Genomic DNA, 130,113 nt, shown 5'->3' with positions numbered 1-130,113 from the left:
CTCCTTTAACCACTTAAGCCCCGGACCAATATGCTGCCTAAAGACCCAAGGGGTTTTTACAGTTCGGGACTGCGTCGCTTTAACAGACAATTGCGCGGTCGTGCGACGTGGCTCCCAAACAAAATTGGCGTCCTTTTTTTCCCCACAAATAGAGCTTTCTTTTGGTAGTATTTAAACACCTCTGCGGTTTTTATTTTTTGCGCTATAAACAAAAATAGAGCGACAATTTTGAAAAAAATTCAATATTTTTTACTTTTTGCTATAATAAATATCCCCCAAAAATATATATAAAATGTTTTTTTTCCCTCAGTTTAGGCCGATACATATTCTTCTACCTATTTTTGGTAAAAAAAAAACGCAATAATCGTTTATTGGTTGGTTTGCGCAAAATTTATAGTGTTTACAAAATAGGGGATAGTTTTATTGCATTTTTATTTTTTTTACTACTAATGGCGGCGATCAGCGATTTTTTTTTCGTGACTGCGACATTATGGCGGACACTTCGGACAATTTTGACACATTTTTGGGACCATTGTCATTTTCACAGCAAAAAATGCATTTAAATTGCATTGTTTATTGTGAAAATGACAGTTGCAGTTTGGGAGTTAACCACAGGGGGCGCTGTAGGAGTTAGGGTTCACCTAGTGTGTGTTTACAACTGTAGGGGGGTGTGGCTGTAGGTCTGACGTCATCGATCGAGTCTCCCTATAAAAGGGATCACTCGATCGATGCGCCGCCACAGTGAAGCACGGGGAAGCTGTGTTTACATACGGCTCTCCCCGTTCTTCAGCTCCGGGGAGCGATCGCGACGGAGTGGCTATAAACGAATAGCCGCGCCGTCGTCCCGGATCGCTCCCCGAGGCTTAAGGACCGCCGCATGTACCAGGGGGGGTCCAGATCGGACCCCCGACCCATGTCAAGCAGAGGACGTATAGGTACGTGCATGTGCCTGTCCGTGCCATTCTGCCGACGTATATTTACATGAGGCGGTCCTTAAGTGGTTAAAGCAGTCACACAGTGTTCTTTATCCCCCTTCACGTTACAGCCCCCTTTACATTACAGTGTAGTCCCCTTTATATTAATGTAACGGGGCACTCTAGTCTAAAGGGGGCTGTGATGTAAACGGATTACTGTAATGTAAAGGGGGCTGTAATATAAAGGGGACTGCACTGTAAACTGGGCAATGTAAAAGGGGGGCAGTGATATAGAGGGGACTTTAATGTAAAGGGGGGCTGTGTGATATATAGGGGGAATTGTTATATAAAGGGGACTGCACTGTAATGTAAAGGGGGGGGGGGCTGTAATTGAAAGAAGGGATGTGCTATGAACGGGGATTGCACTGTAATATAAAGGGGGGCTGTGATGTAAATGGGGCACTGTGATATGAAGGGGACTGTAAGGTAAAGGGGGGCTGTGATTTTATATATATATATATATATATATATATATATATATATATATATATATATCAGTGGGGATCAAAAATTTGGGCACCCCAGGTAAAAATTTGTATTAATGTGCATAACTGAAGCCAAGGAAAGATGGAAAAATCTCCAAAAAGGCATCAAATTACAGATTAGACATTCTTATAATATGTAAAAAAAAGTTAGATTTTATTTCCATCATTTACACTTTCAAAATTACAGAAAACAAAAAAATGGTGTCTGCAAAAGTTTGGGCACCCTGCAGAGTTAATATCTTGTACCGCCCCCTTTGGCAAGTATCACAGCTTGTAAACGCTTTTTGTAGCCAGCCAAGAGTCTTTCAATTCTTGTTTGAGGGATCTTTGCCCATTCTTCCTTACAAAAGTCTTCCAGTTCTTTGAGATTTCTGGGCTGTCTGTCACGCACTGCTCTTTTAAGGTCTATCCATAGATTTTCAATTATGTTGAGGTCAGGAGATTGTGAAGGCCATGGCAAAACCTTCAGTTTACGCCTCTTGATGTAATCCACCCGTGGATTTTGAGGTGTGTTTAGGATCATTATCCATTTGTAGAAGCCATCCTCTCTTTAACTTCAGCTTTTTCACAGATGGCATCAAGTTACCATCCAAAATTTTCTGAAATTTTATTGAATCCATTTTCCTTCTACTCGTGAAATGTTCCCTGTGCCACTGGCTGCAATACAACCCCAAAGCATGATTGATCCACCCCCATGCTTCACAGTTGGACAGAGGTTCTTTTTTATTAAATTCTGTGCCCTTTCTTCTCCAAACGTACCTTTGCTCATTCCGGACAAAAAGTTATATTTTAACCTCATCGGTCCACAGAACTTGTCTCCAAAATGCATCAGGCTTGTCTATATGTTCATTTGTAAAGTTCAAACGCTGATTTTTGTGGTGAGGACGTAGAAGAGGTTTTCTTCTGATGACTCTTCCATGAAGACCATATTTGTACAAGTATCTCTTTATAGTGGAATAGTGTACCACAACTCCAGTGTCTGCCAGATCTTTCTGGAGGGATCGTGCAGTCAAACGTGGGTTTTGAATTGCTTTTCTCACAATCCTGCGAGCCGTTCTGTCTGATATTTTTCTTGGTCTTCCAGATCTTGCTTTAACTTCCACTGTTTCTGATGACTGCCATTTCTTAATTACATTCCGAACAGAGGATATTGACATCTGAAAACGCTTTGCTATCTTCTTATAGCCTTCTCCAGCTTTGTGAGCGACAACTATTTTCACTTTCAGTTTTCTAGACAACTGCTTAGAACAGGGGTGCCCAACCAGTGGCCCGCGCGGCCCTTTGATGTGGCCCACGACCTCCTGCTCTGGGATGGCTGATATAGGCATGTCTGTTCTGCAGGGGATGCTGGGCTGCATTCAAACTGATCCGCAGGTGCACCGCCTACCTATCAAATCTGCCTGGGTGGACTGAATCGAAGGGCCCATAGAGTGGAGTGGGCTATGTCTGTGTCTGCTCTCGATATGCAGAGTGGACACAGACCTGTCATCCGCCTGCTCCACTCATTGTGGCCCGCGCCCAGTTACCAAGTCACTTAAGTGGCCCTCGCTCTTCAAAAGGTTGGGCATCCCTGGCTTAGAAGAGCCCATGGCGCTGATTGTTGGGGCAAGGTCAGATGAGTCTGGGCATTTAAAACCTTTGAGATTGACATCACCTGGTCTTCCCAAACGATGATTGAGAACAATCCATGACACTGGCAGGTCTCAGCTTTGCAAAGGGGGCAGTGCATGCTATAAATTCTGCAGGGTGCCCAAACTTTTGCAGACGCCATTTTTTTTGTTTTCTGTAATTTTGAAAGTGTAAATGATGGAAATAAAATCTAACTTTTTTTTACATATTCTAAGAATGTCTAATCTGTAATTTGATGCCTTTTGGAGATTTTTCCATCTTTCCTTTGCTTCGTTATGCATATTAATACAAATTTTTACCTGGGTGCCCAAACTTTTGATCCCCACTGTATATAGAGGACTGCACTGTAAATGGGGTAATGTAAAGGGGACTGCACTGTAAAAGGGGTGTTGTGATGTAAAGGGGGCACTGTATAAGTGCACCTTTACAGTGCAGTCACCTTTTAAAATTACAGTACCCCCTTTACATCACACCCCCCCCCCCTTTATATTACAGTGCCCCTGCAGTCTGCCCCCTCCCCTCCTCTCCTCTCTATCATCAATCTCCCCTGCTCAGGACTCCTACCTGCAGGGCAGAGGCTGTTAACAGTCCGTGTGTCCCCTCCTGACATCTCTGCCCGCTAACCCAGCCGACAATGCCATCCAATCAGCAGGGCAGGGGGTGGGAGGAGCTCTCTATTTCGGTCTGCAGCTTCTCTTGCCTCCCCTGCCCTGCTGATTGGATGACATCGTTGGCCGGGTGGGCGGAGGATCCGTGAGAGGACACAGAGGCATGGCCGCGTAGGAAGAGGTAAGCGGCGACTGCGGTCTGCATTAGCCCTGTGTGGACCGTGATTGCCGCTCATCTCCTCCTGTGCTGTCTGGTCAGCCACAGACCGGGGATTGGGGACCCCCCAATAAGCGTATATTGATTGGTTTGCGCAAAAGTTATAGCGCCTACAAAATAGGGGATAGATTTATAGGGTTTTTTTGGCGGCACGATAGCTCTCTTGTTCTGAGAAGACGTCATATGACGTCCTCGCCTTTCAGAGCCACTAGGGACCCGCTTTTGCCCAGTAACCCGATGCGTGATGGCCGCCAGGCACCCGCTATTGCCCAGTAACTGAGCAAGTTACATAGGGACACAGACCGCGCAATTGTCAGTTAAAGCGACGCAGTGCCGTAAGCTGAAATTTCGCCTTGGCAGGAAGGGGGTATATGTGCCCAGTAAGCAAGTGGTTAAAATGTCAAAATATCATTCCAAATAACCTTTGACATAAGTCTAGAAGAAAGCTATAAAATACAATGAAATGTCTATTACATGTCAGACTTTGCTAGACTTTTCGTCTGTTTCTAAGATCTATTGTTTTGAGAAGTTCTAACCAATGTAATTAACTCTTGCTCTAAATACTTTGAGACTTGGATCATTGTTATGAAAAGCACACTGGTTATTTCACAGGTATTATCACTGATATGCTTTCCTATATATATATATATATATATATATATATATATATATATATAATTTCTCACACATATTACTTCAAACATGCTATACTCATATTAAAGCGGAGGTCCCACGAGAAAAAAAAAAATATTAAAAGCCAGCAGCTGCAGTATTTGTAGCCGCCGCCATCCTCTGTGAGGGAATCAGGCAGTGAAGCATTGCGGCTTCACTGCCTGGTTCCCTACTGCGCATGCGCGACCGGGTCCCCACTGTCTCCTGGGACCAGTGTGTTTCCCAGAAGACAGCGGGGGGGACGGGAAGGGGCGTGACTCTCGCGGGAGTCGTGGGTGCAAATACCTGTATTATACAAGTATCTGCCCCCCCCCCCCCCCCTCCCCCCTGAAAGGTGCCAAATGTGACACCGGAGGGTTCCCGAAAAGCAGAGATTCACTTTTTGTGTGGACCTCCACTTTAATAATTAGGGATGAGCCAGATGTTTGAGTCGAACGGAAGGGCGAGACCATCAATGCACTACGAGTTCGCAGTGCATTGACGGCTGCCGATTGGCCAAAGCATGCAACTGACCTGCATGCTTTGGCCAATCGCAGCTTGCTCTGCTGTGAGAGCCATCATTGACCAAAGGCGGGGTGCCTTTGGCCAATCATGGCTCAGGGAGCTGAGTACACGGCAGCGGTACATAGTTTTTATGAATAAAAGCAGCAAAATTACCTTTGTAAAGGAAAAAATGTCCTTTAAAACTGCTCGCGGCTGTAATGTATTGTCGGATCCGGGCAATATAAGGGGAACACTGCGTCCAATTTTTTTTTTTAGTTGCTTGGGGGTCCTCCCCCCAAAATCCATACCAGGCCCTTCAGGTCTGGTATGGATTTTAAGGGGAACCCCACGCCATGATTAAAAAACAAATGGCGTGGGGGTCCCCCCAAAATCCATACCAGACCCTTATCCGAGCATGCAACATGGCAGGCCACAGGAAGAGGGGGGTAGGGGACAAGAGGGTGCCCCCCCTCCTAAACCGTACAAGGCCACATGCCCTCAACATGGGGAGGGTGTTTTGGGGGGGGGGGGCAAAATGAAATTTCTAAAGAAATAAACTGCTCACTGCTGTAATTAATTGCCTTGTAAAGGACTTGTCCCAAACTGTCTCCTGTCATTTTTACCATTTTGACACTTTTTTGGGGTGAATGTGTAGGGGTACAATATACCCGTACCCATTTACATAGAAGGGGCTGGGATCTGGGGGTCCCCTTGTTAAAGGGGTCTTCCTGACTCCGATAAGCTCCCCGCCTGCAAACCCCCACACTGGGCAAGGGTTGTGGGGAAGAGGCCCTTGTCCCCATCAACATGGGGACAAGTTTTGGGGGGACCACAAAACACCCTCCCCATGTTGAGGGCAGGGTTACCCTTAATCTCCAGACCTGGAGGGCCTGGTATAGATTTTGAAGGGACCCCCACACTAATTTTTTTTAACATTTTGGTGCAGCGTTCCTCTTAATATTCATACCAGACCCAAAGGGCCTGGTGATGGACTGGAAGGGGGGAACCCATGCCGGTTTTTCAATGATTTTTATGTATATTGCCGGGATCCGACAATTCATTACAGCCACGAGCAGTTTTTTCCTTTTATTATTATTATTATTATTATTATTATACAGGATTTATATAGCGCCAACAGTTTGCGCAGCGCTTTACATCAGGGAAGACAGTACAGTCACAATACAATCAATACAGGAGGGATCAGAGGGCCCTGCTCGTTAGAGCTTACAATCTAGAAGGGAGGGTCAAGTGGAACAAAGGGTAGTTAGCTGTGGGGGATGATCAGATGGACTCAAATGAAAAAACAGTTATGTGTGGGAAGGGTAGGCTTCTCTGAAGAGAAGGGTTTTCAGGGATCCTCTAAAAGCTGATAGAGAAGGAGATAGATGGATAGATTGGGGTAAGGAGTTCCATAGGCATGGAGAGGCTCTAGAAAAGTCCTGGAGACGAGCATGGGAGCAGGTGATGAGAGAGCTAGAGAGTAGGAGGTCTTGAGAAGAACGAAGAGAACGTACAGGTTGGTATTTAGAAACTAGGTCAGTGATGTAGCTGGGGGCAGAGTTGTGGATGGCTTTGTAGGTAATTGTTAGTATTTTGAATTTAATTCGTTGGATGAGCGGAAGCCAGTGGAGGGATTGACAGAGAGGAGTAGCAGAGACAGAGCGGTTGGTAAGGTGGATTAGTCTGGCAGCAGCATTCATGATAGACTGAAGGGGGGATAGAGTATGCAGCGGTAAGCCAATGAGGAGGGAGTTGCAGTAATCGAGGCGAGAGATGACCAGGGAGTGAATTAAGAGTTTTGTGGTGTCATTGGTTAAAAATGGGCGTAGTTTGGAGATGTTGCGAAGGTTGAGGCGGCAAGATTTGGACAGTGATTGAACGTGAGGCTTAAAGGAGAGTTCAGAGTCCAGGACTACTCCTAGGACCTTGACATGTGGGGATGGGCAGATAGTTGTACCATTAATTTTGACAGAGAGATCAGGGGAAGAGGCACGTGGGGGAGGAAAAATTATAAGTTCCGTTTTGGATAGGTTGAGTTTGAGGAAGTGGTGCGACATCCAAACTGATATATCCGATAGTAAATTAGTGATACGTGAGGAGAATGAAGAAGTGAGTTGAGAGGTAGAGAAATAGATTTGAGTGTCATCAGCGTAAAGATGGTATTGGAAGCCGTGGGAGGCTATCAGCTGACCCAGGGAGGAGGTGTAGATAGAAAATAGGAGAGGTCCAAGAACAGAACCTTGGGGGACCCCAACAGAGAATGGAAGAGGAGAGGAGGAAGTAGAGTTGTAAGCAACGCTGAAGGTGCGGTTGGATAAGTAGGTGGAGAACCAGCGAAGAGTACAGTCACGGAGACCAAAATTGTGGAGTTTTTTGAGGAGGAGTGGGTGGTCAACCGTATCGAAGGCGGCAGAGAGGTCCAGGAGTAGGAGCACAGAATAGTGTCCCTTAGTTTTGGCTGTTAGTATATCGTTTGTTAGTTTTAGGAGAGCAGTTTCTGTGGAATGTTGAGGACGAAATCCAGACTGAAGGGGATCATGGAGGTTATTTTTAGCAAGGTGGACGCTCAGTTGGTTGTAGACTAGACGTTCAAGGAGTTTGGATAAAAAGGGGAGCAAGGAGATGGGGCGTAGGTTGTCAAGATTGGACGGGTCCAGTGAGGGCTTTTTAAGTATGGGGCTGACTAGTGCATGTTTCAAAGAGTTAGGGAAGATGCCAGAAGAGAGGGAGAGATTGAAGATGTGGGTTAGAGAGTGTAGAATCGAGCCAGAGGGCGAACGTAGCATTTGCGAGGGAACAGGATCCAGAGCACAGGTGGTAAGATGGACGTTAGCAAGTAATTTAGCGACCTCGTCTATAGTGGTGGGGTTGAAAGAGGGAAGTAATGACTGTACCTGTAGGCATGAGGTGTGAGGCGTGGAGGGTATCTGAACAGTAGAGATCTCGTTGCGAATTGTGTCAATCTTCCACTTGAAGTGATTGGCGATCTCCTGGGCGGTGAGTGAGTTAGTGGGTGGAGGCAATGGAGGACGAAGGAGAGAGTTGAAGGTAGAGAAGAGTTGACGGGGACGGGATGATAAGTTTTTAATAAGGGTGATAAAATAGGTCTGCTTGGCAGTGAAGAGGCTAGAATTGTATATTTGGAGGGCAGATTTATACTGGGCGAAGTCTTCCTGGGACTTAGTCTTGCGCCACAGGCGCTCGAGAGCACGGCTATGTTTTTTCAGACTTCTAGTATCATTTGTTTGCCAGGGTTGAAGGGGACGGGGCCTTATTCTGCGTGTGGTGAGGGGGGCCAGTCTGTCCAGAGATGCTAGAAGTGAAGTGTTGTAGACTGAAGTGGCTAGGTCGGTGCAGGACAGGGGTGCAATTTTGTCATAGAGGTGGTCAGTCTCAGAGTATAGAAGAGAAGGGTTGATATGGTCCAGGTTTCTACGAGTGACTGTTAGGCATTTGGGGGGAGAGGATGTGGAGGAGAGTGAGAGAGTAAAATTAATAAGGTAGTGATCAGAGAGGGGGTAAGGATAATTGGAGAGGTTGCATAGAGTGCATAGGTGGGAAAAGACAAGGTCAAGAGTATTGCCTTCAGAGTGAGTAGGAGCATGTATCCATTGCTTCAGGTCAAAAGAGGAGGTTAGACTGAGAAGTTTGGAAGTTGCAGGAGTGTTAGCATTAGTAGGGATGTTGAAGTCGCCAAGAATGATTGTGGGGATTTCAGAAGAGAGAAAGTAGGGTAGCCAGGCAGAGAAATCATCAAGAAAGGAGGATACTGGACCGGGGGGGGCGGTAGATGACAGCTATCCTTAGAGAAACTGGGGAGAAGAGACGAATGCAATGCGCCTCAAATGAGGAGAGTGACATAGAGGGAGGTGGCTGAAGCACCTGAAAGGTGCTATGTGGGGCCAATAGGATTCCAACACCCCCTCCTTTGCGTCCACTGGGTCTGGGGGAGTGAGTCCAAAGAAGACCACCGTGAGATAGAGCAGCAGAAGACGCGGTGTCGGATTCATGAAGCCAGGTTTCAGTAATGGCGAGAAGATTAAATGAGTTAGCGATAAAGAGATCATGGAGGGGGGTGAGTTTGTTACAGACGGAGCGAGCATTCCAAAGGGCGCAAGAGAAAGGGAGTCTGGTCTTGGGAAGAAGGGAAATGGGAATTAGATTGTGTGGATTGCGACTGCATCCAGAGGGTGTAGGGCAATGGGTGCGTTGAGCACAGTTAGATGGAGGGCCAGGGTTTGGGGAGACATCACCAGAGGATAGGAGAAGTAGAAGGGTGAGGGAGGTAATGTGAGAATGCGATTTATATGAGGGGACATGCCCCAGCGATTTGGAGCATTGGGCATTTGGTTTTAGAATTAGCATGAGTTGGTGAGTGCAGTAATAAGAAGAGGACAGAAGTGAGGGTGATATATACAAGGTGTGGGGTGGCGAAGAGGGGTGAAGGGAAGACAGTTTAAGGATAGAAGACACAGCTATCAGAAGCAGTGGTAGACAGTACATTTTAGGAAGGGGAGGAAAAGTAAAACCTCCCAAAAAAAAAAAAAAAAAAAAAAAAAAGAAGTGATACCTGTATTCTAAAAGACAAGTCATTTAATACTTCTCCGCATTGTACAATCGCTCAAGTGCAGAGCCGAAGTGCTTCCACTTATAGAAACGCCCCACTTGAAGAATGAGCCCCAGACGCTATGAGCCCCCTGCTAATGCTTTTAGAAATGTAATTTTGCTGTGGTACTGTTCTAAACACAGGAAAGATGCGCTACTTTACGGGCATACTATAGACACCCCCAGGAATGATATTTAAAGGAACATTTCATTTTTATTGTTTCACTTTAAGCATTATTAAAATTAAAATTACTGCTCCTGAAAAAAATTCAGTTTAAAAAAAAAAAAAATTGCATTGATACCCTTGCGGCAGTACCCGAGTCCCCAAACCCTTTTTATGGCAATAACTTGCATATAAGCCTTTAAAATGAGCATTTTTGATTTTTCATGTTCGTGTCCCATAGGCACAAATTTTTTGCCTTTTCGCAAATTCAGGTGTGAACCGAACTGGGGGGATGTTCGGCCCAATTACTATTAATAATAAATCCTAATATATTTCAATGAGTACCATATTTGCCGGCGTATAAGACGACCCCCTAATTTTCCAGCTGGTTTTGGGATATACTCACTGTATAAAACGACCCCTCACTGTGCCATTATACATGCCTCACTGTGCAATTATACATGCCTCACTGTGCCATCAGACATGCCTCACTGTGCCATTATACATGCCTCACTGTGCCAATATGCCTGCCTCACTGTGCCAGTATGCCTGCCTCACTGTGCCATTATGCCTGCCTCACTGTGCCATCATACATGCCTCACTGTGCCATCATACATGCCTCACTGTGCCATTATACATGCCTCACTGTGCCAATATGCCTGCCTCACTGTGCCAGTATGCCTGCCTCACTGTGCCATTATGCCTGCCTCACTGTGCCATTATGCCTGCCTCACTGTGCCATTATGCCTGCCTCACTGTGCCAATATGCCTGCCTCACTGTGCATTATGCCTGCCTCACTGTGCATTATGCCTGCCTCGACGATCTTCTTACCTTCTCCTGTTTGCAGAGTTTCTCAGGCTGCGGGCGTCCATTATTCAAAAGACGCGCCTCCTCCTCAGGCTGTTCCGTGATAGGCGTAACACCAATTTTACCAGCAGAGCCTCTGTTCAGTGTTCCGCCTATCATGGATGTCATCTCGTCATCTCGCAAGGACGTCATTGTTTTGACGTGGACGTAAATTACGTCCAGCCCGATTTACGGACGACTAACGCAAACGAAATAAAAAAAATTAAATTATACGCGGGAACGACGGCCATACTTAACATTGCGTACGCCACCAAATAGCAGCTTTAACTATACGCCGAAAAAAGCCGACTAGAGACGACGAAAAAGAATGCGACGGCCGCTCGTACGTTCGTGGATCGTCGGAAATAGCTAATTTGCATACTCGACGCGGAAAACGACGGGAACGCCACCCAGCGGACGCCGAAGAATTGCATCTAAGATCCGAAGGCGTACGAAGACTTACGCCTGTCGGATCTAACCCAGATGCCGTCGTATCTTGTTTTGAGGATTCAAAACAAAGATACGACGCGGGAAATTTGAAAGTACGCCGGCGTATCAGTAGATACGCCGGCGTACTCTCTCTGTGGATCTGCCCCTGTGTGAATTATTGTAGATTGGGATAAACATGGTATAATAGTTTATTGATTAATTGGTATATGAACAGTGTTATTGTTTATTGATCAGTCGTACACAGTATTGATCAGCGATTGGGGTGTACACAGTATTGATCAGTGATTGGGGTGTACAGTGTTGATAAGTGATTGGAGTGTACACAATATTGGGCTGAACACTGTGTGAATTATTGTAGATTGGGATGAACATGGTATAATAGTTTATTGATTAGTATTCACACAGTGTTATGGTTTAATGATAAGTGATTGGGATACATGCAGTTCATAAAAGGCTCAGTGATTGGAATGTACACAGTATTATTGATCAGTGCATAACACGGCCTTCTTCCAGTCACACAGAAAAGGGCGCGCTCTGTGCTGTGACTGACTGGAGTGATGTGGCCCCTAAGGCGCGGAGGGAGTTTTTGGATCAGAAAGTAGTTCCGGGCCCTCAGTCCGCTCGCCGCGCACTTGGCGCCCTTGACGGCCTGTCCCCGCCCCTTTCCCCGTCCATGTGACGCCATCACGCCGAGAGGGCACGCACTCTTTATTGATTGTTCCTCCGGTCGGTGTGTTGGGGGGATTCTTCTTTTCGCGCGGTTCTGTGTGAGGAAGAGGTGCGTCGCCCCCCCGTATCCATCCGCCAGCCGGAGAACCAGCCGCCGCCGACCTATACCGCCCGCTTGAGGACAGACAATGTCGGCCTCCGCCACTCGTGAGAAGAGGAGCGCGGCCGCCTCGGTCTCCGCCGCCGCTGCTACCGCCACTACTAATAACGGGGAGAGCGGCGGGGCCGAGGCGGACGGACAGGAGTCCATGGAGAACTGCGGGGTGTGCCAAGCCCGACTGAACACCGAGCGGGAGCCGCAGCTGCTGCCCTGCCTGCACTCCGTGTGCCGCGACTGCCTGAGTCCCGAGCCCGCCGAGAGCAGCGCCGAGCCCGAAGCAGGTGAGAGACCCAGAGAGAGCGCGGGATATCCCGGCATGCCGCGCGGCCTGTCCCCGGCTTCCCCCTCCGCCCGGCACCACGAGGCCGCAGAACAAAGAGCGGAGCGGCTTCCGGGGGACGGGCCTTCCCTACAGGCCGAGCCAGGCGCCCCGCACGCCCCCTCCGCCCCCCTACACGGGGCAACCAGTGTTATTGTGTATAGGCCCCGGATGTCTCCCATAGCAACCTGCCTGCAACCACGTGATACACACGGGCCAGCACCACGTGCTGAGTGGCCGCGTTGTAATTGAGCGGCCAATCAGATCTCTACAGGCGACCCCACACCTTCCAATCTGGTTGTACAACCTTTGGAATCTTCCAGCGGTGATGGGAGAGTGAGCAAGAAGTACAACCCATGTATCTAATGCCCTCATCGTATCCAATATCATCTGAATACTGTTAGAGATGTGCAATTAGTGGACCTCCAGCTGTTGTAAAACTACAAGTCCCATCATGCCTCTGGGTGTCTTGCTATGGCTCGTGGGACTTGTAGTTCTGCAACAGCTGGATGTCTGCTAATTGCATATCTCTGCACTATAACTAGTTAAAGGGGGTTTGCCCTCTACCTGTGCGGGGGTGGGGGGCGTCTAGAGGATTGTAGCTCTGAGGGTCTGGTCCCACTATGACATGCATACAAATGTGCCTGCAGTGCATTGTTTCTGTGCATTTTTTTATGCCCTTTAAAGCGGGGGTTCACCCTTAGAGGGCACTTTTCCCCCTTCGCTTCCTGCGCGTTATTACTAGGGGAATCGGCAATTTATTTTAAAATATGTGCAGTACTTACCCGTTTACGAGACGCATCCTCTCCGTCGCTTCCGGGTATGGGCTTCGGGAATGGGCGTTCCTTCTTGATTGACAGGTTTCCGAGAGGCTTCCGACGGTCGCATCCATCGCGTCACGATTTTCCGAAAGAAGCCGAACGTCGGTGCGCAGGCGCAGTATAGAGCCGCACCGACGTTCGGCTTCTTTCGGCTACGAGTGACGCGATGGATGCGACCGTCGGAAGCCTCTCGGAAGGCTGTCACTCAAGAAGGAACGCCCGCTCCCGAAGACCCATACCCGGAAGCGACGGAAGAAGATGCAGCTCGAAAACGGGTAAGTACTGCACCTATTTTAATATAAATAGCCGATTCCCCTAGACCGAACGAGCAGGAAGCTAAGGGGAGATTTTTTTTTTTTTTTTAAATGGGTGAACTCCCGCTTTAAATATAATTAATTGTAGATCTTTTGGCCGTTTAACGCTATTAGATTTATAAGAATGTGTATCTTGTTTCTGTGCATTTTTATTTTGTTTTATGCGGAAGAGTGAGCCGTCCATTCATCTGCACTCTGAACCATCCATTTGACAGTTATCAATGGGATGGGCCCTTTAACTACCTTTTTAGTTGATTGTAGATCTAAGGACCCATCACACTACAGTGCATATGGAAAGGTGTGTATGTGTGTGTGTGTGTGTGTGTGTGTGTGTATGTATATGTATATATATATATATATATATATATATATATATATATATATATATATATATATATATATATATAATTTCTCCTATCTATCCATCTTTTCATCTGTAATAAGAGGTCCCTTTAGGCTTCATGTACACGGGACATTTAACCTCTCCTGAACGATTTAACTTGACGGCTAGGAAGCTTTGCTGCTTTTGCATGTCTCGTTAATCTGCTTTCGTGTCTAGAATTTTTTATTTTATGTCACAATGTAGAGTATAACATTTACGTTTACCAGCAACAGTGTGATTGTAAAGCTTTGTTTTATTTAAAAATGTCATACTTTCCCCCATTGTGTAGTTTTTTTTTTGCACGGTGGCCCTGAACCTCGACTTCTGTGGGCTCTCACGGCTCCTACCCCCTCATCGTATTTTAAAGAGGAAGTAAACCCAGTTACACATTTAAAAATAAAAAAACCTGCAAGATGGCGAGCTAGTATGACGAACATACTAGCTCATTATGCATGTACTTGCCTCGGAACGAAGCGCCAGAAGCCATCCTTGTGTCCCCCTCCGCATTCAATCGCCCTAGGAGGTTACTTCTGGGTATCGTCGGTGCTGTGATTGGCCGGAGCAGCGATGATGTCACTCCACGCATACGCGTGGAAGCTGTCAAATTTGGCATTGCTGAATTTAAGACGGCTATTCTCAGTGCGCCGTAGACAGCGGTGCCTGTCATTGGCAAATATCTCCTAAACCGTGCAGGTTTAGAAGATATTGCCAACAGGTAAGCTTTAGAGCCAGTTCACACTGGGGCGACTTGCGATCCGACTTCATGTCGTCCCAAGTCGCGCCGTAGAGAAAAACAATGGAAGTGAATGGGAGCGGTGTTAATACACACGACTCAAGGCGATCCGACTTCAGAAAAGGTTCCTGTACTATTTCAATCCGACTTGTAGGCGATTTGTACCCATTGAAGTCCCATTGGAAGTCGCCTCAGAAGTCGGATCACTGTCTTAACTGAAGTGACTTTCCAGGAAGATAACATACATTTCTCAGGCAAACCTCTCCTGCCCCCCTCCCAGAGCTGATTGTTGTTTTATTGGCCACTGGAAAGTCTCCTGTCCTGGAGACGACTCAAGTTGTGTTGTAAATCGCCCCAGATCGCCCTGTGGTTCATGTTTAAGTCGTGTCTGAAAGTCGTGTCGCCCTAGTGCAGGGGTCTGCAACCTTTAGGACATAAAGAGCCACTTGGACCCTTTTCCGAAGGAAAAAAAAAACTGGGAGCCGCAAAATATTGTACAGTATTGCATTTGCTGGGCATGTGGAGGTGGAATCTTATCTAATATTGTCAATATCAGATAAGATTCCACCTCCACATGCCCAGCAAATGCAATACTGTACAATATATCAGATAAGATTCCACCTCCACATGCCCAGGCTGGCCCCAGCCCCCAGCCCTAGACTAGGCCGCTCCCCCCCCCCCCCCCCCCCCCCAGTCCCAGACACTTCCAATCCACACATGATGCCGGTCCTCACCTGCGCTGCCTGCTCTAGTGCTCTTACTGTCTGTGTCACTCGTCGTCTGTCTCGCTCTCTTCGCAGGGCCACGGTATTTGATCCGGAGCGGAGGATATGTCGGGGGCTGAGCTGAGAGATCTCGAGTCGTGACAGGCTAAGGCGGGCGGGAGACTCCAGGCGCGTGCATGCGCCAGCGCCACCTGTGCCACGAGCACAGACAGGCCAGCTCTGTGGCCAGTCACATGACGTGCCGTGACCGAATCACAGGCCAGCTCAGGCCTGTGGCCACATGCCCCCCCCCCTGCAAGCCGCGCAGTAGATGTAATTGCGGTAACACCGCCCAAGTAATGGGAACGGCATTACCGCAAGGGTAAGAGTAATCAGGTAGATTACTCGTTACCCTCAAAAAGGTCCCCCGGAGCCGCGGCAAAGGTTCAAAAGAGCCGCATGCGGCTCCGGAGCCGCAGGTTGCAGACACCTGCCCTAGTGTGAACCGACTTATTGTAGGCTTACCTGTAGGTGTAAATGAGAAAAGTGTCTTTACAACCACTATAATGCATAGGATTACAACCCCTTTAACTACCTTTTTAGTTGATTGTAGACCTGAGGGCCCACTTACAATGCACATAAAAATGTACATATCGTGTTTCTGTACATTCCGTTTTTCCATACAGAAGGCTGAGCCATCCATCTGTTCATCTGTACGCTCATCCATTCATCGGTAATCAATGAGGAGGGCCCTTTAACTACCTTTAGTAGATTGCAGATCTAAGGGCCCGTTCACACTACAACTTGCATAGAAAGGTGTGCATATTTCCATGCAGAAGGGAGAGCCATACATTCATCAGTAATCGGTGGGCTTTTAACAATTTAGTTGATTGCAGATATAAGGGCCGTTTACACTTGAATGCATAAAATGTGTACAGGTGAGCCATTCATTGATCAGTAAGGTGGGTTGTATTCCCGAGCAGGGCTGTGGAGTCGGAGTCGAGGAGTCGGGGGAAATTTTGGGTACCTGGAGTCGGCAAACAATGCACCGACTCCTACTAAATTTAGATTGGAATTAAAAAAAAAAAAAAGCAAGTTTAAATGTCCCAATTCACAAAAAGTTATAATTAATGACTTCTCTACTGTAAGAATAAAGACCAATGCATGCAGTGCCTCACGTAACCGCAAAACGAACACGTTAAGTGACCGTGAAGAAGCATGCTTTTCATGTGCTTCACTATATGGCACGCAATACTTATACTTTCCATAGTGTTGTGTTCTGCTTTTACAGGGAACGCAGCGTCCATGTGTAACCTAGCCTCTCACTGATAAGGGATTAAATAAATATGTTTTTTGCAGGACTAGAGAGTGAGACACTTGTATAAGTGAAGGGAATGGAGGGCCAATAGTTCAAGACTGAAGCTGTAAACCATTGGAAAAACTGCTGTCATTTAGCTAAGGCTATAAAAACTTGTAAACTCCGATTGTTAGCTTAAACTTTAAACATGACTATGGGATTCTCCTAGGAAAATCATGTTTTAGAATAAAAAAACGTTGTTTTCATTGTGTTTGTCTTTTGCTTAAACTGTGCAATACAGTAGACCAGGGGTCTCAAAGTACCGGCCCGCGGACCGGTTTTAAATGGCCCGCAGGCAGGGCGTGTCCCGCGGAAGTGTAGATCGAGGTGCATGAAGAGTAGCGCAGGAAGCGTCTGTCATAAGTTCACTTGTCTCTCATGTCACACTGCTACTCCCCGGCGGCCCCTTCTCTCTTCTCGTCCATCCCCATTTGCTTGTGACATCATCTGAGATGGACGAGAAGAGAGGGGGGCTGCCGGGGAGTAGCACATCAGGGCACATGGCACATCAGGGTACAGGGCACATGAAACAGCACATCAGGGTACAAAGCCCAGCACATCAGGGCACATGGCACATCAGGGTACAGGGCACATGAAACAGCACATCAGGGCACATGGCACATCAGGGTACAGGGCACATGAAACAGCACATCAGGGTACAAAGCCCAGCACATCAGGGTACATGGCACATCAGGGTACAGGGCACATGAAACAGCACATCAGGGTACAAAGCCCAGCACATCAGGGCACATGGCACATCAGGGTACAGGGCACATGAAACAGCACATCAGGGTACAAAGCCCAGCACATCAGGGTACATGGGGTACCCTGATGTGCTGGGCTTTGTACCCTGATGTGCTGTTTCATGTGCCCTGTACCCTGATGTGCCCTGTCCTGATGTGCTGTGCCCTGATGTGCCATGTCCTGTACCCTGATGTGCCATGTGCCCTGTCCTGATGTGCCCCATGTTCCCTGATTGTGCCCTGATATGCTCTCATGTGCCCCATGTGCCCTGGTGTGCTCGTATGTGCCCTGATTGTGCCCCATTGTACCCTGATGTGCCATGTGCCCCATGTACCCGGATGTGCCATGTGCCCCATGTACCCGGATGTGCCCCATGTACCCTGATGTGCTGGGCTTTGTACCCTGATGTGCTGTTTCATGTGCCCTGTACCCTGATGTGCTGTGCCCTGTCCTGATGTGCTGTGCCCTGATGTGCCATGTCCTGCACTGTGCCACGTGCCCTGTCCTGATATGCCCTGCCGTGGCCTGTTGTGCTGTACCCCTATGTGATGTGCTGGGCTTTGTACCCTGATGTGCTGGGCTTTGTACCCTGATGTGCGCTGTGCACTCATGTGTGCTGTGCCCTGATGTGCTGTACCCTGATGGTGAGTGGTCAGTGTGCAGTGTAGTGGTCAGGGTTAATAATGCGTTCGCTGACACCAGTACTGTTTTTGAAGTTTGAAAGTTTGCATGCGGCCCCCCATGGGATATGGAAACTTGTCTTGTGGCCCTCAGGTAATTTGAGTTTGAGACCCCTGCAGTAGACTGTTGGCTTCCCAGCCAGTAGTCCTGTGGTAGGTTGCGTTTCTTTCCCTCAAGGAATGTATAAAATACATTCGCATATTAATACAGAGGAGTCGGAAGTACATAAAACTGAGGAGTCGGAACATTTATCTACCGACTCCACAGCCCTGTTCCCGAGGACCTGTTCACACACGTAAACATGTGTGCACAGTGCATCTTGTTTCTGTGTGTTCCATTTTCCATTGGAGAACCATCCATGCATCTGTTATTGGTGGGGAGGGCCGTTTAACTACATTTAGTAGATTGTAGATCTAAGGGCCCATTCACACTATAGTGTATATGGAAAGGTGTGCATCCCTTTCTTCCAATACAGAAGGGTGAGCCATCCATCTGTACTCTGAACCATCCATTTATCAGTAATCGTTGGGGTGGGCCCTAGGGCCCATTTACACAACACCCAAGGTGTATAGCTTGTTTCTGTGCGCCCCCCATGTAGGAGTGCAAATGATCCATTTATCTGTACTATGAACCATTCAGTAATTGGTGGGGTGGGCCCTTTCTCTACCTTCAGTTGATTGTAAATCTAGGGGCCCGTTCACACTACAGTGCTTATAAGTACGTGGATCATGTTTCTGTGCATTCCTTGTTTCCGTACAGCCATCAATTCATCTGTACGCTGAACCATCTATTCATTAGTAATCAGTGAGGTGGGCCCTTTAAAGTGGAGTGCCGCCAAAAAAATTAAGCCAGCAGCTACAAATGCAGCAGCTGCTGACTTTTTATAAATTGACACTTACCTGTCCAGCGTGCCCACAATGTCGTCCAGGGTGCCCCCGCTGCCATCCTTGGTGAGGGAATCGGGAAGTGAAGCCATGCAGCTTCGGTTCCCTACTGCGTGTCCTCACTGGTCCCTAATGTCTTCTGGGATCTGTGTGTTTCCCAGAAAACAGCGGGGGAGGACAGTAGGCGCTGGACATGGCATAGGTTCCCGCGGTGCTCTGTGCCAAGAAGTGGGAGCAAATGCCACAGGTATCTGCTCCCCCCAGAAAGGTGCCAAATGTGACGGGGGGGGGGGGGGGGAAGATTCCCAAAACTTGTAGTTTTTTTTTTTTTTTTTCGGTGGAACTCCACTTTTAACTTTTTTTTTTTTTTTTAGTAGATCTAAGGACCCATTCTCAGTACAATGCACGTTGGGTGTCTGTGTCTCCGTCAAAGTGCCCATCCAGAACGGAAGGGCACTCTAGCTGAGTTGCCGATCTGCTGGCGTGATGTCACCATAGTGCATGCGCACATTGTAGGAGGGGTTTTTTCAACAGGCGATACCATTTCACGGGTACAATTAAAAGCTATGCAATGAGCGGAGGGACACAGTAGATGTCAGATTGTGCCTCGCTGTAAACCCGCGGCGCAACAGCAGCGCATCAAGGCCCTCGGGTAAAGACTGCGCTCTCAATAAGCATTTTAATAAATTAAATAAATACCATGTCCCTCTGCTGCTTGCATAGCATTAAATTGTGCCCGAGAAATGGGCATATGTTGACAGAACATCTGCAGAGCATTGTTTCCATGTCTGCTCCCATGCATGCTTTGTTTTCCCCCGGAGCCCATTACTTGCCTATAGTTCACTGTAGATCTGAGAGCCCGTTCATAATGTTCCATCACTGCATTGTTTCCATATGTTTCTGTGCATTCCTATTTTTTTTCTTTGGCCCCTTGCCTATAGTTTACTTTAAAGTAGAACTAAAAATGTTTTGGATAGTGGAGATATTAGAATCCCCTATCTGTTTTCATTGCTGTCTGTGCCCCCATTAGGGAGATTATTTGTCCTGTTTACCATTCTTATTGAAAGTAATGCCACCCCAAATTTTGTGTTCGGTTGACTTGGGGGGTCCCCAAAGGATTACATTAATTTGCAGGGATTTCCTCACTACTCGTGTGACTGTTCAATCGGGTTGTATGGTGAGTGGACCTTCACCCTAAAGGTGATGCTGGGACTCTTCTCTCTCCCCCAACCCCCCCCCCCCCCCCCCCATTACTTTTTTTTTTTTTTTTCCCCTTATCAGTGGAATGTTTTCTAAAGTCCCTTTGTTCTCACTGCAAAGCAGCACTTCCTGTCTGTCCTAGGTGAGAAGTCGCACACACTCTCACTCTGTGCTTGTGTACAGATGGGCTCAGGTAGACGTCGTGCCCTGCAGCACATCACACATGCGCAGATAACGGAACTGGTGCATGAGGAGGTTCACAGACTACTAGTAGGGAAGTCAAAATGCTCCCCTGCATGTGTGTAAATGGGCCAAGGGGCTCTGGAATAAACACTGTGTAATGGATTGAGTGATTGGGATGGACAGTGTGATAGATTATTGATAGGTTTGGAATACAGTGTCATACATTGATATGGAGGGGGGGGGGGAGATGAGCCCGGAGTGGTAGTTTTAGTGGTTGGAATGAACATGGTGTGATAGTTTATTGATCAGTGCTGGGGTAAACACAACTAGTTTCATCCCAAACGCTGATCGATAAATGATTTTACTGTGTTCATCTCAATCACTAATCAAACTATTGTACTGTTAATACTATTGATCAATGATAATTGACAGTTTGAAATTTTATTAATTGGGATGAACACAAAATGATGGGATTGATGGGTGATCAATTGGCCATGGTGCTCCGCCAAGAGACAGAGGCTGAGCAGAGCCTGTTGGCATGCATCATAATGGTGGTACCCAAAGGGTTAGGGGAGGGGACCACCAGCTGAGGTGCCTCGTTCATGCATGCTGGGTGTCTTTGTGCCATTTATATAGACGGCTTTAGGCAGGTGCATGATATTCTGATGTTTTCATGGGGGTAGAAGGAACTGGCACACTGTTTAGCTCATCTGTAATAGTCTGAAAGTGGCTGGATGGTGCACAGAGTGCTACCAACATTTGGGGTAGTATGTGACCGGGGACAAATATCCAAAATGTAATTGCTTGTGTTTTGGATATTTGTCCTGGGCACCTTCCACCCTAAACATTAGTAGCACTTTTGTTCTCCATACAGGTTGCTCATAGTGTTTTATAGGCTGGATGATGTGCTCTCTTCCCACACAAGTAACGGCAGAGTCTTATGAATTCTGGGTGTTGAGCCGCAATTCACGAGGTTTAAAGGGGGTTGTATAGGGGTTTTTTTTTAAAATAGTTATACTTGCCTCCACTGTGCAGTTTGTTTTGCAGAGTGGCCCCAATCCTGCTGTTCTGGGGTCCCACAGCAGATGTCTCGGCTCCTCCCCGCTAAAGCCAATCCCCTCTGGGAAGCTATCCCAAGGGGGTTGGCTTGTGTGTGCGCTCCCGTGTCATACACTTGGCATCCATAGACACCAAGTGTATGACTTGGTCCCAAACCCCCACCCCCCCCGGCGGCAGCATCATTGGATGTGATTGACAGCAGTGGGAGCCAATGGCTGCGCTGCTATCAATCTATCCAATAAACAGCCAGACTCTGTGGAGAGGAGGATGCCGGGGACGCGTACAGTAGGTGAACGGGCTTAGGTAAGTAAAACTGGGGGGCCCGTGACAGCGAGGTGTTTTTTCACCCGAATGCGTAGGATGCATTAAGGTGAAAAACGAACCTTTACAACCCCTTTAAAGCTAGCCATACACTATACAATCGGAGTCTTGTTCCACAATTTATATATTTTTTTTTTTTCTTTTTTTTTTTTGTGCCGCTGTCTCATGCCTAAGGTGTTGTGCACGTGGGTCGTCTGAGTTCAAGCGCTGTAAAATCCAATTTCCTCATCAGAATGCCCAGTGGCTGATGAGTACCGCCTCCTTAATACCTGAATGACCTTACTCGGGTATACACCGGTGCTTGTGTAAGCTGATGAGTATGATGTGTGCAAAAATAATTTTTTAGATGCACCTGTACACTATACCTGGGTTTACATTAAAGTGGAAGTAAACGCCCATCCATGAACTTTACCTATAGATAAGCCTATCATAATGCTTACGATGGGTACTGTAAATATCTCCTAAACATGCACCATTTAGGAGATATTTACTGTACATGCAGCCGCTGACATCACTGGCACATGTGTTCTGAAGAATCGGCCATTCAGGCAGTTCCTTCAGAATCCTGTCCCCCTAAACGCTGGCTCCTGTGCGCATGCGTGGGAGTGACATCGGAGTGGCTATGGCCCCTCGCAAAGCCTGAGTCCGTGAAGATGACAGCCCTTTCAGCTTGCCACTAGAAGGGCTTTGTTCTAAGGTAAGTTTCACATAATGTGCTAGTATGCAATGCATACTAGCACATAACTTTTGCCTTGCATGTAAAAAATATTACCGGAAGTTTATTTGCGCTTTAATACTGGAGTACAGCTGTTCGTGTCGGTATGCAGCACCCAGGCTTTCACGGCGGGGGAAATAAACTTTCATGGGCTCATGTGAAAGTGGTCAAAAATTTAAAAACGGCATGCCCCGGGATGTGGGACTGTTTATAAGGCTGAGCGGGTCATAATATAGGGCATTTTATTTTCAGTTGCTTGTTTATTTTGTTGCACTTGGAAATGCACCCTGATAAGTTGTTGGGCCACATGATTTACCTGTGACAGTATCCAGGACACCTTTTTAGTTTTTTTTGGATCTGTTCTGTATGGTTAGTCTGTGTGTATGGGGTTGGAGTTAAACGGTGACTCTGATTGCTGCGATTGTATCATGTGCAGATAATTGCCATTCTCAACAGAAAATAAAGTGTTTGTGACCCTAAAGAGAGCTCCTGTTCCCTTATAGCAGGTTAAACAGTACAGTGCTTGTGCAATCTAACCTGCCCCCTCTCTAAGCTGTTACAGAAAACCTGGCTGATCCTGTCCCACCCAAGTACTGACCCCGATAATCATGGCTGCAGAGTCCTGATCACCGTGGTGGAAAGTTTATGCACCTCCGTCCCCAACCTTTCAGCTCCGTGTGCCTGGCTCTCCCCTGCCATAAGGCCCCTTTCACACTTTTTCAGGCGGTACATCTCTAAAAATGGCGCTTAAATACCACCTGCAACTTCTGCCCAGCATTCTCAATGTGAAAGCCCGAGTGCTTTCACACTGAGGCGATGCACGTGTATACCGTAGGGCTGCAACTAACGATTATTTTCATAATCGATTAATTGGCCGATTGTTTCGATAAATCAATTAATAACCTTAAAAAAATGCCTGCGATTTTTGAATTTTTATATTTTTTTTTGGGCCAGTTTCTTGGTGGGCAGATTAAAAAAAAAACACATTGCCACAAAATCGCATTGCATGCTTTTCTGCAGCTTCTCCATTGAAGTGTATTGAACCAAAAACTTACCATTTTGCGTTAAAACTCCTTGCTCTTTCCAAATACGCAGCAGCTGGGAAAAAAAAATCATGGATGTGAGAGTGTCCCATAGGAAACCATGGTAAATTCACTGTAGTGTTTCTGCAAAAAGCAGAGGTGTGACCCTGGCCTGAGATGTTTAATAACATAATGGGGGTTAAAAGAACAAAAATTTGTACAAAAAGAGCAAATCGCTACTGTAAGGGGTTCATTTTTTACTGTAGGACAGTGAAAGTAATATGCGATTTCAAAACCGCACCAGTCTCCCATGAAGCTCTCGATGACCTAGAACAGGGATGTGCAATTGGCGGACCTCCAGCTGTTGCAAAACTACAAGTCCCATCGTGCCCCTGCCTTTGGGTGTCATGCTTGTGGCTGTTAGTCTTGCTAGTCCTTATGGGACTTGTAGTTCTGCAACAGCTGGAGGTCTGCTAACTGCTTATCCCTGACCTAGGTATGTGTAAACCCCCCCATCCCCCCCCCCCCGTGTCTTTTTGTAGTGGCAGATACTTGTTGGTATTCGCAGCGTAAATTTTCAAATCTCCTCTTCTATTCATTTGACTTTTCTTTTTAAGGTGGCAATGATGAGTCGCGCAGGGGTACGGACCTCGGCTGTATCATGGGAGCCGAATGCGGATTGCGACGTTTCTAAGATTTGTCAACGTGTAGTTGGCTGCTTGGAAACTGGTCTGCATGAGACTGTCGCCCGACTGAGCCACATCTTTCCAATCTCTACAGCCATTTCCTTCTTCTGGGCTTTCTGATTTACTTTCCTACTTATTGCTGTAAAATAAGGAAGTTTCAGTTCTAATTCACAAACTTTTTTTTCAGATTTCAGTAGTACACTTTTTGCTTCTTTGATTTGAAGTTTGGAGTACATAGGAATGATTATACTTGACAGAACCTGCTAATTTACTTTTCTTATTCAACTATGCACTGTTAGTATTTCAGGGTTCTTTGGGGATATATTGGGTTAGTTGCTAGTTGGGTTGTCCCGATACCACTTTTTTAGGACGGAGTACGAGTACCGATCCTTTTTTTCAAGTACTCGCCAATACCGATACTTTTTTTAAATGTGTCGTTCCCCCCCCCCACAAATGCAGCCGTGTCCCCCCCCCCCCCCACACACACATATGCAGCCGGGCTACCAAACTTGTTATCCCCACCCCTCCCTGTCCTACTTCACATGCATCCAATGGATTTATTTCTCAGCAAAACGTATTGCTTCTGCCTTGGCTCCCAAGAGTTTGCATTCTGTGTAGATAAAGAGCTCTTGGAATAGGTTATTCTGGGGTGGGTTATGTTTCAGTAGAAGCTGATCTCACAGGTGGACCCGATCAGACAGTTTTAAAGGGGCCTAAGGCCGCTTTCACACTGATGTGCTGTAGTGCAGGGTACCTGTGTCTTTCCTATGGATTAGCTGCATTTTATCACCTTCTATTGTATCCTGCAGGTGTGGTGTACTTTCTGAAGTGCACCAAACCCACAGGTAACAGAAGTACCATATCCTAGGCAGACTTTTGGAAAAATTGAGCAAATCTCATAAGGAAATTGTTTCTGGGGAATGGTCAGTACGCACTCTGTACAGAAAGCTCCAGGTAGCCATGTTGCAATGTAGGGTTGTCCCGATACCACTTTTTTAGGACCGAGTACAAGTACCGATACTTTTTTTCAAGTAGTCGCCGATACCGAATACCGATACTTTTTTTTAATGTCATGTGACCGTTTTCAAACCACAATACAGACCAAAGATATTTAGAATTATGAAGAACTGGTACATCATGGTGTGGGGCTGTTTTTTAGCATACGGTACTGGAAAACTACATATCATTGAAGGAGTGATCACTGTCCGTGCAGCTCATCGGTGCCAGTGCCCAAAAGTGCAGCTAGCCAGTGCCACCTATCAGTGCAGATCAGTGCCCATTAGTGCATCAGTGCAGGGAGGCAGCTTATTAGTGCATCTCATCAGTGCCACCCAATCAATGCCAGTGCCACCTATCAGTGCCATCCATTTATGAGTGCCATTCAATCAATGCCAGTGCCACCTATCGGTGCCATCCAATGGTGCCATCCAATTTGTGTTCGATGTCACAAAAAAAAAAAAAAAGTATTCTATTTTGGTATCGGGAGTATTTGCGCGAGTACGAGTACTAGCGCAAATACTCGGTATCGGTCCCGATACCGATACTGGTATCGGTATCTGGACAACCCTATTGCAATGTATTCTCAGGCTGCAGATTGAAAATTAGGTTATTTTTAATCAATTACAAAATGATTAGTGTCGCAATCATTTCACACGGAAGTGGAGTTGCCCTTTTTATTAATCTATTAAAAAATCTCACTTGCTACAGGTATTGTCGGATGTTGCTGTCCCAGGCGGAGTGCGATTGGAATCGCTCTGCCTGTGACAGGAGATGGCTCCATACAGGAAGCATTGGCTTATGTGTCTCTGCTTCCTCTAATGCAGGCACCAGTCAGGAACCCGCCATCTGGGCTTGCCGACCCGCCATCAGACCAGTAGGTCGTGCCCCACAAGTCAAAGGTTGGGCACCCCCTAATCAGCACTAACAAGTTGGGGGTTGATGGCGGCAGATTGGCATTAGTTCAAGTTGTTCCTTGGACCATTCAGAATGACCTGATGGGTGCATGTTTTTTGATTCACTTAGAGTGGGTAGTAAAGCAACGTCTGACACAGGCCCTTAACTGAGTTAAAGGGGTTGTAAAGGTAAAAAAAATCCTAAATGGCTTCCATTACCATACCACATCCTTCCATTTTGCTTTTATTAAATGTCCTTATTTCTTATGAGAAATCCGCACTTCCTGTTCTTCTGTCTGTAACTCCACACAGTAATGCAAGGCTTTCTCCCTGGTGTGGAGTGTCGTGCTCACCCCCTCCCTTGGACTACAGGAGAGTCAGGACTCTCTCTACATTGCAGATAAAGGAGCTGTTAGTGGGTCTCCTGACTCTCCCGTAGTCCAAGGGAGGGGGCGAGCACGACACTCCACACCAGGGAGAAAGCCTTGCATTACTGTGTGGAGTTAGACAGAAGAACAGGAAGTGAGGATTTCTCATAAGAAATGAGAACATTTAAAAGCAAAATAAAAGGATGAGGTAAGTGAAGGACTGCACTAAGGTAAAGGAAGCTATTTTTCGGTGTTTTTTTTGTTTTTTTACTACCCCTTTAAACTTTTATTTTTATCTAGTGTTTCATAAAAATATCTGGTCTTGTCATGAAGGCCCTTGTTCATGAACTTTAAAATATAAGCAGACTTTCTCCCAGTTGCTCTCCTTTATCCTGGGACCACTGCAAGGAGATTGGAAAGTGGTCCTACACTTATTTTTATTATACACAGGCATTTTCATTTTTAAAGCACATTTTATTTTGTGAGTCAGGATTTATGACCGATTTGTGTGAATAGACCAGTGAGATGCTGTTCTATCCAGAAAGTGTGGTGGTGGTGGTGTGTAGGCCGTTTTTATCACGCGCTCAGTTGCGCTGGCACTTCAACAGACTTGTACGGTTGCCATTCTAGCCACACATAGCAATGTGTTGTTGTTTTTTGTCGTGTGGGCATGCCTTTATAGTTGTCTAGACAAAGTATTCATAGACCCTGGGGCATGGGCTTATGCCTTTGGGTGTCGTACAGGTCTTTGCACACTATAGCTGTTGGCAAAACTGAATGATAATGTACAGCTGAATTAATGTTGACACCTTTCTAGTATTTTGCGTCGATGGAACTTGGAACCTGCCTCAATCGTAATGTACATAAGATGTTCTGTGCTAAAGTCTGTTTGCTTAATGTTTTATTATTTTATTTCCAGCCGTGGTTAATTGTCCAGTGTGTAAGAATCAGTGCTTACAGAGGGACTTGGTTGAAAACTACTTCCTTAGAGAGGATTCGGCATCCGGTCAACCAGAGACTATTCACGTAAGACCATTTAAAAAATTTGATAAGAAATAAGACTTGTGTGGTGGCAACATTTTTGTGGAGGGGGCTGTGTTTTTTTTTTTTTGTAGCAGATTCTTGTTGGTATTGGCTGCGTAGATTTACAAACCTTCTCTTATTCATTTTACTTTTCTTTTAAAGTGGTTGTAAACCCACTTTGCAAAAAAAAATCATAATACCTGCAAGACAAAGGCATAATGAGCTAGTATGCATAACATGATTACCTGGGATCGAAGCTGCCATGCTTGTTACAGCACTGGCCGGTGACATGTCCCAGAGTTACTTCCGGGTATTGCGGCTTCGGCACTGTGATTGCCCGAAGCTACCATGACGTCACTCCCGTGCAAAAGCGCGGGACCCGCCGGTAAAAGTAGTCGCTGAAAGCAATGGTATGTACGTGTCATTGCTTCAGTGCACCAATTACTTTTACAAACGCAGAGGATATCGCCTAAACCGTTTTGGAGATATCCAGGGTATCTACAGGTTAGCCTTATAGGCTAACATGTAGCATAAAGTGTGTTTGTAAGGGTTTACAACCACTTTAAGGTGGCAATGATGAGTCGCGCAGGGGTACGGACCTCGGCTGTATCATGGGAGCCGAATGCAGATTGTGACGTTTCTAAGATTTGTCAACGTGTAGTTGGCTGCTTGGAACTGGTCTGCATGAGACTGTCGCCCGACTGAGCCACATCTTTACAATTCATGGCCTCTGCAGCCATTTCATTCTTCTGGACTTTCTGCTTTACTTTCCTACTTATTGCTGTAAAATAATTTTTTAGTTGACAAACTTTTTTCAGATCTCGGTAATACATTTTGCTCCTTTGATTTGCTGTTGGGAGTACATATGATTGTTAATACTTGACACATCACTTTTTGTTTCCTTTTGTAATGCAGAGGTGCACCAGCTGCGAGGACAATGCCATAGCTAATAGTTACTGTGTGGAGTGCACCGAATGGCTGTGCGAGACTTGCGTGGAAGCCCATCAGCGAGTCAAGTATACCAAGGATCATACTGTCAAAGTCAAAGGTAACAAGTGCACCCCTGAACTTTTCATAAGCATTGTGACAAGATCTAGTTTTTCTTCCAAAACCTTAGTAGAATAAAGTGCCCCTGCCCATTGAAATCAATGAGGCAGTGCGGCCATGGCGATTTGCGGGCTGTTTTAACCCTTTATCGGCTGCTAGCAGGGATTAAAAGCGCCCCGCTAGCGGCTGAAAATCGTGGCAAAAATGATGGTAGACTTTACTGCCAACGCCTGCGACGCCCCAGTGTGAAAGTACCCTAATACTAAAAAAAAAAACTGGCTCCTAACTTTTTAGCTGGCTCCTACATTCAAACTAATTTTTGTCAAACCCTGCACTAATATACCCCCCCCCCCCCCCCCGTTTGCACCCTAAGTCCTGGTTCACACTGGTGCAATTTGAGTTCCAAAATGCATGGCAAATCGTACACCATTGTTGGCCATGGAATCGTTCATGTCGCAGCAATTCTGAAAAGGGTTCCTGTTCTCTCCCTCTCTCATTGTGACTTGCATGGACTTCTGTAAAATGAAGATGCAAATCGCTCCGATCTGTGGCATGGAAATGGTACTACAGTGCGATTTCAAAGCCACACCAGTGTCCCATGAAGCTCTCTAGATGACCTAGGTTTGTGGGTCCCCCCATTTTTTTGTTTTTTGTAGCAGATTCTTGTTGGTATTGGCAGCATAGATTTACAAATCTTTCTCTTCATTTGACTTTTCTTTTTACGTGGCAATGATGAGTCGCGCAGGGGTACGGACCTCGGCTGTATCATGGGAGCCGAATGCGGATTGTGACGTTTCTAAGATTTGTTAACGTGTAGTTGGCTGCTTGGAAACTGGTCTGCATGAGACTGTCGCCCGACTGAGCCACATCTTTACAATCTCTACAGCGATTTCCTTCTTCTGGGCTTTCTGCTTTACTTTCCTACTTATTGCTGTAAAATAAGGAAGTTTCAGTTTAGTTCAGTTCTAATATGGGGATATATTGGGTTAGTTACTAGACAAGCTTTTGAAATGAGTATTCAGTGTTCTATGTGTTGGCATGTAAGCTCAGAACTGTTGTACAGTGTCTTGCAAAAGTATTCACCCCCTTGGCATTTTTCGTGTTTTTGTTGCCTCACAACCTGGAATTAACATGGATTGTTTGAGGATTTGCATCACTTAATTTACAGAACACGCCCACAACTTTGAAGAGGTATTTTTTATATTGTGAAGCAAACAAATGGGACAAAACAGACGGTCAATGTGCATAACTATTCACCCCCCCTAAAGTCAATACTTTGTAGCGCCACCTTTTGCGGCAATCACGGCTCGAAGTTGCTTTGGAAAAGTCTCTGAGCTTGTCAGATCTTACCAGTGGGATGTTTGCCCATTCGGCCCTGCAAAACTGCTCCAGCTCCTTCAAGTTGGATGGTTTGCGCTTGTGAATTTTACCCCCAGCAACTTCTTTGTGTTGTAAGGAATGTCTCTTCATTCTTTTGCACGTTGTCTTTTTCATGTAAAAACTGCAGTGTCATATTATGACTCATACCAGTGTTTGATATTTGTATGATCTGGACAGTAATTTAATCGGCTGCAGAGTATTGTTCTTTAAAACTTGTGCTTTTTAGTGACCATTCTTTCCGCGTTCGCGCTGCACTGTGGGCATGCACATGGATTTCTGTACACACAAGCAGCCATTGGGTAGTTGAGGCCCAAAGAGGCAGGTGTTGGGGTATATAGTTGGGTGGCAATATAACAAATGCTGCTGTGGGAGGGGGGGATATGGTACATAAAAGCAAACGCTGCAGAACTTTTTATTTATTGTCTTAACAGGGTTTATGTGTTTTTACCCCAAAAAGTTGCAGTTTTTATTAAAGTAGCATGTCTTACCATCTTGGGATATAAAGGCTGTCCCTTGACTTTTTCTGCTGCAATGCCAATATACTCCTAGGGCAGTGATGGTGAACCTTGGCACCCTGGATGTTTTGGCTCTAAATTTCCCATGATGCTCATGCACTGTGCAATGTAGTTGAGTATCATGGAAAATGTAGTTCCAAAACATCTGGGGTGCCAAGGTTTGCGATCAATGGCCTTGGTATGATTCCAGGTAGATTAGTGGCTCTGGACAGGCTTGAATTTGCCCTGGGACAAGCCTGTGACTTCCAGTTTAAGCCATGGTCATCACTGTAGAATATTGGCTTTATTTAAATTTGTGTTGAGTGAGTTTCCAAGTTTGTATAACTTTTCTGCTTTTATTAGGTGGATCCCAGAAGGAGTCAGAACATACTGTATTCTGCCCAGTCCATAAGCAGGAGCCTCTCATGCTGTTCTGTGATACTTGTGACACATTGACCTGCCGTGACTGCCAACTACAGGGACACAAGGATCACCAGTAAGCTTTAGTTTTTTACTTCCTCTGCTATTTAAACCCCTTCCCGACCAGCCACTGCAGTTGTACTGTGGCAGGTTGGCTCCCATGGGAGAAACTAAGTCTCTTCGCCTTTGACCACTAGAGGCTGGAGCCGATGCGTGGGCGTGATGACCGTCAGGCACCGCGATCGTTCATAATAGAACGAGAACCTGTGTGTAAACACACAGATAACGGTTCTCTCAGGGGGGACAGATCGTGTGTGCATACTAAGTCCCATCCCCCAGTTAACCCCTTCCCTGCCAGTGACATTTATACAGTAATCGGTTAGTTTTTATAGCACTGATCGCTGTAATTGTCACTGGTCCCAAAAGTGTGATCTGTCCACCGCAATATTGCAGTCCCGATTAAAAATCGCTGATCACCACCATCATTTTTTTTTATGCCATAAATCACCTATTTTGTAGATGCTATAACTTTTGTGTAAATCAATACACGCTTATTGCGATATTTAAAAACATTTTTTGAATACTTTGGCCTAAACTGAATTGTGTTTTTAATTTAAAAGGTTTAGTAGTAGTCTAAAAGTGAATTGAATTGTCTAAACTTCCCAGGTATCAATTTTTTGAGGATGCTGTCAAGAATCAGCGCAAAATCTTGTCTGCTCTTGTGAAGAGACTTGGAGAAAAACACACTACCCTTCAGAAATCTACCAAGGATGTTCGTAACTCGTAAGTATTTCTAGAATCTGCTGCTGCCGCTTTTTTTTTTTTTTTTTTTTTTTTTTTTAAAGCTGGCGACATTAATCATTTAATCTGGGGTCTAATCTTAAGAAATTTTGTTTGCAGGATTCGTCAAGTGATTGATATGCAGAAGAGGCTACAGGTAGATGTGAAAATGGCCATCTTGCAAATCATGAAAGAGCTCAACAAGCGTGGAAAGCTACTTGTTAGCGATATGCAGGTTTGTCTGCTTGTGTGGCGGTCATGGGTTTTTTGCGCATCTCAAACGGTTCTAGTTGTGGAATTCTCTTGACGTGTTTTGTTAACCTGAATTAATTTTGTAATCTCGTTTTCTATTTAGAAAGTGACAGAAGGACATCAAGATAAACTAGAAAAGCAGCACTGGAATATGACCAAGCTACAGAAACAGCAAGAACACATTCTGAAGTTTGCTTCCTGGGCCCTTGAGAGCAGCAATAACACCGCTTTGCTGCTTTCCAAAAAAATGGTAGGGGGATTTGAATGTTCAAGGACTATGTACCTACTTGACACATCATACACTAACAAATTAATTCTTCGCTCCTAGATCTACTTTCAGCTGCACCATTCTCTGAAGGTTGCTGTAGATCCAGTTGAACCATTAGGTGATCTGAGATTTCAGTGGGATTCTGAAACCTGGACAAAACATGCTGAGTTCTTTGGTAAGGCTTTCCTACCACAAGTATAGTCTGTGAATGTACACCTGATTAAGACATCGGTTGTAAATGTCCGTATCTGGATTTCATCAAGTGGAGTTGAAAGTGCAATTTGATCAATTGAATCCATATATCAGCTGCCAAAGATTTTAGTCAATCGCACAAATCTTTAAACCAGGGCTTGACAAATTTGCTTTGAATCTAGGAGCCAGCTAAAAAAAAAGGTTAAGAGCAATTTGTTAGTTTTTATATTTAAAAAAAAAAAAAGTTTAATATCAAAGCTTTCTTTTCAACAAAACAATTTGCCTACTAGAAACTTTCACCTTATTCCTGCCCAGGTCAGCTTTCAGCACTGACAATTTGAATGACAACTGCTGCAACACTGTACCCATATTGGATTTTATTTGACAGCGCTTTCTTTTTGGTATTCACTTTTTTTATTTACTGGTGCACTGAGTGAGAAACTTATACAGCGCAACACATGCAAACTGAATCGCCTCTGGGCGCTGAGTATTGGTTTGTGTCAGATTTGCAGTTTACCGGCTCTTATGCTGTGAGTGCATGAGGAAAATTACTGCCGACAAGTCTGTTTACTATGTGATTGGACACGGTAAAGCCCGCTGTGATTGGCCATATACCTTAAGCTGTGTCCAAAGTCACTTTTGAAGGGTTCTGGGAGGGAGGTCAATAGATTCCTTCCCAGAATATGCCGACCTTGTGGTTGGCAACCAGCTGCCCAGAATTGCATGTCTGGGGTGTTGGGCAATAGGAATTGCACGCCTGGGAATGGACTGACAAAAACCCAGGTACCAGGATGCAATTTCTAGTTGCCATGGTGACCCAGCATTTGTTTAGCTCTGCTTTCAACATTTAGGCTTTTCATAGGGAAAAATAAAGTTTACTGGGTAGTATGTGCATATTATGGCCCACAATATAGGGTTTGGCCTTTTTGGCTTGCGTCCTCGTCTTGCCTTGTCTGCAGTGGATACCTTGCCCTATGAAACCTTGGGTAATACTCTCGGGAGCGCTTCTCCCAGGGGGGTTATCTAATGTGGGGAAGAGGTTTGGGGCCACTCTGCAAAACGAGGTGCACAGTGGAGGCAAGTATGACATGTTAATATAAAAAAAAAAATCCTTTACAACCACGTTAAACGGGTTGTAAAGGAATTTCCCTCCCCCCCCCCCCCCTTTCCTTTACAACCCCCTTTTTACGGCTAGTATATGAAAGTTGGGTCTGTAAGTCTACTATGGAGGATGTCTTTTAATTGTGAATCAAGATGTGGTTGTTATGTAGGCAGAGGATGTAACTGAGCGATAAAATGATTGCTAGATCCCTATTTAACAGTAAGCTTGTGCAACAAGCTCTTCCATAATGAGCTGTCTTGTTACTTAATACAGCCTGAAGGTGTGTGTGTTTTTTTTTTTTTTTTTTTTTCTCTCAACCTTCATGCGTTTTATACATGAAGGTAAAAATCCTTCAGTATGCAGGCACCACTGCAGTCCCACTAATACTTATTGGTAAAAAGATGAGGGATGGACAGCCGCACTCCAAACCAAACAGGTTGTCTTTATTCAAATCAACAGCAAGAACACAGCAGATCACAGCAATAGGAACAGGAGAATACCGACGTTTCGCACTGGCTTCAGTGCTTATTCATGGCTGACCCTACAATAGACCTACCTTGAGCGGTGATCTTCTCTCCCACTAATACTTACCTGAGCCAGATCTGGTGATGTGCACTAAAGCGACTGCGGTCCAGTCAACATCTTAAGAGTAAGGCCTTGGCACATGCTTCCTTAAGCATACATTCAAGCAAAGGGCTGTATTTGGCCGCATTTCAAAGCACAGGTGTCCCTACATCTGCTTGCAGGCACTCCTATTTGTGTTTATTGGAATGCATTGGACACAGCCACTGCTCCTAATATGAAGCTCATGGCTTCGGTTGTGTCCACAAACTCACTGTCTGCATTCGGGGATGCACACCTACACAGATGAATTGGGGAGAAGTGTGTGCAGTAGACATGAATGGGACTGGCTGCACAGAAACACCTGTGCATGCCATGTGGATAAATGTGGCCCCTTCGCACTGACATGCGCCAAATTATGTCAATGTGAATTGGGCCTACAGGCCAGAAAATACAGTTCGATACCAATTTTTGGCATGTTTTATAAAAAAAAAAATGTTTTTATTTCAGGAAAGATTGTATCAGACAAAACTGGTGTCCTGCCATCGTCGCATAATTCTAATTCACAAGTGCTGACACCCCTTACTAACTTCAGTCCAATGGTACAGAACCGGTCCAGATCTGGTCAAGGGAGAGGTAACTTTATTCAAGATGACTTTGCAGGTGTGTTCGTTTTCCAGTGACTTGCGCCATTGGTACAGGTACGCTGTATTTTGTGAGATCTTTAACATTTTTTTTTTTTTTTTCTCCTAGAGGGTGAATCTTCTGGGGTGGATTCTGTTGGTCAAAAAAGGTAAAGTTCTTTATCGGGTACATTATATGCTTAAATGACCAATGCTCACTGTACTGTATAAAGCCTAATTATGTATGCATTTTCTTTTAAAGGGGGCGCAATTCAGAGGGAGGTGATAATGAACAGCTGAAGAAAGTTCCTAGGGTCAGCTTGGAGCGCTTGGATGTTGATCTTAGTCCAGCTACGCAACCCCCAGTTTTTAAAGTGTTTCCTGGAAACACCACAGAGGACTATAATCTAATTGTAATTGAGAGGGGGAATGCAGCTGCTGCTGCAGCGGCAGCAGCGGGTGGAGGAGATCCTATTGTAAAGGTAAGTAAAATATATAAACTGTAAGTTGAGTGTCAGATTCTGTGTGCCCAACAATCGTTGCATTTAATTAACCATCCAGCCCAAACCAATTCTGGTACTCCTACATGTAAACATTCTTTTACAGCAAAAAATAGAACCCCCCCAACATTGTTTTAAGCAGAGACCCTAGGGAATAAAATGGGGGGGGGAAGTTTCGTGAGTTACCACAATTTTTTTGTAAATGGATACCGAATGTGTTGCACTTTAAAATTGCACACACTCTTGGAATGTCGCTAAACCAGAGCATGACAGAGCCCGGATTTCTGTAAGAGAACCTAAGTCTCCAGATCCTTTATTTAAAAAAAAAAAAAAAAATCTTGGGCTTTCCCACAAAAAAGCAAGGTTTGTCTGCTGGCACCGGAAAAGACATGGTTCTCGGTCAGTCCTATGGTAAACGGCTGCCATTGGTGGATCACAGGAGGGCCTCTGATGTCCCCTCCCACTGCCTGTAAACTCTTAAGTGGCTGAGCAGCCAATTGTTTTTTATTTGCAGGGAATTGCCTACTAAAAAATATCTGGCTGCGAATTATGTGGGGGGGGGGGGGGGGGATTTCTTTAGAAAGATCCAGGACTTTAAATGTTGTTCATTGGAATGTGGCAGAATTGGTGAGCTTATGCTTGAATAATGATTTGAGCGCAGGTGTGGCAATTCTAACATCCCAAAAATGGTATTGATTCTGCTGCAGTATCCTAACCTTTTTTTACTGGCAGAGCAGTTTTAAAGATTTAGTAAAAACAATGGTAGTGACAGATATTTAATGAGACATCAAGGGTATTGCACCCCTAATGTCTGTCACAGGCTGAAGGAGATGGAACCAGAAGTGACGTACTGCTAGTATAGGAGCTGGGAATGTTGGAAAAAGCTGTACTGCCTCCAATTGCCAAAATGAGGTTTTATATTGGCAGTGGAAGGAAAATATTTTTCTTAGTTTCTTCACCTTTTAAACTCTGAAATTATACGCTTCAGATTTGTATATCATCAAATTATTTTTTTTCCTTGGCAGGAAGAGGCAATGGAAACGGGCATCAGCATCCCAACCGGTGAATCCAATGAGGAAAAACCTCAAATGCGACCCGATGGCCTGCCTGAAAGTGCTTCTGCAGCTCGCCCTACAAGTGCAGCCGGCGATGGGGTTGCTTCAGATGCTAGCACTAAGTCATCAGACGCTGGCTCTGCTCGCTGTAAGGTCTGCCAGAAAGATGGGACACTGCTTACGTGTGGTCAATGTAAACACGGCTTCCACAGAGACTGCCACCTGCCTGCCGTTGAAGTAGCAAGGTATTACGATTGATTATAACTTGTTTAGAAGTAATTTATTTAGTTGTGCTAAAACACTGTAGCTGAGCTCTGAAAATCTGGAGGGAGGGGGGAACTAAAGCTTTTTCCCAGTTTAAAGCATTTTTTTTATGCAAGTATGGGTAAAGAGCAATTTTAACCATTTTAAAGACCACCCCATAGCAGTTTTACTGTTACAGGCTGTCTCTCCTGTGTGTTTCTGCTATACTGCACAGCAGAAGCTAATCTGCAGATGCCGGGCACTGGATACCTGCTGATCATCTGAAAAACAGAACCTATCTGCCTATTGACCCTTATCTAATGACAGGAAAGGTTGCTCCAGGACTTTTGATGGGGGGGGGGGAGTGTAAACAGTAATATGCAATTCAGTAGCTTACTAATGTTTTGTCATCTAGTGGAGACTGGAAGTGTATGCTGTGCCAGGATTTTCCAAAGACTGTTCAAGGAGACGTTCCAGCAGATATCCATCCCTCTGGCATGTCAGCAGCTGATCAGAAGGTTTGTGTGAAGTAGTTGTTTTTTTTTTTTTTTTTTTCAAAATCTTACGTGGTCCCCTTATTTCACATGCATGCAAAATTGAAAAGCTCCACAGTAAATTATAGCTTCCCCCCCTTCTCTCTCTCTCCAATGACTTTCCAGTAGTCTGCTTGGGCAAAGGAGTTCAATACCGCTGCGCTATTTGGGAGGCAATTAAGTGCAATCTATATAGAAGATTTTCTGCTGGGAACGTTATTTTTGGGAGGTGTGGGGACAAATGGCTGATGTAAAACGGCTCGGCTAGAACTAGGCACTTTACTTTTTTCTTATAGGAACCACTACAAAAGTTTTAAATTATTTCATCTCTCAGTGGACCCCAAGATACAGATGCTGTCATAGTTTCCTACCTTAGGCTGGTTACACAAACATGAACATATAGTGGGCAAATACAGACTGCTTTATACTTTAAACGTAACTTCTGGGTTCAGCAGTTGTGATGTGCAGCCTGTGTGTATTCCACCATTCTAAACAAATTTTCATAATTGTCATTTCAGAAGTGTGAACGTGTACTGTTGGAACTATTTTGCCATGACCCGTGCAGGCCTTTTCACAGACTCTCAAGTGGAGCGGTAAGTATATAATTTACTGTTGCAGGCCAATATCTCCTGAATTTACTCCTAACTGCTGCATAAAGTTTGATTTTTGTCTTAAAGCAGAGTTTCACCCAAAAAATGAACTTCCGCTTTAAGTACTCATGACCCCCCTGACATGCCACATTTGGCATGTCATTTTGGGGGGGTGGCACCAAGCAGAAGTTCACCCCCCTCCAATCTTCTGGGACTCATCACAAATCCCACAAGGTTGTCTGGCCAATCCAGACAGCGCAGTGCGACATGCGTGGCCAGCTGTGTAAAGCTTCATACTGTCACAGCCAGGTGCCCACATTTGCAATGTTGGTGACATGGAGAGGAAGGGGCGAGGCTTCGGGTGGCTGCACCGTGGCACAGGTGAGTGTCTAAGTCAGCAGCTACAATTTTTGTAGCTGCTGACTTTTAAATGGGTGGAACTCCACTTTACCTGGCCCCGTGGATAACTTTATTGTAGTTTTAGCATAGCCACCCTTTCTATTGTGACCTGGCTCACTGTGCTCTAAATGGACGGCATATTTTGTATTCTCTCCATTCAGAGCTCTGTGCCACAATGTGTTTCCTGTGTGCATGCACGGGAATGACATCACGGCTTGAAGTCTTCCTTTTCTTTTTTTTTTCCAGGCTTTACTACTGCTTTAAATGTCTTAAAGGAATAATGCTTATTGTCTTGCTTTGTATTTTTTTAGGACGATGACCCATTGATCGACTTGACACTTATTCGAGCCAAGCTGCAGCAGAAGCTCTCTCCTTCCTACCCCAACCCTGATGAGTTTGTTAAGGATGTCTGGTTGATGTTCAGAAATATCAGCAAGCTTGCAGAGGTTAGAAAGCCTTAAATCTTTTTTTTGAGATTTAAATATGTATATTGAAGGCTTTTAAGTTTCCCTAACTGCTTTGTTACACACGTTACTTAACCACTTGCCGACCATCTGCCGCAGTTTTACTGTGGCAGAATGGCAGAGCTGGGTGAAACGATGTGTTGCGTCACTTCGCCTTATGGCCACTGGATGAGTGCCCCAGAAGCAAGTGCCCAGCGTAATGACCCCTGGGCATCCACGATCGCTTGTGACAGTGAGAACCGGGGGGTGTGTGTAAACGCACACAGACCCCGGTTCTCTCGGGGGAGAAGAGAATGATCGTGTGTTCATATAAAGTATGAACACCATCTCTCTTCCCCCTAGTAAGTTGTCGTTCCCCTCCTAAAGTTAGAACACAGTTAACCCCTTGATCGCCCCTTAGTGTTAATCCCTTCCCTGCCAGTGACCTTTATACAGTAATCTGACATTTATACAATGATCAGTGCTATAAAAATGCAATGGTCCCAAAAATGTGTAAAGTGTCCAATTTGTCCACCGCAATGTCGCAGTTCCAATGAAAATCACAGATCTCCGCCATTGCTTTTAAAAAGATGCCATAAAATTACCCCCTATTTTGTAGATGCTATAACCTCTGCGCAAACAATCAATATATACGCTTACTGCGTGTTTTTGGTAAAGAAAAAAAATGTAGAATACACATGGGCCTAAACTGGGGCAATATTAGCGCAAACCCCCCCCCCCCCCCCCCCAAAATTGTCGCTCTTGTTTATAGTGCAAAAAATTAAAACCGCAGAGGTGATCAAATGCCACAAGTCTATTTTGTAGGAATAAAAAAATGCAAATTTTAGTTTGGGTACATTTTTACACAACCGTGCAATTGTCAAAGCATCACAGTGCCAAATTGTAAAGTGCTCTGGTCCAGAAGGGGGTAAAATCTTCTGGGGCTGAAGCGGTTAAAGTGGAGCTTTAACCTAGAACATGCATTCCACATTAAAGTAACTTGATAAAAAAAAATATTCTTTAGCAGGGAACATGCTTGTCACACAAGTTATGGTACTGAAATTAGTGCGTGCTGTAAATTGCCTCTAGCACTGCCCTTGTTTGTTCTTGCCGGGGGCTGCCATTTTGCTGAAGCCCCGGAACAGCAGCAGTAAATCTTTTAGGCTGTCAGCAGATTGGCCTCTACAAAAAATGAGAGCAACTGAAGCAGGGCTTTTAAACAGTATAGACTTTTTTTTTTTTTTTTTTAACGTTGCATACCTATGAAATTGGCCAGCCTTACGTGATCTAGCAGGACTTAAAGTGGTGGTAATCTGCTGAAAAACTTGCAAGACACTGGCATAATATGCTAGTGTGCATTGCATACTAGCACATTATGAAATGCTCGCCTTAGAACGAAGCCCCCACTCATCGCTGAGAGGGCTGGCATCCTCTCCTGTCCTTCCGGGATTGCAGGCTCCGGCGCTGTGATCCCTCGTTTCCAGCAAGACGCTCTGGCGCGGTATGCCAGACCTTCAGAACGCATGTGCTGCTGACGTCAGCTGCTGCATGCAGGGGAATATCGCCTAAATGGTACACGCTTAGATATTCGTTTTACCTACAGGTTAGCTTGATTACCTGTAAAATAAAAATGGCAGACAACACTTTAAAAGCATGCAACCGTTTTCTCTTTGCTGTGGCTGAAATGCAACACCCCACTGCCCTGCGGTAATGAAAATGTTGTGTATTCCTACAGGATAAAGCAGTGGTTCAGTCCATCATCGAGCTGCAGTCATTTTTCGAAGCCAGACTCAGCCTGCTCTTCGGAGATCGCAAGTTTTCTTGCCTCGCAAGCGAAGTGGGCATGGATGAAGATCAGCAGAACGAAAGCTCGACTCAGCGGAGTTCACCCTTGAGCTCAACCAGCGAGAGCGTATCGTCTGTAAGGAACAGCGGTGATGCAGAATAGTTCTTCCTGCCCAGATCCAAACCCGATTTTTGGTCTAATCCAAGTGGACATGCGCATGTTTTGTCTTCATACGAAGTCACAACTGCGCAAATGACTGGAGATTTTATTATAGTCCCTCCCTATTTCCTTTTTCAATAGCTGAGTGATAGGTTGTCACTGGAACACGAGTGAGTGGAAGTCTTTGGCAGTGGAGGTTTTCCAGAGAGGTAAATGTAGTTGTCAGAGGGTTTTTTTTTTTTTTTTTCCTTTCCATTCGCCTGTATCGTTTGTTCAATGCCTCTGCAGTTCCACTTGTATGCAAAAATCCCCTGAAGTCACGACAACCATTTGGACGCCGCACACATTTCTCTAGTCAGTTTAAGATGTTCCACCAGGACAGGTGCTGTTACTCTGTGTAAACTTTCTTGTTGGATGGAGAGTTCGGGGAAAACATCTACTATAAAGTTCTAATGTAAAGATCTCTCCAGTTATTTTTGTAGTTTCTTTGCAGTTGGTCAAATTTAGTTTTGTATATTACTGTCGAGTTCCACTTCTGTCATTGTATTGATGGGAGCTCCAATCATAGTACTGTTTACTCCATCTGTCGCTTACGATGGAAGGTTTGCCCTTAAATGTTTAATTTCTGAAAGCATAGAATTCCATATTTTTGTTTATGTATAATTTGGTACACAGACAGGATAGCGGCGCTTGTACTAGTGTTACCTGTTATAAGTCAATGAGACATTTCAGTTGGGGGTTCTCCAGACTGTTTCTATAATCCAGTTGACATGTGGTGCCTTTTTAACCTCCTTGGCGCTGAGCGACCGCATATTTGCGTGCGTTGGCACCGACGGTGCTGTGCCGAGTGTGCGCTTGGCAGTGACTGATGGCTCACAGAAAGTTCTCCATTGTGGGGTGTGATTGGCTGTCAGGTGATTGCAAAAACTACAATCACAGTGGTCACATGGTCATAAGACCTGCCTCCCAGCATAGCAAACCCCTTAAAGGCATGGCATGGCGCCCAGGGGTTAAAGGAAACCTTTTCAGGAAGAACATGGTGGTTGCCACTACTCGACTCTCCTGAAGTTTACCTGGCTGTTGCGTAGAGCCACTAAACCAGGAATCCTCAAACTACGGCCCTCCAGCTGTTGAACTACACATCCCATGAGGCATTGTAAAACTCTGACATTCGCAGACATGACTGAGCATGATGGGAATTGTAGTTCCTGAACTGGAGGGCCGTAGTTTGAAGACTCCTGCACTAGACATTGACCCAAAAGACTTTTCTGGTCTGAATGTTTGTGGTGCCTGCAAGGGTCGGCATAACACGGCCTTCACACTACTTTCATGACAGGTTTGTTTTCATCTTAATTTGGTTCTTTCAATTAAAATAATTGGTGGGGTAGCGGAACTGGAGAACCCCCACTTTTTTTTTTGTTCAACAAAACGTCATTTACACTATTAAATGTGCCATTCCATTGAAACGTCACTCCTGCTTTATTTGTATGTATTATGGTTATCCCAGCCGCTCACAGGTATTAGGATATAACGGCACTGTGAAAGCCAGTGGCATGGTTGGCAAATTTCAGAAAAAACTACTAGACTTTGGACATCCTAAAGCAGTCGCCCCCCATTTTCTTCAATCAAGTTGTAAATAGCCAGTTTATTCATCCTTTCGCTTTCCTATCTCAATATTGTCTCATATTTTTTTTTTAAGACATTTGCCAGGTTGCAATTAAAGACCTGATGTGATCAGCTTTTCACGTTAACATGGAGGTTTTTTTTTTTTTGGCACGCTCAAATGAAGTGTAACATGAACTTGAATGAATTAATTTTGGGCCAACAATCTGCTAAAGGTGCAGTTCCAGGAATGCAGTTCCCAAAAGATTGCAATGGTGTTAGAATGAACAACTTTGGGGATATGTAACCTTGAAGGAATGTGAGTGTCCTTTGTATTGTTACTATACTGTTTAAGATCCAAACTTGACACACCCCTTTCATTACTGTGTAGCCTTTGAATAAAAAAAAAGCCAATGTATTCTCATTAGCCAGTGTGCTGTTCTGTTTGCCTAGATATTGACTGCGATTAACTGGTTTTGTTCATTTTTGTAAGCAGTAAACACAACAAAGTTCATCTTTTCCTTTTTTTTTTTTTTTCCGTATTGAATAAACACTTCAAAAGTTGTATCCGCTAACATGCTTGTTTTTGTTCCACAGAAGTGGCCTTTTTTTTTTTATATATATTTTACAGCATTTACCATTCCTAGCAGAATTTCAGCCTGTATATTTTAGAATGCTTTCATGTGAAATAAACATTTCAAACTTGGTGCAAATGGTTTTCTTAAATTGCAGTTGCTTGCTGCTGTTTACAGGTCTCTTTCAGAGCAGGTCTTTTTTTTTAATATGGGTAATCCACATGTCATGGCGCCAGTTCGCGTTTTGTTCTATTGTGCCTAATTGATATTTTTTCATCCAGTCACTTAAATTCTTCACCCCAAAAAATTATTGGTCATGAAATGTAAACCTGAAAAAAATGGCTAGTAATGTACTAAGATTTATTACCATATAAAGTGCTGCATAAATTGCTTGCATTATCTTAATCGTGCAAAACGGTATTCAATCAACATGACTTGGACTAGACATCTACCTACAGGTGATTGGATAATTTCAGAGCTTTAGATCAGTGGTCATCAAACCCCCTCATAACCCACTAAGACCCCTTTCACACTGAGGAGTTTTTCAGGCGATACAGCGCTAAAAATAGGACTGCTATACCGCCTGAAAAACTCCTGCCCAGCAACCTCAATGTGAAAGCCAGAGGGCTTTCACACAGAGGCGATGCGCTGGCAGGAGAGGAAAAACCTCCTGTCCGCGGCATCTTTGGAGCGGTATGTAAAACAATGGGAAACCGCGGCAATGCGCCTCTGCAGAGGCCATTGCGGCCGAACCCCGCGGCATAGCAGCGCTATACCGCCACCGCGCCTTCCGCCCCAGAGTGAAAGGGGCCTAACAGGCAAGTTTTGCAAAATAACTGAATTACATCACAGGTGATTTACTGCTCAGTGATTGCAGTATTCTAGTCTGCATCTCCCCAAGGTAATGCATAAAACCTGGCCTGTTAGTTGGCCCTGAGGACAGGGTGTATGACCACTGCTTTAGAGGACATGCTCCCCTCGGCACCTCTCCTATAACCCTACGCCACTCCTTGATTCTTCAGTTTTATGCAAAGTGTCTGTTTCTTTTACAACCTCAACCTCCATTTGCTGTGTAAGATTTGACTTAAAAACAAAATGCAATGCTTTGCAAATGTCATAAACCCATATTTTATTCCCAGTAGAAACAGATCTGGTGTTTTCAAGGGTAACTCTACTTTTGTGAGGGGGAGATGGCAAAGATGTAATTATATACAATTATAACACAAGTAGTATTAAAGGTAAGGTAACTTTTTTAATTTAATTACATTTTCTGAAAATGCAGAATGTGTGCACACACTTCAAAAAAGTTACATTTTAATGAGTAAGTATCTGACCCCTTCTCAAAACATGACTTGGTACTTTATGGCAAAACCCTTGTTGGCCAACTACAAGATACATCTGATCTCTGATTGCCATCAGGTTTGCACACATCTAAGGAGTGATTTTTGCCCCTCTCCTCTTTGCAGATCCTCTCCAAGCCATTAAGGTTTTGAGACTGATGTTTGGTAACTTTCAGCTCCCACATTTCTTCTATGTGATTAAGGTCTGGAGACTGGCTAGGCCACTCCAGGACCTTAAAGCGGTGGTTCACCCTGCAGAACAACATTTTAGCATACAATTCGGCATTGTAGCGCGAGCTACAGTATGCCGGTCTTAATTTTTTTGTCGCCGTACTCACAGTGTAATCGTACATAGTAGATTCTGACTGCCCGCGGGGAATGGGCGTTCCTTTCAAGAGGGAGGGTGATTGACGGCCGGCTCTGGCGCGTCACGCTCCCCGAAGACAGCCGGAGTAGGTCTCGGCTCTTCACGGCGCCTGCGCACAGACTATGCGCAGGCGCCGTGAAGAGCCAAGCCTATTTCGGCTATTTCCGGAGAAGCGTGACGCGCCAGAGCCGGCCGTCAATCACCTTCCGTCTGGATTGGAACGCCCATTCCCCGTGGGCAGTCGGAATCTACTATGTACGATTACACTGTGAGTACGGCGATAAAAAAATTAAGACCGGCATACTGTAGCTCGCGCTACAATGCCGGATTGTATGCTAGAATAATTTTTTATTTTATTTTATAGGGTGAACCTCGCTTTAATGTGCTTCTTGAGCCTTATTTGTTGTCTTGGCCGTGTTTTTTTTTTTTGGGTCATTGTCATGCCAATCCACGACCCATTTTCAATGCCCTGAGGGAAGGAGGTTCTCGCCCAAGATTTGATGTTACATGGCCCCATCCCTTTTGATGCAGTGAAGTTGTCCTGTCCCCTTAGCAAAAAAAAGCCCCCAAAGTATGTTTCCACCTCTGTGTTTGAGGGTGGTGATGGTGTTCTTCGGGGGCGGGGGGGGGGGTCGGTCATGCATTTGAGTTGATGCCAAAGATCTCTAATTTGGTCTCCTGACCACAACACTCACCCAGTTGTTAATTGGCAAACTTCAGACAGGCCCTGTACATGTGTTTTCTTGAGCAGGGGGACCTTGTGGGCCCTGCAGGATTTCAGTCCTTCACAGTGTAGTGTGTTACCTTTTATTTTTCTTGGTGACTATGGTCCCAGCTGCCCTGACATCATTGACAAGATCCCCTGGTGTAGTTCTGGGCTGATTCCTCGCCGTTCTCATGATCATTGAAACTCCACGAGGGGAGATCCTCTATGGAGCCCCAGACTGAGGGAGAGACAGTTATTTTGTGTTTCTTCCCTTTGTGAATAATCGCACCAACTGTTGTCACCCTCTCACCAAGCTGCTTAGCGATGGTCTTGTACCCCATTCCAGCCTTGTGTAGGTCTACAATCTTCTCCCCGACATCCTTGGACAGATCTTGGCCATGGTGGGGAGATTGGAATCTGATTTGCTTCAGTGGACGTGTGTATGTTGCCTTTTAAGAGTGCTCCTAATATCAGCCTGTTGTATATGTCACCTGGGAGCCATTAATCTTGCTGATAAAAGGATCAAATACTTTTTTTTTTTTTTTCTATATTCATTTTAAAATGAAAATCTAACTTTTTTTGAAATGTGTGTTTTTTTTTTTCTCTTTTTGTTATTCCTTTATTTTTGTTGTTCCAAGTCGGCCGGGGATTAAAAGCTCCCCCCCCCCCCAGTCTGATGCTCGCTTTTGACCTTAAAGTCTTCACCATATCCTATATGCCTTGAGTTGCTGCCAGGTGATTGGCTGATTAGCAATTTGTGTTGCCAAGCAATTGAATAGGTGTATCTAAAAGTGGCCATTGACTGTGTCTTTCCAGATGTTCAAGCTGCCCATTCCAGATGTACTAAGGCACCCCCTCCCTTTTTTTTTTCTGTCCTTTTAACTCCTGAGGTTGCTGTGTCTATGGTTGGTAAAAATGTCAGTGTTTCCCACTTTGTAACAGATTCATTAAAATAAAAATGATGGTGGAATTCTGGATCAGTGTTTCTCAACCCCAGTCCCCAAGGCGCCCCAACAGGTCATGTTTTCAGGCTTTCCTTTTATTTTGCACAGGTGATTTGATTAGTTTCACTGCCTTAGTAATTACCACAACTGTTTCATTTGAGGGAAATCCTGAAAACATGACCTGTTGGGGTGCCTTGAGAAACACTGTTTTGGATCAGGTTGAGCTATGACTTCTTTGCATGGTGGAGAACCTCAAACACTGTTCAGACTGTGATTTTAGGAAGTATTCAGAGCCTATTCAGTGATTTCCATTACAGAATCATGTTTTTAATGCAGTGCTGTCTAAAGGGCATCCGATATTGTGTTTCGGCCTTGTCCCTTGCGCACAGAAATGTCTCCTGAATGTTTTTGATATTGTGTACTGTAGATCTAAAGTCTGCAATTTTATGTTGAGGAACTGTAACGTCCCACACGCTTGCTTCTGTCATACCGCTTCCTATCAGTCTGGATATAGATATCAGATATTTCAGCTGCTCACAACGAGACGAAACTTGTTTGTCTGCTGAACATGAAGTGTTTAATAGAACCCAGAATACAACCTTAATATACAGTTTAAAGAGGAGGTAACCAGAACTTAAATTAACATTAGCTGATCATTTTCCCAGACTAGGCGACTCATAGATATGACCTTTCAGGGTAGACATGTCTCCTCGCTCACCTGCTATACAATACACATCAAGTGTAAACACAGGACATCTTCACACAATAGCAGGGTCAATTGGCACAGAGAACAAGACAGATGGCTGGAGAGGATGACATTAGCATCTCCTTACACTGTATGAATCAGTCACTCTAATATGGCATATACAGGGTCCCCAGGCATACAGCTCACAGAGCACCGTTCACTCAAATGCCAGGGCCCATGATCGCAAGGCAAGTGGCTAGCATTCAGTCCCCTCCAAAAGCCTCTGCAAATGGAACATTATTTAAAAAAAACAGTTTGAACATTTTTTGCTGCAGCTATTTTGCATTTTGGTGCCCATCCTTACTTCTGAGACACTCCAACTCTCTAAGATGCCCCTTTTCATACCCAATCATGTTACTGACCTGTTGCCAATGAACCCAATTGGTTGCATATTCTTCCAGCTCGCTCTTGTTAGTACTACTTACTTTGCCAGCTTTTTGTTGTTGTTTACCAACTTTTCTGTATGCCTGACCATTATTGTAAAATGTTTTGAATCTATTTACCTTGCAGTGTAAAGATTTAGAACTAGAAGCAATTATTTTTTCCCCCCCCATTTTTGGATAGCTTAATGGAGGATTCTAACCCGCTCAGATTTGAATTCTTTTGCCTTCTGTTTCATTGGGGAGATTTCTCTTCACCTACTCTTAGGCACTTTTCACACGGTCGCACTATGCAGGTCTGTCTGACGGTGTACCTGAACGTCTGCTCCATGCATCTTTATGGAGCGTCGGATGTCAGCGGAGACATGTCCGCTGACATCTGACCCGATCTGCCAAAATCAGACGGATGGCGATACGTCCCCATCCATCCATATCGGATGAGATCTGATGAAAAGGGACAACGTGTCCCTTTTCATCAGATCTCTCCATAGAAATCAGTGGCTCCTCCCCGCTTAATGAGCAGAGAGGGACTTGTCATCTGCCGGCTCACCGGAGAGATCTGCTGAGCTGGCGGACTCCGCCACGTGTGAAAGGGGCCTTATAACCAAACAGGAAGTCTGAGGGAATTCTTGAATTCCTTGGACCCCCCAGGTCACCAGAACTAGTGTTCCCATTTGAAGATTTCTTCTCTATTACTTTTTCTGGGCAACAACCCAAGAGATTTTCTTTTAATGGTAAACCGGACAAATGGGGAGGGTGAATCTCCTTAATGGCCCCCCCAGACAGCAATAAAAAAAAAACTGCAGTTTTCTAAAACAGCTCTACTCTATCCAAAAATTTTAAAGTTTTGCCTTTGGATTTCGGGCCGCTGGTTATACGTCATAACCAGCGGACATGTCTGATGAGTCGTACTAACCATCGGACATGTCCGACGGACAAGTTTCTTAGCATGCTAAGAAACTTTTGTCCGCTCTAAACCTGTCCATTAGGCCGTACACACGGTCGGACGTGTCTGCGGAAACTGGTCCACGGACCAGTTTCAGCGGACATGTTCGGTCGTGTGTACGAGGCCTGAGAGCCCTAACTAAAATCTAGTGGAACCAATTACCTTCAGAAGTCACCTAATTAATAAATAGAGTCCACCTGTGTGTCATTTAATCTCAGTATAATATACAGCTGTTTTGTGAAGCCCTCAGGTTTGTTAGAAAACATTAGTGAACAAATGGCATTATGAACACTAAGGAACACACCAGACAGGTCAGGGATAAAGTTGTGGAGAAGTTTAAAGCAGGGTTAGCTTATTAAAAAACATTTAAATATCCCAAGGTTTGAACATTTCGCGGAGCTCTGTTCAATCCGTCATCCAAAAATGCAAAAAGTATGGCACAACTTGCAAACCTACCAGGACATGGCCGTCCACCTAAACTGACCAGGCCGGGCAAGGAGAGCATTCGTCAGAGAAGCAGCCAAGAGGTCCATGGTAACTCTGGAGGAGCTGCAGAGATCCACAGCTCAGGGGGGAGAATCTGTCCACAGGACAACTATTAGTGGTCTCTCCACAAATCTGCCCTTTATGGAAGAGTGACAAGAAGAAAGTCCTTGTTGGGGAAAAAAAAAAGCCGTAAGAAGTTCCATTTTCTGTTTGTGAGAAGCCACGTGGGGGACACAACAATTGTGAAAGAAGGTGCTCTGGTCAGATGAGACCAAAATGTTACTTTTTGGTCTAAAAGAAAATAGGTATGGCGGTGGAAAACTAACACTGCACATCACCATCAACACACCATCCCCACCGGGAAAACCCTCAACACACCATCCCCACCGTGAAACATAGTGGTGGCAGCATCATGTGGTGGGGATGATTTTCTTCAGCAGGCACAGGGAAGCTGGTCAGAGCAGGACAACGACCCTAAACATACAGCCAGAGCTACAATGGAATGGTTTAAACTAGGGCTGTGGAAATGAACTATTAATTAATCTTTTATTTTTTTGATCGATCAAAATTATTTTGATTGGTACTCACCTCTCCGCCGACTTCAGGGAGTACCGTCGGAGAGCCGGTGACGTCACGGACACCGGCAGGGCTTGCCGTGTTCATCTGAAGGGCTCCTTTGCTGTGCCTTTATATCTGCATGCCGGCAGGATCTTACTATCTGCCACACGCAAGGGCTGTTACACTTCCCTCTATCAATCTGGGATTCACTGGGAGTTGTGAAAGTTCCCTTCATGGGACATCTACGTCCCGACGGACTGATGTTAACCTCTCCGCATATGGATTTAGCAGTGGTATCGTTGTACACATTTTTATACCAGTATCGTACTTAGCTACATGTTTTTATGACTGCTTTTGCTAAAAGTAGTTGGACCTGTATGTGCGTTATAATTAATCGAAATTAGTCGATTAATCGATAAAAATAAAAAAAAACGATTAATCGAACACAAAAATTACAAAAATTTTGATCAGTAACAGCCCTAGTTTAAATCAAATCATATTCATGTGTTAGAATGGCCCAGTCAAAGTCCAGACCTAAATCCCATTGAGAATCTGTAGAAAGACATGAAAATTGCTGATCACAGACGCTCTCCATCCAATCTGACAGAGCCTGAGATATTTTACAAAGAAGAAGACTGGAGCTGTAGAAGCGCAAAGCCGATAGAGACATCTCCAAAAAGACTTGCAGCCGTAATTGCAGAGAAAGGCGGTTATACAAAGTATTGACTTCGGGGGGGCGCCATACAAATGTACACCAAACTTTTCACTTATTTGTAAAAAAAAAATGAAAACCATTTATAATTTTTCTTCCACTTCACAATTATGTGCCACTTTGTGTTGGTCTATCACATAAAATCCCAATAAAATATATTTACATTTTTGGTTGTAACATAGTTACATAGTTTCTTTCTTCTATATCCTTCCATATATTCTCTATAGGATGAGTGGCAGTGCTGGGGGGAGTTCTGATCAACCAACTTAGGTGCTCTTGATCATGGTCATCTGCTGATCTGAGAACTGTAGTGGGGACTTTTAATGGCAACTATAAACACAGATAATGCTACTCACTGTGGGCCAAATCCTCAAAAATCCTGCCTAACTTATCTTTTCCCATTTAAGTTACACTGACTTAAAATTTCTACCTAAGTGCCCGATCCACAAAGCACTTACCTAGAAATTTCAGGCTGTGTAACTTAAATGTCTCCGGCGCAAGGCGGTCCTCTTCTGCAGGGGGCGATGACAATTTAAATGAGGCGCGCTCCCGCGCCGGCCGTACTGCGCATGCTCGTGACGTCATTTTCCCGACGGGCAGCGCGCGAAATTATGTTACGCCGGGCTTTGTGGATTGCGACGGGACAATAAAGTTGCGTCGGGTAAAAAAAAAAAGTTACGCACCGGGAAAAAAAATTCAAAATTTAAAAAAAATCGCGGCGATCGAAAAAAAGGTCTGTTTTTACAAGGTGTTACTAGTTTACACTTTGTAAAAGCAGAACTAATTTTACGTATGCTAAACGTAAACTTATGCAGAAAACACAAAGCTGAAAAGCTTTGTGGATCTCCGTAAGTCCTCATTTGCATACGCAAAGCGGCATTTCGACACGAAATGCCCCCAGCGGCGGATGCGGTACTGCATCCTAAGATCCGACAGTGTAAGTCTCTTACAGATGTCGGATCTTCTGCCTATCTTTGGAAAACTGCGTCTGAGGATCAGTTCCAAAGATAGGCACAGGGATACGCAGGCTAAACAGCAGTTCCGCCTGCGTATCTCCTTTTGAGGATTTGGCCCTGTGTCTCCAACTTTGTGGTGTCTCGTAGTAGTGACACCTATGGAAAAATCAGAAGATGGGGTCTCCTCCAGCCCCTCCTACTTCACGTTCCTCACCAGTCAGCTGACCTCTAGTCTCTGCCTCCCAGCCATGTCATGAACTGAATGGGCGGCAGCGAAAAAGGCTGGGAAAGCGGTGGGAGCTTCATGAACAGCCCAGGATTCGGTGACCCCTGGCAAATCTTCATTTGACCCCCAGGTTGAGAACCACTGCCCTAGGGGGACTCGAGACACGTGGACTTGACTTTCGTGAATAGATGTTGCGTTACACCTAGGGGCTTTCTGCATACAGTATATTTTTCATGGCACAAGTTGTGTAATTATGTGCAGAGAGTTGTGTAATTATGTGCAGAGAAGACGCACATTTTCTGTTATTGGATGGTGTTCTATTCCCGGGTTGTGGCTCATTAGAAGTGACTGACCCTTCGAGTCTCCTGGGAGGTTGAGGTGACGAAGATTACATCTCGTTACAGCTTGTCTAATTGTTCTAATATACATTGCTGGATGGACTAACGAGATTTGTAAATGGGTTTTCATGAGAAGAAGCAGTCGTTCCGAGTACAACAGTGTGAGCCCGCCCTCTGGAGAGCATGTATTTATAGATCCCGTCCCAACACACTTCCTGTTTAATAAACCAAAAGATTAAAAAATTGTAGTGTTTCTCGTGACAAGTTAGAACATTTTCACAGAAATCTTTGCTTTTGTCCTGTCATAACATTACAGATGGAAACTAGTTCAGAAAAAAAACACCCTTAGCTGATTCCAATGTATTGCTGGTCCGACCTTGGGTGACCTTAATAGCTCTGCTGAAAAATGAAAATGGATGGTTGTAAGGCAGAAGACAATGATACCAAATGGGTTCCTTTGGCCAACTAATTAAAAGCAATGCACAAAATCAGCAGGGGATCAAATACTAACTGTATGGGTGGCATGCCTACCCCAGGTTGAGAATCACTGGTCTCTATGTTAAAGTCTAAATGAGTGAAACACGGAGCAGCTCAAAGACAGGGGGCTAGATTCAGGTACATTTGCACATTTTTTACGGAGGCGCAGGGCAACGTTTTTGCCCTGCGCCCCCGCAAATTTACTGCGCTGCCCTTGATTCACGGAGCAGTAGCTCCGTAAATTGCGTGGGCGCGCCGGCAAAATGCCCGGCGTAACCGCGCGCAATTTAAATGATCCGTAGGGGGCGGGAATCATTTAAATTAGCTCCGTCGTCGCAAGGACGTCATTTGCTTCAAAGTGAACGTGAATGGCGTCCAGCGCCATTCACGAATCACTTACGCAAACTACGTAAATTTGAAATTTTGCGACGTGGGAACGACGGGTATACGTAACATTGGCTGCCCCTGCTAATAGCAGGGGCAGCCTTACGCGAAAAAACGCAGGATGTTTTGACAGCTTGTTGGATCTGCAATAAAGTTGCTTTTATTTCAGTGACATCATCGGTGTGGGGCAGTCATTCCTTTGATACTCAGTGGAATGCGTAAGGGCACACGGGTGGGAAAGCAACTAGGATTTTTTTGAGACTGCATGGAGGACATGGGCACTTGGAACGGTGTTATCCTCTAGACCAGGGGTCTTCAAACTTTCTAAACAAAGGGCGAGTTTACTGTCCTTTTCAATTTTAGAGGGACCGGACTTTGGCCAGCGGGAGTAGAGGGACCGGACTTTGGCCAGCCTCGTTGTTGGCGTCATTGGGAGGTATTGTGCCTAGTTGTTGGGGTCATTGGCAGGTATTGAGCCCCATTGTTGGGGTCATTGAAAGGTATCGTGCCTCGTTGTTGGTGTCAATAAGAGGTATTGTGTCTCGTTGTTGGTGTCATTTGGAAGATTTGGGCACCATTGTTGGTGTCTGTGGATGAAACATTGTTTTAAGGGCTGGATAAAGGCAGGCAAATCATCCGAATCATGCCCTATCATTGTTGTCATTGGGCCCCATTGTTAATGTCACTGGGAGGAATTGTGCTCCATCATTAGTGTCATTGGGAGGAATTGTGCTCCATTGTTGGTGTCATTAGAAGGAATTGTGCCCCATCACTGGTGTCATTGGGAGGAGCTGTGCCCCATTGTTGGTGTCATTCGGAAGATTTGTGCACCATTGTTTGTGTCAGTGAATGAAACATTGTCCCAAGGGCCGGATGTGGCTCTTGGCTTGCCTTTATCCGGCGTTTGGGACAATGTTTCATTCACTGACACCAACAATGGTGCACAAATCTTCCGAATCTTCCAGGGCCACAGTTTGGAGACCAGGGGTCTGCAAACTTTCTAAACAAAAGGCCAGTTTACTGTCCCTCAGACATTATGGAGGCTTGACTGTAGCCAGTGGCAGTAGAAAATGCCCAAGCATCAGTGGAAGTAAACTATGCCTGATCATTGGTTTTAGTGGATGAATAGTGCCCTTTTGTTGATATCAGTGGGAGGAATAGCTTTCTATCCTTGGTGTCAGTAAGAGGAATAGTGCCCCATCATTAGTGTCAGTTGTGGATGGAATAGTGCCCCAAGGGCTGGACAGAGGCAAGTAAATGGCCACTTCTGGCCTCAGGTCCGCAGTTTGGAGTCCACTGCTTCAGACCAGGGTTTCTCAGCCAGGGCTCCTCCAAAGGTTGCTAGGGGCTCCTTGAGCAATGAGCAATTTCTGCCTCCCAGATAGGTTCCCACCGACACCATTGATTTTTGTAGCTATCTGTAAGGGGGGCAATTCTTCCCAATGATCACAAATGTAAGGAACATTCTTCCCACTGACCATCACACAAATGTGTATGTATAATAATTTTTAGCAGAGGTTCCCTGAGACCAGAAAGTTATTTCTAGGGTTCCTCTGTGTTGAAAAGGTTGAGAAAGGCTGTTCTATACTATCTACTAACCACTGAGCTAACCCATTGTGGGAATCCTTTGTCATCTACCAAGTGTTTACAGTGGGGCAAAAAAGTATTTAGTCAGCCACCAATTGTGCAAGTTCTCCCACTTAAAAAGATGAGAGAGGCCTGTAATTGTCATCATAGGTATACCTCAACTATGAGAGACAAAATGTGGAAACAACCTCAAACAATCACACTCCAAACTCCACTATGGTGAAGACCAAAGAGCCGTCGAAGGACCAGCAACTAAATTGTAGACCTGCACCAGGCCGGGAAGACTGAATCTACAATAGACAAGCAGCTTGAGAAAATCAACCGTGGGAGCAAAAATTAGAAACTGGAAGACATACAAGACCACTGATAATCTCCCTCGATCTGAGGCTCCACACAAGATCTCACCCCGTGGGGTCAAAATGATCACAAGAACGGTGAGCAAAAAATCCCAGAACCACACAGGGGGACCTATTGAATGACCTGCAGAGAGCTAGGACCAACGTAACAAAGGCTACCATCAGTAACACACTACGCCGCCAGGGACTCAGTTTCTGCAGTGCCAGACGTGTACCCCATAAGTTAGATTAATCAATCCTTCCATTTCTGCAATTTTTTGGACTTTCTTTAACCATTCGGAAATACCTGGAGGAGAACTATCTCTCCAATGTATAGGTATACACAGTTTAGCAGCATTAGTTGTATAATGAGTGATTTCTTATAAATTGAAATAGGTAGGGAGGTGTGGTGTAATAAGTATTGGGCAGGAGTAAAATCTGGTTTAAAAGTCGTTGTGTGTGAGATAAGGCGATGTACTATCATCTACACGCTACCACCAAAGCTTGGATAGACCTAGAGGCAGCAATATCTGATATACCAATACGTCATCTACCATGGATTGGCCCTCGCAAAATTCCTAGTCGATATAAAACTCATCCCCTTACCGGCCCTACACTTTTAATTTTTTGATTACTTTGTAAGAAATGTAATATTGCCTCATCCCCTGGACCCATTACTCCAATAGACTGTAACCCAGACTTCCCCTTGAGGATCTCAGAACCTGACATACGTGATTCGCCCTCCACTCCCTCTATCAGAGCTAAATCTCTCTTTGAGAAGGTCAATTTAATTTCCTTCGACGACTTGATTGCTCAAAACCCTGATAGAAATATTCCCTTCCTCCAAATATACTCGGATTAAAAACATCCTACTTGGTTCTGATTCACCTTCTCAACGGTACAGAGATCTAACACCCTTTGAAAACATTTGCACTAGTTCGGAACCACACAGACACACAATTTCGACCATGTATGCCCTACTTTTTGATGACTGTGATCCTGTGAAAGATAAGACTTGCCAAAGATGGGAAAGTGAACTTAACTTAAACCTTTCTAGAATTGATTGGGAACGTATCTTCACTTACATTCACAAAGGTTCCTTAAATGTTTTAACTCAAGAAAATGGTTTTAAGATGTACTCTAGATCAGTGGTTCTCAACCTTTCTAATGCCGCGACCCCTTGATAAAATTTCCCAAGTTGTGGGGACCCCTAACAGTAAAATTATTGTTGTAGCGTGGGTTGTCAGCACCCAAGGCAAGACAAGTAATTTGCGCCCCTAACCCATGGACATTTAGCCCTTCCTGAGTCCCCTCCACTCGTACAGAATTTAAACCCCTTATGGTACATTTTGGGATGCACCACTCTCTTTGTTCTCCTTTCTTTCCCTTTTTTCTCTCTCTATGCAAATTTCTTTTCCCCCCCCCCCCCCCCATCCCTCTCTCTAGCCATCTTTCTCTTATTCTTTCTCTCCCCTTTTCTTTGTTCCTCCCCCTCTTTTCCTCTACCTTCCATGTATTCTCTATTTCCATTCCTTCCCTTACTCCTTGGTGGGGGATGGGATGAGTTAGCAGTCCTGGTGGGGAGTTGGGATGAGTGGCAGTCCTGGCGGGGAGTTGGGATGGGTGGCAGTGCTGGCAGGGAGTTCGGATGAGTGGCAGTGCTGGCAGGGAGTTCGGATGAGTGGCAGTGCTGGCAGGGAGTTCGGATGAGTGGCAATGCTGGTAGTTCTGATCAGCCAACTTAGGTGCTCCTGATCAAGTTCATCTGCTGATCTGAGAACTGTAGTGGGGACTTTTAATGGCAACTCTAATCACAGGTAGTGTTACTCACTGTGTCTCTGACTGTTTGGCATCTCGTAGCAGTGGCACCTATGCCAAAACCGAGAGATAGGATCTCCTCCAGCCCCTCCGACTTCACATTCCTCACCAGTCAACTGACCTCTAGTCTCTGTCCCCCAGTCATGCCGTGAACTGAATGGGCGGCTGCGAAAAGGCTGAGTGGGCGGCCGCGGGCTCCAGGAACAGCCCAGCTGGGTGGCCACAAAAAAAAAGGCTGGGAGAGCAGCGTGGGCTTCAGGAACATCCCAGGATTTGGGGACCCCTGGCAAATCATCATTTGACCCCAGAGGGGGTCCCGACCCCCAGGTTGAGAACCACTGCTCTAGATGGTATAAAACTCCTGACATAATTCATAAGTTTAATCCTGATTCTAGTCCTCTTTGTTGGAGATGTAAACTTGTCAAAGGAACACTCCTCCACATATGGTGGGATTTCCCTCGAATACAACCCTTTTGGAAAGACAGGTGTCTTTTATACTGATAACAAGTTCAAACAGGTACCATTAATACAGGTAATGAGTGGAGGACAGAGGAGCCTCTTAAAGAAGAAGATACAGGTCAGTGAGAGCCAGAAATCTTGCTTGTTTGTAGAGGAGACCAAATACTTATTTTCCACCATAATTTGCAAATAAATTCTTTCCAAATCATACAATGTGATTGTCTGGATTTATTTCCACATTTTGTCTCTCATAGTTGAGGTCTACCTATGATGACAATTACAGGCCTCTCTCATCTTTTTATCTACTAGCTGACCAGCCGCCGTCATTCTACGGCGGCAGGTCGGCTCTCCTGGGCGAGAGCCTGTAGTATAACATCGGCTCTTAGAGCGGCCACTAGGGGCGCGTGCGCGCCCCCCGCTCGCCCCCGACTCCCGTGCGTGTGCCCGGCGGGCGCGATCGCCGCCGGGCACCCGCGATTGCTCGTTACAGAGCGGGGAATGGGAGCTGTGTGTGTAAACACACAGCTCTCGGTCCTGTCAGGGGGGAAATGCTGATCTTCTGTTCATACAATGTATGAACAGAGGATCAGTGTTTCCCCTAGTGAGGCCACCCCCCCCCCACAGTTAGAACACACTCAGGGACATACTTAACCCCTTCCCCGCCCCCTAGTGTTAACCCCTTCACTGCCAGTGGCATTTTTATAGTAATCCAATGCATTTTTATAGCACTGATCGCTATAAAAATGCCAATGGTCCCAAAAGTGTCCGAAGTGTCTGCCATAATGTCGTACCGAAAAAAAATCGCTAATCGCCGCCATTACTAGTAAAAAATATATATTAATAAAAATTACATAAAAATACCCCCTATTTTGTAAACGCTATAACTTTTGCGCAAACCAATCAATAAACGCTTATTGCGATTTTTTTTTTACGAAAAATATGCAAAAGAATACGTATCGGCCTAAACTAAGGAAAAAAAATGTTTTTTTTTTATATATTTTTGGGGGATATTTATTATAGCAAAAAGTAAAAAAATATTCATTTTTTTCAAAATTGTCGCTATTTTTGTTTATAGTGCAAAAACTTAAAACCGCAGAGGTGATCAAATACCACCAAAAGAAAGCTATATTTGTGGGGGAAAAGGGACGCTAATTTTGTGTGGGAGTCACGTCGCACGACCGCGCAATTGTCAGTTAAAGCGACGCAGTGCCGAATCGCAAAAAGTGCTCTGGTCTTTGACCAGCAATATGGTCCTGGGGTTAAGTGGTTAACCATTCGGAAATACCTGGAGGAGAACTATCTCTCCAATGTATAGGTATACACAGTTTAGCAGCATTTATAAGTTGTATAATGAGTGATTTCTTATAAATTGAAATAGGTAGGGAGGTGTGGTGTAATAAGTATTGGGCAGGAGAAAAAACTGGTGTAAAAGTCGTTATGTGGGAGATAAGGCGAGAACGGGGACGGGAACGCCACCTAGCGGCCGCCGAAAAATTGCAGCTTAGATCCGACGGCGTACTAAGACGTATGCCTGTCGGATCGATCCCAGATGCCGTCGTATTTTGTTTTGTGGATACAAAACAAAGATACGACGCAGGAAATTTTAAATTACGCCGGCGTACCAGTAGATACGCCGGCGTAATCCTTTTGTGGCTCTTCCCCTTTGTCTCTCATAGTTGGGGTCTACCTATGATGACAATTACGGGCCTCTCTCATCTTTTTAAGTGAGAGAACTTTCACAATTGGTTGACTAAATACTTTTCTGCCCCACTGTATCTGTAAAACTAAGATTGTATATACAATATAGTAAAAAAAAGATATAAAACTATAGCTAAAATAAAAAACTTGACAAAAACTGTTTTAGTATCACTGAAACCGAATCCAGAGGACAACGATTAACTGTTATCCTAAATATGTATTTTGTGACAGGTTTTAATTAATTGTAATGGGGGGGGGGGGGATTATTTTATTACGGTTCAGGACATGTTGGATGCATTGTGCTGTGGATGTACACAAGAGGGAACTGACCTGTATCTAGGCTTCCTGAAGCAGATGCTGATCCTGTGGAAAGCGGTGGATGCCAAGGTCCCAGGTGTCTGTTATGAACGGGCTTATAACACCCTCTCTGTCATGGCAACCAAATACATTGGAGCAGTTAGGCTGCAAATAATGACACCTTTTCTCTCTACCCCCTTTTAAGTGCATCTGCCAATGCTAATGATGAATGATCAAAGCCTTGATAAACACGCCAAACTGCAAGCGTGAGTTCACCACCTCCTCTGTTTTTCCTCTTCATTATCTGGAGTTAATCAGATTCTGAGGCTTCCTGGAGTTTTACGGATCCGTGGAAGTGAAAATTCGAGAAAGACTATCCCAGGATTTGGATCAAGCGATGGGATCGGCAGCCTCGACAGACAGACAGAAGACAATCTATGTGGACGTGGACGGCAAGGTGAAGAAGGTGAGTCCAATATAATCTTTGAAAACTTTTGTGTTGATGGCAAAATGTCATGTTGATGACCAATGAAAATAAATGGCCCCCTTCAACCTTTTTACTCCAGAGGAGCCCTTGAAATAGTTTTCAGGTCTCAGGGAGCCCTTGCTAAAATAAATGAATTCGGTGTTCGTGGGAAAATGACCCCTTACATTGATGATTGGTGCCCAACCTTACGATGGTGGTAAGAATGCCACTTTCTTAGCAGCTAAAAACATCATTAGTGTGTTGCCAATGGCTCTGTCAAGTGGCGTTAAACCCTGTACACACGATCGGTTTGTCCGATGAAAACAGACTGGGCCAGATCCACAAAGATCTGCCTATCTTTAGGCAGGCGTAGCGTAGCTCAGATACACTACGCCGCCGTAACTTAGTGAGTGAGAAACTTGTATAGCGCAACAAATGCAAACTTAATCGCCTCAAGGCGCTGGCATCCAGAGTTGTACAGGTCTTTCGGAAAAGGTGGGTCTTTAGTTTTTTCCTAAAAACCCAATGGTTTTCTTCCAAGTGGATGATCGTGGGTAGAGCATTCCAGAGCCGTGGTCCTTGGATCGAGAATCTGCGTTCTCCCTTAGATTTGTAGCGAGATTTGGGGATTTGGAGAAGGTTTTGGTTGGTTGACCGGAGCACACGCTTGGTGACGTAGGGTTTTATTTTCTCGCTCAAGTATTGGGGAGCTTTACCCTGTGTACATTTGTGGGTGAGGCAGAGAGTCTTAAATGTCACCCGGTCCTGTACGGGCAGCCAGTGGAGGGACCTCAAGGCCGAGGAGATTGGTTCCCACGGCTTTTTACCAGTTACCAGTCTGGCTGCCGTGTTCTGGGACGACTTAAAGCGTACTTACTTGCGCCGTAAGTTACGGCGGCGTAGTGTAAATGTGTCGGCGTAAGGGGGCGCAATTCAAATGACTAAGATGTGGGCGTGTTTTATGTTAATGCAACTTGACCCCACGTAAATGAAGTTTTTTTTAAGGGCGCATGCGCCGTCCGTGGGGGTATCCCAGTGCGCATGCTCGAAATCATGCCGCAAATAGTCAATGCTTTCGACGTGAACGTAATTTACGCAAAGCCCTATTCGCAAACGTTTTACGCAAACGACGGTGTCCCGACGTCCATACTTAACATTGCGTACGCCTCATAGACCCAGGGGTAACGTTACGCCGAAAAAAGCCTGACCTAAAAAAATGTGCCGGGCGAACGTACGTTTTGAGGATGGGCGTATCTAGCTAATTTGCATACTCTACGCGGAAATCAATGGAAGCGCCACCTAGCAGCCAGCGTAAATATGCACCTAAGATCCGACGACGTACTAAGACGTACGTCAGTCGGATCGAGCCCACATTCAGGCCCCGTACACACGACCGGTTTTCTCGGCAGAATCCAGCAAGAAACTCGATGGGAGACGTATTCTGCCGAGAAAACTGGTCGTGTGTACACTTTTCGCCGAGAAACCCGTCGGGAAACTCGTCGAGCCAAATAGAGAGCATGTTCTCTATTTCCTCGTTGGGCAATGGGAAAATTTGGCTCGACGAGTTTTCTGACAGCCGAACAAGGAACTCGACGAGCAAAACGATGTGTTTTGCCCGTCGAGTTTCTCGGTCGTGTGTACGGGGCGTCAGGCGTATCTTGTTTTGTGGATACAAAACAAAGATACGACGGGGCATCGTAGAACTTACGCGGCGTATCAATAGATACGCCGGCGTAAGTTCTTTGTGGATCTGGGCCACTGTTTTCATCGGACAAACCGATGGTGTGTGGGGCCCCATCGGTTTGTTTTCCACCGGTGAAAAAAAGTAGAACATGTTTTAAATTTTTCCTATGGATTAAAAAAACAATAGAAAAATCTGATCGTCTGTGTGGAAGTCCATCGGTCACAAATCCACGCATGCTCAGAATCAAGTCGACTCATGCACGTTTTCTGCAGCACGTCGTAGTGTTTTACGTCACCGCGTTTTGGCACGGTCTGGATTTTTGACTGATGGTGTGTAGGCAAGACTGATGAAAGTCAGCTTCATCCGATATCCGATGAAAAAATCCCATCGAATTAGATTCCATCAGATATCCGATCGTGTGTACAGGGCATAAGATCTGGAACTATGCAAGCACCATCACATGGGAAGTCAATCAAGCCCAAGGGTTAAGATGTGCGTGATGGAAAAATTAATTTGGTTTTGCTTTCGTTCGTTTAAAGTAAATCATTTTGTTTTTCGTTTTGTTAGAATGATTTGTTTTCGGGAATTTGTTTTGTGTGTTCAGATTAGTTTCCTTTATTCGTTGATCCGAATCATTTTGTAGTTTCGGAAGTTCTGTTATTCTTTTGTTATTTCGGGACACTGGCTAAATCCCTGCTAGTCCAACCCACAATGAGAAATGGAAGGAGCTGATTGGATGATGTTGACTGAAATCTTGTGCAACCGAAAGTAACAGATGGAACGAAATGTTATTTTGGATCAATTTGTTATATTGTGAGTCGAAGATTCTCATGAATCCACCTCCATTCAACCCAAAGTAGGAATCATCTTATTTCACTTTTATACCTTACTATATTTATTGCAATATGTTTCTATTTCATATGCAGTGCATGTTTTATGACAATGAAAAATGTTAAAGCAAAAAGAATTGGCTGATTATCCAAGAGTCAAAGACTATCGTTCCGGCCTCATTCGAATAAAATGAATGAATCAGAATTAATACGTATTAATTCATTAAAGGGGTTGTAAAGGTACAATTTTCTTTTCCCTAAATAGCTTCCTTTACCTTAGTGCAGTCCTCCTTCACTTACCTCATCCTTCCATTTTGCTTTAAAATGTCCTTGGGCCGGATTCAGATACAATGGCGTATCTGTTCTTTATTCAGAAAAAACTTGCGCCCTTAGTTACGGCGGCGTAACGTATGTGTTGCGGCGTAAGGCCGCGTAATTCAAATGGGGATGTAGGGGGCGTGTTTTATTTAACCACTTAAGCCCCGGACCAAAATGCTGCCTAAAGACCCAAGGGGTTTTTACAGTTCGGGACTGCGTCGCTTTAACAGACAATTGCGCGGTCGTGCGACGTGGCTCCCAAACAAAATTGGCGTCTTTTTTCCCCCACAAATAGAGCTTTATTTTGGTGGTATTTGATCACCTCTGCGGTTTTTATTTTTTGTGCTATAAACAAAAATAGAGCGACAATTTTGAAAAAAATGCTATATTTTTTACTTTTTGCTATAATAAATATCCCCCAAAAACATATATAAACATTTTTTTTTCCTCAGTTTAGGCCGATATGTATTCTTCTACCTATTTTTGGTAAAAAAAATCGCAATAATCGTTTATCGGTTGGTTTGCGCAAAATTTATAGTGTTTACAAAATAGGGGATAGTTTTTTTTCATTTTTATTTTTTTTATTTTTTTTACTACTAATGGCGGCGATCAGCGATTTTTTTTTTGTGACTGCGACATTATGGCGGACACTTCGGACAATTTTGACACATTTTTGGGACAATTGTCATTTTCACAGCAAAAAATGCATTTAAATTGCATTCTTTATTGTGAAAATGACAGTTGCAGTTTGGGAGTTAAACAAGGGGGCGCTGTAACATTTAGGGATCACTGTGTATGTGTTTACTAGTGTAGGGGGGTGTGGCTGTAGGAATGACGTCATCGATCGTGTCTTCCCTATAAATGGGATGACGCGATCGATGCGCCGACACAGTGAAGCACGGGGAAGCCATGTTTACACACGGCTCTCCCCGTTCTTCAGCTCCGGGGAGCGATCGCGACGGAGCGGCTATAAACGAATAGCCGCGCCGTCGTCCCGGATCGCTCCTGAAGCCACGGGGACCGCCGCATATACGGGGGGGGTCCCGATCGGACCCCCGACCCACGTCAAGCAGGGCACGTATATATACGTTGATGTGCCTGCCTGTGCCATTCTGCTGACGTATATGTACATGAGGCGGTCCTTAAGTGGTTAAATGTGTCTTCACCCTTTTTTTTACGTTTTGTTTGAACGGCGTATGCGCCGTCCGTAAAATATCCCAGTGTGCATTGCTCTAAATGACGTCGCAAGGACGTCATTGCTTTCGACGTGAACGTAAATTACGTCCAGCCGTATTCGCAAACGACTTACGCAAACAACGTAAAATTTAAAAACTCGGCGCGGGAACGACGGCCATACTTAACATTAGCTACCCCTCATATAGCAGGGGTAACTATACGCCGGAAAAAGTCGAACGCAAACGACGTAAAAAAAAAGCGCCGGGCGGTCGTTCGTTTCTGAATCGGCGTAAATCCTCATTTGCATATTCCTCGCGTAAAAATACAGAAGCGCCACCTAGCGGCCAGCCTGGAATTGTAGCCTAAGATCCGACGGTGTAAGACACTTACACCTGTCGGATCTTAGGGATAGCTATGCGTAACTGATTCTCTGAATCAGTCGCATAGATACGACCGGCGTAACTCAGAGATACGACGGCGTATCAGGAGATACGCCGTCGTATCTCTTTCTGAATCCGGCCCCTTATTTCTTCTGAGAAATCCTTACTTCCTGTTCTTCTGTCTGTAACTCCACACAGTAATGCAAGGCTTTCTCCCTGGTGTGGAGTGTCGTGCTTGCCCCCTCCCTTGGACTACGGGAGAGTCCGGGTGCTCTCTACGTTTCAGATAGAGAAAGGAGCTGTGTGTTAGTGGGTGTCCTGACTCTCCTGTGGTCCAAGGGAGGGGGCGAGCACGACACTCCACACCAGGGAGAAAGCCTCGCATTACTGTGTGGAGTTACAGTTCCACCTGTGGCACATTCAGTTGATTGGACCTGATTTGGAAAGACACACACCTGTCTATAGAAGGTCCCACAAGTAAAAGTGCATGTCAGAGCGCAAACCAAGCCATGAAGTCCAAGAAACTGACTGTAGACCTCTGAGAGAGGATTGTATGGAGGCACATATCTGGGGAAGGGTACAGAAAAATGTCTGCGGCATTGAAGGTGCCAATGAGCACAGTGGCCTCCATCATTCGTAAATGGAAGATGTTTGGAACCACCAGGACTCCTTCTAGAGCGGGCCGCCTGGCTAAACTGAGCGATCGGGGGAGAAGGACCTTAGTCATGGAGGTGACCAAGAACCCGATGGTCACTCTGACAGAGCTCCGGTGTTTCTTTGTGGAGAAAGAAGACCAACCAAACCCTGCAGAACTCCACCAATCAGGCCTGTATGGTAGAGTGGCCAGATAAAGGACACTCCTCAGTAAAAGGCACACGACAGCCTGTCTGAAGTTTGCCAAAAGGCACCTGAAGGACTCTCAGACCACGAGAAACAAAATTCTCTGGTTTGATGAAACAAATATTGAACCCTATGGCCTAAATGGCAAGTGTCATCACCTGACCAATACCATCCCTACAGTGAAGCATGGCGGTGGCAGCATCATGCTTTTGGGGATGTTTTTCAGGAGCAGGAACTGGGAGACTAGTCAGGATCGAGCAAAAGATGAACGCAGCAATGTATAGAGACATCCTTGATGAAAATCTGCTCCAGAGCGCTCTGGACCTCAGACTGGGGCGAAGGTTTATCTTCCAACAGGGCAATAACCCTAAGTACCCAGCCAAGATAACAAAGGAGTGGCTACGGGGCAACTCTGTGAATGTCCTTAAGTTGGCCCAGCCAGAGCCCAGACTTGAACCCGATTGAACATCTTTGGAGAGATCTACAAATGGCTGTGCACCAACGCTCCCCATCCAACCCAATGGAGCTTGAGAGGTCCTGCAAAGAAGAATGGGAGAAACAGGCCAACACATAGGTGTGCCAAGCTTGTAGCATCATACTCAGAAATACTTGAGGCTGTAATTGGTGCCAAAGGTGCTTCAACAAAGGCTGTAAATACTTATGTACCGTATATACTCGAGTATAAGCCGACCCGCATATAAGCCGAGGCACCTAATTTTACCACAAACAAATGGGAAATGTATTGACTCGAGTATAAGCCTAGGGTGTCCATGTGCATGCCTCACTGTGTCCATGTGCATGCCTCACTGTGTCCATGCCTCACTGTGTCCATGCTTCTCTGTGCCCATGCCTCACTGTGCCCATGCCTCACTGTGCCCATGCCTCACTGTGCCCATGTCTAGACTGACGTTTAACATGGGAGTCTATCGAAGGGGTGCCCAGCTATGAAAAATCGGTGCTCCCCAGCCGTAGGTCCCCCAGGCAACAAACTTTGCACACTTGTAGAGGAGAAATGGGGCTACAAGTGCCAAGTTTCGGATCCAGGGGACCTACTAACAGCCAGTACCGGGTCCCCAAAGTCACCAGAGAAATGACCGTTTAACATGGGAGTTTATGGAAGGGGTGTCCGGCTTTGAAAAATTGGTGCTCCCCGGCCGTAGGTCCCCCGGACAACAATCTTTGCACACTTGTAGAGGAAGATGTATACCAAGTTTGCGGTCCAGGGAACCTACGGCCGGCCGGTACCGGGTCCCCAAAGTCTGGGAGATCAGGTGCAAAAAGGTGACTCGAGGGGGGCATTTTCAGCACAAAAAAAATGTGCTGAAAAACTTGGCTTATACTCGAGTATATACGGTACATGGGATTTTTTATTTTTAATAAATTTACAAAGGTTTCTAACAAACTCATTTCATGATGTCATTATCAGGTATTGTTTGTAGAATTCTGAGGAAAATATGAATTTAATACATTATGGAATAAGGCCGTAACATAACAAAATGTGGAAAAAGTGAAGTGCTGTGAATACTTTCTGGGTGCTAGGGATGAGCTTCGAGTCGAACATTGCCTGTTCACCGAACAGCAAACTATTTGGCAAATTCGAAAAGCTGCAGAACACCCTGCAAATGTCTATGGGAGAAATCTAAAGTGCTAATTTCAATGGCTCATATGCAAGTTATTGTCATAAAAAGTGTTTGGGGACCTGGGTCCTGCCCCAGGGGACATGTATCAATGCAAAAAAAGTTTAATTGGGAGCAGTGATTTTAATAATGCTTAAAGTGAAACAATAAAAGTGAAATATTCCTTTAAATGTTGTACCTGGGGGGGGGGTGTATAGTATGCCTGTGAAGTAGCGCTTGTTTCCCGTGCTTAGAACTGTCCCTGCAAAAAGTGTCATTTCTGAAGGATAAAAAAAACTGCAGTTTTTAAAACTTTTTTTTGCATTGATACATGTCCCCTGGGGCAGGACCCGGGTCCCCAAACCCTTTTTAGGACAATAACTTGCATATTAGCCTTTAAAATTTGCATTTACATTTCAAACGTTCACGTCCCATAGACTTTAATGGGGTTCTAAAGTTCACACAAACTATTGGTCTGTTCGCAGGTTCTGGTGCGAACCGAACGGGGGGGGGGGGGGGGTGTTCGACTCATCCCTACTGGGTGCATTGTATATTATTGTTTTTGCGTTTAAATACACTTTAAGATTTTGCAAGGCTATTTTTGATTACCACTTAGTCCCTGATCTCCCATTTATTTTTTGTGCCTTGCCCTTCCTGATCTCATATCTGTGTATAATTATATCATTTGACATTTCGCAGGTCATTTTCAATCAGCAGAGCGGTTCGAGCGTGATGAAACGTCTTCTTTGTGCTACTGCTGGACTTCCATGGTAATAAAATGTACATGTGCCATATAATGTTATGCCTAAAAAAGTTGCTAGCAGTGTTGTACCACGTGAGCCATAGATAGTAATAAGAAAATAAATATGTAGCCAAACATCGAAGCAAACCCACTAGTGATGGTGTATGGCAACCTCAGCATGGGCTCCGAACAGGCCACGTCCCGCGCGTCTTGCTCCACCCCCTCGGAGCTTAATCATTGGCACTGATCCCCATACTTTAGCTCTTAGGGGCGGAGCAAAACACATTGGGGGCATAGCCTGGTTTGAGCGCCACCAGTAGCGCTGGGCTGTGGAGGGGGCGGGAGAGGCTTGCTGAGAGGCTGAGCCAGCTGGCGATCCAGGCATTTGGGTGTATTCTGACATTAAAGGGGTTGTAAAGGTAGAATTTTTTTCCCCTTAGTGCCGTCCTCCTTCACTTACCTCATCCTTCCATTTTGCTTTTGAATGTCCTTATTTCTTCTGAGAAATCCTCACTTCCTGTTCTTCTGTCTGTAACTCCACACAGTAATGCGAGGCTTTCTCCCTGGTGTTTGGTAAAAATAAGCGTATATTGATTGGTTTACACAAAAGTTATAGCGGGTAGTTTTATGGCATTTTTATTATAATTTTTTTTTTACTAGTAATGACGGCGATCTGTGATTTTTATTGTGACTGCGACATTATGGCGGATACAACGGAAACTTTTGACGATATTTTGCGACCATTGTCATTTATACAGCGATCAGTGCTATAAAAATGCACTGATTATTGCATAAATGACACTAGCAGGGAAGGGGTTAACACTAGTGGTGGTCAATGGGTTAAATATGTTCCCTGGGAGGTGTTTTTAACTGTGGGGGGAGGGGACTGACTGGAGGAGGAGAGAAATCGCTGTTCCTGATCACTAGGAAGAGACTATCTCTCTCTACTTCCCTGACAGACTGGGGATCTGTTTGATTACATTGACAGATCCCCGTTCTGGCTCTCTGTGGAGCAATCGTGGGCAGCACAGTCACGAGCATCGGCTCTGGCGCCATGCCAGCTCCCACTGTATCTATTACCTGGTCCGACGTACAGATACAACGATTCGCATAATAGAGCCAACCTGCTGCAGTATAATGACGCTGCTCCCGATGACGGGGAGCAGTAGATGTCCTGTCACTAGGCAGAACAGGGAGATGCCTTGTTTACATAGGCATCCCTCTGTTCTGCAGCTCCGTGACAGGATCGCGGGCCGCCGGCGAACATCGAATTTGCGGGAACGGTCACGAAGAGTGTGGCGGGTGCACGTGCGCGCCCACCGCACGGCTTCCTAAAGGGGACATACAGATACGTCCATTTTCCTACCACTGCCATTCTGTCGACGTATATCGGCGTGAAGCGGTCAGCAAGTGGTTAAAGCGGTACCAGCTACATATTACCACCAAGGAAGGTGTTACAACCTTGAGGACGCCAGCGGAAAGAGACACCATTATATTCAAATCCCAGGGGGGATTAAGTGCATTTGACCTAATAATGTAAGTTCTTAGGTCCACCTGAGGTGAGGACATTGGAGTGAAGGTGGTGAGATCATATTTGCATGATGGTGATAATATATTACAACCAGGGCAGCTATCGAAATTTTTGGGGCCCCTTACACAGCTTTAGGCAGTGTAAGGGGCCCCCCTGGAGCAGAGATAATAAGCGGGGGGGGGGGACCATCGGGCCCCTTACAGGTGTAATGCAAAAAAAAAATGTGAGGGGGGCCGGCCGAGCCTGTGAGGGGCTCTGCGGACCATTGGGCTCCTTACAGGTGTAATGCAAAAAGTAAATAAATGAATAAAAAAACGGGAGCGGGCCAGCCGGGCCTGTAAGAGGCCCTGGGGACCATCGGGCCCCTTACAGGTGTAATGCAAAAAAAATAAAAATAAACGGGAGGGGGCCAGCCGGGGCCCTGGGGACCATCGGGCCTCTTACAGGTTTAATGCCTGCACCCCCCTGATGGCGGCCCTGATTACAACGTTTGTGCAAGAAGGAGCTTATGTGGACTCTACAATTCAAGATTTTCCTAGTTTGTGACGGAAAATATTAATTATATGAAGACAGGAGGCGAGTATCTTATGCATTATCTTTCTTTATTAATGCCCATAGCAGAAATACAACTTTTTCAGTAATTTCAAGTAGAAAAACGTTTAACTGAAAGAAAAGAAAAAACTACAACACCCAGCAGCCCTCAGGCTGGGTCTGCCAATCATGAGGCAGGACAGCCGGCATATAAGGGGCTGCCTCCTTAGACCCTTCCTCTTTCTTGAGGCGAATCGGCAGGAAACCTGGAATAGAAAAAACAGTTCGAAACACCGGGAGCCTGGCAAACTGGAACTTCCGGACAGGATTCAGTCGACGGCATCCATTCTCCGGATCCGGAACGCAGTAGGAACCTCCACTTCCGGTCTGTGGTGCACAAAAACCCATGGATCGAAATGGGAACCGCAATCCCGACGGTGATATTGAAAAACGAAGTCCAGGGGCGTATCAGCCTCCGACCTGTAGGATGCGTGATGCAATGACCTAGAACGAGAGAGACAACATCGTGATAGGGTTGGGTTGGGAGGGAAGATACTCGCCTCCTGTCTTCATATAATTAATATTTTCCGTCACAAACTAGGAAAATCTCGAATTATATATCAGACAGGAGGCTCATATCTTATGCAAGTTCAAAGCTACAACAATGTATATATTAAAGATAACAGTCAAAATAAACTACAAAACTGACATAGATATGTGTTCCTCCGGTCTAAAGCAGAATTGGTGGAAGGTGGTCAGGACGACCAGTCCGCCGCTAGCAGTAGGTCCTAGAGGGAGCCTACCGAGGTGACGACCTTAATAGCCACCGCCCCTCAGAAGGAGTGGGCACCAACCAGGGTTATGTCAAACCCTGTCATTCCCATGACCGACCGTACCCCTCTGGCTAGCGTAGTCGAGGAAACCGGAAAATGAGGTTAGCGTAGGAAACGAGGAGTAGGGAGAATTGCGAAGATCGCAACGGGCCGACAAGGACTCGCAAGTCTGTAGGCAGCGGGACACACACAGGCGTGGATGCGCGGAGAAGAGCGGGTAGAAAACCGCTTGAAGTCCCGTCTTTGTCCTAAGAACTCCGGAAAACCTGATTCTGAGGCGAGAACTGACGCCTGGAAACGTCCAACGTCCGGACGCCTGACACACGTTAGGCGGAATCAGATACGAGAGGACAGTAAGTTTGAAAGGCAGTAACCTCAAGATAGAGTGCCATTGTCCCCCCCAGTCCGAGGACCTGGTCAGGGCCTTGGTCACATCCAAGAGTGTTGATACTTGGGCGAGATGGGCGTTTCAAACCTAACGCCTACCAAGTCGGCACACCGACGGATGTTTACCCACGGGGCAAGTCTACAAGGGAGCGGTAGGCTGAGATCGCAGAGCGATAGACGTTAAGGGAGCTAAAGGGCCTCCCGGAATCAAAAGTCCGCCCAACAGTTGGCCACTACAAACCCAGGCGTCTGAACGGGATCAACCTGTCGTTGATTACACCGAGAAACCCAGAGACCCCCGGCTGATCGAGATGCCGATCTATTCCCAGGTCCAGGCTAAGGAAAAAAGGGATCCCTAGTCGCTCTTGAAAAGTCGATGTCCGCGACCGGCATCCCGAAACCAACCCTGCGAAGAGAGGTAGGATTTGTTTCGTGAGTAGAGGGTGCAGATCCCCCTTCGGACTGGCAAGGAGATGAGGGGAGTGAGGAAGCAACCTGGGGAGATCCACAGTCCTCTCCAGAAGGAGGGGAAAACCATGGTTGTGTCGGCCACCGTGGAGTGAGCCGCACGACTGATGCTCTCAGGTTTGCTACGAGAAGGAGGACCCAGAGGGTCATCGGGAACGGGGAGAAACGCGTAATGTGTCCCCAGTGACCAGGCTGGCCGAGGGCGTCCACAGTGTGCGCCTCCGGATCCGGCTCCCGGTTGTAAAAGTGCGGGAGCTGATAGATGAGGCGAGAGGTGAACGGGTCCATAGAGAAGGATCCCTTAGGTGAGCGAGGGCCAGGAACACTGGTCGGTGCAGTCGGCAATCGCTGGAATCGGCCAGGTAACGAGAATTCCAATCTGCCACCATATTGGAATAGCCTGGGCTATATTCCGCAACCGGAACGATGTTGCGTTCCAGGCAGAAAGGCCCGAAGTCTTTTGCCAGAACCGCTAGGACTGGATCTGGGGCCCCCAAAGCGATCAACGTATTGGACTGTGGTTAAGTTGTCTATCTGCAAGAACACACAGCAGGTTGATGTGTGTGGCAGTAGACTTCTGGTGCAGTCGGCAATCGCTGGAATCGGCCAGGTAACGAGAATTCCAATCTGCCACCATATTGGAATAGCCTGGGCTATATTCCGCAACCGGAACGATGTTGCGTTCCAGGCAGAAAGGCCCGAAGTCTTTTGCCAGAACAGCTAGGACTGGATCTGGGGCCCCCAAAGCGATCAACGTATTGGACTGTGGTTACGTTGTCTATCTGCAAGAACACACAGCAGGTTGATGTGTGTGGCAGTAGACTTCTGGTGGCAAGAAAGCCGCCGGGATTCTAGTGATGATGTGCAGCAGAGATTCCTCTGCGGACCGCGTCCCTCCTGTGGACGAGGGGCTGCACCGAGTACCCCAGCCGAGGCGGCTGGCATCCGACCCTATGACAAAATCCAGTGTAGAATTGACGACGGACTCGCCGCTCCGTTCGACGACATGACGTAAAAACCACCGTAGTTCCACTATGGCTTCTGCGTCCAAAGTGACTTCGTCTGCATAGCGAAAACCCCTAGCGAAGGTGTAGAGCCTTGAGTCTCTGGGGGGCTCGATAGTGAAAAGGGGCTGGGAAATGGCCTGGATTGACGCCGATAACAGGCCGACTAAGCGAGCCAGTCCGCGTAAGGACACCCGTTGCTTGCCCAGCACGATACTGATCTAACAGTGGAGATGCGGCCACGCTGAGCCTTGGTCCGTGACATTGCAGACTATCCTGGGCTTGAACCCAGAATCAACTGCATGCAGGGCAGGCACCCTAGCCCTGAGCTAAACCTGCTCCTTTGCAGATGGCGCCTAATTGGTCATGGGCAGCCGACGGATCGCTCGGTTGGTGTGATTTATGAGGAGTCCCAGATACTGAAGCGATCCGCCCGTCCAGGAGGCGTGTTTGTTCGGCAGGTGAGGAGAACGAGCCATTAAGAGTAGGTTGTACAAGTAGATGATCCACCTCGCCCCTGTTCCGCAGGGTGCCGTAATTTGGTGAGATTCCACAAGTTAACACTGGGCGATAACCGTCCCACTTTCCCTGACCAGGAAAATGAATGCTTGTTTGGTCCAAGATATTGCAACTCGTTGTCTATTAGGACGGTGTACAGGTTTGAAAACCCGAATGGGATGGGGGACCAGGTCCATGTCTGGTGATCCCGACTAACATGTCCACGGCGGCCGATCTGTGTTCTGATTCGGCTAGGTGGGACCGTTGGGGTCAAAGGTCCAAAGGTCTAAGACCCTGTCCTGTGTGGTCTTAAAAGGTCCTCTCTACTCCCCTAGGAATACTTCCCGTGCTTGGTGAGATACCTCAAGAGTATGGGTCCACCTCGGGAGTGTGCACAACCTTACTTAGTAATGGAAAGGCGGGCATTCCGCCCACAACATGTTTCGGTTAGCTCTACCGACCGATCTCTGGATCCAGTATATGATATATTGGGGTGCCCAGTCACCGGAGTGTGGATGGAAAATCGCCCCCTGATCGAAAAATGGCTCTCCACGAGAGTCCAATAATGTTTCACCCTGGGACACAGGGTTGGCGTCGTCATGAAGCGCCATGTGCCCACTGCTCTCATAATCATCGTCATCATCCTCAGACTCAAGGTGTTAGCCGCCTCGGACTCCGTGGACTGTTCTAGAAGAATCCACTAATGAGTCTGGCTTAGTCCGGCTAGTGGACTGCTGCCTCTGCATGTGCATCTCCCCGAGGCTCGGGGGTCAGTTGGAGTCTGGGAGGGCAGTGGGTCGGCAGTCCTGGGAGGGTACTGCCTGGGACATGTTATTTACTTCCCCTGCCGGGGAGTCGGAGGCGGTGTCATTGGGACACCTTGCCCTATTTAGGGGCGGTATACCATTGCCGGCTGGTCCGGACATAGGGGCGCAGGCGGGTTTGGAACCGACGCCATGGTAGCCTGGATGGACCTACCGATCAGTTCTTGAACCTGTGCCGCACTGAGGTAGGCTCGGCCTGCCAGGACTGTGTCCACCCCGGCAGGGGTGCTAGCAGGGGTAAGGTCTAATCGTCAACCACAGGAGAAGAATCTGCTGTCTGCGGACAGCACCGTAAACAGCACAGTAACATATGGAAGGCATGTACTGGAACATGCTATAGATTTATTTATTTGTTCGTACATTCATATAAATATTTATTTATTTATTTAGATTTTGTTTATCTATATTTTTATTAATTATTTTCCTGATAAATGAGGTATCTATTCTAGGGAATAAATTCCCCAGAAACAAGAATTAATGAGTAAATATTTATTTATTTATTTTATTTATTATTTAATTTATTTATTTATTTAATTTATTTATTTAATTTATTTATTTAAATTTATTTATTTAAATTTATTTATTTAATTTATTTATTTAAATTTATTTATTTAAATTTATTTATTTAATTTATTTATTTAATGTATTTATTTAATTTATTTATTTATTTAATTTATTTAATTTATTTATTTAATTTATTTATTTAATTCATTTATTTATTTATTAAAGTCATATATAGATTATAGAGATGGTATCGCAGGTTCCTGCCTCCAACACCGCTGACAGCTTGCGGTGGGAGGAGAGTCAGGTGAGGAGAGCCTGACGAGATTATAACTCCAGAGGCGAAGTCTCGCGAGACTACGGCCTCTGGAGTCCCTACTGAGCCGTGGATGTGAGGGACAGAGCGGTCGATGAGATCCGCTCTGTCCCGTCCTGCTCGGAGATAGGGAGGGGGAGAACGCCGAGGTGTCACCCGGGTCGAGAGAGGCACCGTAGACGGTGAGAGGGGAGAGGAGCGGCCGCGGCGGAGACTCCGCCCACCGACCGAGCGCGCGAAGGCGAGCGTGGGGAGGAAGGAGGGGGGGGGGGGGGGCAGCTGCCCAGAGATGGCGCCCGCTGAGGGAGCGAGGGAACAGCACGGACCCCGCACGGAGGACGCCGCAGCGCTCCGGCGCCAGGGAAGGGGAAAACCCAAGTCAGGATGACTAAAGTAACAGAAATTAAAGTGAAAGATTTCAAAATAAGGCTCAAACATAACTACCTGACACCGTGCGGTGTCAGGGAAAACAGACATAAAAGTGCAAAAATCGGGGGAATAACAGGGGGAACCCCCCATATTCCACAACTTTCCAGATAAAACAACCAAAATTTCCAACAAAACTACCTGACATCGGGACATCCGGTATCAGGGAGACAGATGTAAAAACTTAAAATCGGGGGAATACAAGGGAAAAACACCCAATATTCCACAATATATTAAACATCATTCAACAAGGTTACCTGACACCACATTCGGTATCAGGGACAATATATATATACAATCAAGGAATAAAGTTATATGAAGTACTTATCTTGTATGCTCTGCCATGAGCAGAAAGAAAGAGGAAGGGTCTAAGGAGGCAGCCCCTTATATGCCGGCTGTCCTGCCTCATGATTGGCAGACCCAGCCTGAGGGCTGCTGGGTGTTGTAGTTTTTTCTTTTCTTTCAGTTAAACGTTTTTCTACTTGAAATTACTGAAAAAGTTGTATTTCTGCTATGGGCATTAATAAAGAAAGATAATGCATAAGATATGAGCCTCCTGTCTGATATATAATTTGGAATTTATCTTTTATTTTTTTCCAGAATTTTTATTGGTTTTCTGGATAATTTGTACAAACAAAAAGTTATAATACAGAATGTGTCAAACAACACTTATATTGGAAGAATGGTAAATACATAGATTCATAGAGATCTGCGGCGGCGTAACGTATCGTCTTTACGTTACACTGCCGCAAGTTTTCAGCGCAAGTGCCTGATTCACCAAGCACTTGCGTGTAAACTTACAGCGGTGTAACGTAAAGCCGTCCGGCGCAAGCCTGCCTAATTCAAATAGGGCGTGTACCATTTAAATTAGGCGCGCTCCCGCACCGAACGTTCTGCCCATGCTCCGTGCGAAAATTTTCCGCTGTGCTTTGCCCGAAATGACGTCGCCCCGACGTAATGTTTTGAACGTCGACGTGCGTTACGTATTCCCGGACGACTTTTTAAATTCGACGCGGGAACGACGGCCATACTTTAACATGGGCTGTCTATTGTTACACCACCTCAATAGCAGCCGTAACTTTGCGACGCGAAAAGCCGACTAGTGACGACCTAACGAACACGCGTACCTTCGTGGATCGCCGTAAACAGCTAATTAGCATACCCGACGCGGAAAACGACGCGATCTCCACCCAGCGGGCGCCGAAGTATTGCATCCTAAGATCCGAAGCCGTAAGCCTGTCGGATCTTAGCCTAATGCCGTCGTATCTTGTTTGTGAATCACAAATAAAGATACGACGCGGGAAATTTGAAAGTACGCCGGAGTATCAGCAGATACTCCGGCGTACTTATTCTGTGAATCTGGCCCCATATGCCTAAAATCTCACATATGGTCAGTCCAAAGCAAGTTTTGAATAATGTTCCCTCTTTTTCTTACATATATCATTTATATCAACATATCAAGCGTTTAACCACTTCATTACTGGGCACTTAAACCCCCTTCGTGCCCAGACCAATTTTCAGCTTTCAGCGCTGACGCATTTTGAATGACAATTGCGCGGTCATACAACACTGTACCCAAATTATATTTTTATTGTTTTTTTTCCCACAAATAGAGCTTTCTTTTGGTGGTATTTGGTAGATTTTAGTTAGGGGTATCGGAGTAAAGGGGGCTGAATAAAAATGCATGTCGCCCTTTATTTCGATATTTATTTGTAAAAAAAAATGTGGAAAACCATTTATAATTTTTCTTCCACTTCACAATGATGTGCCACTTTGTGTTGGTCTATCACATAAAATACATTTACGTTTTTGGTTGTAACATGACAAAATGCGGAAAATTTGAAGGGGTATGAATACTTTTTCAAGGCGCTGTATATATTTATGTGGAGTGTAATTTACACTTTATAGTTGTTATGGTGTATACACGCTCACAATACGCAGACATAGGTAGATTCACGTACATTGGAATAAATTTAGGGCGGCCTAGCCTAGCCTGTTTAGGCTACACCGCCGTAAATTAGCTAGACTAGTAGTGATTTTCAATCTACTTACCTGCTAATCTACGGCGGCGTAGCCTCAAACGAGCGGGCGTAAGGGCGCCTAATTCAAATTGGTTGGAGGGGGGCGTGTTGTATGGAAATGAGGCTTGACCTCACGTTTTTTGACGTTTTCTGCTACTGCGCATGCGCCGGGCGCCTACATTTCCCAGTGCGCATTGCGGCTAAGTAGGCCATACGGGCCTATTGATTTCGACGTGGACGTAAACGACGTAACTCCCGATTCGCGGACGACTTAGGCAAACGACGTAAGAAATTCGAACCTCGCGGCGGGAACGGCGGCCATACTTTAACATTGTTATTCCACCTCATAGGTGGAATAACTTTAGGCCGCCTAAGGCCTTACGGAAACAACGTAATTCGACTGCGGCGGGCTGGCGTACGTTCGGGAATCGGCGTACAACCTCATTTACATAATCTACACCGGCCGCAATGGAAGCGCCACCTAGCGGCCATCTGAAAAATTAAAAGCTAAGATAGAACGGCGCAAACCGTCCTATCTTAGATATGTTTAAGCGTATCTCTGTTTGAGCATACACTTAAATAAGTCGGTGTAGATTTGGAGTTAGGTCGGCTTATCTACTGATAAGCCAGCCTAACTCTTTGTGAATCTACCTATTTGAGTATAATTTGCACTATTTATTTAAAACCACGTAGTCACATTTGGGGGGAGCTTCGCATAATCACAACCTAAAAAGCTGATTTCTTGCCTGGAGCTTCCAGCTGAATAAAAACATATAGAAAATATACACTATATTACCAAAAGTATTGGGACGCCTGTCTTTACTCACACATGAACTTTAATGGCATCCCAGTCTTAGTCCGTAGGGTTCAATATTGCGTTGGCCCCGCCCTTTGCAGCTATAACAACTTCAACTCTTCTGGGAAGGCCGTCCACAAGGTTTAGGAGTGTGTCTATGGGAATGTTTGACCATTCTTCCAGAAGAGCATTTGTGAGGTCAGGTACTGATGTTGGATGAGAAGGCCAGTCTCCACTCTAATTCATCCCAAAGGTGTTCTATTGGGTTGAGGTCAGGACTCTGTGCAGGCCAGGCACAAAGCAAGGTCCATAAAGACCTGGATGAGCGAGTTTGGGGTGGAGGAACTTGACTGGCCTACGCAGAATCCTGACCTCAACCCGATAGAACACCTTTGGGATGAATTAGAGTGCAGACTGCAAGCCAGACCTTCTCACCCAACATCAGTGCCTGACCTCACAAATGCTCTTCTGGAAGAATGGTCAAACATTCCCATAGACACACTCCTAAACCTTGTGGACGGCCTTCCCAGAAGGGTTGAAGCTGCTATAGCGGCAAGGGCGGAGCCAACTCAATATTGAACCCTACGGACTGAGACTGGGGTGCCATTAAAGTTCATGTGTGTGTAAAGGCAGGCGTCCCAATACTTTTGGTAATATAATGTATGTCTATCCCCTATTTTTCTGTACCAAAAGGCAGACACCCATCATCCTTGTGGACAAAGAAGGATCGCTCATTGCCACAGACGCCACCGTTCCCGCCAATAGTAAGAGGTAAGTTCATACCATAAAGGGAAACTATAATGGTTTTGGGGTGATTTTATTTATACCCCTTTAAAACGTTGTTTTGTTTAATCTATTTTTTCTATATGTATACAATCTTTGTTTTACAAATAAACATTTAGCATGCGATATAGGATTCCCAGAGCACTATGGGACAATAGAGCAGATGCTGCTTGCCTTTAGACTTTCTATGACTAAAACTTTGTGCAGAACATAAAATCTCTGTTTTTGAATCACTTTGGCTATGGGAGATTTTACCCCCTTTCATGACCAGGTCATTTTTCGCTATTCGGCTATTTTAACCACTTAAGACCCGGACCAAAATGCAGCTAAAGGACCAGGCCAGGTTTTGCGATTCGGCACTGCGCCGCTTTAACAGACAATTGCGCGGTCGTGCGACGTGGCTCCCAAACAAAATTGGCGTCCTTTTCCTCCCACAAATAGAGCTTTCTTTTGGTGGTATTTGATCGCCTGTGCGGGTTTTATTTTTTGGGCTATAAACAAAAAACGAGCGTAAATTTTGAAAAAAAAAACACAATGTTTTTTAATTTTTGCTATAATAAATATCCCATTTTTTTAAAAAAATATATTTTTTTTCCTCAGTTTAGGCCAATACGTATTCTTCTACATATTTTTTGAAAAAAAAAATCGCAATAACCTGGTTTGCGCAAAAGTTATATTGCCTACAAAATAGGGGACATAATGATTTATTTTTTATTTATTTTTTACTATGAATGGCGGCGATCTGCGTTTTTATAGACATTATAGCGGACACATCGGACACTTTTGACACATTTTTGTGACCATTCACATTTATACAGCGAACAGTGCTATAAATATGCATTGATTACTGTATAAATGTGACTGGCAGGGAAGGGGTTAACCACTAGGGGGCGGGGAAGGGGTTAAATGTGTATCCTGGTTGTGTTCTAACTGTGTGGGGGGAGGGGACTGACTGGGGGAGGTGACCGATGCTGTGTCTCTATGTACAAGGGACACAGATCGGTCTCCTCTCCTCTGACAGCACGTGGAGCTCTGTGTTTACACCCCATCATTACACACAGAGCTCTACGTCCCTGCTCAGTTACTGGGCAATTGCGGGTGCCCGGCGGTCATCGCGGCCGCCGGGCACGCGCACTGTGTTCCCAGTGACGCGACGGGTGCGCGCGTGAGGCTTTAAATGACAGGACGTCATATGATGTTCTGTCGGAACAATAGAGCATTTGACGGCGGGCGGGTGTCAAGTGGTTAAGATATATACAGTATATATATATATATATATATATTAATCTAATTCTAAATGATACATACACGTGCACTGATTGGAGGCTTGTTGTGTTTAAAATAAATGTTTAAATTTAAGAAATTTTCTGTATTACTTATTACTTAGCAGAGTAATAATGGAACTTCCGCTTTTTGGAATTCTCCCCCCCCTCTCCGGTGTCACATTTGGTACCTTTCAGGGGGAGGAGGGAGCAGATACCTGCATAATCCCAGGTATTTGCTCCCTCTTCCGGGCATAGATCACCGCGGTGACTGTGGTGACCTACGCCACATCTGGCACCTACTCTGCCCCCCACACAGGTCCCAGAAGACAGCAGGGACCAGTGGGATCGTGCAGCGCGACTCGCGCATGCACAGTAGGGAACCAGGAAGGCTTCACTTCCTGATTCCCTTATCGAAGATGGCGGCGGCAGCACCCGAGGGAGAAACCGGCTTCGGGCACCCAGGACAGGTAAGTGTCCATATATTAAAGGCCATATTAAAGGCCAGCAGCTGCAGTATTTGGCTGCTAGCGGGGCGCTTATATCCCAGCTAGCGGCCAATGAAGGGGTTAAATGCTCCTTTGGAGCGCTTCTGTAGAAGCGATTTGTAGGCGATTCTACAGCGGTGCCCGTTCATTTCAATGGGCAGGAGTGGTGGAGGAGCGGTATACACCGCTCCAAAGATGCTGCTTGCAGGCTTTCACACTGAGACTGCAGGGGAGCAGTTTTGCAGGCACTTTACAGGCGCTATTTTTAGCCCAAAAGTGCCCGAAAAACGCCCCAGTGTGAAAGGGGTCCAACTGTTAGATTTTACGAGATGAAGGGGGAAATAAATAAATAAATCGGCCTAACATATTGGCCCTAAAAAAAATCGGCATCATATATTGGCCATCGGCCGCCACGATTTCTAAATATCGGCATCAGCCAGAGTAGGGTTGCCACCTGTCCAGGATTCACCCGGACAGTTCGGGTTTGGGATCTTGTGTCCGGGTTTCAGTCTGCCTGAAACCCGGACACATCATTTAGACTGGGCTGTGGCTCCCCAAGTAACTGAGGTAGTCACACAAAAATCTGTTGCCATTCGGGAGATGCGGGCCGCTGTCTGGGGGCAGGTTTGGCATCACTGAGGCGGAGCCACGATGTCAGCAAGAGCAGTTTGGCCACACCCACTGTTTGCCGCAAACGTGCCTTGTGCCGTTAAAGTGTTCGGGTTTGGCTTGAAGAAAAGGTGGCAACCCTAGGCCAGAGGAAAAAACCCATATCGGTCAACCTCTAGTGTACAGTGAGCCCAGACTGCCAGGGGGGTGGGTACATGACAACCTGGGCTCACAGGAAGTGGGTTGGGTTTCTTTGGCTGTCATATAACTTGAAAGACCGGTGTCATCCAGTTTCTGCATGGGACCTTTTTTTTTTTGCTGTTCCTGGAATTTTTTTTAAACTAAAGTTCCACTATAGTTGATAGTTAAATCACTATTAAAAATGTGTGTTTGTTGATGCTCAGGGGGGGGGGGGGGGGGGTGGGGTGTGGGGAGGAGTCACAGACCAAGAATACTTTTTAAGACCTCATCTTTCATAAACCAATTTCATAAAATGTTGTAAAGTTACTGATTTGTTGCTAACTGAACCCCTAGTCTAATTTCTACTCATTTTCCCTCTTCAGCTCTCCTTATGGAATCATCCCTCAAGCTGTGTTTCCGAGATTAGGTAATGTTTATATCAGGGTTCAAAATGTCAAGTCCTGAGCCACTAGCCAGGCCTTAAGAGTTACTCGCCACCAGTTGCCCCGCCCAACACCTCCCCTGCCCCACCCCTAAGTCCGCCCCTAAACACGCCCTTGTAAATTATCTCATGAAATTACCCTGTTAAATATTTTAAGCAGAATTAAGTTCCAAAAATAAATATTAACAACTTTAACAATAGTAACATAAAGCATATCAGTACCCATCTGTGCAGCCTCAGTGTGCCCGTGAACGCAGCCTTACAGTGCCCCATCACTTGCAGCCTTACTGTGCCCCATCAATTGCAGCATTACTGTGCCCCATCACTTGCCCCATTACTGTGCCCCATCACTTGCCCCATTACTGTGCCCCATCACTTGCCCCATTACTGTGCCCCATCATGTGCCCCATTACTGTGCCCCATCACTTGCCCCATTACTGTGCCCCATCACTTGCCCCATTACTGTGCCCCATCACTTGCCGCATTACTGTGCCCCATCACTTGCCCCATTACTGTGCCCCATCACTTGCCGCATTACTGTGCCCCATCACTTGCCCCATTACTGTGCCCCATCACTTGCAGCATTACTGTGCCCCATCACTTGCCCCATTACTGTGCCCCATCACTTGCCCCATTACTGTGCCCCATCACTTGCCCCATTACTGTGCCCCATCACTTGCCCCATTACTGTGCCCCATCACTTGCCCCATTACTGTGCCCCATCACTTGCCCCATTACTGTGCCCCATCACTTGCAGCATTACTGTGCCCCATCACTTGCCCCATTACTGTGCCCCATTAATTGCCGCATTACTGTGCCCCATTAATTGTCGCATTACTTTGCACTGCAGTTGTGGCAAAAGTCACAGCCATTTGGGTGCCATTTGCTTTTAATGGCACCTCGAATGTGGTGCAGTTTTGGCGCAATTGTCACGTGATAATCACGTGGCGGTCGCGGCAAGCTACATCACGTGCCTAATGGTTTTTGGTAAATTTTAGTTTATACTGTACATTTTTTTTAGAATAACAGCCTGCCTTGTGGTTGGCTCTCTCTGATTGAAACGTTATATTGTCCTGTTTGATAAGGGATGAGTAACGGTCAATGGGGTAGATTCAGAGAGCAATTACGCCGGCGTATCCATAGATACGCCGCGTAATTGCTTAGTTGCGCCGGCGTATCTACTTTCTGTATTCAGAAAGCTTGATACGCCAACTTTAGCCTAAGATATGACTGGCATAATTCTCTTACGCCGTCGTATCTTAGGGTGCATTCTGCCGCTGGCCGCTAGGTGGCGCTTCCGTAGTTGTCAGCGTACAGTATGCAAATTACATACTTACGCCGATTCACAAACTTACGTGCGCCCGGCGGTAGTTTTTTACGCCGTTTGCGTACGTCGTTTTCGGCGTAAGGCTGCTCCTGCTATTAGGAGGGGCAGCCAATGTTAAGTATGGACGTCGTTCCCGCATCGCGATTTGAAAATTATACGTCGTTTGCGGAAGTCGTCCGTGAATGGCGCTGGACGCCATTTACGTTTATGTCGAAACCAATGACGTCCTTGCGACGTCATTTACTGCAATGCACGTCGGGAAATGTTAGGGACGGCGCATGCGCAGTACGTTCGGCGCGGGAACGCGCCTAATTTAAATGATCCACGCCCCCTACGGGATCATTTGAATTACGCGCGCTTACGCCGGCCCCTTTTACGCTACGCCGCCGCAACTTTACAGGCAAGTGCTTTGTGAATCAAGCACTTGCCCGTAAAACTTGCGGAGGCGTAACGTAAATGTCATACGTTACGCCGCCGCAGTTTTGCGCGCCCCTACCTGAATCCACCCCAATGAGTCTTACTATTATGTTTGTAAAATGTCACTTTTATCTGCTGATGGAATAAGCAGTCTCCGGAGGACATGTGAAAATCAGTCTAAACTTCATTAGCAGACGATATACAAAAATAATAGGCAATATATATTTTTTACATAATTTAAGATTTATAACACCTTTATTTTTTATTTATTTTTCTTGCAGACAAAGAAGACGTTTTCCAGAACATTCTGACTCAGGTTTCTGAGGAATTCTCAAGGTAGAGACCAACAAAGACAGGACAATTAATGTTGGCTCTTTGACATCCAATTAAATGGCTGCTTATATTCTCTTACCCCCTCTACAATGGTGGTTATTCTTGGGCAATACTGTACATGCTCTTTCCTATACACAATATATGACTCCTTTTTAAAAAAGAAAACGTTATACCCTTAACCACTTAAGCCCCGGACCAAAATGCAGTTAAAGGACCAGGCCCCTTTTTGCGATTCGGCGCTGCGTCGCTTTAACTGACAATTGCGCGGTCGTGCGACGTGGCTCCCAAACAAAATTGGCGTCCTTTTTTCCCCACAAATAGAGCTTTCTTTTGGTGGTATTTGATCACCTCTGCGGTTTTTATTTTTTGCGCTATAAACAAAAATAGAGCGACAATTTTGAAAACATTTTTTTTTTACTTTTTGCTATAATAAATATCCCCCAAAAAAATATATAAAAAAACTTTTTTTTCCTCAGTTTAGGCCGATACGTATTCCTCTACCTATTTTTGGAAAAAAAAATCGCAATAAGCGTTTATCGGTTGGTTTGCGCAAAATTAATAGCGTTTACAATAGTTTTATTGCATTTTTATTATTTTTATTTTTTTTACTACTAATGGCGGCGATCAGTGATTTTTTTCGTGACTGCGACATTATGGCGGACACTTCGGACAATTTTGACACATTTTTGGGACCATTGTCATTTTCACAACAAAAAATGCATTTAAAATGCATTGTTTACTGTGGAAATGACAGTTGCAGTTTGGGAGTTAACCACTAGGGGGCGCTGAGTGAGTGAGTGAAAAACTTGTAAAGCGCAACACATGCGAACTGAATCGCCTCTGGGCCGTGTATCCATTTCATGGGTAAGGAACCCCTTGACCTCAGAAGGGGTTAAGTGTGACCTGAAGTGTGTTTACAACTGTAGGGGGGTGTGGCTGTAGGTGTGACGTCATCGATTGTGTCCCCCTATAAAAGGGATCACACGATCGATGACGCCGCCACAGTGAAGAACGTGGAAGGTGTGTTTACATACAGCTCTCCCCGTTCTTCAGCTCCGGGGACCGATCGCAGGATCTCCAGCGGCGATCGGGTCCGTGGGGTCCCGCGGTCATGGAGCTTCGGGCCGGGTCGCGGGAGCGCGCCCGCGACCCCACAGCTGGGCTTAAAGAGCAACGTACATATACGTTGATGTGCCCAGCCGTGCCATTCTGCCGACGTATATCGTCGCGCAGCGGTCCTTAAGTGGTTAAAAATATTTTCACAATATGGGAATTGTCTTTGCTGCTCACTTTGCAAGGGCAAAAAGAGGGACATGCAGCTGGGACCTGTAGTATCTCTTGATACGCCGGCGTAATTTTAAATTTCCTGCGTCGTATCTTTGTTTTGTATCTTCAAAACAAGATACGACGACATCTCGGATCGATCCGACAGGCGGACATCTTAGTACGCCGTCGGATCTAAGATGCAATTTTTCGGCACCCGCTAGGTGGCGTTTCCGTCGAATTCCGCGTCGAGTATGCAAATTAGCTAGTTACGGCGATCCACGAACTTACGTCCGGCGCATTTTTTTTTACATCGTTTGCGTTCGGCTTTTTCCGGCGTATATTTAAAGCTACTGTTATGAGGCGTACTCAATGTTAAGTATGGCCGTCGTTCCCGCGTAGAAATTTGAAATGTTTACGTCGTTTGCGTAAGTCGTTCGCGAATAGGGATTTGCGTAGAATGACGTCACCGTCGGAAGCATTGGCTTGTTCCGGGTAAATTTCGAGCATGCGCACTGGGATACCCCCACGGACGGCGCATGCGCAGTTGAAAAAAAAACGTCGTTTACGCCCCCATCACATAGATTTGAATGCCGCGCCATTACGCCGCCAAAGATACACTACGCCACCGTAACTTACGGCGCGAATTCTTTGAGGATTCGAAAAAAAAAAGATGTCAGAGGTCTGTTAAGACCCCCGATATCTCACCAAAGCCCCCCCAACAGGGCTGATTAAAAAAAAAATAAAAAAAAATAAAAAAACACACTGACACTGTCCACCCCCCCCCCCTTAAAAAAAGAAAGCATTGTAAAAAAAAAACAAAAAAAAAATTGTAAAAAATTTTAAAAAAAATAATTGTAAAAAAAAAAAAAACTAATTGTAAAAAATTAAAAAAATAATTGTAAAAAATTAAAAAAATAATTGTAAAAAAAATTAATTAAACTACTGACACATGTGCCACTTTCACATGAGTTTAAAAAAAAGTATCGGTAATCGGTATCGGCGAGTACTTGAAAAAAAGTATCAGTACTTGTACTCGGTCATAAAAAAGTGGTATCGGGACAACCCTAGTCAATCTGTCCGTCGCAATGTCGCAGTACCGCTATAAATTGCAGATCACCTAAAAAAAAATAATAATAAAAATGCCAATAATTCTTTCCTATAGCTTGTAGACGCTATAACTTTTGCGCAAACCAATCAATATACGCTTATTGCAATTTTTTTACCAAAAATATGTAGAAGAATATGTATCGACATAAACTGATGAAGAAATTCGTTTTTTTCTAAAAAAAAATTGGGGATATTTATTATAGCAGAAAGTAAAAAATATGTCCCGGATTCACACACAGCGGCGCATATTTATGCCGCCGTAGCGTATCTCTTTAACGCTACGCCGACGCAGCGCAGAGAGGCAAGCATGGAATCGAGTTTTGTGGGCATGGCGCACAGATACGATGGCGCATATTTGCACTTACGCGGCGTATCTCGAGATACGTCGGCGCGAGTGCTTTGTGAATCCGGGCCTATATATATTTTTTCAAAATGGTCGCTATTTTTTTTGTTTAGATCGCAAAAAAATAATACCGCAGAGGTGATCAAATACCACCAAAAAAACATTATTTGTGAGAAAAAAATTACTAAAATTTTGTTTGGGTACAGCGTCGCACGACCGCGCAATTGTCAGTTAAAGTGACGCAGTGCCTAATCGTAAAAAGTGCTCTGGTCATGAAGGGGGTAAAATCTTCCGGGGCTGATGTGGTTAACCACAAAGACCCGGCGTAACGGCGAAATTCTAATTTAAGTTACACTGCCTTAAAAATTCTACCTAAGTGCCTGATCCACAAAGCACTTACCTAGAAATTTCTGGCCGTGTAACTTAAATTCCGCCGGCGCAAGGCGTTCCTCATTTCATGGGGGCGATTCCCATTTAAATGAGGCGCGCTCCCGCGCCGGCCGTACTGCGCATGCTCGTGACGTCATTTTCCCGCCGTGCATAGCGCGAAATTACGTTACGCCGGGCTTTGTGGATTGCGACGGGTCAATAAAGTTGCGTCGGAAAAAAAAAAAGATACGGCAAAAAAATAAATTCAAATTCGAAAAAAAAACGCGTCGCTAGACAGAAGGGTCTGCTTTTACATGGTGTACTAACTTTACACCATGTAAAAGCAGCCCTAATTTTGCGTTTGCAACTTAATACTTACGGAGAAAAAACGAAGCAGAAAAGCTTCGTGGATCTCCGTAAGTGCTAATTTGCATACCCGAGGCGGCATTTCGACACGAAATGCCCCCAGCGGCGGATGCGGTACTGCATCCTAACTATGGAAAACTGATTCTGTGGATCAGTTCCATAGTTAGGACCAGGGATACGACGGAGTAACAGCAGTTACGCCGGCGTATCCCTTTTGAGGATTTGGCCCTAGGCTCTGTACTGTGATTCGCTAAGCTGATCAGCAAGTGTCGGACATAAATCATTGGCCTGGGACCTGCCGATTGCCTTGTGCTGTACCGAATCACAGCACAGCCGGGGCAAGCCCGTGTGCGCCCCCTATCTTTGAGGATACTGTACACATGTACACCATCCAGATGAATACAGTTATTATTTTTATTCTGTGGCAACAATCCATTGACTTTCATTCTTTCTCCAGAGCTTTCCGGGTCAGCGAGCTGAAGAGAGAGGTCTGTGATCGGCTCACAGTCCTGGAACGACGGGTTGAAGGTGAGATATATATGGCAACACTGTTTATGATTCTGTGTATTAGGTAATGGACTGGTACTGGTTCTAAAGATCTATTTCTCTACTAAGCTTTTATTACGAATACCGTATATACTCGAGTATAAGCCGAGGCACCTAATTTTATCACAAAAATGGGAAAAATTATTGACTCGAGTATAAGCCTAGGATGAGAAATGCAGCATCTACTGTAAGCGGAAAAGAGGGTCATCAATGCCCATTTGCACGCCTCACTGTGCCCAACCTCACTGTGCCCATCCTCACTGTGCCCATTTGCACGCCTCACTGTGCCCAACCTCACTGTGCCCATTACAACCTCACTGTGCCAATTGCAACCTCACTGTGCCCATTAACTCACTGTGCCCATTACAACCTCACTGTGCCAATTGCAACCTCACTGTGCCCATTACCTTAGTGTGCCCATTACAACCTTATTGTGCCCATTACAACCTCACTGTGCCCACTACAACCTTACTGTGCCCATTACAACCTCACTGTGCCCATTGCAGCGTACCTGAAATTGCACCACAAAGTTGGGAGCACGAAATTGTCCAAAATGTCTTGGTATGCTGACTCCTTAAAGGGGTCGTAAGGCTGCTTTCACATTGGGCGGTGGAGCCGCGGTGACGGTATAGCCACGCTATTTGTAGCGCCGCTATACCGTCGTATTTACAGGCGATATTCGGGCGCTAGCGGTGAGGTTTTAACCCCCGCTAGCAGCCGGAAAAGGGTTAATACCGCGGTATTACCACGGTTTCCCATTGATTTCAATGGGAAGGCGCGGTATAGGAGCGGTGAACACACCGCTCCTATACCGCAGTAAAGATGCGGCAAGCAGGACTTTTGGAGCGCTCCTGCTAGCGCACCGCTTCAGTGTGAAAGCCTTCGGGCTTTCACATTGAACACTACAGGGCAGGTTTTTTTCATGCGGTATAGCAGCGCTATTTTTAGCGCTGTACCGCATGAAAAACGCCTCAATGTGAAAGGGGCCTAAAGGATAATTTATTTTTTTAAATAACAAACATGTTATACTTACCTCCACTGTGCAGCTTGTTTTGCACAGAGTGGCCCCAAACCTGGTCTCCTGGGGTCCCTCGGCGGCTGTCTCGGCTCCTCCCCACAAAAGCTAACCCCCTTCATGCAAGCTCTCTCCCATGGGGGTTAGTTCTTGCGGGCGCGCTCCCGTGATACAGCCGGCAGCTAAAGCCGCTCACTGTATCACTTGCCCCCCCCCCCCCCAGCGCGCCGCATCATTGGATGTGATTGACAGCAGCGCGAGCCTATGGCTGCGCTGCTATCAATCCACTCTAGCCAATCAACGGCCAGATGAGCGGAGAAGAAGACGTCGGGGGCGAGCGCAGCAGGTAAATGGGCTCAGGTAAGTAAAATGGGGGGGCTGGGGGGCCGTAACTGTCAGATGTTTTTTCACCTTAATGCAAAGGATGCGTTAAGGTGAAAAAACATGAACCTTTACAACCCCTTTAAGAGTTTCCTTCACTGGAACTAAGGGGCCAAGCCCAACCCCTGCAAAGCAACCCCACACCATAATCCCCCCTCCACCAAATTATTTGGAGCAGTGCACAAAGCAAGGTCCATAAAGACATGGATGAGCAAGTTTGGGGTGGAGGAACTTGACTGGCCTCCACAGAGTCCTGACCTCAACCCGACAGCAGGCCCTTCGGAACCCGACAGGCAAACCAAGCAATTGCCTGGGGCCCCCGAGCTGGTCAGGGGCCCCGAGCTAGCCAAGGGGCCCCAGCAGGGAGGGCCCTTGCCGCACCGCTGCTTCCTGCAGTCCAGTCGGCCGTGTACCATAACCGCGCGGTACAGGAGAATCAGGTTCCTGTTCCTGGCCGGACTGACAGGAAGTGCACACACTGTGTGTTCACTTCCTCTCAGTCCGGCCCCGGGAACAGCAAACTGAATGCCCTGTACCGCGCGGTTATGGTACACGGCCAACTGGACTGCAGGAGGAAGCAGCGGTGCGGCAAGGGCCCTCCCTGCTGGGGCCCCTGTGCGGACACCAGGATAGAGGTAAGATGAACCCTACGGACTAAGACTGGGATGCCATTAAAGTTCATGTGCGTGTAAAGGCAGGCGTCCCAATACTTTTGGTAATATAGTGTATATGAGCAATAAGTAATGATCCGAAGGAGGCTACTTTGGCCTAATCTTAGTGAGGATCAGACGACGATGTATAGAGACTCTTCTCCGTTTTGTCTTGGCAGCTGAAGGTCAGAAAGTTCTCAGCATTGACATGTGTAAGAACGAGCTGAGGCAACTACGGGATGAGCTTGAAAAGAGGAACCACAGGTGAGAGGAAGTCTTGCCCTATGAAATACCTAACATAGGAAATTCACAAGACTAGGGCGTGATCTGAAAACGTAAAAAGAAAAATGTTTTCCCAAACCTGTAATTTTACCTTTGTAGCCCTTATCTAAAGATCCAGAAGTGTCACTTTCCTTCAACCAATGGTTTACCCTCTTCACAAAAATAAACTGCCCTTTTTTATGTACAGTACCAAACCTGCGGATGTTTTTGCTGTTTGGTAAACCGTGTTTCTCCCAAAAATAAGCCCGGGTTTTATATTAGTTTTGGCAACAAAAGACACAGTAGGGTTTATTTTCAGGGTAGGTCTTACCATGTAATGTGCCGTCTTCTCTCCCTCTCTCTCTCCCTGCCTGTCAGGAATCCCCAGTGTGAACTGAGATAAAATGCTTGTAAAATCCTATAACCCACTTTATTACAGAATTATATAATGTACAATGTGTGTGTTTCTGTAATATAATTGTGCCAAATACCTTTGTTATAACGGCGTTTTGCGCTAATGTGCCCCGCAGGAGCTCTCTTCCCCCGCAATTATATTACAGAAACACACACATTGTACATCATATACTCCTGTAATATAGTGGATTATAGGACTTTACAAGCATTTTAAACTAGGGCTTATTTTCAGGGTAGGGCTTATATTGCAGCCCTCCTGGAAAATAATGCTAGGTCTTATTTTTGGGGTAGGTCTTATTTTCCGGGAAACACGGTAGGAGTTCAAAACCCCAGACCTAGTTATTAAGCAAATTGTAACTAGAGCTTGGATAGTGGTGCTCTCAGCGACCCCTCCCAGCATCTTCCCGCCACTGTATGTGTTGTCTGCTTCAAAAGCCCCCCTGGTGCCCAACCTGTGGCCCTTTGGCACATGATGTGTGGCCCTTGGACCTCAGCAGCCTGCAGTGGGAACATTGATTAGGGTAAGAGCATTGATCTCTACCAGCCTCATGTAACCTGTTCAGAGGTGGCTCTAGGCTTTGTGAGGCCTTAGGCCCCGTACACGCGGCCGAGGAACTCGACGTGCCAAACACATCGAGTTCCTCGGCGTGTTTAGTCCTGGAGCCGCCGAGGAGCTCGGCGGGCCGAGTTCTCCCATAGAACAACGAGGAAATAGAGAACATGTTCTCTATTTCCTCGCCGAGGTCCTCGTCGGCTTCCTCGGCGGAAAGTGTACACACGGCCGGGTTTCTCGGCAGAATTCAGCTCTGAACCGAGTTTCTGGCTGAATTCTGCCGAGAAACTCGGTCGTGTGTACGGGGCCTTAGGCAAAACTTGACATGGGGCCCCACTCACACCCATGATGGGAAAAATAATTCAAGGACAAGAGCCTCTTCCCCACAACCCTGGCCGGTGGTTGTGGGGATCTGCGGGCAGGGGGCTTATCGGAATCTGGAAGCCCCCTTTAACAAGGCGGCTCCCAGATTCTGCTCTTTAATAACTAAGGGGCAGGGGCCACCCGGCCATGTCACCTGGTGAACCCGCCCCTTTTTGACATCACTGATTGAGGGCATGCTGAGTCATTGACGTCACAAGGGGTGGTGTCACCGATATTTACTGGTTGTTTGGGATCCTGGCGGCCCCGCTCCTGAGTCGGGGCTCTTAATGCTGCCTGAGCACATCAGCGTTAAGGTCCCCTGTCCCTCAAAACTGGGGTAATAAAAATTGAGGGGTACAGTGGCTGCATTTGATGGCACAGTGGCGGCAATTTATGGGTACAGTGTCAGCAATGCTGACACTGTACCCATAAATTGCCGCCACTGTGCCATCAAATGCAGCCACTGTACCCACCAATTGCTGACACTGTGCCCATCAATTGCCGCCAGCTTGCCCCATCAGATGCTGCCAGTGTGCCCATCAATTGTCGCTACTGTGCCCCATCAGATGCTGCCAGTGTGCCAATCAATTGCCGCTACTGTGCCCCATCAGATGCTGCCAGTGTGCCCATCAATTGCCACTACTGTGCCCCATCAGATGCTGCCCGGCACTTGTCTCGCAGCGGGTCAGCGGCGGTCTCCTGCACATCCTCCAACCACGTAAGCATGGACAATGTTAGCACAATAGAATGTCCCATTTTTGGGGCTCCAGGACAGTCTTGAGGCAAGGAAGGGGAATTTTGGTGGCCCACATTGTTACTTATAGGTGGTCGTAGTAAACAAAAACGACTTACCTTGCTTCGGAAAAATTCCATATCCCAAGAGAGTGCATTCATACCTCCAACATCGAGTGTGTTTTCTAAGAATGTTATAATCTGACCCCTTGATCTGCTCTGACTAACTGAATGATATTGTTTTTCCCTCGATGGATATCATCCCAACAGACTGAACTACCCTTGTAGATGTTACCACTCTGAGGAAGCCATCCGAATGATCCCCCATAAAGATGTCCCAAGCTACCCTAAGGTAAGGAAACAACCTCATGTCTGGTGCGTAGCAATACCTTTTAGGGCTGGAGGATGTGCCGATCTGACCAATGTTACGTCTTCAACCAAAAATTCCAGGATAAAAAAAAGTTCCGGTGAACCTAAACCTTTAGAATATAATAGATTTCCACTTACCAGTCCTTAGATGGGGCGGCTGCATTTGTTTTCTTTTTCAGGATTGTATTTCCTTTGTTTTCACCTGGTGATCCTGCCCAATAACACCCTTCCTGTCCTAGGCTCTATTCACACTAATGCGTTTTTTTGGTGCATTTTGCAGAAATGCAGGGAAATTTTTTAACATGGGTTCCTATGGAACTTTTTTACATCAATGCATTTTTGTGCCTCTGTGTTTTTGGAAAGGGTCAGGGACTCCCCCCCCCCCCCCCCCCCCCCGCAAAATGCAGGGTTTTGCATGTAATAGACTTCAATGGACCTGCATCCAAATGCAAGAACAGTGTTTTTACAGAGATTTTGCAGCGATTTGCGTTTTTCTTTACACTGTATCTAGTTGGTTGCTAAGGAGGGGGCCGGAAAGCCGGTGATCTGACGTGCTGGTTCCATGTATCATGGAAGTTCCAGCGCATGCGCGAACTGATGCGCTGAGCTGGTTCCAGCCATCGGGAAAGTTCCGTCAAGCACTGCGCAGGTGCAAACTTGCTGACGGAAATCCCCGAACGGCGGCCGGCATCCAGGGCGACGTGGACTTAGAGGAAAGTGGCCAGTCGGCCTCACGTCCTCGCTGCGCTCGGACGGCTCGCTTCGCTCGCTCGGCCTCCTGGCTCTTTTTTTAACATCCTCCAATCCACGGGGATGTTAAAGAATGAGCCTGGATGCCGGGCGAGGTTCGGGGATTTCCGGCGGGAAGTTTGCGCCTGCGCAGTGAGTGGAGGAACTTCCCCCATAGGGGAACATTGAGGACAAGTCACCGGCCGCTGCGTCCTTAACAACCGATGCGTCATCAGCTGTCAGCTGGCTTCCAGCTGAATGTAAAAAAAAGAATTGCCAGCAAAAAAAAAAAATAGAGGAAAAAAACAGCGTCCCAGGTCCATAACGGGCCATTGAGTCTAGTATGGATTTGGAGGGCACCCCCCCACGCCCAAAAAATAAATAAAAATATATGGCGTGTGGGTCCCCCCCAAGATCCGTACCAGACCCTTATCTGAGCATGCAGCCCGGCAGGTCAGGAAAGGGAGGAGATGAGCAAGTGCCCCCCCTTCTGAACCATACCAGGTCGCATGCACTCAACATGGGGGGATGGGTGCTTTGGCGCAGGGGGGGCTCTGCGCCCCCCTACCCCAAAGCATCTTGTCCCCATGTTGATGGGGACAAGGGCATCTTCCCTACAACCCTTGCCCAGTGGTTGTCAGGGTCTGCGGGCGGGGGGGGGGCTTGTCGGAATCTGGAAGCCCCCAGATTTTGCATTCAGCAGGAAGCCCACTGACCGCTGATGACTCAGGATGCGCAGGCCGGCTTCCTGGCCCCCTCCTTAGCAACCAGCTATATACAGTGTAAAAAAAAAACACAAATCGCGGTAAAAACACGTGTCCAAAAACACGGCAATCACTGCAAAAAGCACTGCAGAAATGCTCAAAAGCAACATGCATCGATGTGAATCGAGCCTTAAGGTGACAGTACTTAGTCACTGTACTGTGTCTATGAAGGAGCATCATTGCCACCCTAGAACAGGACTACAGAAATCCCCCCCTCCCCCTTCTGTATTGCTAATACACTTCCTGATAACATTGAAGAGTGACATAGAACAGCACTGTATTTTTAACAAGATTGAATTCATTGAACAGATATTACAACACACAGGTATATTCAAAGTATTATTAAAACCCTAAACATTAAAGTGGTTGTAAACCTCAGACATGAAATATGAACAAAGCACATCCCTCTATAGTGTGTACGCAACAAAATCCAGAGCACTATCATTTCTGTCTGCTGCCTCCTTCCTCTGCAATCTGAATGAGTCACTTCTGACAAGTTTTCCTGACACCAAGATTTAAGCCCGTGATTATCAGCCTCAGCTCTGTTTCTGTGTGCTGTGTGATTTGGGGGGGGGGGGGGGAGGTCCCTTTCCTCCACTCCCACCGGCTCTTAGAGCTCTAAGCTGTCCTCACTGAGCTCTGCAATGTGTGACGGTCCGCTTTAATGTAATCAGACTGCAATAGAGCATCCTCTGTTCACTATGGAGCTTGCAATCGTCGTCGTCCCCGTGCAAATCTGTGAATTTTACTTTTATATGTAACGGGCCAATGTCATATTTCTGACTTGTTTCCACAGTACACGCTGTCATTGGAGACCATTGATGCCCTGAAGAAGCCCACCTTTGATGTCTGGCACTGGGAATACAACGAGGTGGGTTTTAATTAATGTTCACATTAATGGTACACAGCCAGTCGTGTTTTTCATCCAAGCTTAGCTATAGTCTGCCAGACCACAACCCCATTTATACATGGCTGCCGTACTTTATTAGTCCCTTCAATGGGGCAGATCCACAGAGATCTGCACCTTACCTGGCGTTCTTTCAAATCCTCAAAGATTTCGCGCCGTAAGTTACGGCGGCGTAGTGTATTTCTGGCGGCGAAATTCAAATCGGCGATTAGGGGGCGTGGTCCATTTAAATGAAGCGCGTCCCCGCGCCAAATGAACTGCGCATGCTCCGTTTCGAAATTTCCCGCCGTGCATTGCGCGAAATGACGTCGCAACGACATCATTTTTTTAACTTAGACGGGACTTACGTACATTCCGATTCACAGATGACTTACGCAAAAAATAAATATTCTAATTTCAACGCCGGAACGACGGCCATACTTAACCACTTACCCCCCCGGACCATATTGCTGCCCAAAGACCAGAGTACTTTTTGCGATTCGGGACTGCGCCGCTTTAACTGACAATTGCGCGGTCGTGTGATGTGGCTCCCAAACAAAATTGGCGTCCTTTTTTTCCCACAAATAGAGCTTTCTTTTGGTGGTATTTGATCACCTCTGCGGTTTTTATTTTTTGCGCTTTAAACAAAAATAGAGCGACAATTTTGAAAAAAAAATAATATTTTTTACTTTTTGCTGTAATAAATATCCCCCAAAAATATATAAAAAAACATTTTTTTTCCTCAGTTTAGGCCGATACGTATTCTTCTACCTATTTTTCGTTAAAAAAATCGCAATAAGCGTTTATTGATTGGTTTGCGCAAAAGTTATAGCGTTTACTAAATAGGGGGTATTTTTATGGCATTTTTATTAATATATTTTTTTACTAGTAATGGCGGCGATCAGCGATTTTTTTTTCGGTACTGCGACATTATGGCGGACACTTCGGACACTTTTGACACATTTTTGGGACCGTTGGCATTTTTATAGCGATCAGTGCTATAAAAATGCATTGGATTACTATAAAAATGCCACTGGCAGTGAAGGGGTTAACACTAGGGGGCGGGGAAGGGGTTAAGTATGTCCCTGTGTGTTATCTTACTGTGGGGGGGGGGTGGACTCACTAGGGGTCGGGAAGTAGTTAACATGGCAAGTCTATCTATACGCCGCAAAATACCAGCTTTAACTATACGCCGGAAAAAGCCGACTAGAGACGACGTAAGAGAATGCGACGGCCGCACGTACGTTTGTGGATTGTCGGAAAAAGCTAATTTGCATACCCGACGCGGAAAACTACGCAAACTCCACTCAGCGGACGCCGAAGTATTGCATCTACGATCCGAAAGCGTACGAAGCCGTACGCCTGTCGGATCTAACCCAGATGCCGTCGTATCTTGGTTTGAGGATTCAAACTAAAGATACTACGCGGGAAATTTGAAAGTACGCCGGCGTATCAGTAGATACGCTGGCGTACTCTCTCTCTGGATCTGGCCCATTGATTTCACTTATTATTCATTCCATAGTGCGACCAGTGACTATAGGACAAAATGGGTGGAGGACCAGATATCAGAATAAAACAGACACCTTCCCCAAAAACACAGTGGCCTAGATTCAGGAAGCTATTGCGCCCGCGCAACCATAGGTTGCGCGGTGCAATAGCTGTTTTGCTCCCGCGTAGCGAATGCCCCTGATTCAGGAACATCGCTACGCGGACTGCAGCCTAGGATATGACAGACATAAGCCTCCTTATGCCTTCATATCTCAGGCTGCATTCTTGCGTTGTCCGCTAGGGGGCGCGGCCATTGTGAGCGGCGTATAGTATGCAAATTGCATACTACCACCGATTCACAAAAGTTGCGCGGGCCCTGCGCACGCAAGGTACGGAGTTTCCGTACGGCGACTTTAGCGCAAGGTTGCTCCTGCTATAGCAGGGGCAACCAATGCTAAAGTATAGCCGCCCTTCCCGCTCGTGAAATTAAAATTTCACGTCGTTTACGTAAGTGATTCGTGAATGGCGCTGGACGCCATTCACGTTCACTTAGAAGCAAATGACGTCCTTGCGACGTCATTTGCCGCAATGCACGTCGGGAAAGTTTCCCGACGGAGCATGCGCTGTTTGCTCGGCGCGGGAGCGCGCCTAATTTAAATGATTCCCGCCCCCGGCGGGATCATTTACATTAGGCAGCCTTACGCAGGGCTATTTAGCATATCGCCCGCGCAATTTACGGAGCTACTGCTCCGTGAATCGCGGGCAAATCAAAATATTTGCGTGGGCGCAGAGCAAAAATCGTTGCCCTTTGCCCACGCAAATATTGCACGGATCTACCTGAATCTGGGCCAGTGCATCCGGAAAGTATTCACGGCGCTTCACTTCTTCCACATTTTGTTTTTACGGCCTTATTCCAAAATGGATTCAATTCATTATTTTCCTCAACATTCTACAAACAATCCCCCATAATGACAACGTGAAAGAAGTTTGTTTGAAATCTTTGCAAATGTATTAAAAATAAAAAGAAGGAAAACAATTCCATGTACATAAGTATCACAGGCTCCTCCCATCAGGGGCGGATCCAGAGTCTAATCTCGGGGAGGAGCACTGCCAAAATTTCTGCAGGCAATTTGTAGGGGCAATGGCTGGTGTAGGCGCTTCAATCATCACGACACCGTGGTTAATATGGTGTCAGGATGATTGAAGCACATAATTTCAATTATTACTGTGTGGGAGCAGCCAGGTGGAGGGGGAGGACAGGGGGGTTGCAGCCAGGTGAAGGGGTGGACAGGGGGGTTGCAGCCAGGTGAAGGGGAGGACAGGGGGGTTGCAGCCAGGTGAAGGGGAGGACAGGGGGGTTGCAGCCAGGTGAAGGGGAGGACAGGGGGGTTGCAGCCAGGTGGAGGGGAGGACAGGGGGGTTGCAGCCAGGTGGAGGGGGAGACAGGGGGGTTGCAGCCAGGTGGAGGGGGAGACAGGGGGGTTGCAGCCAGGTGAAGGGGAGGACAGGGGGGTTGCAGCCAGGTGAAGGGGAGGACAGGGGGGTTGCAGCCAGGTGAAGGGGAGGACAGGGGGGTTGCAGCCAGGTGTCGTGATGATTGAAGCGCCTACACCAGCCATTGCCCCTACAAATTGCCTGCAGAAATTTTGGCAGTGCTCCTCCCGAGATTAGACTCTGGATCAGTCGTCCGTGAATGGGGCTGGACGTAATTTACGTTCACATCGAAACCAATACGTCCTTGCGGCGTACTTTGGAGCAATGCACACTGGGATATGTCCAAGGACGGCACATGCGCCGTTCGTAAAAAACGTCAATCACGGCGGGTCACGAGTAATTTACATAAAACACGCCCCCCCATCCTCATTTGAATTAGGCGCACTTACGCCGGCCGCATTTACGCTACGCCGCCGTAAGTTAGGAGGCAAGTGCTTTGTGAATACAGTACTTGCCTCTCTGACTTTAGGCGGCGTAGCGTAAATACGATACGCTACGCCGCCTTAAAGATACGCGCCCCTACCTGAATCCGGCTATGAAACCGTATTTGCAGAAACACTCAGTAACGAATTACCGTATTTATTGGGGTATAGCGCGCTCCCGCGTATAGCGCGCACCCCTAAATTTGCCCCGAAATTCCTGTGGAAAAAAAGATACATTGTTCATGAATACTTTCCGGGAATCATTTACAGTAACATCCAGTAATAAATCACCTTTTTTTTTTTTACAATTGATATCGTCAGTTCTTTCTCAGGACTTGTTAGGACCAAGCTTGAGGGGTAAAAAAACTTTGAGAAAGGCCGGCCTAGGCACTTGTTATAGAAGATGAACCTCACATATGAATCCCTCTGTTTTCTCCACACAGATGTTGAGCTGCTTGGAGTTTATGTATCATGAGCTTGGACTTGTGCAAGAGTTTAACATGAACCCCATCACTCTAAAACGCTGGTTGGTAGGTGACCCCAAAAGGTTTTCCTTCTTTTCTTGATGTGATCTGAACATTTGCAGTCAGTTATCTCTTCCATTAGGATGATGTATGTCTGAGGTCTCCGGACTGTCTGAGGTCTCCGGACTGTCTGAGGTCTCCAGGCTGTCTGAGGTCTCCGGACTGTCTGAGGTCTCCGGAGCTGTCTGAGGTCTCCGGAGCTGTCTGAGGTCTCCGGACTGTCTGAGGTCTGCGGACTGTCTGAGGTCTCCGCACTGTCTGAGGTCTCCGCACTGTCTGAGGTCTCCGGACTGTCTGAGGTCTCCGCACTGTCTGAGGTCTGCGGACTGTCTGAGGTCTCCGGACTGTCTGAGGTCTCCGCACTGTCTGAGGTCTCCGGACTGTCTGAGGTCTCCGGACTGTCTGAGGTCTCCGCACTGTCTGAGGTCTGCGGACTGTCTGAGGTCTCCGCACTGTCTGAGGTCTGCGGACTGTCTGAGGTCTCCGCACTGTCTGAGGTCTCCGGAGCTGTCTGAGGTCTGCGGACTGTCTGAGGTCTCCGGACTGTCTGAGGTCTCCGCACTGTCTGAGGTCTCCGCACTGTCTGAGGTCTCCGCACTGTCTGAGGTCTCCGGACTGTCTGAGGTCTCCGGACTGTCTGAGGTCTCCGCACTGTCTGAGGTCTCTGGACTGTCTGAGGTCTCCGGAGCTGTCTGAGGTCTCCGGAGCTGTCTGAGGTCTGCGGACTGTCTGAGGTCTCCGGACTGTCTGAGGTCTCCGCACTGTCTGAGGTCTCCGCACTGTCTGAGGTCTCCGGACTGTCTGAGGTCTGCGGACTGTCTGAGGTCTCCGAACTGTCTGAGGTCTCCGCACTGTCTGAGGTCTCCGCACTGTCTGAGGTCTCCGCACTGTCTGAGGTCTCTGGACTGTCTGAGGTCTGCGGACTGTCTGAGGTCTCCGGACTGTCTGAGGTCTCCGCACTGTCTGAGGTCTCCGCACTGTCTGAGGTCTGCGGACTGTCTGAGGTCTCCGGAGCTGTCTGAGGTCTGCGGACTGTCTGAGGTCTCCGAACTGTCTGAGGTCTCCGCACTGTCTGAGGTCTCCGCACTGTCTGAGGTCTCCGCACTGTCTGAGGTCTCCGGACTGTCTGAGGTCTCCGGACTGTCTGAGGTCTCCGCACTGTCTGAGGTCTCCGCACTGTCTGAGGTCTCCGGACTGTCTGAGGTCTCCGCACTGTCTGAGGTCTCCGCACTGTCTGAGGTCTCCGGACTGTCTGAGGTCTCCGGACTGTCTGAGGTCTCCGGACTGTCTGAGGTCTCCGCACTGTCTGAGGTCTCCGCACTGTCTGAGGTCTCCGGACTGCCTGAGGTCTGCGGACTGTCTGAGGTCTCCGGACTGTCTGAGGTCTCCGCACTGTCTGAGGTCTCCGGACTGTCTGAGGTCTCCGCACTGTCTGAGGTCTCTGGTCTGTCTGAGGTCTGTCTGAGGTCTCCGGACTGTCTGAGGTCTGCGGACTGTCTGAGGTCTCCGGACTGTCTGAGGTCTCCGGACTGTCTGAGGTCTCTGGTCTGTCTGAGGTCTGCGGACTGTCTGAGGTCTCCAGGCTGTCTGAGGTCTCCGGACTGTCTCAGGTCTCCGCACTGTCTGAGGTCTCCGCACTGTCTCAGGTCTCCGGACTGTCTGAGGTCTCCGGACTGTCTGAGGTCTGCGGACTGTCTGAGGTCTCCGGACTGTCTGAGGTCTCCGCACTGTCTGAGGTCTCCGGACTGTCTGAGGTCTGCGGACTGTCTGAGGTCTCCGGACTGTCTGAGGTCTCCGCACTGTCTGAGGTCTCCGCACTGTCTGAGGTCTCCGCACTGTCTGAGGTCTCCGGACTGTCTGAGGTCTCCGGACTGTCTGAGGTCTCCGCACTGTCTGAGGTCTCCGCACTGTCTGAGGTCTCCGCACTGTCTGAGGTCTCCGGACTGTCTGAGGTCTGCGGACTGTCTGAGGTCTCCGGACTGTCTGAGGTCTCCGCACTGTCTGAGGTCTCCGGACTGTCTGAGGTCTGCGGACTGTCTGAGGTCTCCGGACTGTCTGAGGTCTCCGGACTGTCTGAGGTCTCCGCAGTGTCTGAGGTCTCCGGACTGTCTGAGGTCTGCGGACTGTCTGAGGTCTGCGGACTGTCTGAGGTCTCCGGACTGTCTGAGGTCTCCGGACTGTCTGAGGTCTCTGCACTGTCTGAGGTCTCCGGACTGTCTGAGGTCTCCGGACTGTCTGAGGTCTGCGGACTGTCTGAGGTCTCCGCACTGTCTGAGGTCTCCGGACTGTCTGAGGTCTCCGGACTGTCTGAGGTCTGCGGACTGTCTGAGGTCTGCGGACTGTCTGAGGTCTCCGGACTGTCTGAGGTCTGCGGACTGTCTGAGGTCTCCGAACTGTCTGAGGTCTCCGCACTGTCTGAGGTCTCCGCACTGTCTGAGGTCTGCGGACTGTCTGAGGTCTCCGGACTGTCTGAGGTCTCCGCACTGTCTGAGGTCTCCGGACTGTCTGAGGTCTCCGGACTGTCTGAGGTCTCCGCACTGTCTGAGGTCTCCGCACTGTCTGAGGTCTCTGGACTGTCTGAGGTCTCCGCACTGTCTGAGGTCTCCGCACTGTCTGAGGTCTCCAGATCTGTCTGAGGTCTCCGGACTGTCCTGTCTGAGGTCTCCGGACTGTCTGAGGTCTCCACACTGTCTGAGGTCTCCGGACTGTCTGAGGTCTGCGGACTGTCTGAGGTCTCCGCACTGTCTGAGGTCTCCACACTGTCTGAGGTCTCCGGACTGTCTGAGGTCTCCGGACTGTCTGAGGTCTCCGGACTGTCTGAGGTCTCCGCACTGTCTGAGGTCTCCGGACTGTCTGAGGTCTCCGGACTGTCTGAGGTCTGCGGACTGTCTGAGGTCTCCGGACTGTCTGAGGTCTCCGCACTGTCTGAGGTCTCCGGACTGTCTGAGGTCTGCGGACTGTCTGAGGTCTCCGCACTGTCTGAGGTCTCCGGACTGTCTGAGGTCTGCGGACTGTCTGAGGTCTCCGCACTGTCTGAGGTCTCCGGACTGTCTGAGGTCTGCGGACTGTCTGAGGTCTGCGGACTGTCTGAGGTCTCCGCACTGTCTGAGGTCTCCGGACTGTCTGAGGTCTGCGGACTGTCTGAGGTCTCCGCACTGTCTGAGGTCTCCGGACTGTCTGAGGTCTCCGCACTGTCTGAGGTCTCCGCACTGTCTGAGGTCTCCGGACTGTCTGAGGTCTCCGGACTGTCTGAGGTCTCCGGACTGTCTGAGGTCTCCGGACTGTCTGAGGTCTCCGGACTGTCTGAGGTCTCTGCACTGTCTGAGGTCTCCGCACTGTCTGAGGTCTCCGGACTGTCTGAGGTCTGCGGACTGTCTGAGGTCTCCGCACTGTCTGAGGTCTCCGGACTGTCTGAGGTCTGCGGACTGTCTGAGGTCTCCGGACTGTCTGAACAAAGGGCCAGTTTACTGTCCTGGCGTCAGTGGCAGTGAACAATGCCCATCATTGATGTCAATGAGAGGAATAGTGCCCCCTTGTTAGTGTCTGTGAGAGGAATAGTGCCCCATCATTGGTGTCAGTCAGAGGTATAGTGCCCCATCATTGGTGTCAGTAAAAGGAATAGTGCCCCAACATTGGTGCCCGTTAGAGAAATAGTGCTCCATCATTGGTGTAAGTAGGAGGAATAGTACCCCTATTATTTGTGTCAGTGGGGGGAATAGTGCCCAATAATTGGTGTACTTGAGAAGAATAGTGCCCCATCATTGGTGTCAGTAGGAGGAATACTGCCCAATAATTGGTGTCCTTGAGAGGAATAGTGCCCCATCATTGGTGTCAGTAGGAGGAATAGTGCTCCAACATTGGTGTCCTTGAGAATAATAGTGCCCCAACATTGGTGCCCGTTAGTGAAATAGTGCCCCATCAATGATCTAAGAAAGAGGAATAGTGCCACAATATTGGTGTCCGTGAGAGGAATAGTACCCCATCATTGGTGCCCGTTAGCAAAATAGTGCCCCACCATTGATGTAAGTAAGAGGAATAGTACCCTATTATTGGTGTCAGTGGGAGGAATAGTGCCTCATTATTGGTGTCCATAAGAGGAAAAGTTACCCATCGTTGGTGTCAGTGAGAGGAATAGTGCCCAATAATTGGTGTCCTTGAGAAGAATAGTGCCCCATCGTTGATGTAAGTAAGAGGAATAGTGCCCCGTTATTGGTGTCAGCGAGAGGAATAGTGCCCCATTATTGGTGTTATTGGGAGAAATAGTGCCCCACCGATGGTGTTCATAAGAGGAATAGTGGCCCATCATTGGTAATTTGTAGTTGCTGACTTTTCATTCTTACTGTGGGTTATGCTGGTAGATTGATTGGCTCCCATCTAAATTGGCCCTAGTCAGGGCTGTCTTAATGAGAGGGCACACCTGGGCACTGCCTAGGAACCCCAACTGCATGGGGGGCCCCTGCACTTTCCCCAAAGCAGCTAGTCATTGAGCCCACGCTGCCTCGTAATTGGGGGCCCCATGGTGGCACTGAGAGTGATAGATACACAGGGGAGGCAGTCTGCCTCCTACCTACTTGATGTCTGTTTACCTGCACTGTCTCCATTGTAGGGGCCCCAGAGCATTACCTTGCCCAGGGGCCCATGATGCTATTAAGACGGCCCTGGCCCTAGTGTGTGTATTTATGATTGTGATACCTTCAGTTATAAGCTTCATGAGGGTAGAGACTGGGGGGTGAATGTGCGGAATGGAAAGCTCAGTGGCCCGGATTCAGAAAGAATTGCGCTCTATTTGCGGAGGCGCAGGGCAACGATTTTGCCCTGCGCCCCCGGAAATATTTTGCGCTGCCCTCGATTCACGGAGCAGTAGCTCCGTAAATTGCGAGGGCGCGCCGGCAAAATTGCCCGGCGTAAGCGCGCGCAATGTAAATGATCCCGCCGGGGGCGGGAATGATTTAAATTAGGCGCGCTCCCGCGCCGAGCGTAGAGCGCATGCTCCGTCGGGAAACTTTCCCGACGTGCATTGCGGCAAATGACGTCGCAAGGACGTCATTTGCTTCAAAGTGAACGTGAATGGCGTCCAGCACCATTCACGATTCACTTACGCAAACAACGTAAAATTCGAATGTCGCGACGCGGGAACGACGGGTATAGTTTAGCATTGGCTGCCCCTGCTATTAGAACGGGCAGCCTTACGCTAAACACGCCGTACGGAAACGACGTAACTTGCGTACGCAGGGGGCGCGCAACATTGTGAATCGGTGTTAGTATGCAATTTGCATACTATACGCTGACCACAATGGGAGCGCCCCCTAGCGGGCATCGCAAGAATGCAGCCTAAAATCTGCGTGGCATAAGAGCCTTATGCCACGCAGATTTTAGGCTGCAGTCGGCGTAACGAGTTCTCTGAATCAGGAGAACTCGTTACGCCGGTGCAAGTCAGCAATTGCGCTGCATAACTATGGTTACGCAGGCGCAATTGCTTACTGAATCTGGGTCTGTGCATTGCATAAATACCTGTAAGAAATTAAATAAACTTATCATGCGATCTTTGTACGTTTCTATGTTTTTGCTGATCTGCTTTAGTTATGTATTATGTATTAGTTGTGTATCCAAGAGAACTACAGGAGCAATCCCTTCCACAACTTCCGCCATTGCTTCTGTGTGACCCAGATGATGTATGGAATGATTCACCTCTGCCAGTTACAGGTTCAGTATACAAATTCCCTCTCTTATTTTTTACTGTATATGGATTGCATGCCACCAACAAACAGCAGATGAGATATATACTATATTGCCAAAAGTATTGGGACGCCTGCCTTTACACACTCATGACATCCCAGTCTTAGTCCATAGGGTTCAATATTGTGTCCCATCAGTGTCCCTACAGAGCAGGTGTCCCCATCAGTGTCCCATGGAGCAGGCGTCTTCATCAGTGTCCCTACAGAGCAGGTGTCCCCATCAGTGTCCCCACGGAGCAGGCATCCCCATCAGTGTCCCCACGGAGCAGGCGTCCCCATCAGTGTCCCCACAGAGAAGGCATCCCCATCAGTGTCCCATGGAGCAGGCGTGTCCCCATCAGTGTCCCCACAGAGAAGGCATCCCCATCAGTGTCCCCACGGAGCAGGCGTCCCCATCAGTGTCCCTACAGAGCAGGCGTCACCATCAGTGTCCCTACAGGGCAGGCGTCCCCATCAGTGTCCCTAAAGAGCAGGCGTCCCCATCAGTGTCCCTACAGAGCAGGCGTACCCATCAGTGTCCCCATGGAGCAGGCATCCCCATCAGTGTCCCCACGGAGCAGGCATCCCCATCAGTGTCCCCACAGAGAAGGCATCCCCATCAGTGTCCCATGGAGCAGGCGTGTCCCCATCAGTGTCCCCACAGAGCAGGCATCCCCATCAGTGTCCCATGGAGCAGGCGTGTCCCCATCAGTGTCCCCACAGAGAAGGCATCCCCATCAGTGTCCCCACGGAGCAGGCGTCCCCATCAGTGTCCCCACGGAGCAGGCGTCCCCATCAGTGTCCCCACGGAGCAGGCGTCCCCATCAGTGTCCCCACGGAGCAGGCGTCCCCATCAGTGTCCCTACGGAGCAGGTGTCCCCACGGAACAGGCATCCCCATCAGTGTCCCCACGGAACAGGCATCCCCATCAGTGTCCCCACGGAGCAGGCATCCCCATCAGTGTCCCCATGGAGCAGGCATCCCCATCAGTGTCCCAACGGAGCAGGCGTTCCCATCAGTGTCCCCAGAGCAGGCGTCCCCATCAGTGTCCCCACAGAGCAGGTGTCCCCATCTCTGACTACTACCATCTCTCCTTTTTCCTTGCTCTGTTCCTATGTCTCCTTCTCTGTCCCCATATACCATCTATTTCTCCGGTCTTTATGATGTACATGCGGCAGGCTTTAGAACCACAGAAGATACCGCCATGCCCACTCCTGTGCCTGCTGACCACTCCCCCTGGTCTCGCCCGGCTCCTCCCCTTCATCCCCTCATCTCACATGCTCCAGATTAGTTGCGATTTTCTTCATTGGACTGGAGGAATGTTTCTGCTACCGCACTTCTTGAGGACCCCCCAGCTTTAACGCCCCTCCAGGTGCCCTAAGGCGGCCACCTAAACTCCCTTCTGCTGGAGCCGGCCCTGTAATTGTGTATTGCACGTTCATTAAAGTAACAATTTCCCTTTCTCATTTAGGAGCGGATGACGCTTTTACAGTTGGGAGTCCTAATGACGGCCGCTGTGTGTCACGATCTGGACCACCCCGGGTACAACAATACGTGAGTTGTAGTTCTTTCCCTCCGGCTGAGATTATAGAAATATGAACACACCCTCGTTACTCCAAATAGATCAATAACTGTTTTGTAAATCTTGCCCACACAAGATACCAGATCAATGCCCACACGGAGCTGGCAATCCGCTATAACGATGTATCGCCCCTGGAGAACCATCACTGCGCCGTGGCGTTCCAAATCCTGGCGCAACCAGAAAATAACATCTTCTCCAACGTGTCCCCCGAAGCCTTCAAACAGATCCGACAGGTGAGGTATATAGCAGGAGCCTGAGGGGGGGTCTCGCTAAAAAGGATCTATCACATGTCCATGTATTCATTCAACTAGCTTGTCCCTATTTGGCAAAGGGACAAAGCAATTTCCTCTTCCGGTCACACAGTGTCAAGTGCCATCAGGAATTATGGGGCCCCTTACACAGCTTCAGGCATGGGTTCTGCCGCCTGAGATTGAGAAGCGGGGGGGGGGGGGCTATGCAATCATGTGCAGGTGAGAGCTACACAGTAATTGGGTCTGACTAAGACACAAACAGGCAGAGTAGGGGAGGCCCCATCCATTTAGGGCGCAGGGCGCCGCCCCCGTATCCATGCATCTGGCCCCCATGCAGAATGCCGGATACATGGATTTCAATGGGGGGGGGGGGGTTGAAGCATGTGATAGGCTTCAAAATAGGGTGGGCTCAGGACGCAGAGCACTGCAAACCGAGCCCACCCAGTTGTGTGTTACACTAGCAAATTATTATTTGCTTATGTCACACTGATCCTGACCGGTCACCCGATTGGCTGAAAGGACAGGCGATCTGATTGGATACCGAGGAGGCGGAGGGAGGAAATGCACGGTGGAACCCATAGTAGACAATCCCACCTTATTTTAGTATGAGGCTGTATAATATACTAATTTAATGTGAATGTAGGTCATGCCTTTAAAGCGGATCTTCACGCCCCCCCCCCCTTTTTTTTTTTTTTTTCAACCCCAACTTACCTGCAGGTCCTGCGCATTTAAGGTACTCACCTGCCCAGTGGATCCAGTGTTGTCCTGCTGAGATCTTCTTCTTTTCTGCACCCCCCTTGGTCCTGCGCTGTCATCGGCAAGCTGTCGGCTCTTTCAAGTTAAGCTGGTGGCTTCCCGAAGATGTGCCCGTCTGGCCCCTCCTCCTCATTTCCCAATGATATGCCTCCTGGGATATGTGACGTCCTATATCCCAGGAGGCAGAACGGGCAAAGTGCACATCATTTGCCTAGGTCAGGGGTGCCCAGCCAGTGGTCCGCGGAGCCTTCTGATGTGGCCCGCGACCTCCTGTTCTGGGATGGCGGGTTGGCAAGCCCAGATCATGGGTTGTCAATTAATCATCCCAGAGCCTTCTGGTGTGGCCCGGGACCTCCTGCTCTGGGATGGCTGGTTGGCAAGCCCGCATCATGGGTTGCCAATTAATCATCCCAGAGCCTTCTGGTGTGGCCCGGGACCTCCTGCTCTGGGATGGCGGGTTGGCAAGCCCACATAATGGTTTGCCATGGGTTAAGTTAATCTGGTGGCTTCCCGATTATGTGCCCTCCTGGTCCCCCCAATGAAGGACTATGCCTCCTGGGATATGTGACGCCCTATATCCCAGGAGGCAGAACAGGCAAAGTGCACATCATTCGCCTAGGTCATGTGGTCCACGGAGCCTTCTGATGTGGCCCACGACCTCCTGCTCTCGGATGGCCGGTTGGCGAGCCAAGATCAGAGGTTTGCCAATTAACCATCCCAGAGCCTTCTGGTGTGGCCCGGGACCTCCTGCTCTGGGAATGGAGAGTTGGCAAGCCCACATAATGGTTTGCCATGGGTTCAAGTTAAGCTGGTGGCTTCCCGATGATGTGCCCTCCTGGTCCCCCCAAAGAAGGACTATGCCTCCTGGGATATGTGACGCCCTATATCCCAGGAGGCAGAACGGGCAAAGTGCACATCATTCATGTCATGTGGTCCACGGAGCCTTCTGATGTGGCCCACGACCTCCTGCTCTGGGATGGCCGGTTGACGAGCCAAGATCATAGGTTGCCAATCTGCCATCCTAGAGCCGGGACCTCCTGCTCTGGGATGGCCGGTTGACGAGCCAAGATCATAGGTTGCCAATCTGCCATCCTAGAGCCTTCTGATGTGACCCGGGACCTCCTGCTCTGGGATGGTAAACCCAGATCATGGTTTGCCAATCCGCCATCCCGGGGTATCAGTGTTGTAAATGAAGCCGGCGGTAGAGGAAGCAAGCGGCTGGGGAGCAGAGCAGCATAAGGCGATGCTTTCTTTATAGCGCCAACTCCCGCCACAGGTGGAGGGATACGAAATTCACTCTGTCTGGGACAGCAACAGCCGGTGATACCTGAATGGGAAGAATTAGCAGACCAGAGCTTTATTATATGAAAAGAAATTGAAGGGAAAAAAAGAATGCCCAATTGTGCAGCGGAGGGGAGAAGGGGTGGATGGTAGGCAACATGTCATGTGTCAGGCAAAGATCCGCTTTAATACAAATCGGATAACTTTCTAACCTCTCATGCATTCCCTTCCTGGCAGGCAATCATCCGTCTGATTCTAGCAACAGACATGGCAAAACATGGAGATATTCTGGAGTCCTTTAAACAGACTGTGCCCAACTTTGACTTCTCCAATGAGGACCATGTGAAAACTGTGAGTTTTATGGAGATGCTGATTTTATTTTCACTGTGTCCCCGTCACTGTGTCCCCATCACTGTGCTCCTCCCGCCACTGTGTCCCCATCACTGTTCTCCTCCTGTCACTGTGTCCCCATCACTGTGCTCCCCCGTCACTGTGTCCCCATCACTGTGCTCCTCCTTTCACTGTGTCCCCATCACTGTGCTCCTCCTGTCACTGTGTCCCCATCACTGTGCTCCTCCTGTCACTGTGTCCCCATCACTGTACTCCCCCTGTCATTGTGTCCCCATCACTGTTCTCCTCCTGTCACTGTGTTCCCATCACTGTGCTCTTCCTGTCACTGTGTCCCCATCACTGTGCTCCCCCTGTCACCGTGTCCCCATAACTGTGCTCCCCCTTTTACCGTGTCCCCATCACTGTTCTCCCTGTCACTGTGTCCCCATCACTGTGCTCCTCCTGTCACTGTGTCCCCATCACTGTGCTCCCCTTGTCACTGTGTCCCCATCACTGTTCTCCCGTCACTGTGTCCCCATCACTGTTCTCCTCCCGTCACTGTGTCCACATCACTGTGCTCCTCCTTTCACTGTGTCCCTGTCACTGTGTCCCCATCACTGTGCTTCCCAGTCACTGTGTCCCCATCACTGTGCTCCTCCTGTCACTGTGTCCCCATCACTGTGCTCCCCCTGTCACTGTGTCCACATCACTGTGCTCCCCCGTCACTGTGTCCCCATCACTGTTCTCCCCCTGTCACTATGTCCACATCACTGTGCTCCTCCTTTCACTGTGTCCCCATCACTGTGCTCCCCTGTCAATGTGTCCCCATCACTGTTCTCCTCCTTTCACTGTGTCCCCATCACTGTGCTCCTCCTTCCACTGTGTCCCCATCACTGTGCTCCTCCCGCCACTGTGTCCCCATCACTGTACTCCTCCTGTCTATGCAAATGAGCCTGATACGCCGACTCCCGAACGAATTTGCGCCGCGTAGTCGTCGTTTACGTCGTTTTTATGTAAGCGTAAGGTTACCCCTGCTATATAAGGGGTAACCTTACGCCAGTCCGCCGTATGCCATGTTAAGTATCAGGGTCAGCGTCATCTTTTTCCGTCGGTTACGTCGTTTTACTAAGTCGTCCGCGAATACGACTTTACGTCAATGATGCTCACTTTGGCGTATCGGGTCAGCGTCATCTTTTTCCGTCGGTTACGTCGTTTTACTAAGTCGTCCGCGAATACGACTTTACGTCAATGACGCTCACTTTGGCGTCATTGACGTTTTCCGTCGTGAGCTGGAGCATGCGCACTGGGCTATTTTTCCGACCGGCGAATGCGCAGTTCGATTGGTGCGGGGGCGCGCTTAATTTGAATACAAGCCGCCCCCTTTGAATTACGCGGCCATATGCCGGGCCATTTACACTACCCTGCCGCAAATTACAGAGCAAGTGCTTGGAGAATACGGCACTTGCTCCAGAAAGTTGTGGCGGCGTAGTGTAAATGACATACGTTACGCCGCCGCAATTCTATGGGAATCTGGCCCACTGTGTCCCCATCACTGTGCTCCTCCTGTCACTGTGTCCCCATCACTGTACTCCCCCTGTCACTGTGTCCCCATCACTGTTCTCCTCCTGTCACTGTGTTCCCATCACTGTGCTCCCCCGTCACTGTGTCCCCATCACTGTGCTCCCCCGTCACTGTGTCCCCATCACTGTGCTCCCCTGTCACTTTGTCCCCATCACTGTGCTCCTCCTGTCACTTTGTCCCCATCACTGTGCTCCCCCTGTCACTGTGTCCCCATCACTGTGCTCCTCCTGTCACTGTGTCCCCATCACTGTGCTCCCCCGTCACTGTGTCCCCATCACTGTGCTCCCCTGTCACTGTGTCCCCATCACTGTGCTCCTTCTGTCACTGTGTCCCCATCGCTGTGCTCCCCTGTCACTGTGTCCCCATTACTGTGCTCCCCCTGTCACTGTGTCCCCATCACTGTGCTCCCCCTGTCACCGTGTCCCCATCACTGTGCTCCCCCTGTCACCGTGTCCCCATAACTGTGCTCCCTGTCACTGTGTCCCCATCACTGTGCTCCTCCTGTCACTGTGTCCCCATCACTGTGCTCCTCCTGTCACTGTTTTCCTATGACTGTGCTCCCCTGTCACTGTGTCCCCATTACTGTGCTCCCCCTGTCACTGTGTCCCCATCACTGTGCTCCCCCTGTCACCGTGTCCCCATCACTGTGCTCCCCCTGTCACCGTGTCCCCATAACTGTGCTCCCTGTCACTGTGTCCCCATCACTGTGCTCCTCCTGTCACTGTGTCCCCATCACTGTGCTCCCCTGTCACTGTTTTCCTATGACTGTGCTTCTCCTGTCACTGTGTCCCCTGTATGCAGATTTCTATGGGTCCCTCCTACAGTACAGGGGGGGCAGCTGCCAGGAGCCAGGAAGTGGGAGCTGGAGTCGTGGGGGGGCGGAGCTCGTAGGTGAAGCAGCCCTGCACAGAGGGAGTTGCATCTTGCTGAGCGCGGCTGCAGAGTGTGTCATTGGTTGCTTAGGACGCAAGATCTTGTCGGAAAATTTGAGAACCAGCTCCCAAATTTTGTTGTCGGAAATTCCGACAGAAGTCCGATGGAGCCTACACACGGTCGCAATTTCCGACCAAAAGCTCACATCGCGGCATAAGAGAAATTCCCAAAGCATGGCCTGTTGGGGGTACTTGAGGACAGGGTTGAGAACGGTGCTTGCATACTGAAGCTAGTGCAGGTTCTTAGACTGGTCAGTGTTGAAGGAAGCTGGCAGTAGAAGCAATCTTCTATGAAGGACCTTGTAAGGCAGGGGTGCCCAACCTTTTGAAGAGCGAGGGCCACTTAAGCGACTTGGTAACCGGTCGTGGGCCACAATGAGCAGAGCGGGTGGGTGGCATGTCCTTGTCTGCTCTGCATATGCAGAGCGGACACTGACACGGTCCACTCTACTTTTTAGCTATTGGAGGTAGGATGCAAGTTGGTTTATGTCTGCCACTACTTAGAGGTGAATTAAGGGTCCAATTAGTCAGACTTGAAGCCCAAGGCTGCTTTCACACTGATGCGCGGCGGTTTGCCCACACCGCGGGTGCAATGCAGTGTACCTTTTTGGCTTTCCTGCACTTTGCCATAGACTTCTATTATAGTCTGCAGGTTTGGTGCTCACCAAACTCGCAGATAATAAGTCTATGGCTCAGTGCAGGCGCACTGCTCTGCACCTTCGGATCAGTTTTAAAGCAGCCCAGTAACCACTGCGGAAAAGATAGATAGATAGATGGATATATTGATTTTTTAGTAATAAACTGACCTTTAATAACAGAGGTCGCGGGCCACATCAGAGGGCTCCGCGGGCCACATGTGGCCCCCGGGCCACTGGTTGAGCACCCCTGTTGTAAGGGTTGAAGCTGTTTAATCATGGAGGTCCTCTTACATTCCATGTCACTCTTTCCTCCCCTTCAGCTCCAGATGATGCTGATAAAATGCTGCGATATCTCCAATGAGGTGCGTCCATCGGAGGTGGCTGAGCCCTGGGTGGACTGTCTGCTGGAGGAGTACTTTATGCAGGTCAGTTCAATCAAGAAGCTGCACCAAGGACTCTGCATGCATCGGGAACTGGGCCATATCTGTGTAGCCGGATGTCACATCGTGTCACATGCAAAGACACAATCACAAATCTCCTTAACCACTTAAGGACCGCCTAACGCGATATACGTCGGCAGAATGGCACGGCTGGGCACAATCACGTACCTGTACGTGATTGTTAAATGCCCAGCCGTGGCTCGCGGGCGCGCGCCCGCGACCCGGTCCGAAGCTCCGTGACCGCGGGACTCGCGGACCCGATCGCCACTGGAGTCCCGTGATCGGTCCCCGGAGCTGAAGAACGGGGAGAGGTGTGTGTAAACACGGCTTCCCCGTTCTTCACTGTGGCGCTGTCATCAATCGTGTGTTCCCTTATATAGGGAATCACAATCAATGACGTCACACCTACAGCCACACCCCCCTACAGTTAGAAACACATATGAGGTCACACTTAACCCCTTCAGCGCCCCCTTGTGGTTAACTGCAATTGTCATTTTCACAATAAACAATGCATTTTTAATGCATTTTTTGCTGTGAAAATGACAATGGTCCCAAAATTGTGTCAAAATTGTCCGAAGTGTCCGCCATAATGTCGCAGTCACGAAAAAAATCGATGATCGCCGCCATTAGTAGCAAAAAAAAAAAAATTCATAAAAATGCAATAAAACTATCCCCTATTTTGTAAACGCTATAAATTGTGCGCAAACCAATCGATAAACGCTTATTGCGATTTTTTTTTTTACAAAAAATATGTAGAAGAATACGTATCAGCCTAAACTGAGGAAAAAAATAGTTTTTTTATATATTTTTGGGGGATATTTACTATAGCAAAAAGTAAAAAATATTGCATTTTTTTCAAAATTGTCGCTCTATTTTTGTTTATAGCGCAAAAAATAAAAACCGCAGAGGTGATCAAATACCACCAAAAGAAAGCTCTATTTGTGGGGGAAAAAAGGATGCCAATTTTGTTTGGGAGCTACGTCGCACGACCGCGCAATTGTCAGTTAAATCGACGCAGTGCTGAATCGCAAAAAGGGGCCTGGTCCTTTACCTGCATTTTGGTCCGGGTCTTAAGTGGTTAAAGGAAAACAATGTGGATAGAAATGGCGGATGGGGCAGCCTTGGGTGAAACATTACCTCCCCGCCGATTTTGACCAGTCTTTGTTGTTACCAAGCTAGAATCTTTTACAATTTTTCAAAGTATATGTATATGTATGCCAGGAGTCAGTCCACCATCCCGGGTGCTTATTATTTCTCTCATATTCTTGACTTTCTCCTCTCCTGTACCCTTTATTATTTTTTATTATCTACATTTTTTTTTTATTTTTCTCATTATTTTTTATCCTTTTTTTTTTGTTTACCGATAGGATAATCGCGAAGGCGATTTAACATATTTTTTTTTTCTAGGGTTACTCACTCATAACTCTATTATGGTTTCATGTCCTATTACATTCTAATAATTCCTTGACAAATAGTTGGATCAATACATCTTCTATTTTTTCTTACTTAGTTTATGTACTCACTTAATTTTCTGTGTGTATTTATTACCGTATTTATCGGCGTATACCGCACACGCTCGGCTCCACCCGCAGCCACGAGAGAGGAGCCGAACACACAGGAAATCCGGCTCCCCTCGGCTCGCGCCAATTCCAAAAAACGAACACCGCTGCAACCCCGGGCAAGGTGAGGATGGACTCACGGACACGCTGGACGGCGAAAGACACCTGGATGGAGGCCGCAGATGGACACCTCCAAAGCCGCAGACGGACCCCGCGCAAGGAAGCCGCAGACGGACACCCACAAGGCTGGACGGACCCCGCGCAAGGCCGCACGCGGACGCCGGACAAGGCCGCCAATGGACGCAGGGCAAAAATTTTAGTTTTCTTTTTTTTTCCTTTTTTTACCTTTCTAAGCTTGGGGTGCACGTTATACGCCGGCGCGCGGTATACCCCGATAAATACGGTAATTATAGGTTAACTGCATATATTGTATTGATTAAATGTGTTGTACTAGGTACTGCAAATGTAACCCATATATATATATAAATTTATGTATTTCAGTACATTTCCTTTTTTATTTTCTCCTCCCCCAAGTTATGTTCCCCTATTGAAATCTCAATAACAACATTTGACAAGAAAAAAAAAAAAAAAAGAAATGGCGGATGGGGAAAAAGTGAGCTCCTGCAAGTTGAAGTTGAAGATTGCAGAGGTCTCAGGAGCGACTCCATCCTCTCCTGATTCCAGAAAAAATTGGGGCGCTGTGTAAAAACACATAAAAACAGAATACAGTGATTTTCATAATTGGGTCATACGAGACACCGTGGCCGGGATTCAGAAGGAGGATACGACGGCGTATCTCCTGATACGCCGTCGTATCTCTGAGTTGCGACGGTCGGATCTATGCGGCTGATTCATAGAATCAGTTACGCATAGATATGCCTAAGATCCGACAGGTGTAAGTGACTTACACCGTCGGATCTTAGGCTGCAATCTCCCGCTGGCCGCTAGGTGGCGCTTCGTTTTTTGTACGCAACGAATATGCAAATGAGGAGTTCCGCCGATTCAGAAACGAACGCCCGCCCGTCGTTTTTTTTTTTACGTCGCTTGCGTTCGGCTTTTTCCGGCGTATAGTTACCCCTGCTATGTGAGGGGTATCCTATGTTAAGTATGGCCGTCGTTCCCGCGCCGAGTTTTGAATTTTTACGTCGTTTGCGTAAGTCGATTCAGAATACGGGCGGACGCAAGTTACGCTCACGCCGAAACCAATGACGTCCTAGCGACGTCATTTGGAGCAATGCACGCTGGGAAAAATCGCGGACGGCGCATGCGCTGTTGGATCGGCGCGGGGACGCGCCTGATTTAAATTGTAGACGCCCCCTAGCCACGGAATTTGAATTCCGCCGGGGGATTTACGATACGCCGCCGCAAGTTTTGAGGTAAGCGCTTTCTGAATACAGCACTAGCCTCAAAAACTTGCGCAGGCGGATCGTAAATCAGATAGATTACGCGGATCTAATGATCCGCTAATCTATCTGAATCTACCCCACTGTCATCGGGCATCAGATTTAGAATCAGTAGTATGATCTTTTTTTTTTCTTTTTTCAGAGCGATCGTGAAAAAATTGAGGGTCTTCCAGTCACGCCCTTTATGGACCGAGATAAAGTCACCAAACCCAAAGCCCAGATTGGGTTCATCAAGTTCGTGCTGCTCCCCTTGTTTGAGACGATTATGAAGGTATGCAAGAGAAGTGCGCCGATCAGATTAGGTGGATAAAACTGATTTCTTTCATATGATTGTCTAAATTCGTAATTCCCAACGAGGGTGCCACGGGCACAAACCCAACCTCACCCAAACCAACCTACCTGTGCTCCTATGTCTTTTCTGGAGCATAGGGAAGGTTGATTTGCATGAAGTCTTTTCTGGCTCTGATCAAATAAAAAAATGCGATGTTTGAAGGGAACAACAAGCACAACCTACTTGATGAAATTAACATCAGAACCCCCCAATAAAATGGCGGTTGTTGCAATACTTTACGTCACACCGTATTTGCGTAGCGGTCATACAAGCGCATTTTTTGGGGGAAAAATATTTTTTTTTTAATTAAAATTTAAGGCTACAGTAAGGTTAGCCCAATTTTTTTTATATTGTGAAAGATAATGTTACACCGAGTAAATTGATACCCAACATGTCACGCTTCAAAATTGCGTCCGCTCGTGGAATGGCGACAAACTTTTACCCTTAAAAATCTCCATAGGCGATGTTTAAAAAATTCTACAGGTTGCATGTTTTGAGTTACAGAGGAGGTCTAGGGCTAAAATTATTGCTCTCGCTCTACCAATCGCGGCGATACCTCACATGTGTGGTTTGAACACCGTTTACATATGCGGGCGCTGCTCACGTATGCGTTCGCTTCTGCGCGTGAGCTCGTCGGGACGGGGCGCGTTTTCTGGCTCCTAACTTTTTTAGCTGGCTCCTAGATTCCAAGCAAATTTGTCAACCCCTGATATATATATTAATAAATAATGCCTGGGAGTTCTTTACACTTGTCTTATTTTTTAATTATATTTTTTCCAAAAAAAAAGGTGCGCTTGTAAGACCAATGCGCAAATACGGTGTGATAGAAAGTATTGTAACGACCGCCATTTTATTCTCTCGGGTGTTAGAAAAAAAATGATTTTAACTTGTAAACACAGGGCTGGATTCAGATACATTGCAGTATCTGTCGGCGCGACGTAACGTATCTCAGATACGGTACGCCGCCGTAACGTATCTCAGATACGGTACGCCGCCGTAACTTAGGGCGCAAGTTCCGTATGCAGAAAGAACTTGCGCCCTTAGTTACGGCAGCGTAGCGTATGTTTGTTGGCGTAAGCCCGCCTAATTCAAATGTGGATGCTGTGGGTGTGTTTTATGTAAATTCACTGTGACCCCACGTATTTGCCGTATTTTACGAACGGCGCATGCGTCGTTCGTGAAAAAAATCCCAGTGCGCATGCTCGAAATTACGCCGCAAGTCGTCATTGCTTTAGACGTGAACGTAACTTACGTACAGCCCTATTCTCGACGCGGGAACGACGTCCATACTTAACATTGGCTACGCCTCATATGGCAGGGGTAACTTTACGCCGGAAAAAGCCTAACGTAAACGACGTAAAAAAATGCGCCGGCTGGACGTACGTTTCTGAATCGGCGTATCAACCTAATTAGCATATTCATTGCGTAACTATACGGAAGCGCCACCTAGCGGCCAGCGTAAATATGCAGCCTAAGATACGACGGTGTAAGACACTTACGCCGGTCGGATCTTAGGGATATCTATGCGTAACTGATTCTCTGAATCAGGCGCATAGATACGACGCCGCACACTCAGAGATACGCCGTCGTATCTCCTTTCTGAATCTGGCCCACGGAATTTAAAAAATAGGCCCAGCCCTTTAAGTGGTTAAAGAGAAAAAAAGTATAGTATATTTCATGAGTTTAATTATATACCCTCCAGTTATTTTTGATGCGACACTTGTATAAATGTTTGCTGTTCCATGTTTTTATTAGGATACTAAATATATAGATTTGTACATTAACCACCAGAGGGAGCACTTTATTTGACCCAGCCTCATTCCTGTTCTGTCATTACACACTACAACCATATGTCGCTTTTTTTTGGCAGCTTTTCCCACCCATAGAAGAGGTGATGGTGCGCCCTCTGCAGGAAGCCAGGGATCACTATGAGGATCTCATGCAGCTGGAGGAAGCAATGGCAGAAGTGAGTCCTTCATTGTATGATCACCATATTTGTTTTATATGTGGTTACCTAGGTGCCTTGCCTCGGTACTTGTACGTCATTCCGTGCAATAGGTAGCTGGTGCATGTGCGGCCGCCAGAGGCGTGCACGTGCTGATTGGCCAGAGGGGGAGCCAATCAGTGGGTCCAGGGGACGGGATTTCCGCCGGGACCCGCCGATCGTACCCCAAGAGAGACAGAACGGCGATCTACCTATAACGCAGATCGCCATGCTAATAGAGGTAAACATAGAGATCTTGGCCCGGATTCACGTAGATGCGCATAACTTTGTGCGGGCGAAACGTATCGTATTTATGTTACCCCTCCGCAACTTTTACAGGCAAGTGCCGTATTCTCAAAAGAAAGTTGCGGCGGCGTAGCGTAAATAGGCCGGCGTAAGCCCCGCCTAATTCAAATTGTGAAGAGGTGGGCGTGTGTTATGTAAAATAACCATGACCCGACGTGATTGACGTTTTTTACGAACGGCGCATGCGCCGTCCGTGGAATATCCCAGTGTGCATTGCTCCAAAGTACGCCGCAAGGACGTATTGGTTTCGTATTGGTTTTACGTCCAGCCCCATTCACGGATGACTTACGCAAACGACGTACAATATTCAAAATTCGACGCGGGAACGACGTCCATACTTAACATTGGTACGCCGCATGTACGCCTCATATAGCAGGGGTAACTTTACGCCGGGAAAAGCCTAACGTAAACGGCGTATCTGTACTGCGTCGGCCGGGCGTACGTTTGTGAATTCGCGTATCTAGCTGATTTACATATTTCTAGGCGTGAATCAGCGTACACGCCCCTAGCGGCCAGCGTAAATATGCAGTTAAGATCCGACGGCGTAACAGACTTACGCCGGTCGGATCTAATAGAAATCTATGCGTAACTGATTCTAAGAATCAGGCGCATAGATACGACCGGCCGAAATCAGAGATACGACGGCGTATCTCCTTTGTGAATCTGGGCCCTTGTGTATCTGCTAAGCAGGAACACAGATCTCTGTGTTCTCCCAGTCAGTCCCTCCCCCACACAGTTAGAAACCACCCCCCAGGGACACATTTAACCCTTTGATCGCCCCTGATGTTATCCCCTTTCCTGCCCGTGTCATTAGTACAGTAACAGTGCATATTTTTTAGCACCGATTATTGTAGTAATGTTACTGGTTCCCAAAAAAGTTTCAAAAATGTCAGTTAGGTGTCTGATTTGTCCACCGCGATGTCGCAGTCCCGTTAAAAATCGCCACTAGTAAACAAACAAAAAAAAAAAATGCCATAAACATATCCCATAGTTTGTAGGTGCTATAACTTTTGCACAAACCAATATACGCTTATTGGAATTTTTTTTTTGTCTGCCACAATGTCGCTGTCGCGCTAAAAATCGCAGATTCCTGCCATTACTAGTAAGAAAATAAAAATTAAACAAAATTCCATAAATATATCCAATAGTGTGTAGGCACTTTGGGCCAGATTCTCAGTCAGCGGCATATCTTTGCCCAGGCGTAACTTATCCGATTTACGTTACGCCTCCGCAACTTAGAGGGGCAAGTGCTGCATTCTCAAAGCACTTGCTCCGTAAGTTGCGGCGGCGTAGCGTAAATCGGCCGGCGTAAGCCCGCCTAATTCAAATTTGGATCAGGGGGGCGTGTTTTATGTAAAACTACCGTGACCTGACGTAATTGACGTTTTTGCCGTCCGTGGAATTTCCCAGTGTGCATTGCTCCAAAGTACGCCGCAAGGACGTCATTGGTTTCGACGTGAACGTAAATGACATCCAGCCCCATTCACGGACGACTTACGCAAACGACGTAACTTTGAAATATATATGCATGTGAGTGGATAATTTTTTTTTTTGGTGGGGGAGTGGATCTTGGGTGGGATTTCCCACACTTTTTTCCACAGGACTTGACCCCTGATACTGAATATTCATTGAATTTAATGTGTGGCCCTTTGGTGACGCAGAGGACCGCACTTCCGGCCTCCCATGTTGAGGAAGTTGACCACCACTGTTCTAATCCTTCCTTGCTAAATCCAAAACTAAAAATAAAGAAAAAAAAATGCAAAAAACAAACAAAAAGGTGTTAAAACAATGAACCAATTTCTAGCAGAAGGAGCTCCTACTCCTTAAAGTTCTGATTCCTTGCTTTCTATAAAACGAACACTAGATGGCACCATTAGCTTTGTTTTCACACTGTGCACACTACTAGGCAATGCTGATCAACAAAATAGCCCCTATGTAATAACCACTTCATCTCCGGAAAGGTTTTACCCCCCACCCCTTCCTTTATGATTACGGCATTTTTTGTTATTTAGCACTGCACCACTTTAACCACTTCGGCCCCGGAAGGTTTTACCCCCTTAATCACCAGGCCATTTTTTGCGATACGGCACTGCGTTACTGTAACTGACAATTGCGCGGTCCTGAGATGTTGCACCCAAACAAACAACATTTATCTCCCTTTATCCCCCCACAAATAGAGCTTTATTTTGGTGGTTTTAATTTTTTGCGCTACAAACAAAAAAAGACCGACCATTTTGAAAAAAAAAAAGTTTTACTTTTTGCTATAAAACCTATCCAATAAAAATACCAAAAAAAAAAATCGAATTTCTTCATCAATTTAGGCCAATATGTATTCTGCTACATATTTATAGTAAGAACATAAATAAAAAAAATCCCAATAAGCGTACATTGATTGGTTTGCGCAAAAGTTAAAGGCCCAGATTCACAGAGAGCAAGGCACACATTACGCCGCCGTATGCTACGCCAACACAGCGCAGAGAGGCAAGCATTGAATTCAGCAAGCCAGTGCTCCCAACGCTGCGCCAGTGTGGCGTGGGTTACGAAGGCGTACGCCGGCGTAGGTGGAAGTGGGCGTGACCCATGCAAATGAGGCGTGACCCAATGCAAATGATAGGCCGAGCGCCAGACAGGTACGTATCACGAACTGCGCATGCGCACACCCCCCCGTGCCTGCCTACAATTACGCCGGCACAACTGCCTAAGCTACGCCGGATCACTGCGTACGCCGTGAACATAACGTATGCCCAGCCAGACACACGTCCAACGCACAATACGCCGGCTTGTGTTCCCTGGTGCAGACCTGTGCATGTGTGTTGCCAGGTTGCACCTCCTTTATGGGGAATAACGCTACGCCGGACGTACAACTTACGCGCATCTTGCGTAGCCTGCGTCGGGCGCACGCACGTTCGTGAATCGGCGTATTTCCCTCATTTGCATGTTTGAATGGCTAATCAATGGGAGCAGTACCATGCGCCCAGCCCATATGTGCGCCCACCCTACGCCGGCGTGTGCAAGATACGTCGGCGGCGTAAAGCCTGTTTTTAGGCGCATATTAGTTTGTGGGTCTGGCGCACAGATACGACGGCGCACATTTGCACTTACGTCGGCGTAACTTGTTATACGTCGGCATAAGTGCTTTGTGAATCTGGGCCATAGGGTCTACAAACTATGGAATATTTTTATGTTTTTTTTTTTTACTAGTAATGGCGGTGACCGGTGATTTTTAGCGGGACTGCGACATTGCGGCAGGCAAATCGCACACCTAACTGACACTTTTTTTTGGCAACCAGTGACACTAATACAGTGATCAGTGCTAAAAAATATGCACTGTCACTGTACTAATGACAGTGGCTGAGAAGGAGTTAACACCAGGGGCGATCAAAGGGTTAAATGTGTCCCTAGGAGGTGCTTTCTTACTGTGTGGGGGATGGACTCACTGTATGAACAGAGAGATCCGTGTTCCTGCTTAGGGAGGATTTGTATGGGGGGGGGGGGGGGGGGAGAATTTATGCTTAGAGGGTAAGAATGTAGATTAGTCTCAATTTTTATTTTGGGGAGGGTTTGCTGACACATAATGTTCATACATCTTGTTGGGGGGGGGGGGGGGGGTAGTTGGCATGGTCGCCCTGGGCTCTAGGTGACCTTGTCCCGGCAGTGAGTGGAGAGATCCCCCCCCGCTGGGCAGGCGGATCCGCTGGACGGGGTCCTCCTCGTCTGAAAGGGGTCTAAGGGTCTCGGAAACTCAATGATTTCATGTAATCTTTCAGCACAGACCGGAAAACGAGCGCAAGTGAGCGCAGAATGCAGCGCCGTGCCCATCGCTCAATAAACCAGCATGGCCGCTATATAACTTTGACTATCTTCATGGCAAATATCCTTTTTTTTCCCTATAAATGGTCTGGGAAGAAGTGAGGTTCTCCGTGGGAAACGCGGCGGTCACATTGGTAATTGCCCATGGAGGTTCCCCATGAAAGTCCCCCATGGAGGTTCCCCATGGAAGTCCCCCTTGGAGGTCCCTCATGGAAGTCCCCCGTGGAAGTCCCCCTTGGAGGTCCCTCATGGAAGTCCCCCGTGGAAGTCCCCCATGGAGGTTCCCCATGGAAGTCCCCCATGGAGATTCCCCATGAAAGTCCCTCATGGAGGTTCCCCATGGAAGTCCCCCATGGAGGTTCCCCATGAAAGTCCCCCATGGAGGTTCCCCATGGAAGTCCCCCTTGGAGGTCCCTCATGGAAGTCCCCCGTGGAAGTCCCCCTTGGAGGTCCCTCATGGAAGTCCCCCGTGGAAGTCCCCCATGGAGGTTCCCCATGGAAGTCCCCCATGGAGATTCCCCATGAAAGTCCCTCATGGAGGTTCCCCATGGAAGTCCCCCATGGAGGTTCCCCATGGAAGTTCCCCATGGAAGTCCCCCATGGAGGTTCCCCATGGAGGTTCCACATGAAAGTCCCCCATGGAGGTTCCCCATGAAAGTCCCCCATGAAGGTTCCCCATGGAAGTTCCCCATGAAAGTCCCCCATGGAGGTTCCCCATGGAAGTCCCCCATGGAGGTTCCCCATGGAGGTTCCACATGAAAGTCCCCCATGGAAGTTCCCCATGAAAGTCCCCCATGGAGGTCCCCCATGGAAGTTCCCCATGAAAGTCCCCCATGGAGGTTCCCCATGGAAGTCCCCCATGGAGGTTCCCCATGAAAGTCCCCCATGGAAGTTCCCCATGAAAGTCCCCCATGGAGGTCCCCCATGGAAGTCCCCCATAAAAGACCCCCATGGAAGTCCCCCATGGAAGTTCCCCATGGAGGTCCCCCATAGAAGTCCCCCATGGAAGTCCCCCATGATAGTCCCCCATGGAAGTCCCCCATGATAGTCCCCCATGGAAGTCCCCCATGATAGTCCCCCATGGAAGTCCCCCATGGAAGTCCCCCATGATAGTCCCCCATGGAAGTCCCCCATGGAAGTCCCCCATGGAAGTCCCCCATGAAAAGCGGATCAGACCATTCTCTGAATAATCGTTTCTCTCCGCAGGTCCAGCAGAGGAAGACGGAGGCGCTGTCCAGCGCAGGCGGGAGAAGGAAGCGGAGTTCGGAGACGGCCTAGCCGCGCGTCTAATTCCCATTTTTGTTTTTCCACGTGTAATAAGAGACTGCAAACCTGGCTGGCGAAAGGCGCGGCGGAGTCATCGCCCCCCCTCCCCCCCCCGCCGGGAACGGTAGGAGCGAGTGGATGATTAATATAACTTCGCTACGACCTCTTCCAGCCGTCCTGCGAGGATTGGCACCGAGGCTGTTTTCTTAAACACGTCACTTTCAGCGTCTCCGTCCTTCGCCAGCGGGGCGTGCCTTAAAACAGCAGGGGGGGGGGGACGTCTTGGGTAACTCGGGATTTTGAGTGGGTGGGGGGGGAGGGGATACACTGGGAGTCATTAAAAAAGGATTAGGCCGTTCAACGCCTAAACGCCGGGTTACAATAACAGCGCCGGGGCGGTAATAGATCATCGCTTTTACTGAATGAAAGCTCAGCTTTTTCATGTGTGCGTACGGCGCCTTCCCCCCAACAATGCGCCATTCCCGGAGATTTCATTACCCAACAGCTGGAGAAGGACCCTTCGTCTCACGCAAGCTACGGAACAACGCACGCCGCAATTTCCCGTCTTCTGATTACTAATAAAACTTTATAAAGTTCTGTTTTCTTGTCGTTTTTTTTTTTGGAATGGCGAACTTCAGCGAGATTTGTGTTTTTTGAGCCAATCAGAATGTGATCGTTTTACAGCCGAAATCCGGGCAAAGATGAGCAGCACGGGGTCAACTGCTTATTTTTGTGTAGGGGGTTGGAGAAGGGAGATATACTAACAGTGAGGGGGGGGGGGAAAGTACCGTATTTATCGGGGTATAGCGCACTCCCGCGTATAGCGCGCACCCCTAAAGTTGCCCCCATTCCTGTGGAAAAAAATAGTTTTTTGTATTTACAGTTTTGGTGTCTTGCGCGGCGTCCATCGGCGAATCCAGCGTCCGTCTGCGGCTTCAGGTGTCCTCTTCGTCAGGTCCGGCGTCCTCGCGTCCTCCCCGCTCGTTTCCCGCGCCGAGTTTTGAATACTGCGCCAGCATATACCGAGCGCATTACACTCGGGCAGGCTCGGCAACTGTCGCGCTCACGTCCTGTACATCCAGGACGTGACCGCGGAAGAAGCCGAGACTGGCCGACTATACCCGAGTGTACTGCGCTCGGTATATGTCGGCGCAGTATTCAAAACTTGGCGCGGGAAAGCGGGTATCGGCGTATATCGCACACCCACAATTTTGCCCTGGTTTTCAGGGCAAAAAAGTGTGCGATATACGCCGATAAATACGGTATTTGATCCCCTTCTGATTTTGTACGTTTGCCCACCGAAAAAAACCTGCAATCCTGGCAGTAAAACAGAGCTCCCCCATGATCCAGAAGTGGACTGTTCCTGACGTCCTCATGTCCACAGCAGGTCTATGGGCTTGATGATGTCAGGAACAGTCTACCGCAAAAAACTGCTAGACTGCGGGGGGGGGGGGGGGGGGGGGGGATCGGAGAATTAGGTACAGTGAGGGGAAAAAGGGATTTAATCCCCTTCTGATTTTTGTACGTTTCCCAACCGACAAAGAAACGATCAGTCTATAAATTTTATTGGTAGGTTTATTTTAACAATGAGAGACAGAAAAACAACAAAAATATCCAGAAAACCGCATTTTAACGAGTGAAATAATGGGCACCCCTGAACTCTGCACACTGTATATAGTGCACCCCTGAACTCTGCACTCTGTATGCAAAGCATCTCTGAACTCTGCACACTGTATGTAGAGTATCCCTGAACCATGCATTCTGTGTGTAATCCCCCCCCCTCCCCTGAGCTCTGCATTCTGTATGCAGTACACCCCTGAACTCTGTATTCTGTGTGTAACCCTCCCGAACTCTGCACTCTGTATGCAGCGCACCCCCAAACTCTACACACTGTATGCAGCGCACCCCTGAACTCTGCACACTGTATGCAGCGCACCCTTGAACTCTGCACACTGTATACAGCACACCCCTGAACTCTGCACACTGTATGTAGTGCACCCCTGAACTCTGCACTGTGTATACAGGGCACCCCTGAACTCTACACTCTGTATGCAGCACACCCCTGAACTCTGCACACTCTGCACACTGTATGTAGCGCATACCTGAGCTCTGCATTCTGTGTGTAACCCCCCCTCCCACTGAGCTCTGCACACTGGGGTGGATTCAAGAAGCAATTGCGCCTGTGTAACCATAGGTTACACAGCGCAATTGCTTACTTGCCCCGGTGTAACGAATGCTCCTGATTCAGGAACCTCGTTACGCCGACTGCAGCCTAAGATCTGCGCGGCATAAGGCTCTTATGCCACGCATATCTTAGGCTGCATTCTTGCGATGGCCGCTAGGTGGCGTTCCCGTTGTGCTCAGCGTATAGTATGCAAATTGCATACTAACACCGATTCACAACGTTGCGCGAGCCCTGCGTACGCAATTTACGTCGTTTCCGTACGGCGTTTTTTGCGTAAGGCTGCCCCTGCTATTAGCAGGGGCAGCCAATGTTACGTATACCCGTCGTTCCCGCGTCGCGAAATTTGAATTTTACGTACTTTGCGTAAGTGATTCGTGAATGGCGCTGGATGCCATTCACTTTGAAGCAAATGACGTCCTTGCGACGTCATTTGCCGCAATGCACGTCGGGAAAGTTTCCCGACGGAGCATGCGCTTTACGATCGGCGCGGGAACGCGCCTAATTTAAATGATTCCCGCCCCCTACGGGGGCATTTAAATTGCGCGCGCAATTTACGGAGCTTCTGCTCCGTGAATCGAGGGCAGCGCAAGAAAATTGCGGGGGCGCAGGGCAAAATCGTTGCCCTGCGCCTCCGTAATAAATGCGCAAATCTAGCTGAATCCGGGCCATTGTATGTAGCGCACCCCTGAACTCTGTACATAATGCACTCCTGGTATTTAATACCCCTTTAAGACCCTCCCTCTGTTAGTGAAATTTGACCACACCCACTATTTGATGCGGTGTGGAGGTGGGTTTGTGGTGGGGGGGTCATGGATTACTTCCTGCACCTATTTTCTGAGAAAAAATCCCTGGTAATAACAACTGATTCTACAACATATTGGCCCAGATTCAAGAAGCACTTGCGCCCGCGCAACCATAGTTGCGCGGCGCAAGTGCTTACTTGCTCCGGTGTAACGAGTGCTCCTGATTCAGGAACCTCGTTACACCGAATGCAGCCTAGGATGTGACAGACATAAGCCTCCTTATGCCTTCACATCCCAGGCTGCATTCTTGCGTTGGCCGCTAGGGGGCGCGGCCATTGTGATCGGCGTATAGTATGCAAATTGCATACTACCACCGATTCACAAAAGTTGCGCGGGCCCTGCGTACGCAAGGTACGGAGTTTCCGTACGGCGCCTTTAGCATAAGGCTGCTCCTGCTAATAGCAGGCGCAGCCAATGCTAAAGTATAGCTGCGCCTCCCGCCCGTGAAATTTAAATTTCACGTCGTTTACGTAAGTGAACCGTGAATGGCGCTGGACGCCATTCACGTTCACTTAGAAGCAAATGATGTCCTTGCGACGTCATTTGCCGCAATGCACGTCGGGAAAGTTTCCCGACGGAGCATGCGCTGTTCGCTCCGCGCGGGAGCGCGCCTAATTTAAATGATTCCCGCCCCCGGCGGGATCATTTACATTAGGTAGCCTTGCGCCCGGCTGTTTAGCATATTGCCCGCGCAATTTACGGAGCAACTGCTCCGTGAATCGCGGGCAAAGCGCAATATTTGCGTGGGCGCAGAGAAAAAAATTTGCTCTTTGCCCACGCAAATATTGCGCGATTCTACCTGAATCTGGGCCAATGTTGGCTGTAACCCATAGCAACAAACTGACATTTTTCCTGCACAGATTTGGAAATGAAAGCGGGGATCTGATTGGCTCCAGTGTGGTCATCTCATCTGCACAAAGTCCCAGACTGTAAAATGAAGAGAGAAAAAAAAATGCAAATAAAATTCAGGAAAGGCTTCAGCTACATAAAATCTGAGAAACAATAGGAAAGGCGGAAATATAATGTAAAGCAGGAAGAGTAGAAGCGAGGAGCGTTCCTATGTCTGGACAATAAGAAAACACAGCGATACGTTACGCCATGCGACTCCAGTCCGCGCCAGACATGGATCAGTGCCACCGGCCCCGGCTCTCTGTTGTTCTTCAGCCTCTCTGAAGGTTAAATCAATAATGCCGCTTCCTCCATAGACGGAGCCCGGGCCGGTCCGGGTGCTAATTAACTACAATGCCGTTCTTAAGACTCCGCCAAGAAAGTCAACGCAAAGCCAGCGACTTTCAAGAGCTCTACACAGGGGAACGCCAGCCAAGGAGTTATCTGGCCATACAATGGTCAAATATTTTACTCATTCAGCCTGCAAATTCCTCCATTCACGCTAACAGCATACAGCGCCTTGAAAAAGTATTCATACCCCTTGAGCTTTTCCACATTTCGTCATGTCACAGCCAAAAACGTAAATGTATTTTATTGGGGTTTTATGTGATAGACCAACACAAAGGCCCAGATTCTCGTATCTGGGCGTAAAACTGCAGCGGCGTAACGTATGTCATTTACGTTACGCCGCCGCAAGTTTTACAGGCAAGTGCTTTATTCACAAAGAACTTACCTGTAAAGTTGCGGCGGCGTAGCGTAAATCCCCCGGCGCAAGCCCGCCTAATTCAAATGATCCGGGTAGGGGGCGTGGATCATTTAAATTAGGCGCGTTCCCGCGCCGAACGTGCTGTGCATGCGCCGTCCGTAAAATATCCCAGTGTGCATTGCTCCAAATGATGTCGCAAGGACTTCATTGGTTTCGACGTGAACGTAAATGGCAAGCCGCAAATCTAACGTAAACGTCTTAACTTCACTGCGTCGACCACACGTACGTTCGGGAATTCGCGTATTTTGCTAATTTGCATACTCGACGTGGAAAACGACGTCGGCGACACCTAGCGGCGAAAAAAAAGAATTGCATTTAAGATCTGACAGCGTAAGAGCCTTACGCCTGTCGGATCAAATGGTTATCTATGCGTAACTGATTCTAAGAATCAGTCGCATAGATACGACGGCTCGGATTAGGACTTACGACAGCGCACATTGCGTTGCGCCGTCGTAAGCCCTTTGAGAATCTGGGCCGTAGTGTCACATAATTGTGAAGTGGAAGGAAAATGATAAATGTTTTTCAAAATCTTTTATAAATAAATATGTGAAAAGTGTGGGGGGGAGGGGGTTACATTTGTATGGCGCCCCCCGGAGTCAATACTTTGTAGAACCGCCTTTCTCTGCAATTACAGCTGCAAGTCTTTTTGGGGGTGTCTCTACCAGCTTTGCCCATCTAGAGAGGGACATTTCTGCCCATTCTTCTTCTTTGTAAAATATCTCAGGCTCTGTCAGATTGGACGGAGAGCGTCTGTGATCAGCAATTTTCAAGTCTTGCCACAGATTCTCAATGGGATTTAGGTCTGGACTGTGACTGGGCCATTCTAACACATGAATATGCTTTGATGTAAACCATTCCATTGTAGCTCTGGCTGTATGTTTAGGGTCGTTGTCCTGCTGGAAGGTGAACCTCCCCCCAGTCTCAAGTCTTTTGCAGACTCTAACAGGTTTTCTTCTAAGATTGTCCTGTATTTGTCTCCATCCATCTTCCCATCAACTCTGACCAGCTTCCCTGTCTCTGCTGAAGAAAAGCATCCCCACAACATGATGCTGCCACCACCATGTTTCACAGTGGGGATGGTGTATTCAGGGTGATGTGCAGTGTTCGTTTTCCACCACACATAGCGTTTTGCTTTTAGGCTAAAAAGTTAAGTTTTGGTCTCATGTGACCAGATCACCTTCTTCCACATGTTTGCTGTGTCCCCTCCCCCACATGGCTTCTCACAAACTGCAAACAGGACTTCTTATGTCTTTCTTTCACCAATGTCTTTCTTCTTGTCACTCTTCTATAAAGGGCAGATTTGTGGAGAGACCACTAATAGTTGTCCTGTGGACAGATTCTCCCACCTGAGCTGTGGATCTCTGCAGCTCCTCCAGAGTTACCATGGGCCTCTTGGCTGCTTCTCTGATGAATGCTCTCCTTGCCCGGCCCGGTCAGTTTAGGTGGACGGCCATGTCTTGGTAGGTTTGCAGTTGTGCCATATTCTTTCCATTTTCAGATGACGGATGAAGAGAGCTCTGCGAGATGTTCAAAGCTTGGGAGATTTTTTATAACCAAACCCTGCTTTATACTTCTCCACAACTGTATCCCTGACCTGTCTGGTGTGTTCCTTGGCCTTCATGATGCTGTTTGTTCACTAAGGTTCTCTAACAAGCCTCTGAGGGCTTCACAGAACAGCTGTATTTATACTGAGATAAAATTACACACAGGTGGACTCTATTTACTAATTAGGTGACTTCTGAAGGCAATTGGTTCCACTAGATTTTAGTTGGGGGTATCAGAGTAAAGGGGGCTGAATACAAATGTACCCCCCACACTTTTCACATATTTATTTGTAATAAAAATGAAAACCATTTATCATTTTCCTTCCACTTCACAATTATGTGCCACTTTGTGTTGGTCTATCTCATAAAATCCATTTACGTTTTTGGTTGTAACATGACAAAATGTGGAAAATTTCAAGGGGTATGAATACTTTTTCAAGGCACTGTAAATGACGAAGCTCCCCTCCTTTGGGCTCTGACCATCTCTTATATCATGTCTGCAGTCTCTGACCATCTTCTGCATCATGTCTGCAATCTCTGACCATCTTCTGCATCATGTCTGCAGTCACTGACCATCTCATGTATCATGTCTGCAGTCTGACCATTTCTTGTATCATGTCTGCAGTCTCTGACCATCTCTTGTATCATTGTCTGCAGTCTCTGAACATCTCCTGTATCATGTCTGCAGTCTGACCATCTCTTGTATCATGTCTGCAGTCTCTGACCATCTCTTGTATCATGTCTGCAGTCTCTGACCATCTCTTGTATATGTCTGCAGTCTCTGACCATCTCTTGTATCATTCCTGAAGTCTCTGACCATCTCTTGTATCATGTCTGCAGTCTCTGACCATCTCTTGTATCATGTCTGCAGTCTCTGACCATCTCTTGTATCATGTCTGAAGTCTCTGACCATCTCTTGAATCATGTCTGAAGTCTCTGACCATCTCTTGTATCATGTATGCAGTCTCTGACCATCTCTTTTATCATGTCTGACGTCTCTGGCCATCTCTTGTATCATGTCTGCCGTCTCTGACCATCTCTTGTATCATGTCTGCAGTCTCTGGCCATCTCTTGTATCATGTCTGCAGTCTCTGACCATCTCTTGTATCATGTCTGCCATCTCTGACCATCTCTTGTTTCATGTCTGCCGTCTCTGACCATCTCTTGTATCATGTCTGCAGTCTCTGGCCATCTCTTGTATCATGTCTGCAGTCTCTGACCATCTCTTGTATCATGTCTGCCGTCTCTGGCCATCTCTTGTATCATGTCTGCAGTCTCTGACCATCTCTTGTATCATGTCTGCAGTCTCTGACCATCTTTTTTCATGTCTGCCATCTCTGACCATCTCTTGTATCATGTCTGCCGTCTCTGGCCATCTCTTGTATCATGTCTGCTATCTCTGACCATCTCTTGTATCATGTCTGAAGTCTCTGACCATCTCTTGTATCATGTCTGAAGTCTCTGACCATCTCTTGAATCATGTCTGAAGTCTCTGACCATCTCTTGTATCATGTATGCAGTCTCTGACCATCTCTTTTATCATGTCTGACGTCTCTGGCCATCTCTTGTATCATGTCTGCCGTCTCTGACCATCTCTTGTATCATGTCTGCAGTCTCTGGCCATCTCTTGTATCATGTCTGCAGTCTCTGACCATCTCTTGTATCATGTCTGCTGTAACGATATTGCGCGCTGGACACGCGACTAGCTGTTGTGTAAGAACCATACAGCAGCCATGTTGTTTAAAAACAGTATAAGCAGTGGAAAGAAACTCACTCCCTCCCTCCCTTATTCTCAGGAATTCATAGGCATTCTACTTAAAAAGATCTGTTATCTCCTCCGAGGAACAGAGCAATCTAGGATTCTTAATATCTCCTGGCAGGGTTCCTGGCCTGTCGTAAAGCTGTCGTCCTCTCACCTCAGAGAGTCCACAGACCCCTGTCGTAAATGCCTTAGACTCATAAACACTGAAGACTAAGGAATAAGTATGAACGTTACACATGTTTCATAACTTCCAGCTAACTCATAGCACAGCCAAACAACAGACATATTTAGTTTCCTCAGATAATTTGTAACGTTTCGAGCCCAGACATGAATATGATCAATCATACGGAAGGCCCCTGGCCCCATTTATTCGTCATAGGTAGAATAACCATGGTAGACTTGTCACGTTTGGACTTTTCTTAAAGCAAATATCATGCTCTACAATAACACGGATGTTGGTAGTCTGTAACTATTAGAACTGCAGAGATATGAATATGTATCACAAAGTGTACCTGGGTTATGGGCGTGAATGTGGACCCTCCCAGTAACCAGCCCCTAAATCAGATGACCAGACAATTGGTTACTGGTCGTGTCAACACCCCTTTTTGATCGCACAGAAAAGAGGAGATGCCAAGTCAAGGGTGTGCTCCTTTTACCATCCAAGCAAGAGCATCTGCCAAGTTTGAGAACCGATTACCCAGTTCATCGATCGAACTCTGATCAACCTTGGACATTAATTGCAAGTATTCTTCTTCTTCAATTCTACCTCATTACTTTGTCGCTGTATATTGTCGTTA

At 47.1% G+C, this 130,113-nt stretch overlaps 2 protein-coding genes and 3 non-coding genes across 6 annotated transcripts; all 5 read left to right on the top strand.

Annotated features, from left to right (window-relative positions):
- The first annotated feature begins 11,819 nt into the window (after nucleotides 1–11,819).
- On the top strand, nucleotides 11,820–40,656 carry TRIM28 (tripartite motif containing 28). 2 transcript variants are annotated; one of them, XM_040326446.1, is made up of 16 exons: nucleotides 11,820–12,243; nucleotides 27,267–27,373; nucleotides 28,286–28,418; nucleotides 30,655–30,787; nucleotides 31,378–31,494; nucleotides 31,612–31,726; nucleotides 31,847–31,993; nucleotides 32,072–32,186; nucleotides 34,377–34,502; nucleotides 34,620–34,659; nucleotides 34,752–34,971; nucleotides 36,015–36,289; nucleotides 36,703–36,805; nucleotides 37,339–37,413; nucleotides 38,121–38,255; nucleotides 39,988–40,656. In XM_040326446.1, the coding sequence occupies exons 1-16, from the start codon at nucleotides 11,991–11,993 to the stop codon at nucleotides 40,198–40,200; spliced, it is 2,307 nt and encodes a 768-aa protein (XP_040182380.1). In that variant the 5' UTR covers nucleotides 11,820–11,990; the 3' UTR covers nucleotides 40,201–40,656. The 2 variants fall into 2 exon arrangements, with proteins under 2 accessions (XP_040182380.1, XP_040182379.1); XM_040326445.1 differs by having other exon boundaries at nucleotides 34,377–34,529.
- LOC120916683 lies at nucleotides 24,019–24,162 on the top strand. Its single transcript, XR_005744093.1, has one exon. It is a non-coding gene; the product is annotated as a small nucleolar RNA SNORD94 (small nucleolar RNA).
- On the top strand, nucleotides 27,938–28,080 carry LOC120916682. Its single transcript, XR_005744092.1, has one exon. It is a non-coding gene; the product is annotated as a small nucleolar RNA SNORD94 (small nucleolar RNA).
- Nucleotides 29,141–29,284, top strand: LOC120916684. The gene has a single exon (XR_005744094.1). It is a non-coding gene; the product is annotated as a small nucleolar RNA SNORD94 (small nucleolar RNA).
- Nucleotides 40,657–58,002: 17,346 nt separating the features above from the next.
- Nucleotides 58,003–121,656, top strand: LOC120915707 (high affinity cGMP-specific 3',5'-cyclic phosphodiesterase 9A-like). Its single transcript, XM_040326444.1, has 17 exons — nucleotides 58,003–58,599; nucleotides 66,143–66,213; nucleotides 80,027–80,070; nucleotides 82,111–82,165; nucleotides 86,071–86,141; nucleotides 88,385–88,469; nucleotides 90,799–90,880; nucleotides 93,187–93,261; nucleotides 97,124–97,210; nucleotides 102,803–102,907; nucleotides 104,390–104,472; nucleotides 104,577–104,733; nucleotides 107,026–107,139; nucleotides 110,590–110,694; nucleotides 113,814–113,942; nucleotides 115,873–115,968; nucleotides 121,309–121,656. Exons 1-17 carry the CDS (start codon nucleotides 58,531–58,533, stop codon nucleotides 121,378–121,380), a joined length of 1,500 nt encoding a protein of 499 aa, XP_040182378.1. The 5' UTR covers nucleotides 58,003–58,530; the 3' UTR covers nucleotides 121,381–121,656.
- Nucleotides 121,657–130,113: the final 8,457 nt, after the last annotated feature.

This window comes from Rana temporaria, chromosome 10 (genome assembly GCF_905171775.1).
Source record: "Rana temporaria chromosome 10, aRanTem1.1, whole genome shotgun sequence".
Classification (NCBI taxonomy): Eukaryota; Metazoa; Chordata; class Amphibia; order Anura; family Ranidae; genus Rana; species Rana temporaria.
Note: the sequence above shows the minus strand (reverse complement) of the source record. Positions and strands in the feature narration are given on the sequence as shown.

What these genes read in the sequence shown, in the direction of transcription:
- TRIM28 (XM_040326445.1), top strand. Translation starts at nt 11,991, where the DNA reads ATGTCGGCCTCCGCCACTCGTGAGAAGAGGAGCGCGGCCGCCTCGGTC. An exon ending in TGCTGCTTTCCAAAAAAATG is followed by an intron (nt 31,994 to 32,071) that starts GTAGGGGGATTT and finishes CTTCGCTCCTAG; the next exon opens with ATCTACTTTCAGCTGCACCA. An exon ending in TGTCAGCAGCTGATCAGAAG is followed by an intron (nt 36,806 to 37,338) that starts GTTTGTGTGAAG and finishes TTGTCATTTCAG; the next exon opens with AAGTGTGAACGTGTACTGTT.
- LOC120915707 (XM_040326444.1), top strand. Translation starts at nt 58,531, where the DNA reads ATGGGATCGGCAGCCTCGACAGACAGACAGAAGACAATCTATGTGGAC. An exon ending in TTCACCTCTGCCAGTTACAG is followed by an intron (nt 102,908 to 104,389) that starts GTTCAGTATACA and finishes TTTCTCATTTAG; the next exon opens with GAGCGGATGACGCTTTTACA. An exon ending in ATGAGGACCATGTGAAAACT is followed by an intron (nt 107,140 to 110,589) that starts GTGAGTTTTATG and finishes CCTCCCCTTCAG; the next exon opens with CTCCAGATGATGCTGATAAA.